General features: G+C 43.9%; 1 protein-coding gene across 7 annotated transcripts; it reads left to right on the top strand.

The window, feature by feature from the left end:
• Window positions 1-23,718: 23,718 nt before the first annotated feature.
• On the top strand, window positions 23,719-141,226 carry LOC134339452 (GEM-interacting protein-like). 7 transcript variants are annotated; one of them, XM_063035975.1, is made up of 22 exons: window positions 23,719-24,557; window positions 33,430-33,573; window positions 72,068-72,161; window positions 73,081-73,156; window positions 80,117-80,186; window positions 83,631-83,756; window positions 102,199-102,263; window positions 104,056-104,166; window positions 104,755-104,835; window positions 108,199-108,393; window positions 109,664-109,801; window positions 111,837-112,027; window positions 112,247-112,353; window positions 113,555-113,656; window positions 119,074-119,166; window positions 119,859-120,022; window positions 121,274-121,462; window positions 122,070-122,207; window positions 123,163-123,383; window positions 125,192-125,480; window positions 128,374-128,494; window positions 132,522-141,226. In XM_063035975.1, exons 1-22 carry the CDS (start codon window positions 24,329-24,331, stop codon window positions 133,352-133,354), a joined length of 3,777 nt encoding a protein of 1,258 aa, XP_062892045.1. In that variant the 5' UTR covers window positions 23,719-24,328; the 3' UTR covers window positions 133,355-141,226. The 7 variants fall into 7 exon arrangements, with proteins under 7 accessions (XP_062892045.1, XP_062892044.1, XP_062892048.1 ...); XM_063035974.1 differs by having other exon boundaries at window positions 33,427-33,573; XM_063035978.1 differs by having other exon boundaries at window positions 23,925-23,952; window positions 33,427-33,573.
• Window positions 141,227-144,179: the final 2,953 nt, after the last annotated feature.

Below are 144,179 nucleotides of genomic sequence, written 5' to 3'. Positions count from 1 at the left end.
GAATGCAATTACATGTTGGTTTGAAAATGAAATACCCTGAATATGATGCGGAACTATTCCAAGTAGAACAGTCAATGTATTAGGTTGTAAATTAATTTTCAAACCTTTAGAAATTGTAGAAAACAAAAAGATTTCAATGAGGGACATGACCAGAACATATGTGACAAAGCAGATACTTCATTTTTACACCTATCACAATAATTGTCTATATTAGGAAATATTTTGGATAGCCTCTCCTTTGTTAAATAATAATGGTGAACAATTTTAAATTGAATTAAACAATGATTGGCACATATGGAAGAAGAATTAACCATTTTCAGAACTTGCAACCAATCTTCGTTAACAAAAGTCATATTAAGTTCTCTCTCCCAATCTTGTTTAATCTTTAGTGAGAGGTTATCTTATTGTTGTAAAAATAAATTATAAATTCTACCAATGGAGCCTCTCACTAAAGATTCATATTCAAAATAGTATCCAACAAATCAGATTCTTGCATATATGGAAACGTAGAAACGTATTTTTGTAAAAAATGTCTAACCTGAAAATATTGTAAGAAATGTGTATGAGAGAGAATATTTGCTAATTAACTCTTCAAAAGTCACCAATCGACCAACACTAAATAATCCTGCAAAAAAACAGATCCCTTTATTTCTCCATAAAAGAAAAATGGGATCAGTAATTGAAGGTTTAAATAGCAAATTTCAAAATACAGGGCTAGGCAATTTAAATCGTTTAAAATTAAAAGAGTTGCGAAACTGAAACCAAATTCGTAAGGACTATTTAATAACAGGGTAGAGATTTAAAATGGGAATGTTAGCAAGTTGTAAAGGTAACAGAGCTCCTAATAATGAAGTTAAATGAAATTGTTTAATAGCTTTTAATTCCAAATCAATCCAAGCTGGATTTTGGCTCTTATCAAGCCAATATATCCAAAAACATAGTTGTTGAATATTAACAGCCCAATAATACAATCTTAAATTAGGTAGTGCAAGTCCACCATTTTTTTGGATTTTTGTAAATGAAACTTATTAACTCTTGTTTATTTATTATTCCAAATAAAGAATGAAATAGTAGAATAAATTTGATCAAAAATTTTTAGTTAGAAAAATTGGTATATTCAGAAAAATATATAAAAATCTAGGTAAAATCATCATTTTCACAGCATGAATACGACCTTTTAAAGAAAGTGTAAGAGGACTCTATCTAGAAAATAACTGTTTCATAGAGTCCAAAAAAGAAACTACATTAGCTTTATAAAGATCTTTTTTTTGTAATGGTAATACCCAAATATTTAAAAGAATTCACAATTCTAAATGAAATATCATTATATATAAAAAAGGAACATTTATAGGGTCACTTTTGTTTAAATTAAGTTTATATCCTGAAAATTTTCCAAAATCATTTAGAGTTTTCAAGATGGGGAAAGGTGCAACATTATTCTTGAAGACCATTGAGCTCTTCAAGTTTGCAGAAGCCGGTGAGCTTCAGGTCTGAAGTACTTTGTGACTTTCTGGCGTGTCTCCTAACCCCTTTAGGGTTTCTATCCTGGATGGACAAATTGAATTCTTTCATCAGTGGTAGGCTTTTCTCTATCTCCCTCCACAACTTTCCTAAAATCTAGATTATGAGGACACTCAGTCCTCGTTTATTGTCATTTAGAAATGCATGCATGCATTAAGAAATGATACAATATTCCTCCAGAGTGATATCACAGAAAAAAACACAGGACAGACCAAAGACTAACACTGACAAGACCACAAGACCATCCTGTAGTGCACAAGATTACAGAGGGTCATATTCCACCTGAGGTTTTGCTCATGTTTTCTAAAAATTTAAGAAGCCTATTGGCTCTTGTAGTAAAGGCAGCACTCAACGTGCTCTTTTTATAAATTAGATTTTTTTAAAACTTAGATTTAGGTTCCTTTAATATCAGAGATATGCAACCTGAAATTTGTACTCTTCACAGACATCCATGAAACAAGAGACCCTATAGAATGAAAAATAGAAGATCAAAACCCCTCTCCCCTCCCCCACACTTTGCAGAAGCAGCAGCAAATGCATTAACCACTCCACCAGGCATGCAACAGCAAAAAAATCCCCAAAGAAGCCTTGACCCAGAGACTATCAAAACTACAGTCCATATGCCAGCACTTTGGTATCTCAGATAGGCTCTCTCTCCAGGAAGGAGAGGTCACTCCCACAACAATGAGAGCGGAGACCAGCAGGTCGCTGTTCAGATGTTGCAGTCTTCTGCATCGCTTCTCCAAGCCCCAAGACTCGAGGACTGACAAGTTCTCACTCTCCGTTGAGAGAGAGTGCGGGTTTGCTCGAGTACAGGAACCTTCCAGCAGCAGCCGGTGATAAGCAAACACACATCCCGCTGACTCAATGTTTCAGTCTCCCACGATGCTTCAATTAGTGAAACTGGCGAGGAAGCGGGTCATCCAGGGAGCCACTCCCCTAGGGCGCACATCTTTCAGGACGTTCCTGGAGATAACAAACCGCCAGGCCATAGAGCTGGTCTGAAAACCCACTGCTTGCAAAGAACCACAGTGTGAACTGTTTCAACAGAACCTCTATCATATTGAAAACAAAGAACAGACATAAGAGACGAATAAGCTGTCATAGATAAACTTAAAGAAGTTGCCTGGATCTGCAAGAGCCATCTCTTCGCAAAGTACGGAGTTGGGTCTTAGGATCAGCTCATCCATGTGAACTGATTTCCTTACCTGAGGAAATTTGCCCATGTTTAACCCATGTCCATCTAAACTAGTGGTTCCCAGACTTTTTTGGGTGCCAGACCACATTTTCTCCCTTTCCAGCCAATTTATTAAAACTATAAAGTATTTTGATTTACGATACACAATGAAAGAACATAGGAACTGCACAGTGACGAATAATTGCAAAAAAAATCAACTCTCTTTAGAGCTACAAATAATTTTTAAAAATTTAATTACAGTAAAAACTATTTCCATCAACAATTATAAGAGTACATTAGTAGTCCAATTATTGATTACTTCATTGCTTTTTCACCTTTCAATGGGATGGAAGGTCTTGGTGCAGTGATATCAGCTTCTCTACATCTAGCTGAATGTCACTCAGATGGAGTCTCAGATTCCCATCTTCAGTAATTTGCAGTCTGTTTCATTGTTTTTTTTTTAGTTGGACGACTACACTGAAACTGCATTCCACTGGATGTGATGTTGGAAAGGCAATAAAGGACATTTTGACTATTTTCCACAGTGCAGGACAGTGTTCAGAGATTTATTTCTGCAACCGAATGTCTGGATCTGATTTTTTGAACCTCAGCTTCAGCACAGTCATTTTGCAGTGAGATCAGTTCTTCCTCCATCCTTCCTGTTAATTCCACATTACAAGTGCTTAAAAATGGATTTATTACCCCATCTGGAATTTGGATCAAGAGAAGTCCCTGAAATCTCCCTGACCTGTCTTCATGAAGCTCACTCACCCGGGTGAGCACAGTATACACCTGAAGATCATCATCTGGTATCCCTTCTTTCTCTTCCAACAGAGACAGGCTCGGAAATTGGAAAATGGTGCATTGGCCAAAGTTGCACTTAAACAGGTTTAACTTGGACAGAAATGTGGAGACGAGTGACTTGACTTTGATGAGATTCACATCATTTCCTTGCAATACAAGATTACTTGTCGTTCAACCATATACGAATACTCATGAACAGTCAAATGAAATAGCATTACTCCAGGGCAAGGTCCAACACACAGTAGGAACTGTCATACACAGCACAAGGCACATATAGCACATATAAGATAGCAGTGAAATACAGTCACATGAAAAAATATAATCCAAGTTCCTGAGTCCATGAATGTTGCAGCAATCTGCAGTCACAACACAATACAGCTCTCCTTCTGCCTAGTGAACAGTGGGGGAGCAACACCAACTCCAGATTGGACACCACGTGACACCACCTCTGGCACCCGACTCTGACGACTCCCACTAGGTAGCTGCAAACAGGCAACACTGTGACTTCAAGACAAGTCATGTTTATTCACCCAATAAATGTTCCTGATGGATGATAGGGAGACCCCTATGATCCTCTCAGCTGTTCTCACAGTCCTTTGCAGGGGCTTCCGGTCTGGAGCTCAGCTGCTCCCAAACCAGATGGAGATGCGACTTGTCAGAACGTTTTCGATGGTGCTCCTATAAAATTCGGTTAAGGTGGGTTGAGGGGGTGTGGGTAGCTTCATTTGACACAATCACCTTAGGAAGTAAAGATGCTGCTGAGCATTCTTGTTCAGGGAGGCGATATTAAGGGAACAGGTGAGGTGATCCATGGTGTGAACTCCCAGAAACTTGGTGTACTTAACTCTCTCAGAGGGAGATGTTTCATCTGCACCTTCCTGAAATTCAGAATGATTTCCTTGGTCTTCTCCGCATTCAGACTGAGGTTGTTCTTCTCACACCAGCCGCCCCACTTCCTCTCTGTAGTCTGACTCATCATTGTTGATGAGGCCAACCACTGTTGTGTCATCCACAGACATGATGACACAATTTGAGCTGAATCCTGCAACACAGCCATGCTCAGCCGTGGGCTGGGTGAACAGCCCTGGGGAGCACCAGAGCTTGGCGTAATGGAACTTGCCCTTCTTCTCCTCACCTGCCCATCACTCTCCTCTGGTTCCCCTGCTCCTTCCTTTACCTCTTCCACCTATCTCCTCCCAGCTTCTCGCTTCATTCCCCCTCCCCTGGTTTCACCTGTCACCTGGCAACTTGTACTCCATGGAGAGAAACTTGGTTTTCATGATGGACTGAGCTGTGTCCACAACGCTCTGTGATTTCTTGCGGTCTTAGGCAGATCAGTAGCCATGCCAGGCTGTGATGCATCTGGATAGGAACTTGGTGCATCTATAAAAATTGATGGGCGTCATCAGGTACATGCCAAATTTCCTTAGCCTTCTGGGGAAGTTGATGCACCATCAATAATTCCAAAAGACTGGAAGTAGAGTAAATACTGAAAGGCTTTTATTCGCAGTAAAACGTGACTACCATGCTGAGTATCTGCCCCTGGACTGAGAGGAGGAGCAGTGACACAATCGCCTTGATTCAGGGTACTGTGGGAGGAGCCACAGGAGCAGTCAGCAGAGGGGCATGTCCAGACAGGTAACCCAGTTACAACATATACATATGGTTTACCACAGAAGTAGAAGTAATAGAGTTCTTTCTCGGTTATTTCCAAATATTTGCCACCATCTTTGTGAAGAAAACTTCTTTCTCTCTTGTCTGAATGGCCGACACATTATTCTGAAGCTGCAGCATCTGGTTCTAGTTCCTCCGGGAGAAACAACAACTCGGTCCAAAGTCGAAGTAAATTTGTTACTAAAGTACATGTATGTCATCGTATGCAGTACAACCCTGAGATTTGTTTTCTTGCAGGCATAGTAAATTCAAGAAACACAGTAGAGACATAGAAACATAGAAAATAGGTGCAGGAGTAGGCCATTCGGCCCTTCGAGCCTGCACCGCCATTTATTATGATCATGGCTGATCATCCAACTCAGAACCCCGCCCCAGCCTTCCCTCCATACCCCCTGACCCCTGTAGCCACAAGGGCCATATCTAACTCCCTCTTAAACATAGCCAATGAACTGGCCTCAACAGTTTCCTGTGGCAGATAATTCTACAGATTCACCACTCTCTGTGTGAAGAAGTTTTTCCTAATCTCAGTCCTAAAAGGCTTCCCCTCTATCCTCAAACTGTGACCCCTCGTTCTGGACTTCCCCAACATCGGGAACAATCTTCCTGCATCTAGCCTGTCCAATCCCTTTAGGATCTTATACGTTTCAATCAGATCCCCCCTCAATCTTCTAAATTCCAACAAGTACAAGCCCAGCTCATCCAGTCTTTCTTCATATGAAAGTCCTGCCATCCCAGGAATCAATCTGGTGAACCTTCTTTGTACTCCCTCTATGGCAAAGATGTCTTTCCTCAGATTAGGGGACCAAAACTGCACACAATACTCCAGGTGTGGTCTCACCAAGGCCTTGTACAACTGCAGTAGTACCTCCCTGCTCCTGTACTCGAATCCTCTCGCTATAAATGCCAGCATACCATTCGCCTTTTTCACCGCCTGCTGTACCTGCATGCCCACTTTCAATGACTGGTGTATAATGACACCCAGGTCTCGTTGCACCTCCCCTTTTCCTAATCGGCCACCATTCAGATAATAATCTGTTTTCCTATTTTCGCCACCAAAGTGGATAACTTCACATTTATCCACATTAAATTGCATCTGCCATGAGTTTGCCCACTCACCCAACCTATCCAAGTCACTGTGCATCCTCTTAGCATCCTCCTCACTGCTAACACTGCCACCCAGCTTCGTGTCATCCGCAAACTTGGAGATGCTGCATTTAATTCCCTCATCCAAGTCATTAATATATATTGTAAACAACTGGGGTCCCAGCACTGAGCCTTGCGGTACCCCACTAGTCACCGCCTGCCATTCTGAAAAGGTCCCGTTTATTCCCACTCTTTGCTTCCTGTCTGCTAACCAATTCTCCACCCACACCAATACCTTACCCCCAATACCGTGTGCTTTAAGTTTGCACACTAATCTCCTGTGTGGGACCTTGTCAAAAGCCTTTTGAAAATCCAAATATACCACATCCACTGGTTCTCCCCTATCCACTCTACTAGTTACATCCTCAAAAAATTCTATGAGATTCGTCAGACATGATTTTCCTTTCACAAATCCATGCTGACTTTGTCCGATCATTTCACCGCTTTCCAAATGTGCTGTTATCACATCCTTGATAACTGACTCCAGCAGTTTCCCCACCACCGACGTCAGGCTAACCGGTCTATAATTCCCCGGTTTCTCTCTCCCTCCTTTTTTAAAAAGTGGGGTTACATTAGCCACCCTCCAATCCTCAGGAACTAGTCCAGAATCTAACGAGTTTTGAAAAATTATCACTAATGCATCCACTATTTCTTGGGCTACTTCCTTAAGCACTCTAGGATGCAGACCATCTGACCCTGGGGATTTATCTGCCTTCAATCCCTTCAATTTACCTAACACCACTTCCCTACTAACATGTATTTCACTCAGTTCCTCCATCTCACTGGACCCTCTGTCCCTTACTATTTCTGGAAGATTATTTATGTCCTCCTTAGTGAAGACAGAACCAAAGTAATTATTCAATTGGTCTGCCATGTCCTTGCTCCCCATAATCAATTCACCTGTTTCTGTCTGCAGGGGACCTACATTTGTCTTTACCAGTCTTTTCCTTTTTACATATCTATAAAAGCTTTTACAGTCCGTTTTTATGTTCCCCGCCAATTTTCTCTCATAATCTTTTTTCCCCTTCCTAATTAAGCCCTTTGTCCTCCTCTGCTGAACTCTGAATTTCTCCCAGTCCTCAGGTGAGCCACTTTCTCTGGCTAATTTGTATGCTACTTCTTTGGAATTGATACTATCCCTAATTTCTCTTGTCAGCCACGGGTGCACTATCTTCCTTGATTTATTCTTTTGCCAAACTGGGATGAACAATTGTTGTAGTTCATCCATGCAACCTTTAAATGCTTGCCATTGCATATCCACCGTCAATCCTTTAAGTGTCATTTGCCAGTCTATCTTAGCTAATTCACGTCTCATACCTTCAAAGTTACCCCTCTTTAAGTTCAGAACCTTTGTTTCTGAATTAACTATGTCACTCTCCATATTAATGAAGAATTCCACCATATTATGGTCACTGTTACCCAAGGGGCATCTCACGACAAGATCGTTAATTAACCCTTCCTCATTGCTCAAAACCCAGTCCAGAATAGCCTGCTCTCTAGTCGGTTCCTCGACATGTTGGTTCAAAAAACCATCCCGCATACATTCCAAGAAATCCTCTTCCTCAGCACCTTTACCAATTTGGTTCACCCAGTCTACATGTAGATTGAAGTCACCCATTATAACTGCTGTTCCTTTATTGCACACATTTCTAATTTCCTGTTTAATACCATCTCCGACCTCACTACTACTGTTAGGTGGCCTGTACACAACTCCCACCAGCGTCTTCTGCCCCTTAGTGTTACGCAGCTCTACCCATATCGATTCCACATCTTCCCGGCTTATGTCCTTCCTTTCTATTGCGTTAATCTCTTCTTTAACCAGCAACGCCACCCCACCTCCCCTTCCTTCATGTCTATCCCTCCTGAATATTGAATATCCCTGAACGTTGAGCTCCCATCCCCGGTCACCCTGGAGCCATGTCTCTGTGATCCCAACTATATCATAATCATTAATAACAATCTGCACTTTCAATTCATCCACCTTATTACGAATGCTCCTTGCATTGACACATAAAGCCTTCAGGCGCTCTTTTACAACTCTCTTAGCCCTTATACAATTATGTTGAAAAGTGGCCCTTTTTAATGCTTGCCCTGGATTTGTCGGCCTGCCACTTTTACTTTTCTCCTTTGTAGTTTTTGCTTCTACGCTCACTTTACACCCCTCTGTCTCTCTGCACTGGTTCCCATCCCTCTGTTGTGAACTAACCTCCTCACGCCTAGCCTCTTTAATTTGATTCCCACCCCCTAACCATTCTAGTTTAAAGTCACCTCAGTAGCCCCCGCTAATCTCCCTGCCAGGATATTGGTCCCCCTAGGATTCAAGTGTAACCCGTCCTTTTTGTACAGGTCACGCCTGCGCCAAAAGAGGTCCCAATGATCCAAAAACTTGAATCCCTGCCCCCTGCTCCAATCCCTCAGCCACGCATTTATCCTCCACCTCATCGCATTCCTACTCTCACTGTCGCGTGGCACAGGCAGTAATCCCGAGATTACTACCTTTGCGGTCCTTTTTCTCAACTCCCTTCCTAGCTCCCTATATTCTCCTTTCAGGACCTCATCCCTTTTCCTACCTATGTCATTGGTACCTATATGTACCACGACCTCTGGCTCCTCACCCTCCCACTTCAGGATATCTTGGACACGATCAGAAATATCCCGGACCCTGGCACCAGGGAGGCAAACTACCATCCGGGTCTCTGGACTGCGTCCACAGAATCGCCTATCTGACCCCCTTACTATCGAGTCCCCTATCACAACTGCCCTCCTCTTCCTTGCCCTACCCTTCTGAGCTACAGGGCCAGACTCTGTGCCGGAGGCACGGCCACTGTCGCTTCCCCCGGGTAAGCTGTCCCCCCCAACAGTACTCAAACAGGAGTACCTGTTGTTAGGGGGCACAGCCACCAGGGTACTCCCCATCACCTGACTTTTCCCCTTCCCCCTCCTAACCGTGACCCACTTGTCTGCCTCATTCATGACAGACCACATCTAACAGAATGGACAAACAACCAATGTGTACAAGACAGCAAACTGTACAAATAGAAAAGATAGATAGATAGATAAATAAATAAATAGGTAATAAATTGTAACAAGCTCTTCAGGCATGTGCAGGGAGCTGGGAAGCATTAGGCTCTAAGGCTTTTAAAGTACCTGGATTGGCTAATTATTGTTTAATAAGAGTCATTCATCATTTAGAGTTCCTAGTGGTTTTCTCAAGCGACTCGCTCTTTGTAATGCAGTCTCCTGATTCTTTCTGTGTAAGCTTGTTAAGTTTATTTTGATAGACCCGAGTTTCCATGTTACCTGAATTATTTAAATAGATGGTTGATTAGCACTAATCGCAGGGTCCTGGTTTTGAGAATGTTGCATCTCACGGTGTCGCTAGACTGGTGTTCTGTTGGAATTCCTATGAATAATCTCTGGTTGCTGTCTCTGTCTTTCCTCCACATCCCACATTGCTAGCGCACATTGTGATAATCAATATCGAGAACATGAGATGAAGGATCATTGAAAGTGAGCCCATGGGTTGTGGGAACAATTCAGTGATGGGGTGTATGAAGTTGAGTTAAGTTCAAAGGTTCAAAAGGGTTCAAAGTACATTTATTATCAAAGTATGTATAAATTATACAACCTTAAGGTCATCTGCTTACAGACAGCCACAAAACAAGAAACCCAAAAGAACCTAATTCAAAAGACTAACATCCAATGTGCTGAGAGAGAGAAAAGAAAATAAGTCATGCAAACAATAGAAACAAACAACAGCATTCAGAATGAAATTGAATCCACCGACACGAAGCCCAGAGCAGCTGGAACAGGCCCATAGCCTCAGCCTCAGTTCACCACACAACAGGGCAGATCGCTGCAAAGCTAGCAGACACGAAGCCCAGAGCAGCCAAGCACATTCACAGCTTCAGCGCCACGGAAAGCGAGCAGAATCATCCAGACCCTTGCTTGCAGTCCCGACACCTGCCTTTTCAGTCCATCTGGCATTGAACATTTAAATTGTTCAAGCATCAGGTCATCCCCTGCATTAAGATGAGGGCCCTGCTGCATCGATACACCTTGGGCCTGGACGCTGTCACCATGTTCTGGCCCGTACCCGACCTCTTCAAATTGGCTCGACACTTAGATTGATCCAACTTCACTCCCGGTTTAGCTTGACGGCTCCGAAACTCCTCTGCTCCAGCTTTTCTTTCTCTCGCACTCTCTCTGACTCCAACTCCGTCTCGAACACGCCTCGACCTTGCTTCAACTACTTCCCCTCAACCACACCTTGCACCGACTTTGCATCACACCCCCATGCCTCAGCCTTCGAGTGAATTTCACCTTCACTGGCCTCTTCATTGTTTGCTGTGGTGGTTTACCGCAACTTACCAAAGAAGAAGTGTTATTAATAAAGTATTTAGTCACACTTCGGAACAGGTGGTGTGGGACCTGAGGCTCCTGTCCCTTGCTGTTAATGGTAGCAGTGAGAGGAGAGTATGACCTGAGTGGTGGGAGTGGGGGTCCCTGATGATGGATGCTGTTTCCCTGCAACAATGCTTCGTGTAGATGTGCTCAATGGTGGGGAGGGCTTTTCCATGATGGACTGGGCCATATCAACTACTTTTTGTCGAATTTTCTGTTCAAGGGCATTGGTGTTTCCCCACCAAGCTGTGATGCAACCTGTCAATATACTCTCCGCCACACATCTATAGAGGTTTTTCAAAGACTTAGATGTCATGCCGAATCATTATAGATCTCTAAGGAAGTAGAGGCACTGTCATGCTTCCTTTGTGATCGCATTTGCATGCTGGACACAGGCCAGGTCCTCTGAAGTGATAACACTGAGGAACTTAAAGTCCCTGACCCTCTCCACGTCTGATGCTGCAATGAGGGCCAACTCATGGACCTCTGGTTTCCTTCTCCTGAAGCCAACAATCAGCTCCTTGTTCTTGCTGACACTGAGTGAGAGGTTGCTGTTGTAGCACCACTCAGACAGATTTTCAATCTCCCTCCTATATGCTGATTTGGCATCACATTTGATTTGGCCAACGACGGTAGTGTCATCAGCAAACTTAACTATGGCATTGGAGCTGTGCTTAGCCTCACAGTCATAAGTATAAAACGAACAGAATGGGGGTACACAAGCAGCCTTGTGGTGCACCTGTGCTGATGGAGATTATGGAGGAAATGTTGTTGCTAATCTGAACTAACTGGGTTCTGCAAGTGAGGAAGTCAAGGATCCAGTTGCTCCAGGGGGTACTGAGGTCAATGTCTTGAAGTTTATTGATTAGTTCTGAGGGGATGATAGTATTGAATGCTGAGCTACAGTTGGTAAAGAGTATCCTGATATATGCATCTTTTCTATTACGAGAGCTACCAGTTGGTAGGTTAATTGATCATTGTAAATTGTCCGTGATTAGGCTAGGGTTAAATGGAGGGTTGCTGGGAGGTGTAACTCAAAGGGTTGGGAGGGCCTGCTCCGTGATGTATCGTAATCAATCAATCAATCAATCAATAAGCAAACCACCCATGGCAAGCAGGTAAGTCGCTTCATGGGGTTCGCAGACTTTTATCTTCACTTCATCAGAAATTTCAGTTCCATCACGGGCCCCATAAATGCACTCATCAAGAAGACCTTTGCAGGATCCCAATGGACATGTGAAGCAGACCAAGCATTCTCAGAACTAAAGTGATGCTTCACCACTGCCCCAGTGCTGCAAGAATCAGACCCATCCCGTCCACTCATCACCGAGGTAGACTCATAGGATGCTGGCATTGGAGCTGTAGTTCCCCAGCGCTCTTCTGTAGATAACTGGCTGCATCCCTGTGCTTTTCTTTCCTGCTGCTTGACTCCGAATGAGTATAACTACAATGTCAGGAACCAAGAACTTCTGGCTGTCAAAGAGGCTTTGGAGGCATGGTGACACTGGACGGAGGCAGGGCACCTCTTTCTGGTATGGACAGATCACAAGAATCTCTTCTACATTTGGGTTACCAAGAGACTCAACTCCCATCAAGCCTGTTAGGCTCCCTGCTTCACTCAGCTTTATTCCACCCTCACCTATCGCCCTGGCAGGAAGGATACCGAGGCCGATGCTCTCTCCCGACAGATCCATGTGACTGAGGACAACAGCGATTCAGAGCCCATCCCTCTGCACTCATGCATTGCTCCTCCAGTGATAATGGGGAATAGAGGCAGAGATGAGGCTACCCAACAGTTAAACCCAGGTGGGGAAACTCCCAGCTGGCTGCTTGTCCCTGCCTCTGTGCACCCCAGACCGTTGGAGTGGAACAACCCTTCACATCTGTTTAGCCATCCGGGAACTCAACATAGGCTGGAGTTTATAAGGAGACAACTTTGGTGGCTGTCTATGCTCCAGGATGTCCATGGCTTTGTCTTCGTCTGTTCCATGTCTCCAGAACATTTGCAGCACGCAGGTTTGCTCTGCTCACTGCCTGTGCCTTATCGCCCCTGGTCTCACCTCTTGGTGGATTTATCACTAGTCTGCTCCTGTCAGATGGAAACACAGTGGAGTTTCTGGTGGTTTTGGGCTGGTTCTCCAAAGCTGCCAGCTTCATTGCTCTCCCCAAGCCCCTGTCAGCTCGTGAGACTGCTAGCCTCATGCTTCAGCAGTTGTTCAGGCTGCACAACTTCCCTCAGGACATACTGTCTGATTGAGGACCACAGTTCATGTCCTGTTTTTGGAGGCTTTCTGTTCTCATTTGGGAGCCCCAGCCAGCTTCTCGTCAGGTTTCCAGCCGCAACCTAACAGCCAGACTGAGAGAGTAAAGAAGGAGTTGGACACCCCTGTGCTCCCCTGTCTCCTCCAACTGCACGACCTGGGGCTCTCAACCGGTTTGAGGAGAGATTGCCCACAACAACCTCCAGTCACCCTCCGCTGGTATGTCCTCATTTGAATGCCAGTAGGGATTCCAACCTGCACTCCTCCCTGACTGGAGAATGACGTGGGAGGTCTTCCTACTGAACAATTAGTCAAACGTTACAAGCACACCTGGAGATGGGCCAGGGCTTCTCTGCTGCCAACTCTGAAACAATATGTCTGACAGGCTGATCGGCTTCACTGGCAGGTGAGGCCTCTCAAGCCGAGGAGGAAGTCTGGCTGGTGCCTAGAGATCTTTCTTTGAAAATTGAGAGTCGTAAATTGGCCCCAAACTACATGGGCGAAGGCTTTCAACGGACTCTGCATCTACTGTCATCAATGAAGATTCACCCACTGTTCTACGTTTCCCAGCCCAAGCCAGTGACTTCCACCCCTCTTGCTCAGTTACCACCTCTGCCCCGCCCCCCCAATTCTCCCCACTTGGTGGATGGGTCCCTGGTCTATTCTGTGCAGTACCTGCCGGCATCTTGCCTGGTGCAGGGCAGGGTCCAGTATCTGTATCTTGTGAATTGGGAGGGATATGGCCCTGAGGAATTCAGGCTTATGACATCCAGGACAAGATTCTCCTCTGGGATTTCCAGCGGGCACAGGTCTCTGGTGCCTTGGGAGCTGCACCTAGGGAGGGGTCTCTTTCATAACCATGGACTCTGCTGTGGAGCCTGGATGCCCTCGCAGGCAGACAGCAGAACAGGGTTAGTAATCATGCTCGTGAGTATGCATGTTCCAGCCAATTAGTGTTTCATTGTGGTTGTATTTAACTCCCTTCCTTTCATTTCAGTTGTATGACGTCTTGACAGAAGCAGAATGACGGCGATGCTCCCTGCTTCCTTCGTCCAAGTTCCAGGAGAGAACATTACAATTTACATTGATACTGCAAAGGAGCGGTATTAGTTTAGTATTGAAGTTACTGCTTCTGAGCTGCAGTGATGTTGTTAAATTTTAGCCTGAGTGTTTTAGGTACTGGCCCTGTTGGACTAACGTTTATTATTTTTCCTTTGGTTCTGCGCAGTTCTTAGTAAACCTCATGTAAATGCTCATTGTGCCACTCTGTCCTTCCCTCTGCACTTGGACCATCACCAAACACCGTGCCAGCTTTTATTTCAAATCTCCATCATCTGCGGCATTTTACTGATAGATCATTTTCACTGGTTAACTTCAGCATGAAACAAGTGAAGCAAATTTTCTGTGTTCTAATTCAGAACTTTCCAAACTTTAATCATTAAATTTCAGAGACATTTCTTTCCCTGGCCCTTCTTTGTTCTAATCATAAACAATGAATCAAACCATAACTGTCTAATTATGCCTGGAACTTGGCGGGACGAGAGAGAGCAGCGCGCCTGCGCGTGCGCAGCCCTCTGGTGAAAAATGATATCGTATCTGTTAAATAGGGGCCGTGGACAATTCTGATCTGATGGAGAATGGACGTGAAAGCACAGAGAAACATCTGGAGAAATTTCTGAAACGCTCGTTCACTGCTGTCGTTACTGCGTGGTCGGGAATCTTTCAGCGAGTAGGCCTCAAAATCCCCAGCTTTGCCTGCTGTTGGCGATCGAGGTTGAGGTCGAATCGTTCAGACAGAGATGGCGCTCAGTACTCGGTGTCAGAGAGCTGATCAGAGCTCGAAGTTTTCGGATGACTCAGGGTCGGACTGTGGTCGGCATGACAGGGAGAGTTTTTCTTCCTTCTCCCGTCTGCGTGAGATGTGGGACATTTTGAGAAACTTTGAACTTTACTGTGCTCACAGACTTCTTCATCAAGTTATGGTATTGTTGCACTGTTGTAACTATACGTTATCATTATGTGGTTTTGTCAGTTTTTTCAGTCTTGGTCTGTCCTGTGTTTTGTGATATCACATCGGAGGAAATATTGTATCATTTCTTAATGCATGCATTACAAAATGACAATAAAAGAGGACTGTGTGTCTTCGTAATCTAAAGAATACCACCCTCCATTATTCAAACTTTACCACCTCCATCTCCAGACTGAAGTACCTCTCTGCTTGAAAATCTTTGATCAACCCAATTTGTTTGACCAATTACCTTTACCTCTGATAATAACTGAATATCAGTAAATGATTGTAAAAATCTGTTGTAAATAACTCTTTAATAAATATTTCCTTAATATATGTGTATGGGGAGACTTTCCTGGAGGTGGTTGGAGGTTTTGATCCTCTCAATGTCATTGGATCCCAACTGGGAGATCGTAGACCTGAGGATCACCAGCAAAGCTGGTACAGATAGGTCCTCGTCTTCCCCCTATCTGTTTAGTAGACCACACTTTCCATTGATCATTCCACCCAGCTGCCTTCTCCTTCTGTTTCTCCTCCACCTGTCCTTTTTCTTCAAATACCATTCATCTTGCTTACCCATTAAAGCACTTCAAGAGTGGCGACTAGCTTGCTGGTCTCCCTCTCCTGCGTCCAGCTCACGAATCCTCTCCTGTGTCAAGTACTGGCATTTCAGCTGAATATGCTGATCTTTTTGAGGGTTTCAGTAAAAAGGAAGCCACCTCCCTGCCTCCACATCGACTATATGACTGCATCATTGACCTCTTACCCAATAATAATCCTATCCTGGGCAGCGCTCTTCTCTCTCTCATCCAGAAACCATGGGCATGGAAGAGTGCATCAAGGAGACATAGGCCTTGAGTTTATCCATTTATCATCTTCATCAGCAGGGACAGGTTTCTTTTTTGTGAAAAAGAAGGATGGCAAACTCTGCCCCTGCATTGATTATCGGCCCCTAAACAACAACATGGTGAAGAACCACTACCCTCTTCCCCTGCTTGCCTCTGCATTTGAACATCTCAGGGGAAAATTTTATTTTCCAAGATAGATCTGTGCAATGCTTATAATCCTGTTCGTATCAGAGAAGGGGAAGAGTAGAAAACTGTTTTCAACATCTTCACTGGCCACTATGAGTACGTTGAGATGCCCTTTGGTCTGGCCAGTTCTTCCACTGTTTTACAGGCCCTAGTCAATGATGTGCTCAGGGACATGTTGAATCAGTTCGGCTCTGTGTACTTGGACAATATTCCGATCTATTCCTACTCTCACCAGGAACATATCAAGCATGTCCGGAGGATTTTCAGATGGCTCTTCGAGAATAACCTGAACATCAAGCCAGAGAAATGTGAGTTCCATAAATACCAGGTGTCATTTTTGGGCTATATACTTTCCCCATCCAGTGATCAACTGGACCTGAATAAAATTCAGGCAGTCACAGAGTGGCCCAAACCATTTACAGTCAAACAGGTGTGGTGCTTCATGGAGTTTGCGAACTGTTACCGCTGCTTCATCTGAAATTTCAGATCTATCACAGCCACCATAAACACATTCACGAGGAAGACCTCTGCAGGATTCCATTGGACAAATGAAGCAAATCAAATTCAAGTTTAATTATCTGTGTGGCTAAGTACAGCTCCAATATTAGATACAAGTTTGCTAATGACACCACTGTTGTGGACTGTATCAAGGTGGTGATGAATCAGCATATGGCAGGGAGACTGAAAATTCGGAATAACAACAACCTCTCACTCAGTGTCAATAAGACCAAGGAACCAAGGAACTGATTGTGGACATCAGGAGAGGGAAGCCAGAGGTCCATGAGCCTGTAATCATCAGAAGATCAGAGGTGGAGAGGGTCAGTAACTTTAAATTTATATATTTTTAATTTTATTTATTGAGATACAGCATGGAGTAGGCCCTTCTGACCTTTCGAGCCACACTGCCCAGCAATCCCCAGATTTAACCCTAGCCTAATCATGGGACAATTTGCAATGATCAATTAATCTACCAACTAGTACGTCTTTGGACTGTGGGAGGAAACCAGAGCACGGGGAGGAAACCCACACAGTCACTGTGAGAATGTACAAAGTCCTTACAGGCAGCAGCAGGAATTGAACCTGGGTTTCTGGTACTGTAAAGTGTTGTGCTAACCATTACACTACCATGCTGCCCTACTGATGGGACTAAGCATTAGTCCCATGAGTGGGCTTCTACATTGTCAGATTACAGCCAATGACCAAAGAGGTCCACGAGCCTGTCCTTATTGAAGGATCAGGGTTGGAGTGGGTCAGTAACTTTAAACTCCTGGGTGTCACTATCTCAGAGCACCTGTGCTGGACCCATCAGATAAATATAATTGCAAAGAAAGCGCGACAGCACCTCTACTTCTTCAGGGGTCTGCAGAGATTTGGCACGTCATCGAAAAAACCTTGGCGAACTTCTATAGGTGTGTGTGGAAAGTGTGCTGACTGGCTGCATTATAGCCTGGTATGGGACATCAATGCCCTTTAGTGCAAAATCCTAAAAAAGGTAGTGGATTTGGCATCACAGGTAAAACCCTTCCAACCATTGACCACATCTACATGAAACATTGCCGTAGAAAAGCAGCATCTATCCTCACCACCTAGGCGATACTCTTTTCTTGCTGCTGCCATCAGGTAGAAGGTACACATGCCTCTGGACTCGCACCACCAGGTTCCAGAACAGTTACTACCCCTCAACCATCAGGCTATTGAACAAAAAGGAGTAACTACACTCATTCTATTTCTGGTGTTCACTTTTTAAGGACTCTTTATCTTATTACTTCATGCTCATTATTTATTACTACTTATTTATATCAGCATTTGCACTGTCTATTGATTCTGTTTATAATTACTGTTCTATAAATTTGCTAAGCATGCCCGCAGAAAAAGCATCTCAGGGTTGTACGTGGTGACGTGTATGTACTCTGATAATTTTACTCTGAACTCTGAATTCAACCGTACACGAATACAGCCAAACAAAATAGTGTTCCTCTGGGGCCAAGGTGCAAAACATACAAAGCACGTTCAAAATAGAGGGAAAAAATATATCTATAGCCCAAGTCTCCGAGCGACATGTCCCACAATTAGATGGTACAGTTCCCGGCATTGCACAGTCAAACACAGGCACATAATACAAGCCTGTCGTTCCACTGATCATACACTAGAGGGCAGCACTGATTGGAGCGGCCAGCCCCCAACCGAGCACGGATGTTACACTACACCATCTCCGGCACCTCCGCTCCTGAACTGCAGTAGCAGGCAAGCTTGTGGTTTGAGGTCTAGCCCTCGCTACAAGCAAGATCATGCAGCTTCCTGACTGTTTGTCGCGCCATCAAATACTTTATACCTTATTGTCGCCAAACAATTGATACTAGAACGTACAATCATCACAGTGATATTCGATTCTGCGCTTTGTGCTCCCTGGAGTACAAATCGATAGTAAATATTAAAAATTTAAATTATAAATCAGAAATAGAAAATAGAAAATGGAAAGTAAGGTAGTGCAAAAAACCCGAGAGGCAGGTCTGGATATTTGGAGGGTACAGCCCAGATCCGGGTCAGGATCCGTACAGCAGTCTTGTCACAGTTGGAAAGAAGCTGTTCCCAAATCTGAGAGTCTTCAAGCTCCTGAGCCTTCTCCCGGAGGGAAGAGGGACGAAAAGTGTGTTGGCTGGGTGGGTCGGGTGATTATCCTGGCAGCACTGCTTCGACAGCGTGTGGTGTAAAGTGAGTCCAAGGACGGAAGATTGGTTTGTGTGATGTGCTGGGCTATGATCACGATCTTCTGCAGCTTCTTCCGGTCTTGGACAGGACAACTTCCATACCAGGTTGTGATGCACCCCAGAAGAACGCTTTCTACGGTGCATCTATAAAAATTAGTGAGGGTTTTAAGGGACGGGCCAAATTTCTTTAGTTTTCTCAGGAAGTAAAGACGCTGGTGGGCCTTCTTGGCAGTGGACTCTGCTTGGTTGGACCAAGTCAGGTCATTTGTGATATTGACCCTGAGGAACTTAAAGCTTTTGACCTGCTCCACTTGCGCACCACCGATGTAAATGGGGTTGTGCGGTCCGCTACTCCTTCTGAAGTCAACAACCAATTCCTTCATCTTGCTCACGTTGAGGGATAGGTTATTGTCTTAGCACCATGCCACCAGGTTCTTAATTTCCTCTCTGTACTCAAACTCATCATTACCCGAGATACAGCCTACAATTGTGGTGCATTCAGCAAACTTACATATTGAGTTCGATGGAAACTTAGCTACACAATCATGGGTGTACAGTGAGTACAGCAGGGGGCTGAGTACACAGCCTTGTGGGGCACCGGTGCTCAGAGTGATTGTAGAGGAGAGCTTGTCCCATATTTTTACAGCCTGGGTCCTGTCTGTGAGGAAGTTGAAGATCCAGCTGCAGATCTGAGTGCTAAGGCCCAGGTTCCGGAGCTTAGGAATCAGTTTATTTGGAATGATGGTATTAAAGGCAGAGCTGTAGTCAATGAAAAGGAGCCTTGCATATGCGTCTTTATTCTCCAGGTGTTCCAAGGAGGAATGTAGGGCCAGAGAGATGGCATCTGCCATTGACCTGTTGCTCCAGTAGGTGAATTGCAAAGCGTCGAGGTTGACCGGTAGGCTGTGGTTGATGTGTGCCATAACCAATCGCTCGAAGCACTTCATAGCAGTTGATGTCAGAGCCACAGGTCGATAGTCATTCAGTCATGCCACCTTGCTCTTCTTCGGCACTGGCATTATCATTGCCTTCTTAATAAGGGAAACAGGCCTGCAGCATCTTACATTATCAATGTCCAACATGGTCTTGTGATCGCAAGAGAAAAGTCCAAGACAAACACCTATGGTTACACTGCATGCCACCTTTGCGAACCAACTCCAATGCCTTTGACACCTTCCCGTAGCAGGCAGCAACACGGTCTGCACCCAGTCCTGCATGTCTGCCAGCAAGAAGCTTACTGATGGGGTAGACCAGCAGTACCCAAAGTTCTTGGAGTCCAGTATTGTCTTGCACTCGTAAAGAAAAAGGCACTTTTGGTTGGTCCCCAAGAGGTCGCTGCACCCGAACATGCCGCCATTTTACCGGAAGACCAAACAGAGCAAGGATTCTCACAACTAAAGCAACGCTTCACCACTGCTCCAGTGCTGCAATACCCAGACCATCCCAGCTATTCATTGTTGAGGTGGATGCATCAGATGTGGGCACAGGAGTTGTATTTTATCTGTGCTCCTCTGCGGATAGCCGGTTGTACCTTTGTGCCTCTCTTCCCTGTCACTTGACTTTAGTCCAGAATAACTACGATGTTGGGAACTGAGAACTTCCAGCTGTCAGAGAGACCCTGGAAGAATAGCAACACTTTCTGGAGGGGCAGACCATCCCTTTTTGGTTTTGACAGATCACAAGAACGTCTCTGATATTCAGGACACTACAAGACTCAGCTCCCGTCAAATCTCGTCTTCACCTGGTTTAATTTCACCTAACCTATCATACCTGCTGCAAGAATATCAAGGCCAATGTTCTCTCCCAGCAGTTCAACATTGAGGACAATCCCAATCCAGAGCTCACCCTTCCTCGCTCGTACATGGCTGCTTCATTGATTTAGGAAATAGAGGTGGAGGTGAAGGCCACCCAACAGTCAGATCCAGGTCCAGGTGGGGAACCCCTAACAAACTGTTTGTTCCTGGTACAGTGTGCTCCAAAGTTTTGGAATGGGGTATTTCCTCCCATCTGGTTGGCTATTCCAGAGTTCAATGAACCTAGAAGTTTACCATGAGATGATTTGGCAATCCATGCCCCAGGATGTCCTTGACTTTGCCTCTGCCTGTCTAACTTGTGCTCAGAACAAGGCATTACACCAGCACCCTGCAGATCTGCTATGTCCGCTGCCTGTGTCCCATTCTTCTGGTCCCACCACTTGGTGGATTTCATCACTGGTCTGCCCATGTCTAATGAAAACACTGTCATTCTGATCATTGTGGATCGCTTCTCCAAGGTTGCCTATTTTGTTGCTCGCCTAAGCTCCCATCAGCTCAAGAGACTACCAGCCTCATGGTTCAACACGTGTTCAGGCTGCATGGCTTCCCCCGCGACATAGTATCTGATCAAGGACCACAGTTCACATCCCACTTTCGGAAGGTTTTCTCTTCTCTGGTGGGAGTCATGGCTACCTGGTGGTTCAGTTTCTGCCCCCAATCTAACGGCCAGACTGAGAGAGTGAATCAGGAGTTGGAGACAACCCTGCGCTGCGTTGCTTCTTCCAACCCCACATCCTGGAGCTCCCTATCGGTGTGGACAGAGATTGCCCGCAATCACCTCTGGACACCCTCCACTGGCACGTCCCCCGTTGAATGGCAGAAGGGATTCCAGCCACTGCTCTTCCCTGACTAACAGATTGATGTGGGAGTTCCTGCTGCTAAACAGTTGATCCAAGTGCTACAAGCACACCTGGAGACGAGCCAGGGCTTGTCCACTGCATGCTCAGAAACAGCATGCTTGGTAGGCTGATAGTCATTGCCGACAGTTGAGGCCTCTCAAGCCAGGAGAGAAAGTCTGGTTTACGTCAAGGAATTCTCCCCTGAAAGTCGAGCGCCTGAAATTGGCCCCATGCTACGTGGGACCATTTGTAATGAAAAAGGCTGTCAACAAGGTCTCGTGTAGATTGCGCCTACCAGCATCAATGAAGATCCACCCAGTGTTCCAAGTTTCTCAGCTCAAGCCAGTCTGGCTCCAATTACCCCACCTCCCACTCTACCCACTTGGTGGATAGTCCCCTGGTTTATACTGTGTGCACTTTCTGGCATCTTGCCGGGTGATGGGGTAAGGCCGAGTACCTTATGGATTGGGATGGTTATGGTCCTGAGGAACGTTTGGATCCTGGCTGATGACTTCCTGGATGAATCTCTCATCCAGGACTTCCAGCGGACACAGGTCTGTGGTGCCTTAGGAGCTGCATCCAGGTTGGAGGGGGAGGGTGGGGGAAAGGGTCCTGTCATAACCAGAGACTCTGCTGCAGAGTCTACGCTCCTGTGCAGGCGGGCAGCCCAACAGGTTCGGCAATTGCACTTGTGAGTATGAACGTTCCAGCTAATTACAGTTATATTTTTGTGGTGTTTAATTCCCTTCTTTTCATTCTAGTCTTGTCGAGACTTGACCAAAAGCACAGCAACATTTATGCCCCCTGCTTACCTTTGTCCTTATTCAGGAAAGAGGACTATCGCTTCGACTGACTCTGTCAAGCAGCGGTATTCATTTAGTATTTAGGTATTGTTTTCAGCCTGGTGTGGTATTTAACTTTCAGTTTGAGAGTTTTAGTCGGACTAATGTTTATTGTTTTCCTTTTCCTTTAAATTCTGCAGCAGTTCTCATTAAAGCTTGTGAACTGTCAACCCATTTCAGTGTCTCTCTCTCCGCACTTGGGCCATATCCGAACGTTTCTGACAGTCCATTGCAATACATGTTGCGTTCTGTCAATATGTCTAATTGCACCTTTGTGCTTTCTCAAAATTCCTGTCTTCTACTGTCATGGCACATATTTTATAGCAGGAGAATAATGTTACAGTCATACAACATGGAAGCAGACCATTCTGCCCTGACTAATGGGGACACATCTATATTAATCCCATCTTCCAACATTTGCTCTATAACCTCCAATGCCAAGGCATTTCAAGTAATTTCTATAGATGTCAGCCATTCCTGCTGACGTACCATGGCGAGCAACCTAACTGGTTGCATCACCATCAGGTATGGAGGGGCCACCGCACAGGATTGGAAGAAGCTGCAGAAAGTTGTAAACTCAGCCAGCTCCATCACGGGTGGTAGACTCCCCGGCTTCGAGGACATCTGCCAAAGGCGATACGTCAAAGAGGTTGGCTGCATCCATCATTGAGGGCCCCAGGACATGCTCTGTCCTCATTGATAACATCAAGAGGGGGTACAGGCGCCTGAAGACACACAATGTTTCAGAAAAAGCTGCTTCCCCTCCACCATCAGATTTCTGAATGGAGAATGAACCGTGAACACTACCTCATTGTTTTCTCTCTTTTTTTGCACTACTTACTCAATTTAACGATTTTACATATGCTTCCTATTGTAATTTACAGTGCTTTGTTACGTATTGCAATGCACTGCTGCCACAAAACAACAAATTTCACGACATATGCCTGTGGTATTAAACCAGATTCTGATTCCGTTTCTGATACTTGTCTGGACACTCAGACCCCACTCTCAGGCATTTCAGATACTCACCACTCTCAGGGTGGCAAAGGGTAAGAGGTTTGCTGGATCCTCTATAATCCTCTGATTCTATTTACCCCTGATAAGAGAGAGATTCTTGTTGTCTGCCCTACCTATACCTCTCATTAAGCCCCCTTTCTTCAAATGATTTATGTTCTTAGACCTGCAAAATAAAATATTTACGGGAGTAGAGTTTGATTCAGTGTTTCTTAGGTTAGACAGCAAGTGCCTGGAATTGAAGCCTGTGTATTGGGAAATCTTGGGCAATGCTGGAAGATAAGAAGTCTTGCATTTAGACATGGACTTTTAAACAAAGGAACAAAGGTGTGGGGGTGTTGGCTTTTTATCTGTCTCCCAACAAAATGACAGTAAACTTTATTGAGTAGTTTCTTTGACTCTGCACGATGAAATACAGCATACTATTGTCTTGTGAGGAATTGGGTCAGGAGAGGCTGCAATCGAACTGTAGGGGGCAGAGTGGCTCCAGGAGCATTTTGCATCGGCTCCAAGTGCAAATACCGAGGACCCACCTTTCCCTTTAAACATTCTTAAAGGCAAAGTAGGATTAAACCGTCCCGGATTGGTAAAGAATGCAAGATTATAACCGTTTCAAAATTGTTTACAGCGAGTCAGATAGCAGACTGGGGAAGGGACACTGGGGATAAGCAGCGAGAGAGGAAAGCAGTTCCCGGCAGGTGAATCAAAGGTGAGGTTTGAGGAAACTTGGGGCGAGAACTTTGCAAAGCTTTCCAGGTGAATTCAACTTCGCTGGTTCGAGGTTGCATTTATGTGTTAACAGCCTTGTTTACAAATACAAATAAAGAGATATTGACCGAGTCTGCAAAGTTATATTCCCCTACCACTTATGAAAACCTCTTAAAGAATAAATTAAGATTTAAAAAGATTAAGTCTGGAGCTCCTGTGAAATGCATAGGTACTTTTTTTAAGGCATTGATTTGGTTGACGAAGTAATCGACGGAGACCTGTAAAAGTGCAACAGGTGGATTTTTGGGGACTGGACAATGCTGGATGGACCTGGGAGCTGGGCTGTGCACACTTCACACTAAGGACTGCATTTCTGGATGTGTTCCTGCCCCGGACCCTTGCTGCTGACCCGCGCCTCTCTTCTGCCTGGGGAACTGGAAGCCATGCTCCGGGGCTTGGGGAGCACGGACACCACGGCTCAGACTTCCCTGGCGGGTTGGCAGCCACGTGGACAGAACCCCGGCTCTGGGACCCCGCGGCTGACCGATCCGATCCAGGAGTTCGCGGACACTTTGGCCCAGTTTAAGGACACGCTTCAGGTTGAAGGTAGGCGCTGTCAATTAATGTTTACAATTAGCTACAACAGAAGTGATGGCGTTATGTACCCGGTCGCTGTATAACTCTAGGATACAGTGTAGGCGGTGATAGGTTTGTCGCAGTATAACACTGGAGTACGTACTGGTGGGAACGGGTCTGCCGCTATGTAACACCAGGGCACAGTCCTGTCAGGGCCGGTCTATCGCTGTATAACACTGGGGTATGACACTAGTGGGACGGGTCATTCGCTGTATACCGTTAGGGTATGGTATCGGTGGCACGGGTCTATCGCTGTATAACTCTGGGGTATGGTACTGGTGGGGACGGGTCTATCGCTGTATAACACAGGGGGTATGGTACTGGTGGGGACGGGTCTATCGCTGTATAACACAGGTATAGTACTGGTGGGGACAGGTCTATCGCTGTATAACACGGGTATGGTACTGGTGGGGACGGGTTTATCGCTGTATAACACGGGTATGGTGCTGGTGGGGACGGGTTTATCGCTGTATAACACGGGTATGGTGCTGGTGGGGACGGGTTTATCGCTGTATAACACGGGTATGGTGCTGGTGGGGACGGGTCTATCGCTGTATAACACGGGTATGGTGCTGGTGGGGACGGGTCTATCGCTGTATAACACAGGGGTATGGTACTGGTGGGGACGGGTCTATCGCTGTATAACACTGGGGTATGGTACTGGTGGGGACGGGTCTATCGCTGTATAACACTGGGGTATGGTACTGGTGGGGACGGGTCTATCGCTGTATAACACTGGGGTATGGTACTGGTGGGGACGGGTCTATCGCTGTATAACACGGGTATGGTACTGGTGGGGTCAGGTCTGTTACTGTATAACACTGGAGTATTGTACCAGCGGGGATAGGTCTGTAGCTCAACAACACTGGGGTTGGTTACTGGTGGGTCTGTCCTGTCGCTGTACAATACTGCGGTATGGTGCTGGGAGGGAGAATGGGTCGAGTGCTGTCTAACACCAAGATACAGGTCTATCGTTGTGTAATGCAGGAGTACTGTACTGGTGGGGTGGTTTCTCTGTGTAAAACACCCCGGTACTGTGCTGGTGGAGATGGGTCAGTTGTTGTACAACACCGGGGTCTGTACTGGTGGCGATGGGTCTCTCTGTATATCACCTGAATTCTGTGTTGGTGGGGATGGGTCAGTTGCTGAATAATCCGTGTGTACAGGTGGTTGTATAGCACCGGGATACGCTACCAAAGTGGACTGGTCTGTCACTGTATAAGGCTGGTGGGGATGGGTCTGTATAATGAGGATTTGCTACTGATAGAGAAGGATGAGTCGCTATCTGACGGGTACAACATTGGTGGGGATAGCTCTGTTGCTTTATAACATTGGTACAAGGCATTAATGCAATCATTGTATAACTGGTGTACAGTACTGGTAAGGACGTATTGTCACTGTAACAGTGGAGTGCAGTGCGGTCTGACTCTGAATACCAGTGGAGTACAGTACTGGTGGGAACTGGTCCTTCTCTGTATAACACTGAAGTTTGGAAATGGCAGGGACAGGTTCAACTGGTTCAATTTAATATGAAATATCTTCTTTGTCTATCCATCGATTTTTCGATGTTGACTGAGGCCTGGGCAAGGTTGTATGGAAGACCGGCAGTCGCCCATGCTGCAAGTCTCCCCTCTCCACGCCACTGATACTGTCCAAGAGAAGGGCATTAGGACCCATACAGCTTGGCACCGGTGTTGTCGCAGAGCAATGTGTTGGTTAGGTGCCTTGCTCAAGGACAGAACACGCTGCCTCAGCTGAGGCTCGAACTAGCGACCTTCAGATCACTAGACCGACGCCTTAAAGTATATGCAGCATACAACATGAAATTCTTACTCTTCTCAGAGACATCCACAAAACACGAAACCCCAAAGAATGAATGATAGGAACTTCAGAACCCCAAAGGCCCCCGCTCTCCCATGCACAAGGAGCAGAAGCATTAACCCTCCCCCCACTTGCACCAGTAAAAGCACACTACCCCACCACCCTCCACACCAATCATGCAAGCAGTAACAAAATTCCAATTTATAGCCTTGCTTTGTATGGCTCTCCCTCAGTACAAAACTGACCTGCAGCACTGTGGGTGCTACAAAGTCGTGGAGAACAGATGTGATAGATACAAATGAATTGACTCTATTTCTTACATCCTTCACATACATGAGGAGTAAAAATCTTAATATTACATCTCCATCTAAATGTGCAATCATCGTAGTTTATAATAATTTATAATAAATAGACCAGACAATTTAATATAAAGTATACGCAAATCAGCGTGAATTAATCAGTCTGATGGCCTGGTGGAAGAAGCTGTCCCGGAGCCTGTTGGTCCTGGCTTTTATGCTGCGGTACCGTTTCCCAGATGGTGGCAGCTGGAACAGATTTGTGGTTGGGATGACTCGGGTCCCCAATGATCCTACGAGCCCTTTTTACACACCTGTCCTTGTAGATGTCCTGAATGGTGGGAAGTTCACATCTACAGATGCGCTGGGCTGCCCGCACCACTCCCTGCAGAGTCCTGCGATTGAGGGAGGTACAGTTCCCATACCAGGCAATGATGCAGCCAGACAGGATCAGTCAAATCTGATCCTATGTATACTTGAGTAAAATTTAATCTTGGAGTGTAGAGTTTATTGCTGTGTAAAACTGGGATACATTCTTCACGGGTACAGATCTGTCACTGTATAACTGTGTGGAGCTGTCATTAAATTCCTGTGGGTACAAGAATGTCACTGCATTGTTACATGCCAATAACCACCTGGGCTGCATTCTGTATTAAGCAGTAACTGACCATGAATCATCAGGACACCATGTACTGTTGGATTATGCAATCCATTAATACTGCATCAATGTGGTATGCAGTGATAGAAACTAAAGAAGTAGAAGTTGGATTAATCTATTCAACCCCTTGTGTGTTCCACCATTGAATATATCATAACTGATATTTCCCCTTGGTGCTGTACTCTTGCACTAAGACATTGATTTAATATCAACAAATTTACTTTTTGGGTAGAGAATTTGACTCGCTATCCTCTGGGTGAAGAAATGTCTCCTCATCTTTTACCAGTGTCTGTAAATCCTCCTTGGTTTCATCTGAAGTTTCGCGGTCAGTGTGGTACGCGGCCACACACTTGGACACCGGAGCTCTTCCCCCTGCTTCCCTCCTCGCTTCACCCAGCATCGTACCCTCTCCCCTGCCGACACTCTGGTGTCCAGCTCCCGACCTTCAGCTCTATTCCCAGCCTCTGGATCTGGGTGCACGCCCGTCCCATGTTCCCGCCACTGGATCCAGCCACAGAAGTGCATTGTCCGTGCTAGAAACCGCAAACTTACCACCATCACTGATGACCAGTGGACTGACCACCCATTCTATACTATTACCTCCATCAGCCTAGCCCCAGAACACCAGCGTCAGCAAACAAAGTTCCCAGAGGAAGGTCAATACCAAAGCACCTGGGGACCCCTCAAAGTTACCTATTTTCCTACAGGAGCCAGCAGGCAAGCTTATACTCCCTGGCCAAGGAATGTCTGTATGTAAGGGCTGCCCTGAAGTCTACCTGTGAAGAAACTTGAAGTTGATCTATCAAGACTGTTGTGGTGAAGAAGGTGGAAGAGCTGGTCAGTGGTAAAGACACGGTGTTCCTGGTTGGAGCTTCTAACCTTACTAAAGGGAAAAGCAAAGCTGCCTGAAGGGGGGCATCCAGCAGTAAAAACTATGAATGGAAAGAAGACAGGAGGCTCGGCATTACACTGACAGCCAAGTAGTGCAGGTGCACTGTCGAGGCCCTCCGCTGTCCACCCCACACAGGGTGGTCAAGATTTGTGTGAAGCATTGTCCTTAACCCCAGCTCCGTCCTTGATGTCAGTGCACTTCACTGCATTCCATCGTATCCCGTCTGCCTCTCCTGACTGAGAACTCAGCGAGGCCGCATCCCAACTAAAAATGAACAGGGTCTGCGGGCCAGGTGGTGCACACGGTGATGTTCTAAAACCTGGTGGTGAAAAGCTTCGGTCACAGATTCACAATCCTATTATTCACACCTGGGATGAGAAGGATATGCCAGTGATCTGAGATGCTGACCTCGTGATCGCCATCGAGAAAGGCGTACCACGGCCACTGCTTCCGGCTCCGGCAACTGGACTTCGATCCTGACTTCAGTTTATGTCTGTGTGGAGTTTGCATGTTCTCCCTGTGGCCGTGGGAGGCTCCTCCTACATCCCAAAGACCTATAGGTTGGTAGGATAATTAGTTGCTGTAAATTGCTCCTAATTTTCTAGGTGAGTGGTAGAATTCATGGGGAGGCACAAGTTGATGGGAAAACAGGGGTACAGTATGAAGTTGGTGTTGCTGGGCATATAATGAGCTGAAGAGCTTGTCTCGTTGCTGTATGACTATCATGACTACCGATAGGTGTTCCTAGTCAAAGTCCTTCTCAACTACTTCCCAGTGACCGAGATGCTGCTCCCTAGATCGCAGGATGGATTCCATTCATGTCAGGACATAATGGACTTGACTAGATGTGCCAACACCAAGAGTCATACAAGGAGCAGTACCAGAGACCATGCACCTCAGTGAAGACTTTGACCTCATCACCCGGGTGGAGGCTATGAAACCCCCTCCTCAAATTCATCTGCTGCAGAAATTCACCACATTCTTTTTTTTCTTTTCAAATCTTTTTATTGTTAATATATTATTCAAAAATAACACGAGTACATCGAAGTAAGCAACACTTACAATGTCTCAAGGAAAGAAAACATTATTTTAAAGATTGAAAAATTTTGATGATAATAAAAAAAAACCCTACTAAGCAGAAAAAGTTGGGGGGAAAAACCCCATTAGGTGTACAACCCCGGAGTGTGATACAAAAAACTTCTAAAAGATAAACATCAAACCGCCAGCAAGAAAAAGATATATACCAAAAATTTACAATTAGATCGTGGAGGAAATCTATCAATTAACTTAACTGATAATAACAAGCAAATGAACCCCATCACCACATTCTTATACGTCAGCATGACCAGTGGGTCTGCAACAGAGTGAAGAATCTTGTCAACAAAGCTGAATCCGAATCAGGTTTATAATCACAGATGCATGGATAGCATGAAATTTGTTGTTTTACAGCAGCAATACATATAACAAAGCTTTAAGTTAGAATCAGGAATATAAACAAGTAATGCAAAGAGGGAGCAAATTCAATGAGGTAGTGTTTGTAGGTTCAGCAATCTGATGGTTCTGGGGATGAAACTGATCCTTAAATGATGAGTGTGTGTCTTCAGGCCTCTGAACTTCCTCCCTGACGGTAGTAATGATAAGAGGGCATGTCCGGGATGGTGGGAGTTCTTAGTGATGGATGTTGCCTCTTTCAGGCATCGCCTTTTGAAGATGTTCTCGATGGTGGAAAGGCTAGTGTCCATGATGGAGCTGGCTGAATTTTCAAACTCCGCAACATTTTATAATCCTGCTCTCCGCCCACCCCACCCCCCCAAACTCCTCAAGAAATATAGCCTTCTTCATAATTGCATCAATGTGTTGGGCCCAGGATGACACCCAGGAACTTGAAAGTGCTCACGCTTTCCAATGCTGATCCTTTGATGAGCACTAGTGTGTGTTTCCTTGACTTCTCCTTCCTGAAGTCCACAATCGATTCCTTAGTCTTATTGACATTGCGTGATGCAACACCAGTCAACCAGGCAATCTATCTCACTCCCCTGCATCACCTCATCACAATCTGAGACTCTGCCAGCAACAGTTGTGTCATCGGCTAATTTACAGATGGCCTTTGTGCTGTGCCTATGCGCGCAGTCATGGGTGTACAGAGAGTACCGCAGGGAGCGAAGGATGCATGCATTCTTGAGATGCGCCTGCGTTAATTGTCAGCAAGGAGGAGATGTTATTTATGATCCACACTGATTGTGGTCTCCTGATGAGGAGGTGTGGAAGCCTGGTTTTTGAAGCTTATTTATGAATACGGAGGGGATGATGGAATTCAAAGGCTTGTCATATGCAGAGTGTTTGATGGCTCTGGCTCTGTATTCACTAGAATTCAGAAGAATGAGAGGTGACCTCATTGAAACCAATTGAATGGTGAAAGGCTTAGAGTGGATGTGGAGACGATATTTCCTATGTTGGGAGAGATTAAGACCAGAGGACACAGCTTCAGAATAGAGGGGTGTCCTTTTAGAACAACACTGAGGAGGTTTTTTTTCTCAGAGAGTGGTGAATCTGTGGAATTCTTTGCCATAGACAACTGTGGAGGCCAAGTCTTCATGTATATTTAAGGTAGAGGTTGATAGATTCTTGATTGGTCAGGGCAAGGAGGGAATAGCGGAGAAGGCAGGAGATTGGGGCCGAGAGGAAAATTGGATCAGCTTTGAAGAAATGGCAGAGCAGACTCGGTGGGCCAAATGGTCTAATTCTGATCTGAAATATGATGGTGTTGAATGCTGAACTGTAATCAATAAGCAGCAGGTACTGCTGTTGTCCAGGTGATCCAAGCTGAGTGAGTATAGACCTGTGGCGATGTAGGAAAATTGCAGTGCAGTCATAGTCCCAATGATTTTTACATCTTTCTCTCCATATCCTCCACCGTGCCTCCAAGGAATTTCCCAAGGAGTGGAGCAAGTACACATGAACTGTTGGGAAACTGTTTAGCGTATGGCAACTGCAGACAGAACCCCAGTTGCCCAAACGTGGGTGGTTAAGTTGCAGTATCCAGGTGACATTTATATTTAAATACACTGGAGGCTGAACTTATCCTCTGCAGAAAATGAAAGAACAGGCCTGTCAACATCTACAAGACAATCCTCTCTCAACTTGACCCCATTTTACAACACTGCTCTCTCACAATATCAGCAAAAACATGGATAACATTGACCAACTCTCTTACCTTGGGTGCACCATTCAGCAAAAGACAGACATACAAGATTATATTTATCATCCTCTTTAAGATCCCAGCACAGCACTTGGCTAACTGTAGAGAGAGGGATTTCAAGATGAAGAGCTTGGATTGCAGAACTCATGGTCAACCAGGCAGCGGTGATTCCTGCTTCCTTGCTTCTGAGACCGAGACTTGCTATGGCCCATGACTCAAGACACTGGAAAGGTACCACCTGTGGGCTGAGAAGTGGCAGATGGAGTTCAACCCGGAGAAGTGTGAGATGGTACACTTTGGAAGGACAAACTCCAAGGCAGAGTACAAAGTAAATGGCAGGATACTTGGTAGTGTGGAGGAGCAGAGGGATCTGGGGGTATATGTCCACAGATCCCTGAAAGTTGCCTCACAGGTGGATAGGGTAGTTAAGAAAGCTTATGGGGTGTTAGCTTTCATAAGTCGAGGGATAGAGTTTAAGAGTCGCGATGTAATGATGCAGCTCTATAAAACTCTGGTTAGGCCACACTTGGAGTACTATGTCCATTTCTGGTCACCTCACTATAGGAAGGACGTGGAAGCATTGGAAAGGGTACAGCGGAGATTTACCAGCATGCTGCCTGGTTTAGAAAGTATGCATTATGATCGGAGATTAAGGGAGCTAGGGCTTTACTCTTTTGGAGAGAAGGAGGATGAGAGGAGACGTGATAGAGGTGTACAAGATAATAAGAGGAATAGATAGAGTAGATAGCCAGCGCCTCTTCCCCAGGGCACCACTGCTCAATACAAGAGGACATGGCTTTAAGGTAAGGTGTGGGAAGTTCAAGGGGGATATTAGAGGAAGGTTTTTTACTCAGAGAGTGGTTGGTGCGTGGAATGCACTGCCTGAGTCAGTGGTGGAGGCAGATACACTAGTGAAGTTTAAGAGACTACCAGACAGGTATATGGAGGAATCTAAGGTGGGGGCTTATATGGGAGGCAGGGTTTGAGGGTCGGCACAACATTGTGGGCTGAAGGGCCTGTACTGTGCTGTACTATTCTATGTTCTATGTCTAAAGCTGCTTCTGCAACATCCTCCAAGTTCACTGAAAGGATGAGCAAAGCAATGTCAGTGGCTTCTCATGGCCCAACATCTCCGGTATCAAGGCCCTTGTTACAGTTAGTCGACTTGATTGCCTGATGTCATTCAAATGCCTAACACCAGAATCTGTTCAAAGCTCTTTCATTATCAGATGGACAGAGGAAAACGTTTAAAGGTGTGCTCTCAGCTTCTTTGAAAAAATGTACAATTTTCACTGGCTGTTAGGAATCCCCGGCTCAGCACCAGTCAGAGTTGGGAAGGAGCATTTGGATTGGTGTCAAGAACCTCAACCCTATGTGCTGAGAACATAAAGAGGCCTGGCACAGACTACCCAATACCTACCCTGTCTGTGCAAGAAACTGCAGTTCCCACGCTGGCATCTTCATTCATTTGAGAACCCGCAGAATAGAAAGTAGCTTACCCTCATTTCTATTGGACTACAAATTCTAGCCGTTTCACTGTCAGTGACAGCAGGATAATTTGTCCATTTTCTCCTTTGTTCTTAGATGGTGAATTATAATCACTTACTTTTTTAAAACTGTTATAAAAACGTATGCAGTATTGAAGATAACAAACACCTCCCCCCCCCCAACACCTGATTCTCTCCTCTCCCCCATGAAAGCTGTAAGATCTGCAAGCTGCAGTTTGCCACTGATCTTCCTCTAGACATCCTCCCCAGATGGGTCAGGATGTGGGCAGCGGTCTCTCTGTTACCCACGTTGTTGTTATTCATCTGTTTCACTCATTCGCTCACCTAAACCCTCCCACTGCCATCAGCCCCGTCATGGTGCAGGATGCAACCTCAGTGACCCAAATGCCTCCTCTATTCTTCTCCCCCCCCCACCCCCGCAGCAGCTCCCCCCCAGTAACCTCTTGTTATTACTTTCTCCTTCAGCAGATGTTCCTGTACAGCCTGAGCTGCTTCAGGAGCGCCTGATGGCTATGACATTGGCTCTGGAGCTCGTCATCGATCACTATCCATCTCTGAATCCGAACAACATCCTCCTGGAGACTGCAGCCATGATGGTGAATATGGTGCAGGGTAAGAACTCTTAACTGCTGGTGAGCTCCACGTGGAGTCAGTACCTGGAGAACGAGCCCATGCAGGTTGCCGTCTCCCAGTCAAAGGCAGATGAACTGATGACTCTGGATAACTAGCTGTGTAATTTTAATTTGTCACTGGTTAATTCTAACTCTCTTGCTCTTATGGAAATGGGGGTTTAATCTCCACCCTGAGGACCTGGTTGCACTATCTAGGCTGCTCCAACTCATCATAATTGAAAATAACTGCAGGTATTGGAGAAATGAAGTCAAAATTGGAAATGCTAAACAATGAGTGGGTCAGGCAGCATCTGTGCAGACAGAAACACAAGTCTCGTTTCAAGTCAATGATGAAAGAACTCGTGTGATAATCTTGGACCTGACACCTTACCTGTCTTTCTCTCACCACAGATGTTGCCTCAGTCTTTTCAGCATATTTTAATAATTTTTATTGCTATAGAGGAAGTCTACATTCATCATTAGTAGTGAATGATAGTCCAGTGTTTGGTCCTTCTGTTGAGAACAATCTAAAACAGCTCAAGGCATTAGTGGAGAAATTGAAGGAGTGTTTTCAATGCTACCTTGGCCTCAACTAACATTAGCACTAACAGATAATCTGATCACTTTTTGCACATCTGTCTGTTTTGTATCCAAAATCGTGCTAACTGAGCATCATTTTGCTGTTCATTACAATGGGAGTTATGGTTGAAATTTTGGAGATTTTGTTACAGTATTGTACTGGCTCAGAAACACAAAATACTCTGCAGATGCTGGGGTCAAAGCAACACTCACAACACGCTGGAGGAGCTCAGCAGGTCGGGCAGCATCCGTGGAAACGATGAGTCGACATTTCGGGCCGGAACCCTTCGTTGGGACTGTAGAGGGAAGGGGCAGAGGCCCTGTAAAGAAGGTGGGGGGAGGGTTGGAAGGAGAAGGCTGGTAGGTTCAGTTGAAAAACCAGTAAGGGGAAAGACAAAGGTGTGGGGGAGGGGACGCAGGGAGGTGATAGGCAGGAAAACAATGGGTAATAGAAGGAGGCGGAATCATGAGGGAGGTGATAGGCAGCTGGGGGAGGGGGCAGAGTGAAATAAGGATAGAGGAAGGGAGGGGGAGGGAATTACTGGAAGCTGGAGGATTCAATGTTCATACCAAGGGGCTGGAGACCACCTAGACGGCATATGAGGTGTTGCTCCTCCAACCTGAGTTTAGCCTCATCATGGCAGTAGAGGAGGCCATGTATGGACATATCTGAATGGGAGTGGGAAGCAGAGTTGAAGTGGGTGGCTACTGGGAGATCCTGTCTGTTGTGGCGGACAGAGCAGAGGTGCTTGTTTGTACTGGCTCAGTTTGGTCTCTAGGTTTTAGCAGTGTTAAAGGACATCCAGAGTTGATTCGCCAAGCTAGATCCTGGGATCAATAGGTTTCAGTAGGTATATTTAATGTCAGAGAAACGTATACAATATACATCATGAAATTCTCTTTTTTCACGAACATCCATGAAAACAGGAGTGCCCCAAAGAATGAATGACAGTTAAATGTTAGAACCCCAGAGTCCCCCCGCTCCCCCTCCCACATATAAGCAGCAGCAAGGCAGCGACCCCCCCCCCCCCAGCACCACCATCGGCCCTCCACCGAGCACTCAAGCGTGCAGCAAAGCATCAATAAAGACACAGACTTGCAGTACCCCAAAGACTACTCATTCACCTGGTAATTCGACATACCACAGGCTCGCTCTCCCCCAAATAAGGGAAAAAGAGGTCTCCCCATTTCACAGCGAGAGGGGAGATATAACAAGCAGCTCGCCAATTTATAGTGTTAAAAGGATCAGCAGTTGTTCTATCAAAATAGACTAAACACGTTGGGTTTATAGAAGAATGAGGGGTGACCCTGTATGATCCTAGGGAGGCTTGACAGGGTAGATGCTGAGGTACTTCACTTCCTCTTGTGAGAGTTGAGAACCAGGGCTAAATCATCCATCCCCACTGCAAGGTGATTTGGAAGAAAGTTTTGAGTGCAAAGGTTTCGAAGCTTGCGGAAGACCAGAGTGCACACTGTTCTGGCCTGAACACCCTACCTACTCATTTGCTAGCAGCCTGCAGTTTTTTAAACCGGAAGAACCCAGGTTGGTTTAAACCAAATACTCTGCAGTGAGTAAATTCTTGCAGGCGTTGACAAGGAGGAAGTGCACTCGCTTTGCAGATTTGCTGATGTCACAGATCCTGATGAGACGGTGCAGCTGCCCCAAAGCACCCGGAATACGTTGGGCCAGTGTGCCCGCAGACTGTCAGCCGCTGACAACCCGGCATCGATGCCCAGCAAGGGAGTTAAATCGTTAAAGGAGCGCAATCTGTGAGCCCCTCTTGTTACTTCTACCCTTGTAATACGGCTCCTGTACTGAACTCAGAGAGCTGCTGACAATTGAGACGTTGGAATCGACATCGGCACTCAGAGATATGGAAGCTACAGAGGAGAACGGTAAAAAACACCTTCTAACTGCACTGTAACATTGTAATGTGGGACATTGCGGATGAAGTTTTCAAAAGATTTTGGTGCGGTTAAAATACAAAATTCCTGTAGACAGTAAACTGGGGCTTTTTTTCTCTCTCAGCCTTTAAGTTCTTGTCCTCATTTAGGTCGATGCTGACCACATCCTGTGATATTCTTTGTGTTCTTAGAACAACTGCCTGAACTGGATCGCTACTTAATGCAAGCTTTATTGCTAATTCAAGTAAAAATTTACCCAGTGTCTTAACTCTTCCCCCCCACCCCCCTTCAAATGGATGACAGGTTGGCTTTTAACAAAACAACTTATTGTGGCAACCTTAAAAGTACATGGTGGGGGAAGGAGGGGGTGACTGTAAATAAAGGAATGTGGGGAGTGGATTTGGGACTTCATCAAGCTGCCGACTAGTCTGTTTCTTTTGCTGCTTTTTAAGTAGTCGTTTGACATTTTAGGGAAGTTGAACTCTTTTTTTCCCTCATCGATTTCCCCCACCCCCACCCCCTCCCCCACTAGCGTAAGAGTCTCCCCTTGACTTTACGGCCAGGTTGATCCTTAACCTCGGGTCTGTGGCGGTCCGGGTCAAGGAACCGATGAGAGAAATCACATACTTCGGCCATGGCTTCTTTCATGGGACTATGGAGTACAGCTTATCACAGGCACCCATCTGCACCCATTGCAATGACTTCAGTGCAGAGAACCATTGAGGAAAGTCGACAGCAGAATCTTTCAGACAGGCAGAAAATAGATTGTATAATGGAATGTATCTTTGCCTTTCAGCACCTTTCCAAGTGCCTAACTGAAAGTTGTTTTAAATTGTTGCACTGTAAGGGATGTTCCATTATAATCCAAGAGATGAATGGCCAGTTAATTTACTTTGGTGAAATTAATTCAATTTAGAAATTGGCCAAGACATCCAAAGGTTCATATCGCTTTCTCTTCTAAACAGTATTGAAATCTTTCATATCAGTTGGCGGGAATAGGAGAAATCTTAGTTTAATGCCTCCCAAAAGACAATATTATTTCCACAGTACTGGCTGGGAGCCCCTTCCCCAGTTACATGGCGTTTCCCCTAAAGTGAGGGTTCATCCCACTCGCCAACGATGCAAATGCTCCTCAGTGTCTCCTGGAGTAGATCTATCATGAGTAATAGTGCTATAACCTACCCACTCTATATCCCTCCTTGAAAGTCACCGACACAACCTTGAATGCAGTCTCCTGAGTTCCTTCCCAGTACCTCACACAGTATATGTCAGAGTCTTCGCATGTAAATTCAGGTGAAGGGTCTCAACTCAAAACGTCGACTGTCTATTTCCCTCCAAGGGTGCTGCTTGACTGTTCGTGTTCCTGAAACACTAGCAGTCTTGTTGTCTCTGCCTCACAGACGATATAGTCTACAAGATTTAATGTCCTTCCTTGCTTTCCTCACAGACCATTCATCGTCCAAATATATAACCCTGTTATTCTTTCTCAAAACCCAATTGCCCCTCTTTCCTTCCTTTTCAAGGCTCAGTTTAAAACCAACTCCCAAATGTGTCTTCATCATCTTGTGTTGTTTGGTGCTGAGTTTTGTCCAATCCTGTTCAAATGTTTCATTATGTATAAGATTATAAAAATTTGACTTGCTGTAAAGATGGTCTTCAGCATATTCAGAAATACTGCCAACATAAAAATCTCACTATTTGAATTACAAACAGAAAATGCTCGAAGTATTCACCTGGTCAGGCAGCATCTGTGGAGAAAAGAGGTTTCATTTCAGGTCAAAAGCTCTTACTCGGAGGGGGAAACTGAGAAAATAAAGTTTTACGTTGTGGAAGGGGTGGGAGAAGGACCTCCTCCCTCAGTTTCTCCCATGGTACTGCTGATAAACATATTGTTATGTTCATTTGCACTGTGACTGCTGTCACAGGTTACTTTGGGAATTATACTGCGGGATAATCAGTTGATTGTGAAGTGGAGTTACGATGCCCTTCAGTTCCCTAGGTCTGAGAAACAACTATACCATGGCGACAAGCAACCCTCCCGCTTAGGCAGAAAAATTCTCTAGAATTTCCCCGAGCAATTTTGAGGAAGTTCAAGAGATGAGAGCTGAAGAGCATGAGTATGCGTGAATTTACGTATTTTGTGGAGTTTATTTACATATAGATGCATTCTACCAACATAAGTCAGTTGATGGTTAGGTATTAGGGTGCGGAAGGGGGATTTCAATCTGCTGCACATGGGAATAAGCAAGTGAAAATCAAAAAAGAAACTTCAGATACAGCAAATCTAAAATAATTTACAGATTATGGTGAAACATACAGCAGACTAGGCAGCATTTGTCGGGAGAGAAACAACTAACGTTTCTGGTCTGATAATTCTGATGAGAAACCTTGGATCTGAACCATTAACTCTGTTTATTTCATGGCGGAGTGTTTTCAGCATTTTAAGTTTTTATATCAATTTACTATTGTTATTCTTGCGATGAATGGAAAATACCAAGTTAACAGTTTGCAATGGTAATGGTTCAGAGATGTGATGGAAAAAACTGACAACGGGAAGCTGGATTGGTGAAAAAAAATACTTTTTTTATTGTAGATATATCATAGATTTTTAAAATTTATATTGTTAGAACATACTTATTTCCCTTTTTAACAAAAGAGGCTGAAATATTAGATCAAAGGAAAGAGGTTTTAAAGTTGTCTGTCTCAGGATTGAGGGTTTATTTTGAATCCAGCAAAGGAGGACGCAAGGTGTAATGAGGAAATGGAATGTAGGATCTGGGAGTATAAAAACAATTTGTAAAACTTGCTTTGGATGTGTAGAGACGGAAATACTAGCAAAGAAAGTGACTCCTTTACAGGCTGAGACAGGAGATATTATGTTAGGGAATAAGGAAATGGCAGAGAAGTTAAGAAATATTTTATGAATTCCTTCAGGAAAGACATGGTTAGTATCTCCTGAAATCAGTGGAGTGCAGCAGATCTAGAGAGAATGAGGAGGTGTAAGAAACTACTACTGGTAAAATAGACTGAGGAAATTAATGGGACTGAAAGCTGATGAATCCCCAGTTCCCAATGACTTGCATCTCAAGGCTTGAAGGAGGTAGGAGTGAAGGTTGTAAATTCATTGGCTGTTGTCCTCCGAAATTAGATTCTAGAATGGTGCCAGAAATTTGAAGTAGGGTAAACATAACCCATTATTTAGGAATGGAGAACGAGAAAGCTGAGGAAAGGAAAGAAAGAGAAAACTGTGAACTAGAGACCAGTTAGCCTGTCAGCAGCAGAGATAAATGTTATTAAATAACTACAGACAGATCGTTTAGAATATAAAAATGGGACTTTGCAGTGTCAATGTGGAAGTGTATGAACTGTAAACATGGTTCACGTGGACTTCAGTAAGCCTGTTAAAAGGTCCTGTGTAGGCTAGCCCAGAAGACACTAATGGGTCTAAGGGATATTGGCAAACGGCGTACAAAAATGGCTTGGTGATAGGAGGCCGAGGGTATTGCAGGATGAGTGCATTGACAACTGGAAGTTTGTAACAAGTGGTGTACTGTGGGGACCAATGTATACTATTAGAAAGCCAGCAGAGTACTCAAAAATTGTTGGAGACAGCAAAGTTCAAAGTAGATTTATTACCAGTACATATATATCACCATACACAACCCTGAGATTCGCTTACCTACAGGCATTCACAGTAAATCCAAGAAACACAATAGACTTGATGAAAGACCGCAGATAAAAAAAAGAATAAAGAAATAAACCATAAATATCGAGAACATGAGATACAGAGTCCTTGAAAATGAGCTCATAGGTTGTGGGAACGGTTTGGTGATACGACAAGTGAAGTTGTGTGAAGTTATCCCTATTAGTTCGAGACTCTAGTGGTGGAGGGATAATAACTGTTCATGAACCTGATAATGTGTGTCCTGAGGCTCCTGTACCACCTCTCTGGTGGCAGCAGTGAGAAGAGTCTGTGGGACCTTGAGCAGAATGGAAACATGTGGGATTAAGTACAAACAAGTGTGAGGTAATGCATTTTGGGGAATCAAGTTCGGGTAGGACATGTAGGGTAAATGGTAGGGGTCTCGAGACTGCTGATGTACAGGGGAGTTTTAGGGTGCAAGTCCATAGTTCCCTGAAAGTGGCGACAGAGACGCTATAGGGAAGTGAAGAATGTATTCAATATACATGCCTTCGCAGGCTGGTGCATTAAGAATAAGAGTGGGGACATCATTTTGCAGCTGTGCAAAACATTGGTTAGACTGTACTTGGAGTATTGTGTAGTTTTGGTCACCACATTACAGGAAGAATGTAGAAGCAATTAAAAGAGTGGAGAGGAGATTCACCAGGATGTTACCCAGAATGGAGGGCTCTATTATAACAAGAGATTGGATAGGTTGGGTTTATTCTCACTGGAATATGGGAGGCTGAGGGATGACTCTATCGAGTTTTATAAAATTATGGGGCCACAGATAGGATAGATAGTCTTTCCTCCAGGTCAGGGAAATCTAGAATTAGTGGGCACAAGTTTTTGATAAGAGGGGAGAATCTGAGAGATAAGATTTTCACACAGAGACTGGTGGTTATCTGGAATGAGCTGCCAGAGGAGGTGATGTAGGCAGATACAATTGCAATGTTTAAGGGCTATTTGAGCAGGTGTATGGATAGGAAAGCTATAGAGGGATGCAAACAAATAGGATTAAAACAGATGGGTATCCTGGTTGGCAAGGATGAGGTGGACCAAAGGGCCTTCATCTCTGTTGTATGATTCTGTGAATCTAACTTCAATGTGTTATAGACAAGCTAAGTGAATGTGGAAAATGTAAAGTCATACGGCGTTGGAAGAAATAGAAAAACAGTAGTTTTGTATGATGAGAGGCTGCAAAGTATTGGTGTTCAGAGGGATCTGGCTGAATTCAAACTTGATTCACTGAAAATTAACATGAAGCTACAATCAGAAATCTGAAATGCAAACAGTGCTTTGATCCTTTTTTTGAATTTGCGTAAAATAGTTAACATGTCATAGTAATTACATATGGGGCAAGTGATTACCACACCTGGAATATTCCATACACATCTAGTCTCCTCATGTGAAGAAGGATATCCTCAAGATCAAAGAAAATTTCACCAGAATAATTTGTATGGGACTTGTACTCTCCAGACCAAGCCTGCACTCTCTCTTGTTCTAACTGAAACATACTAAATTCTTATGGGGCTGAACAGGGTAGATGGCTGGAGTGTCTGGAGCTAAGGATTATAATCGCAAAGCAAGCAGTTGGTCAGTTGGGACTAAAAGAAGAAATCTCTTCGCCTAAGTGATAATGAATTATCAGAATTCTTTGCAGACTCACTTACAGGGTCCGTTCAGAGTGCAGATCAACCAATAGAATAAAAGAAGAAAGTTTTGGGAAGGCGGCATAAGATGAAAGATCAACCATGGTTTTATTAAAAGGCAGAGAAGGCAGGAGGCTTACTCCTCTGTTTCATGTGCTGTTATGTTAATGTGTTCAGTATATCTACGGCCACTGGCTGACATTACGCTACAAGCCTGCACCAATGCTAGTCTGTCTGGCTCTTGCTTTGAAACCTTTAACAAAAAGAGCAGAAGAATGGAGCTGCATTTGTGGGTTAGTCCCAAACCACGGTGGAGGCAAATCTACTGGGAAGTTTGATTGGGATGTTCCAAGAGGAGAACAGAAATGAGTACTGCACCAAGTTTATTTGTGCTCCAAGTTGAGATGCCTCTGCCAACGCGGGCATTTCTTGTCCATTTTTATCGCCATTTTTTCTGAGGAGGCAGCTAACAGCTGAGCATTCTGGTGCCTTTAAGCCACATAAAAAAAACAGGCAAGGGTGACGGATTTCCTTCTGTGAAGGTTATTGATAACCAGGCAGGGTTTTGTATAGTTTCATAGTCAGAATAAGTTATTCTAATGTATTTTAATTTGGGTTAATTTATTAATGGTTTAAGTTCCCTGGCTGCCAGGGTGGGATCAATGGGTCAGGCCTCTGAATGCTTAGCCAGTACTTTAGCAGCTCACTGCTGTACCAGCATTGAGCTCTGCAGTTACTCTGTGTACCTCCATGAGTGAAGGAAATGAGAACGCCCGAGCGGAGACCTGACAGTTCTATAAAACGATGAGAGGCATAGATAAATATGGTAGGCAGAATCTTTCCTCAGGGTAGAAATGTCAAGCACTAGAGGCCATCCATTTAAGGTGATGGGGGCAGGTTTAAAGGGAAGATGTTGGCCATGTTTTTTTTCTCAGAGAGTGATAGGTGCCTGCAATGGGCTGTCAGAGGGACAGTGGTGGAAGCAGATATGCCTGTGCATTTAAGAGGCTGTTAGGTAGCCACGTGGATGTGCAGATAATGGAGGGATCTATTGTAGATCACTTGCAAGTCGAAGAGATTTAGTTTAATTTGGCATCCTGTTCGGCACAGTCATGGTGGGCCGTAGGTCCTGTTCCTCTGCTGGACTGTTCTGTGTAGCTAATCTGCCACAACCTGGAGGAAATGAACGGGGTTTGGATTGCACTTTAATGCTAGGAATGCATTGATACCGATTGAGAGGGGGGAATACAGGTTTATTTTTTTCTGTGGCGGAGGAGAGACAAAAGTTCAAAGTAAATTTATTATCAAAGTACATATATGTCACCATATACAACCGTGAGATTCGTTTTCTTGGGTATACACAGTAAATCCAAGAGGCATGGTGGAATCAATAAAAGAGTGCACCCAACAGGATGGACAGATGACCAATGTGCAAAAGACTCTGCAAATACAGTACAAAAGAGAAATATGTAACTATTGAGAACATGAGAGGAAGAGCCCTTGAAACTGAGTCCATATTTGTGAGGATATTTCACTGATGTTAAAGTTATCCCCTCTAGTTAGCTGAGGGATAATAACTGTTCCTGAACCTGGTGGTGTGGGTCCTGAGGTTCTTGTACCATCTCCCTGATGGCAGCAGCAGGAAGAGAGCATGATCTAGATGGTGGGGTCCCTGATAATGGATGCTGTGCTCAATAGTGGGGAGGGCTTTACCCATGATGGACTGGGCTGTATCCGCTACTTTTCGTAAGCTTTTCTGTTCAAGAACACTGGCGTTTCCATACCATGCCATTAGATGCCTAATGTGCACAAACTTCTAAGAAAGTAGAGGCACTGATGTGCTTTCTTCATAATGGCACTGGGCTGAATTCATGATTTCTTGTCGGATTTTCCATTCAAGGGCACTGGTAGACAAATGGAGGGTACATTATGGCCGTGTTCAGATGGGATAGGAGGAATCAGGCCTGCCTACAGGGCTGATGATGAAGAAAGGTCACGGCTGTATGCAACTCTGAGGAGAGACCAAAGGCAAAGACTTAACTCCCACTTGGTATCTGTTGTTCTGTCAAAATCCTCAACAACCTTGCAGCGACCTGGGTTTTGAGAGTTAAGCATGTCAAAGTCAAGTTCATTGTCATGTGCGCAAGTATGTGTATGCGCAGGTGCACTGAAAACCTTGCAGCAGCGTCATAGGAACAAAGCGTCATATAAATAGCGTTCACAAGAAAGTATAAATTACGTACAAAATTTTTACAAGAAGAAACAATTAGAACAAAAGTCCATTTTAGTGCAAAGTGATCATAATGCTTACTAAAAACTGACTTTTTTTGTTTTAAATGTTTGCTTTCCTTGTATAGATCGTATAAAGTAGCATTGCTAAACTGTGATGTTTCTGGTTTTGCTGATTGGTCCGAGACCCAAATGACTGAAAGTTAAGAAAGCCCTGATCAAACTGACTGTTTGTTAGCTGACTCTAAGCACATTGCACGTGCATTACTTTCTGTGATGTTTTGCCTCCTCCCACCTCTCAGAAACCTCAGAGCTTGGGACTTTCATAGTCTGGCTGCTAAATGTCACATCGACAGGGATTTTTACAGAGGTTTGCGTTAACTCAGCTCTTAGGGTGGCGTCTGTTGTTTTTCTTTACTGTGCAATTAAGCTGAATTTTTACACACAGCGTACAGCGGTGGTAAACATACCACTGTAGGCAAAGCACTGCAATTTGGGGAGGATCCTTTTGGGTCACAGTCTGAAGCTGGACAGTTGCCAGGTACCAGCCAGTAATTTTGATTGGGAGTGCAGTATATCAGTCCATGGTTTTGTAGATAGCAATTAATAAAGAGCAAGGATTAGCAATATGATTTCTGTGTTGCATCCAGAAGTCTTATTTATGTCTTTTGGTGCCTCTGGATATTACCATACCATACTGCTCCTCCATTGGCCCAAAATACCTGATCATCCAAAATTCAGCGGGCTGTTTCCTGACCTGCAAAGTTCCACTCCTAGCAGCTTGTTGATTTATGTGGGGCAGCACAGTAGCATAGTGGTCAGCCGAACGCCTACAGCACTGATGACCCGGGTTCAGTTCCCGCCATGAACGCGTGGGGTTCCTCCAGGTGTTCCGATTTCCGACCACAGTCCAAAGGCATACTGGTTTGGAGGTTAATTGGTCATTGTAAATTGTCCCACGATTAGGCTTGGATTAAATCAGGGATTGTAGGGTGGTGCAACTCGAAGGGCCAGAGCCAACTCCACTCTCTATCTCAATAAAAATAAAGTAAAATAAAATAAACTCCCAGTTATGGGCTGTTTCAATTTTGAAATTCTTGTATATATGTATAGCCTTGCCCCACCCTTTCTCTCATAACCCTCCCAGATGCCTGTGCTGCTTTAATTCTGGCCTTCTCATTACCCATTTACCCTTTGGAGTCCCATGCTTCAGGTATCAAAGACCTGAGTGTCATATATTTTTCTCTTAACCTGGCTGACTTTCTCGATCGTCATTTCTCGAAGATGTTACTCTAGTTTGACCAATCTTTTGCTTATCTGCCCAAACATCTCCTTATGTGGCTTGGGGTCAAATTGCATTTGATAACAGTCCTACGAATTGTATGGGGACATTTTGCAATGTTAAAGGTGGCATTTAAATGCAAGTTGTTATTGATATGAGTCATACTTATTCAACGTTTTTTCTAAAAATATGCATCACACCATCACACCATCACACGAGTAGCTGGGAAAGGTGCTCGCAAGTTTGTATGTAGAAACCAAATGATTTGGATGGTGGAGCTGATGTATACTAATGACTTATGAGGATCTGGTACAGAAGGAAAGGAGACTCCTGGGACAGATATTGAAGAACAGGGCAGGCTTGAGGGGTCATATGGCTGACCGCTTCTCCTGTTTTCCTTTGTGACGCTGAATAAGGTCTTCTCGTTTTTTTCCTTTAAGGTCTCTCTTCCTCTAGGATCATTGCTTATCAAGGGATTCCATTCATAAAATTTCAATCTTAGTGGTTGGTGGAACATCTGGTCCAATTTATGCTTAGAAATCCCAAGGGAAACAGGCCCTTCTACCCTCTAAAAATGCTGCCTGACCTTTTGTGTGCGTTGCTTTGGACTTCCAGCACCTGCAGGTTATCTCTTGTTTAGGATTCTGTGCAATATACTGGTCACGCACATAGAGTGAACAAGCGAGGCGAGCATTCGTCATCGATCTTACACCTGTGAAGACTCACTGACTTCAGGGTCAGAGGGTAACTGGACTCGCAAAACAACTACCAGCATTAAAATTAACTGAGTAAGTCAGTTCTGAAACACAGTTTCTAGTAAAGAGCTATACTTGATTAAAAAAAAATGAGCCAAACCTTCAGAAACTCTTATCTTGTTGTATACAACTCATTTAACAGATGGGGAGAGGGTGACTAAGAGTTCAGCAATTAAACATAGAACATTACAGTACAGGAGCAGGACCTTTAGCCCATAATATCAGTGCCAAACACAGCAGTGAATTAAACTAAGTCCCTTCTGTCTGCATCTGATCCATATCCTTCTATTTTGACATGTCTATCTAAATGTCACTATTGTTTTTAATTCCACTATTCTTCCTGGCAACCTGTACCAGACAGCTACAGCTCTCTGTACAAAAATAAACTTGTCCTGCACATCTCTCTTAAACTCTTCCCCCTCCATTCGCAATCAGAATTAAGTTTAATATCACCGGCATACGTCGTGAAATGTGTTAACTTAGCGGCAGTACAATGCAATACATGATAGTGTAGAATAAATAAGTAAGAAAATCAATTACAGTGCACATATTAAGTTGTTAAATTAAGAATAGTACAAAAACAGAAATAATATTTTAAAAAAAATAGTGAAGTGGTATTCATGGGATTTAACGTTGATTTAGGAATCAGATGGCAGAGGGGAAGAAGCTGTTCCTGAATCGCTGAGTGTGTGCCTTCAGGCTCCTTCCCGATGGTAACAATGAAAAAAAGGCATAGAAACATAGAAAATAGATGCAGGAGTAGGCCATTCGGTCCTTCGAGCCTGCACCACCATTCAGTACGATCATGGCTGATCATCCAACTCAGAACCCTGTACCTGCCTTCTCTCTATACCCCCGATCCCTTTAGCCACAAGGGCCATATCTAACTCCTTCTTAAATATAGCCAATGAACTGGCCTCAACTGTCTCCTGTGGCAGAGAATTCCACAGATTCACCACTCTCTGTGTGAAGAAGTTTTTCCTCATCTCGGTCCTAAAAGGCTTCCCCTTTATCCTCAAACTGTGACCCCTCGTTCTGGACTTCCCCAACATCGGGAACAATCTTCCTGCATCTAGCCTGTCCAATCCCTTTAGGATTTTATATGTTTCAATAAGATCCCCCCTCAATCTTCTAAATGCCAATGAGTATAAGCCTAGCCGATCATGTCTTTCATCATATGAAAGTCCTGCCAACCCAGGAATCAATCTGGTGAACCTTCTTTGTACTCCCTCTATGGCATGTCTTGGGTGATGGGAGTCCTTAGTACTGTACTGGACACTGCCTTTCTGAGGCACCGCTGCTTGAAGATGCAGCTGACAAATATTACAACCTTCTGTAGCTTCTTTTGATCCTTTGTATTAGCTCCCCGCTCCCTCCAGACAGCGATGCAGCCTGTCAGAATGCTCCCCATGGTACATCTGTATAAGGTTTCGAGTGTTTTAGGTGACAAACCAAATCTCCTCAAACTCCTAATGTAATATAGCCACTGAGCTGCCTTCTTTGTAGCTGTATCGATATGTTCGAATCAAGTTAGATCCTCAGAGATCTTGACAACCAGGAACTTGAATTTGCTCACTGTCTCCACTTCTGATCCCTCTATGAGGACTGGTTCGTGTTCCCTTGTCTTACCCTTCCTGAAGTTCACAATCAGCTCTTTCATCTTACTGACATTGGGTGCAAGGTTGCTGCTGCGATGACACTCTACCAGCTGCCATATCTCGCTCCTGTATGCCCTCTTGTCGCCATCTGAGATTCTACTAACAATTGTCATATCGTCAGCAAATTTATGGATGGCATTTGAGCTATACCTAGCCTCACAGTCATGGATATACAGAGCAGAGCAGTGGGTTTAGCACACATTTGCCTTAAATGCAAGTCCTCGAGCATTCAACATTGCTCCCTTGTGAGAAAGATTCAGATTGTCTAATCTACCAATGCCTCTCAAAAAAATGTTATACATTTCTATCAAGTCTCCCCTCAGCCTCCAACAATTCAGAGAAAACAACTAAAATTTACCCAACCTCTCCTTATAGCTCGTACTCTTTAACTCCAGGCAGCATCCTGGTAAATCTCTTCTGGGTTCTTTACAAAGTTTCCACATTCTTCCTGCACATTCTTTCCCTGTCATCAGATTTCTGAATGGTCCATGAACACTACTTTATAGTTCCTCTTTTGCACTATTTTTGTAACTTACAGAATTTTTTTTATCTTGCACTGTACTGCTGCCACAAAACAACTAATTTTACAACATAGATAGGCATCTGTTAGTCTCGTGAGACCATGAATTTGCACCTTGGAAGGTTTCCAGGGCGCAGGCCTGGGCAAGGTTGTATGGAAGACTGGCAGTTGCCCATGCTGCAAGTCTCCCCTCTCCACACCACCGATGTTGTCCAAGGGAAGGGCACTAGGGCCGATACAGCTTGGCACCGGTGTCATCGCAGAGCAATGTGTGGTTAAGTGCCTTGCTGAAGGACACCACACGTTGCCTCAGCTGAAGCTCGAACTAGCGACCTTCAGATCACTAGACCGAAGCCTTAACCACTTGGCCACGCGCCAACATGCTTTACAACATGTGCTTGTGATAATAAACCTGATTCTGATCAGAACAGAGCAGAATATTCCTAATGTAGGCCAAGACCCTTCTTCAGGACTGAAACGGAAGGGGGAGAATGCCAGAATAAAAAGGTGGGGGGAAGTGAATGGTGATAGGTAAAGCCAGGTGGGAGAGAAAGGTAAAGAAAGGCTGGAAACTGACAGGAGAGGGGAAAGGGAAGAGGTGGGGGTCCTAGGGGGAAGGGATCGGTAGGTGAGAAGAGATAAAAGGCTAGAGTAGGCAATAGAAGAAGAGGGGAGGGCTACGAATTTTTTTTGTAATTGGAAAGAGAATTTGACATTCACGTCATCAGGTTGGAGAGTACTCAAGTGAAATATAAGGTATTGCACCTCCACCCTGAGGGTGATCTCATCTGGGCACAAGAGGAGGCCATGGACCAACATATTCGAATGGGAATGGGAATTAAAATGTTTGGCCACTGGAAAGTTCCACTTTTGGCAGATGGAGCAGAGGCACTTGACAAAGCGGCCCCTTAACTTACCATGGATCTCACCAACGTAGAGAAGGCCACGTCGGGAGCACCAGACACAATAAACAACCCAGCAGATTCGCAAGTGGCATGCTGCCTCACCTAGAAGGATTGTTCAAGACCAAGAATGGAAGTGAGGGAGGAGGTGAATGGGCAGATGTAGCACTTGCAGGGATAAGTACACGGAGGGAGATTAGTGGGGAGGGACGAATGGACAGGGGGATTGTGGAGGGAGCGGTCCCTGTGGAAAGCAGAGTGCGGGGTACAGGTAAAGATATGTGTAGTGGTAGGACCCCTATGAAGATGGCGGAAGTTGCGGAGGATGATTTGTTGGATGCAGAGGCTCATGAGGTGGCAGGTAAGGACAACATGGAGTGAGTGTAGATGTTTGGGAAATGAAGGAGATGTGGGTGAGGGTAACGTAAATAGTGGAGGAAAGAAACCCCCATTATTGAAGAAGGAAGGTATCTTTGATGTTCTGGAACAAAAGGTCACATCCTGGGAACAAATGCAAAGGAACTGAGAAAAGGGAACCATTTTTCTTTTACAGGAGATGGGGTGGGATGAGGTATAGTCAAGATACCCATGAGAATCAGTGGGTTTATAGAAGATGTCAGTTGACAGTTTGTCTCCAGTAACAGAGACAGAGAGATTGAGAAAGAGACGGAAGGTGTCAGAAATGGACCAAGTGAATTTAAGGGCAGGGTGGACGTTAGAGGCAAAGTTGATGACCTCAGCATGGGTGTATGAAGCAGCACTAATGCAGAAATCAATATAGCAGAGGGAAGAGTGGGGAATATTACTGAGGAAGGCTTCAAACATGAACCGTTTTATGTAGCCAACAAAGAGTCAGGAATAACAGGGGCCCCTGCGGGTGCTCGTGCTACCCCTTGAGTCTAGCGTAAATGGGAGGAGCCAGAGGAAAAATTGTTGTGGGTAAGGACCAAATCTGCCAAATAGAGGAGGGTGATGGTGGTGGAGGGGAAGTGGTTGGTTCTTCTGTTAGGAAAGAAGCAGAGAGCTTTGAGGCTTTCTTGATGCGCCATGGAAGTGTATAGGAACTAAAAATCAAGTGGTTAGTGCCAGGGAATTGAAAGTTACTGAGGACTAAGAGCATGAGAAGTGTTGTGGATCCTAGTTGTGTTTCTATCATTTATCGAGGGCAAGACCCCAATCCTGCTGCCTCCACCAATGGTACTGACTCCTCCCTAGCTACACTGTCAGTATCCTACATGACTTATTCATCTCCATTTGTGAAGACTCTGAAGGCAGCAGAAGATAGTGCAGCTCCCTCACAACTCCCAACCCACCTGCGCAGTTTGCAGTGTCGAGTTTGCACACTCCCCTGTGACTGTGTGAGATTCCCCCGAATCCTTCAATTTCTTCCCACACGCAGAAGCTATCCTGGTAGTGTCCATAACGTTTCTGTAGAGGAGGTGGATGGCAGGAGAATCAGGGAAGGTGATGGGAATGTGAGGGACAATGGATTACATGGAAATAATTGGGGCGGTGCGATTGTTTGGGGTGCTTTCAGGGGTGGCATAGTCTGATGTGGAGTGCTCTCAGGTGGCGTAGCCCTGCGAGCACTCCGATCAAAGCTAAAAAAAACCTCCATCTTGTAAGGTGAGAAATATAAAAGACAAACAGTTGTGGCTTTTTTGGTTTTGCATTAGATGCCCAGTACAGCTGTCCACAGCTAGAAACTAGTATAAGGTGTCTCAGATTAATAATTGTACTGTTTTAAAAATCTGTCCATACCCTTGCTTCTTCTGACCTAAAGCACGCTCGGCTCTGCAACACTTTTCTGATCGTTTGTTTTCTCTGATCTGGCCACTTGTACGTTTCCCACTGCCGATGCTCCGTCATTTTTTTGGGGGAGAAGGTGGTTCAAAATTAATGTCAGGAAGAAATGTCAGTGAATACGATGGAAAATCAAGCAAGAAATAAAGAGGGAAAGAAAGTGAGATTGATTCTGATGAGATAAAGGAATGGGTTCCAGAAAGTCAATCAATCAACACAATAAGTTAAGCAATGGCTACAATCCCATTGTTGTAGCCACCTGAATTCTCACCTCTGGGATTCCCTTGCTAAATGTCTCTGTCTCTCTGCTCCTTCCTCTTCAATTCAAGTCATGGGAACAACATACACTGGTTACAATTGCTACAAAAATTAGATTTTTGACAGTACATGACAAACATAGGTTCCATAAATTAACCTAGATTGTACATAACCCTATTTATGCACAAAAATAAACAACAAAATAAACATGACATCAGTCCAAGTTGAAATGAGGCCAAAGTAGCTTTGGGATTTTTCGGGTCATTTCACAAACCTGATGGTAGATAAACTGATCTCTTGGTAATCAAAGTGGAGGATTTCAGAGGCAAGCTTTTTGTCAGCTGTTTTAATGTCTCCATCGGTATCGTATTATTCCATCTGATTGTGCTCTTGTTAGGCATTGTGGAATGTTAGCCAGAAGTTGTTCATTCAAAGTACATTTATTATCAAAGTATGTATACTTTATACAGCCTTGAATTTCGTGCCCTTACAAGCAGCCACAAAACAAAGAAACCCAAAAGAACCCATTAAAACAAAAGAAGACCGTCGAACACCCATTGTGCAGAGAAAAATAAAAGAAATCGTGCAGACAATAAAAGTAGGCAAATAGCTTCCAGAGCCGAAGTTCACGCAAGTTAGTCCACATAAGCCCGTTAGTTGCAGGCCACCGCCTCAGACAAGTAAACCTCCTGGACCAGTAAGCTACCTGATCCATCCCACACCTCCGGCCCTGACATCCTGACCTTTTCAATTTGGCCCGGGGCTTAAATCGTCCAATTCTCAGATCATTCTTCAGTCTTGGACCCAGACCTTGCCACTTCGATATGCTCGTGGGCCTGAGCCCTGCCACCTCAATTCGGCCCGTACCCGACCTTCCAATTGGCTCATGCTTAAATCAATCAAACCTCGGGTCCCTTCCTTGTTCTCGGCCCGACTCTGCCTCGCCTCAATTCTGCCGCATTGAATACCTCCAAGTACAGTCCAGCAATGGCCATACATTGGCTCATTTCCCACTCGGAAACATCGCCAGGTGGTAGAGGCAGTTCAAAAGCTGAACTCTGACAGGGAAGTTACAGCCTATTGTTTGCAGTACTCATTTACCAGAAAAAGATGTGATTAATAAAGTACAGCTGTTTTTATTTTTGCCGCCAGCAACAAGTTGCTGAACTTCACCAATAGCATCTAAAACCGAATGTTGTTGGGTAGTTGTTTGTTGTTAGCAGAAAGAGGTGTTGCAGGTAAGAAACAGCATTGATAATCTCAGGCATTGAAGCTAGTTAAGAACAGTAGAAGGAAAATCAGTATCAAGTTTATTATCACCGGCATGTGACGTGAAATTTGTTAACTTAGCAGAAGCATTTCAATGCAATACATAATATAGAAGAGAAAAATAAAATAATAATAAATCAACAAAGAAATTGCATATATTGAATAGATTAAAATATACAGCATTTCTGTTTTTTCCACTTTTTTTAAAAAAGTGAGATAGTGTCCAAGGATTCAATGTCCATTTGGAAATTGGGTGGCAAAGGGGAAGAAGCTGTTCCTGAATTGCTGAGTGGCAGTCAGACAAAAGTGGCTGACTGCAAAGAACTAAACCTGTTAGAGCAATAGAGGGGATCATAAGAGTCCAAAGAAGGACATTCAAGAACAATGATTGAATTGTAGTCAGGCATCAATAATACAAGGGTTAGAAATGGACCAAATATGTCCAAGGCAAGTCTGTAGTTAAAGATCCATTGATTAACAGGATCAACTTTGATAAGTAACTGACAGGTAATTTGTTGATTTATTCAAGTGACACTAGTGTTGTTGGTGAGTCTGGCATATTTTTGCCTCTTGTTGCCCTTGAATGGTGGGCTCTCTGTCTGAACAACGTAATGCTGATTCTGCAATGGATAGGACAAAGAGAATTTCTCTGATTGGCTGAGGCTGCAACGCAGATAAACTGCTGAACGTAGAACATAAAGGTACAGATGGTGGAACGCTTGGTCGCAGCACCTTCCACAGGCCCAAACAAAGGTGCTGTTGTCTTTTTGAAACATTTTTTACAATCTCAAGACCCTGCTGGATATTAAAAACTTGAGTCACTGCAGGTTTACCTCATCAGTGAGTTGCTCGTTGGCGGTGAAGCTGGAGGCGTTGGTGTGGATCATGCTGAGTCAGAGAGGCTTCGGAAGGCGATGTGCAGTCTTCACAATGAGCGATTGTGTTATTGGCTTATCTTGTGATCGCAAGACCCTGTTGGACCCTGTTAATGTGGAAAGCTACAAGTCTGATTCACCGATGTATTAGCAGGCAGCAGGAGAGCTGCGGTGCCTCAGTCATAGCAAGGTCAATGCCTCAGGCTGTGGTGTTACCGACGTACAGCTGCCTAGGAGAGAGGTGGGAGCAGGGTGGTATGGCACCCAAGCTGGAATCAAGTGTTTGACTTGCAGACTGCTGCAACATTCATGGACTTGGCGTCTTGGTCCTTGTGTGACTGTGTTTTACTGATTCTGTGCTTGTTATCTTACACGTGCGCTGTGCCGGTAATGTGTGTTTTGCACCTTGGTCACAGAGTAATGCTGTTTCGTTGGGTTGTATTCGTGGGTCTTCATGTATGGCTGAATGACATTTGAACCTAAACTTTATGGCACAGGAACAGGCTTTTTGGACCACCTTGTCTTTGCAGATCACGATGCCAATTATTTTTACAGTCTATATTCCTCAGTTCTCCGCTAGCTCATGTATTGGTCTGAGTGCCTGAAGGTTGCTATTGTGTCTCCTTCAACCACCTCCCCTGGCAGTAGGTTCCAGGCACCACAACTATCTAATAGTTGTTGTAACAAAAGCTAACTATCTACTTAGTGTCATAACAACAACCTCTCGCTCAGTGTCAGCAAGATGAAGGAACTGACTGCAGACCAGGAGAGGGAAACTGGAGGTCCATGAGCCAGGCCTCATCGAAGGATCGGAGGTGGAGAGGGTTAGCAAATTTACATTCCTGGGTGTTACTATTTCACTGGACCTATCCTGGACCCAGCACATAAACGCAACTGCGAAGAAAGCAGGGCAGCAACTCCAGTTCCTTAGGAGTCTCGGAGATTCAGAAACGTTGACAAACATCTATAAATGTGTAGTGGAGAATGTATTGACTGGCTGCATCACAGCCTGGTATGGAAACCCCAAAGCCTTTGTATGGAAAATCCAACAAAAGTTAGTGGATTTGACACAGTACATCAAGGGCAAAGCCCTCCCAACCATTGGGCACATCTACATGAAATGTTGCTGTAGAAAAGCAGCATCCATCGTCAAAGATTCTCACCACCCAGACCATACTCTTTTCTTACTACTGCCATCAGGTAGAAGGTACAAGAGTCTCAGGACTGGCACCACCAGGTTCAAGAACAGTTACTACCCTTCAACCATCAGGCATTTTAACAAAAGGGGAAAACTACACTCGCCCATCCATTGAGATGTTCCCACAACCAATGATCTCACTTTAAGGACTCTTCATCTCATTATTTATTGCTGTTTATTTATATTTGCATTTGCACAGTTTGTTGTCTTCTGCACTCAAAGATTCAAGGCACATTTATTATCAAAGAATGTATAAATTATACACTTTGAAATTTGTCTGCTTACAGACAGCCACAAAACAAGAAACTCAAATAACCCTATTTTAGAAAAAGTCCAAAGGCACAGAGAAAGAGAGAAGGAAAAAAATACACACATCATGCAAAGAAAAGCAAGCCAACAGCATCCCAAACCAGACTGAGTCCCAGATCCGCTCCCGGCGCAGCTAGGGTAGGTCCAAACCGATCCTCGGTCCCCAGTTTTCACACCAGCGGTGCAGAAACACACAGCAGCTGGATCAGTTCACAGCCTCGGCGCCGTGAAGAAAGGAATGAACATTCACGGGAGAGCGAACAAAATCAGCCCAACCCTTGCCTCCGTACCTGACACTCGGGCTTCCAGTCTATTTGTTCCGGCGTTTAAATTGTCAGAGCTCCGAGCAGTACCACATTCCAGGACTCAGATCCCAGTGCCCCAATATGTCTGGGCCGCCCCGCTCAAAGTCCTTATCAATCTCACCAAATTTACCAGTAAGCTGAGGAATATCTTCAAAAGCAAGTTAACCGGAAGTTACTATTCTTTAGATATGCTGAGAATGCCCACAGGCAAAAGAATTTCAGGGTTGCATGTGGTAACATATGTATACTCTAATAATAAATTTTACTTGACTATCTGTTTTTTTAAATTATTCTTGCCTATCTCCTTTAAACTTTCCTCACTCTTACTTGAAATCTGTGTCCTCTGGTGATTGTATAGAAGTTAATCAGGTTGATATAGTTAACTCTTATTCCACAGATGCTGCCTGACCTGCTGAGTTTTGGCAGCACTTTTTGGTACAGGTTTGCAGTGTCTATAGTCGTCTGATTTTCATTGTTCGGTCAAGGTTTGTCAAAGGTGCAGGGTGGGATGTTGGAGTATAGCCCAAATGAGAAGTCCTTCATGGGGGTGAGATCTTCAGGTTACAACCAGCAAGAGAAAGTAATATTTCATTACACTTCTTGTGCCAAATAGCTCATTGCTATGTCACACAGTGCAACTTAAATGCTATTTTCTGCTTGTAGCGAGAACTGGAAATAATTTCAATCTCACTCCTGAAACTGCCCAAGTCAGGCTATTTACACTCATACCATTCATGTTTACTTTGCATTCAAGTCAAGTGAAATTTAAAGAGGCTGTAAAATTTAATACACTTGGCTAATGATCTATAGATAATAAGACCAAAGTCTATCAGGAAGTGAAAGAGCTTGTAGACCTGAGAGTATATCTTACAGAATGGTTAGTGAGTTTACAGATGATACTAAAATAGGTGTTATAGATATTGTAGAAGGTTATGAAAAATACAGAAAGATCTTGATCAGCTAGATATGCGGGCTAAAGATTGGCAAATGGTTTACAGTGCAGACAAATGTGGGGTATTACAGTCAATCCAGGATAAGACTGGTGCAGTGAATAGTAAAGCCTTGGGGAGTGTGGTGGAATAGAGGGACGTGTATATTTCACTGAAAGGGGTGGCACAGGCAGGCAGGATGATGAAGAAAGCTTGTTGCACGTCGACCTTCATCAGTCAGGGTGTAGAGTATAGGAGTTGGGAAGTTATTCTGCCAACTATATAAGACGCACTCGAAGTATTGGGTATGGTTTTGTTATAGGCGGCTGGTGGCATAGTAGCATCAGTGCCGGACTTCGGGACGAAAGGTCCCGAGTTCGAATCCAGCCGGCTCCCCTGCACGCTTTCCATCCGTGCTGGGTTACGAGCTGGTGATCTCTTTGGAAACTCACCCGGCAGAAGGCAATGGCAAACCACTGCTGTAACTTGCCTCATACGCAGTTCCTCATGGAGGGAATTCGTCCGCTAACAGAAGAAACTTTGGATGTGACGTACCTGTCCTTTCCTTTGTTATAGGAAAGATGTTATTAAACTAGAAAGAACATAGTAAAGATTCTACCAGGATGTGCCTGGTCTTGGGGACCTGAGCTACAGGGAGAGGTTGCTTAGACTAGGATTTTATTTCCTGGAATATGGGAGATTGAGGTTTGGTCTAATAGATGTATATGATATCATGGGGAGTATAAACAGGGTGAAAGCACAAAGTCTTTTTCCCAGGTAAAGGGTGCTATAAAGCAAATGGAGATGGGTTTAAGAGCTGAGAAGTTTAAAAGGGGCAGCTTCTTCACCTAAAAGGTGGTGCTCATTTAGAATAGGCAGGCAGATATAGTGGTTGAGGAAGACATGTTAGCAACATTAAAAAGCCATCTAGATAGTTACATGGACAGGAAAGGTTTAGAGGGCTTTGGATTGGGCTGACTCGCTGAGCAACACAGTCAGCACAGATGAGTTGGGCCAATGAGCGAGTTTCTGTGCTGTTTGACTTTGCCTTGATCTCCAATGAATGTCCAACGGCAGGAAAATGGTAAAAAGATGATATTGAATACTCTTTATCTGAATGTGTTCGGTGTTCTTAACAGTCAACGTTTCAGGCCAAGACCCTTCTTCGGTACTGGAAAGGAAGGGGGAAGATGGCAGAATTAAAAGGTGGCGTGAATTAAGAAGGTTAGCTAGAAGGTAATAGGTGAAGTTGTTGCAAGGATGTGGCTGGGGATGAACCCAAGTGCAGGACACAGATGCTGAGGCAGAGTCGTTAGGCGTAGCACCTCCGCGAACGGGGAGCCGATATCCAGGAGACGCTGCGAAGCTTAAAACTAACAGGTCTCAGGAATAGGAAACAAGGTTTACTCTCACAAGAGTCGACCAACGAACTGGCGGCTTCTTGCTGTGGTCACAGGGTTCTTATCCTGCCGTTTGATGGGAAGCAGGTGCGTGTAGCTAGTGGTACTTGGGAATGATTGGAATCTAAATGAGGTGAGCGAGGCCCAAATCTTGAGGCAAATGGCAAGGTGGGGGATTGCCAGACAGGACCATGACAGAAGTAGGTGGGTGGGAAAGATAAAGGGCTGGAGAGGAAGAAACCTGAGTGGAGAGGAGGGTAGACCATAGGAGAAAGGGAAGAAGAAGGGACACCGGGGGGTGATAGACAGGAGAGAGAAGGTATCCAGTGGGAAATAGAAGAAAAGGAGATGGGAAGGGTGTTTGTTTACTGGAAGGAAAGATCTATATTTGTGCCATTTAGTTTGGAGGCTATCCAGATGGAATAAAAGGTGTTGCTCCTCCACCATGAGGTGGTCCTATCTTGGCACAAGAGGAAGCCGTAGGCTGGCGTATCAGAGTGGGAATGGGAATTAAAATGTTGAGCCACTGAAAAGTTCCACTTTTGGCAAAGCAGAACAGAGAAATCGAAGGGTCATCAGTTGTACCTGGTGACCTGTTTCCTGAGGTTTTCAAGGAACAGAAAGTTGATGTGATGTTTGTAACTTCCAGAATTCCACGGATTCTAGAATAGTTTCTGTGGATCTGAAGGTAGAACATAGGAGCTGTACATCGGAAGGGGGGGGGGGCAGAGAGAAAACTGAGAACTATGTATGAGTTCTGCTAACACCAGCAGCAGAGGAAATGCTGGAATTTCTACCTTTTCCCACTTCACCTCCCTTCGTCTTCTGCATTCTTTGGTTTGGGGGAAGGAACCAGAGCACCTGGAGGAAACCCACACGTTCATAAGGAGAACATGCAAACTGCACAGGGATTGAACCAAGCACCACAGCTGTGAGGCAAATGCGCTATTTGCTGGAACACTGTGCTGTCCATTGAGTGAAAGGTCAACCCCCACTGTACATTTCACTGACTTTGAACTTGGTCTCTCATTATGTTCAAAACATACATTGACTATTCAGAAACCTGGCTACTGAGTGGGGTTGGTCGGCCTTGTACCTGGCGGGGAGGGAGCTTTAGATTTCCATTTGTCTTGCAGGTTACCTACGTTCCAGTGTGTGATATTGGAAGAAAAGTAATGAAGTGTAATGTGTAATGAAGTAGCTGTGATCTGTGTTGGGATCATAACCTGCCTGTAATCATGAAGCTGTTTCTGTAGGAGTTCCCAACCTTTATGCTGTGGACCTCTACCATTAAACGGGGGGTCCATGGACTCCATGTTGCAAACCCCTGATCTAAGAGGAGGTTGCTCTAGAATACCTCTCACCTGGAAGATGAGAAAGTACACCTGTAGTGGACAGAACCAATTGCTGCACTTCTCTGTGGAAGCTGTTGAGTGGCAAAGGTTATGTCCACTGTGACTCTGGACAGACTGAACCCACATTGTGAGGGGCTCTTTAGCACCAGGAGGAGGTGGTGCGAGTGGACCCTGCAGGTATGGAGCAAGGAGGGTCTTCTGCCTTCTCTCAGGAAGATGGTCTTTTATGCATTATGAACTACAGTACTGTGACAAAGACTTCATGAGGGAGCATGAGAAATCTCATTAACTGAGGTGGTGTCATGGGTACTACAGGTGAAAGTCGGGAGCTTCCCCACCCCGAACACCCAGACCCTAGCTCAGGCTCAATACTCGCCTGCTGTATCTTTGCATCTTGTACGTTGAGTTAAAAGGGAGGACAGGGAGGTGGTGGTGAATAATCAGCCTTCAGTGGGATTGTCTTGTTAAAACGAGCATTCTGACAGCTCGCTGTCAGCACAGTGCACCTGCAGCAAGAAGGCCCAGAACGAAGGTTGGGTTGGGCCAGCTGATCTAAGCCAGAACTTTTTATTTTAGCGTTATCATAATTAGCCTTTGTGCCAAGTTTTATAGAAAGTTACCCGGGTCTTAACCATTTTGAAGCGACTGCTAGTGGAAGCATGCAGAGGGATGAATGGTGTGGCAGTGCCCTTCCCCATCAGATGGTCAGCCAAACCCTGCTGCCTTCGGTCTCGCCTGAGAGAGGAAGGATGGTCTCGTTGGAGCTGCAGTAAAGATACTGGAAAAGGAACCTCCCCAGCAGAGTGGAAGCTTGATCAGCCCACTGAAGGGCTAACAGGAAATAGACTTAGAAGGGGTAAGTCTATTCAAATGCAAAAGGGAACAGAGTTGGTGCCACTGAACAAAATCTAATCAAATTGAAACAAGCAAGAAATAGCAGAAAGCCTCAGACGACTCCATTCCTCTTCAGCTATCTGGACCCTATTTCCTTTCTTAAATCTCTCTTTCCCCCCCCGCGCCCACCCCAGCTGAAATTCACCCCTCTGGCCAGACCTCTGGGTCGTCTCTTCTACCCCAGTGTGAGAGTCAAATTTTAACACGCGATCAAAGCAGTCTGGACTGACTGCATTAACAGTGTTGCATGGCTGAAAGGTGAAGTTGTAACATAAATAACTGGATCCAACAGCGGAAACAGATCTAAATCTAAGCCCTGGTTCCTTTTCCTGACGCTGAGTCATGGATACCAGGGACTTCCCTGCTCTGAGTTTGGCTAAGTCAAGGCAGAGAAATGCAAGACAACATAGGATTGTGAGTAGCAGGTACAATGCATTGGATAACAACTAAGTACATCAACTAATCCTGCTGGGGACTCCTGAAGGACAAAGGAATTCCTAGTGTTTGACAGGTAACTCTCTGACCAGATGCCTCACCTATACTAGGAAGGCCAGGCATGTCATTTTCACAACCCATGATGTTCTGAAGTATCTTATGGCCAATGGTATACTTGGGGAATTTTGGCCACTGTTGTTGGAGCTATGCATGATAATCTGATTATTTTAGTGATGCTGGTTGATAAGTATTAGCCAGAATATAGGAAAGAGTAGCACAAAAAATGCTGGAGGAATTCAGCATGTCGAGAAGCATCTAAGGAAGTGAATAAATAGTCGAGGTTTTGGGCCAGTACCCTTCATGCAGTCTGAAACATTGACTGTTTTTCCTTTTCTATAGATGCTATCTGAGTTCCTCCAACATTCTGTGTGTGTTGTTCTGGATTTTTGGTATCTGCAGGATCTCTTGTATCTGAGGGGGCAAATGGAGCCTGGCTTCAGTGTCTCATCCTGGCAGCACCTGGAGAATCTGAACAAACGTGTCCCTCGCTGATTGAGGTGTCAACTCAACAATAAACTGGTATGGAAGTTTGCTTATAACTTGACCATTCAGTAGCGTGCCAAAGCGTAAATATCACATAATACATTAGTGGGAAGTGATGTGACTGTGGTCAGCAGTTTGTAGAAGATCATGTGAGGCTCTTTCACAGCTGTTTGGTGTTACAGTGCCACACTAAAAGGCGACCTTTGCTCTTTGGGTGCAAAGTGTCCCATCCTAACCAGCTAGTGAGTACAGTTCTTGAAGCTGGATAGTCTGCAGGATGGTTCAGGTTTGTAACAGGTACAGGAGTTTCAACCCTGATTTAAAAAGAACAACTACTCAATGATTGGGAGCGGAATTTATCCTCCCTACACATACCAATACAGCTGTTGTACACTCAGAAGATAATTTTGTACAGCTTGAGATTGCAGTGTGTGTGTGTTTTTGTCGAAAAGGGCTCTTGACTGGCAGTCTAAATTCAGCCTTCTCAGAAGTGAAAAAGGGAAGGAAGGCTGAAATCATAATACGTAAAATTAGTCCCTATGTTCTATTCTCCCTTTCTGTTCCAGCTCCCACTGGCATTGACTCCAGCTACCATGTTCCACTGCTTACCATTAACAATAGCTCACCATCACTCGGTCATCTTCATAATGCGGAGATAGATGTCCCACGTTAGGGCAACTGAGTTGTTCTTTTTCTCCCCACGAGGCATTTCCTCATGATCGAGGATGACTTCCTTCCACAGGCTATGCCGTTTTTGAGGCGATTAGAGAGGCCAGTTAGGTCTCTTCCTCTGGTGGGGCAGGCGGCGCTGTTGGGATGCCGTCCGGCAGACCGAGGTGCTCTGCTCCTCCTGCTGCTTGGGCAGGGCTTCTGAGGGCTTTTAATATATGGTCTCTGGATTCTCAGTGACTAGTTATGAAGGTGAGTAGAATCCTGTGGGGGTGGGGGGGGGACTTTGGGAATGTAAGGAGAGAAAAAAATAGGATTAATATAGGGTTAGTGAAAGTGGGAGGAGGTTGCTGGAAGAATTCAGCAAATCAGGGTCCACCTGTGGAGGGAGTTAGCTAATATTTTGGACTCAGGCCTTTTACTTGGACTGAAAGATAGAGGGGAGTTAGAGGTGGATCCAGGTGAGAAAGGGTGATTGGCAGATGCAGGAGGGGAGAGTGGAGATGGTTTCGGACTGAGATGTGATAGGTGGAGGTGACAGGGCTGCAGAAGATGGAATCTGACAGGAGAAGGATGGTGGAGACATGGTGTCAAGTGAGGGGGTGCAAGGGGAGGCCTGATAGAACAGTGGGAGGAGGGTTTGGGTGATGGGCAGATGGAGTGGGTGGAGGAGGGGAAAGAAAGAGGCTGATCCGAGACTGAGGTGAGTGTGGGAATACGATAACTGTAGAGATCAAGAGAAGAGGGCCAGACGGGAAGCTGTTTTACCAGAGGCTGGAGAATTCAGTGTTTGTGCTGTTCAAGTGTAGACTACCCAGGTAAAATATTAGGTGCCCTTTCGTGTAGTTTGATGGGTTATTGATGTTGGCATAGACTCAATGGGCCAAATGGCTCTGTTTCTTAAAATGTAGGTGGCATTTTCAAAGAGGCTGCTGAGGTTATACAATCAGAAGGAGAATGTGTAAACTGCAGTAACCTCTTCTACCTCCAGAGTGATTACTTTAGAGGCTGTGAGAGGGAAAGGTTAAATGTGGGGCAACTTGAATCTGGGAGCTTTCAAGTATCGCACCAAACACTAACGTTTTGCGAGACTGCAAATCCTAAGCATTGGTGGGATACTTGGTGAACGAAAGCAGGCAGATTCCCTCGTCCTGCGCTCTGCACTTTGACCCTTGCGGTGAGTGCAACTAAAATTTCCTGGCTATAATTTCCTCTCCAGTGCACCACCTCCCTTCACCCAAACTGCCGGTGGTCTCGGCCCCTTCACGTGAAAGGAGGAGTGGAAGAATGGGGACTGACTTAAGGAGCGTGTGTGGTCTGTGAGGGCTAGGAATGAATGGAATGTGATCTGGTATGTTGGAGGGAGCAGCTCGAGCAGGTGTGTATTTACCTCCGGCTGTTATAAATACCAGGGTCAGGAAGTCTCTTGGCACAGCCAGAAATTAATTGGTAATGACTAATGAGAACACTGATTAAAGAGATTCGGAGCTGTGATCCCAGATTCTCAGGTTGTGCAGACACATGACAGACGTGGGGCGCACTGTGTCGTAGCGGTTAGCGCGACGCTATTACAGCTCAGAGTGTTCTGGAGTCCGGAGTTAAGTCTCACATCCTCTGTGAGGAGTTTGTATGCCTCCCCGTGGAATGCCTGGGTTTCCTCCGGATACTCCGGTTTCCTCCCGCAGTTCAAAGACGTACCGGTTAGTAGGCTAATTGGTCATTGTAAACCGTCCTGTGATTAGGCCGGGGTTAAAAAGGTGGGTTGCTGGGTGGTGCAGCTCCTTGGGCTAGAAGGGTATGCTCAAAGCTGTATCTCTCAATAAGATAAATAAACAGTCGTGGGTGCTTCTCCTTTCATTTGTTCTGGGAAGAGGTGATCAAGGAGCCTCGGGTCAGAGCCATGCAGGGCTAATTACTGGCCCTGAAGGAGAGGGAGGTAATTGGAGGCCCTCTACCTGTTTGATTCCTTTGTGCCTCTTGGTTCAACTGAACACAAAAAATTATTTTCACTGCCCTTCATCAGTTGACCCTCACTGGATCAGTTTCTGTGGTTTAAGGGAGGAAGCACTGGCCAAATTGTGCTTAGTTTTTGTCCCATGGTAAATCATCAAACCACAATGAGCCCAAACTTATCTCTTCCCTTTGACCAGATTTTATTGGGTATAGAATGATAGATGAATGGGTTAATCGCTACTGAGTTATTCATACAAACTGTAATGAATCAAAAGATTGTAGAAACTGTAAATAATATTGCTGAAACCTGGCACTTGGGTTTCTTGTATCTGACCTCGGGTTACCCAAGTGAACTGTAGTTCCTCACTGAGCTAACCCCAGGCATGTTGAAGAAGGAAAGCTGATGAGGTATGTGGAAGGAACTGATCAGTACTGACATCTTCAGGGTGAAGTGAGCCATTTTCAAGAGCATGGAACATACATCAAAGTTGCTAGTGAACGCAGCAGGCCAGGCAGCATCTATAGGAAGAGCTGCAGTCGACGTTTCAGGCCGAGACCCTTCGTCAGTCCTGACGAAGGGTCTCGGCCTGAAACGTCGACTGCACCTCTTCCTATAGATGCTGCCTGGCCTGCTGCATTCACCAGCAACTTTGATGTATGTTGCTTGAATTTCCAGCATCTGCAGAATTCCTGTTGTTCAAGAGCATGGGCTGCCTTTTCAGATGTGGCGTTATGAAGGCAATTAGAAGTTGTGAAGATAGTATGGACTTCTGTTTAAAAATAGTTGCTTGTCTTATATATTCGTTACTCCACTTTCCACAGTAGTAGTTCCCCAGATCTCTGTCACTTTTTAGCACAGAGTGATTATAAAAAGAGGGGAAGATTTAATTTAAAAAGCTTAAGCTACAGTAAGTGAGGCTGACACACCAATCAGCCATGATCACATTGAATGGTGCAATGGCTGCCAGAGTCTAAAGGGCAAATGCAAAATTATTGCTGAAAGTCAAGGACTGTAATTGAACATAACTAGGATCAAATGATTGATGAGCACTGATGAGTTGTCCAGTTGGAGCATTTGTTATCCTTCAAATGAAATTGATTTCTGTACAGTTCTTTGCCTGACTCTTTCTATAGACCTATAGCTGATTCATGTTTCACTTCTGTTACTTGGTTTGTGGAGGTTCCAAAGGCTCTGACTGTCCTCCACTACCTCATCCTTGGAAAATCAGCTGGGTTAATCCAAATGCTGTTCTTAGCAAATACCTCAATGTAATTTCCAGTGAGGGTTAATGTCTGATGTGAGATCCCTGGTGACTTGGAAGTGGGTTGCAGTGGTCAATCTATCTATTTGGTCCAGAGATGTAGGTAATTTTTTTTTATTTCTCTGGGAAATATTAGACTCCCAGACGTACAGCAGGAAAACAGGCCCTTCATCCCAATGGGTCCATACTATCCTGTGTTTATCCTGTTTAATTCTCCACACTCTTACTAACCCTGCTGAATCAACACTCACCTACACACTAGGGACGGTTTATAGTGGACAATCAACCTACCAACCGGCATGTCTTTGAGATATTGCAGGAAACCAGGGCATCCAGGGAAGGCATACAAGAGTGAGATGTACCAGCTAGTTGAGTGTGTCGCAGCAACAACATCACAGCACAACATCAGTAAGACCAAAGAATTGATTGTGGGCTTCAGAAAGTGTAAGATGAGGGAACACACACCAGTCCTCATAGAGGGATCAGAAGTGGAGAGATTAGATTATGAGGACACGCAGTCCTCTTTTATTGTCATTTAGTAATGCATGCATTAAGAAATGATACAATGTTCCTCCAGAATGATATCATAGAAACACAAGACAAACCAAGACTAAAAATCTGACAAAAACCACATAATTATAACATATAGTTACAACAGTGCAAAGCAATACCGTAATTTGATAAAGAACAGACAATGGGCACGGTAAAAAAAAAGTCCCATCATCTCACGCAGACGGTAGAAGGGAGAAACTCTCCCTGCCATGAGCTTCCAGCGCCGCAAATTTGCCGATGCAGCACCCTGGAAGCACCCGACCACAGCCGACTCTTGAGTCCATCCGAAAACTTCGAGCCTCCGACCAACCCTCCAACACCAGGCACCGAGAACCATCTCTGCCGAGCGCTTCGACCCCGGCCCCGGCAACAGGCAATAGGCAAAGCCGAGGATTTGGAGTCTTCCCCTCCGGAGATTCTCAATCGCACAGTAGCAGCAGCAGCGAAGCGGGCATTCAGATGTTCCTCCGTGCTTCTCACGTCCGTCTCCATCAAATCAGGATTGTGCACGGCCCCTACTTAACAAATACCAATATCATTTCGGAGCGGCCGCACGCTGCTCCCCCCTCCTCAGAGTGAGCAGTTTCATGTTCCTGGGTGCCAAGATATCTGAGGACCTAACCTGGACCCAAAATATCGATGCAACGGCAAAGAATGCAAGACAGTGCTATATTTCATTAGGCGTTTGACGAGATTTAGTATGTCACCAAAAGCACTCTCACATTTCTACTGGTATACCATGGAGAACATTCTAACTGGCTGCATCACCATCTGGTGTGGGGGTGGGCAACTGCACTGGATCGAAGTAAGCTGCAGAGAGGAAAATTAGTCAGCTCCATCAAGGACACTGGTTTCCATAGTATGCAGGACATCTTCAAGGAGCGATGCCTCAAAAGGGCAGCATCCATCATGAAGGACCCCCATCACCCAGGTCATGCCCTCTTCTCATTGCTACCATCAGGAAGGAGGTACAGAAGCCTGAAGGCACACACTCAACGATTCAGGAACGGACTCTTCCCCTCTACCATCTGATTTCTAAATGGACAGTGAACCCATGAACACTACCCCACTACTTTTTTTGCATTACTTATTTAATTTAACTATTTAACATGTATGTTCATACTATGATTCAGTTTTTCTCTGTTATTATGTATTGGACTGTATTGCTGTCGCAAAGTTGACAAATTTCGCTACATATGCCGGTGATATCAAACCTGATTCTCATTCTGACTCCGCAGAGACAACACCTGAGGTCAGATTCGAAATTGTCTCTGGCTTTGTGAGGCAAGTGCTCTACCAAGCTACACCACCATGCTGCTAGTCTTTTGATAACGACTTTCTGGCTTCACCGGAACTACTTTAACGAATTCATTTAACGGCCCTGCTGAGGGCCAGATCGGAGGCATTCAAGTCTGCCGACCAAAAGAGGTACAAGAGGATCAGGTACGATCTCCGGAAAGCCATCTCACTGGCAAAGTGGCAATTCTGGACTCAATCTGAATCAAAGAAGGATGCTCGACAGTTGTGGCAGGGATTGAATCCTATCATGTGTTATAAAGTTAAATCAAGTGACAGAACCAATAACAAGGCTTCACTTCCAGATGAGATCAATCCCTTCTATGCTTGCTTTGATTGTCAAAACATGGAGCAACCATTACGAACTCTGAGAGCCCCCGATGATACTGTGATTTCGATATCTGAGGGTGACATGCAAGGACCCTTCAGGAGGCTGAATCCATGAAAAGCATCTAGCCCAGATGGGTACTTGGCCAAGTACTGAAAACCTGTGCTGGTTAATTGGCTGGAGTGTTCACTGAGGTGTTTAACCTCTCGCTTCGGCAGTCTGAGGTACCCACCTGTTTCAATTATACCGGTGCCTGAGAAGAACATGCTGCCTTGCCTCGATCACTATCATCCAGTAGCAGTTACATCCACAGTGATGAACTGTTTTGAGAGATTGGTAATGAAGCATATCAACTCCTGGTTGAGAAGTGATTTGGATCCGCTCCAATTTGCCCAGCGGAGCAACGAGTCCATAGCAGGTGCCATCTCATTAGCTCTTCCCTCAACTATTGAACGTCTGGACAGCAAAGATGCATATATCAAGATCCTCTTTATTGACTACAGCTCAGTTCTCAATACCATCATCCCTTCAAAAGTAATCAATAAGCTCCTTGACATTGGCCTCAATACCTCCTCGTGCAATTGGATCCTCAACTTCCTCACTTGCAGACACCAGTCAGTTCGGATTGGCGACAGCATCTCCTCCACAATCTCCATCAGTACAGGTGCACCATGAGGGGTTATGCTTAGTCCCCAGCTCTACTCACTTTACGCGTATGACTGTGTGGCCAAGCAACACCCTTGTCAAAGACCAAATCGAAAGTGGAGATGAATCAGCATATAGGAGGGCACTTGAAAATCTGGCTGCATGGTGCCACAACAACGATTCTTACTCTTCGGCAGCAAGACCCAAGGCGCTGATTGTTGACTTCAGGAAAAAGAAGCCAGGGGTCCTCAAACGAGGATCCGAGGTGGAGAGGGTTAGCAACTTCAAATGCTTCGTTATTGTTATTTCTGGGCCCAGCACAATTACGCAGAAAGCAGTGCAGGGCCTCTACTTAGCATTTTGCAAAGGTTTAGAATGACATCTACAACTGTGACAACCTTCCATAGATATGTAATGGAGACTATATTGGCTGGCTGCATCACAGCCAGGTGTGGAAGCAGCAATGTCCTTGAATGGAAAATCCAAGAAAAAGTAGTGGATCCGGCCTAGTGCATCACATGTACAGCCCTTCTGACCATTGATCGCATCTACACGAAACACTATCGCAGGGAAGCAGCCTCCATCGTCGGGTACCCCGCTTCCCAGAACGTGCTCTGTTCTCACTGCTACCATCAGAAAGAAGTTACAGGAGCCTCAGGCCCCTCACCACCAAGTCAGGAATGGTTATTACCCCTCAACCATCTGGCTCTTGAACCAGAGGAGATAACTTCATTCAACTTGCCCCATCATTGAAATGTTCCCCCACCAGCCTATGGACTCACTTCCTAGGACTCATCTCATGTTCTTAATATTTATTTATCATTATTATTATGATTATTAATGTTTGTATTTACACAGTTTGTCTTTTGTACACTGGTTAACCACTCAAGTTTCGGCAGTCTTTCATTGATTCTATTATGGTTACTATTCTATAGATTTATTAAGTATGCCTGCATGAAGATGAATCTCAGGGTTGTATTTAGTGACGTATATGTACTTTGATAATATATTTACTTTGAACTTTATTTTTTACATAATAATTTCAGAGTGTGTTTCAAAAATATTTATTGGCATTAAGCCAGAAGACTATTGCATGTTTCTCTGTACTATCTGGCAGTGAGCCGAATAAAAATCTAAATTTCACAGATATTTTGGACATTTTGAACATTGCTTCCCTTCTCATTCTTTCCCCACCCTTTACCTTTGACATTGAAAGAAGAATTGACACCACACAAACTTTTTAATGCATTTCTCTTCCAAGTTGCATGTCCCATCATAAAATTTGCCCCTTTGTTACCAAGTTGCCAGAGAGAGAAATGCATGGGTAAAAGATGAAAACAAGAAGTGCATGCAAAGCATTTTTATCGAGTTTTGCCTTGTTCTCTGCTTCTCTGGTGCTGACCCGTCTGTGTGTTTCGGATCTAAAGCATAGCGGAAGTGAAGGTTTTATGTAGGTCGCTGTTTATGAGTGTGTTTGACTGGGTCTGTCTGTTTCCCAATCAGCAGAGCTCTGAGACGACTGTGGTTTTGACAGGGGTGTGGGTGTGTGACAGGTGGGTAGGATATTCCTGACACTTGAATCCAACAACTATCAAGTCATCTTAATAACTTGGATTGATCGATTTGGCTTTCCTACAGCTGATCTGTCACTACACTACAAATGGAAAGCAGGCAGTGTTTTGCAGGCCATTTTCTCCCCTCCTTCCTCCCAACACTAAAGTCTCATCCGCTTTGTGGTCAGTGACAGTCTACGTCTTGCAGGAAGCTGTGCTGAGCCTGAAACTTTGTTCCGTAGTTCAGCATTAGCTTCTTGCTGGAGACGGGAACCATTGGTAATGATTCAGAGCTTGTGGGACTTGCTGGGGTCTGACAAAGGGCAGGGGAAGGCTGCCTTGTCCATCAAAGTTTATCTGCCAACATTTGGTACACTTCTACTGCAGATAGCAAACTCTGGATGGTGCGACATTTGTAAGTTAATGACCTGCAAATTGTTGCAGTTACTGATTTGTGGACTGTTCTGCTTATTGGATTTTTCCTGCAGTCTTGCAGTTTGGAAAATATTTGTGCTACAACCTGTCAGAAATCCGAGCTAGCATAAAGGCACTAGATAATAAATGATAGAATCATGAGTGCATTTCCTTAACGAAATTTAATGTTGGGAAATATCAGCTGTGAAGTGACTGAGTGCTCTAATCCCCAACTGAACCGACTGCAGGGTACGGTTTAAAGTTTTCTCCAAAAACTTGGTGTCTCTGGCTAGGCAGGACTCCCTTAGTGGCACACTAGGCAGCGGAGATCAGGTCAAAGCCTTGCCTCCCTGGGATGAGGATGGAAGAATGTGAGTAATAAAGAGTTGCACAACATTCTCTTGTTCTTAACATTGTACCCTTCCCTTCAAGCACCAGACTACAGACCCCACCACTTCCCTCCTCTGTCTCAGCAGCAGGCGGTAATCAGGTTGTGGATGGAAAGAGACAGGAGCTATGGAGAGGGTGAGGGGAAGAGGTGGAAGTAGGGGGAGAGTGGCCAAAGGGAGGGAGACATGGTCGGAGAGCGGGCAGAGGGAGGGTGAGGGTCGGGGAGCGGGCAGAGGGTGAGACAGTCGGGGAGCGGGCAGAGGGAGGGAGACATGGTCGGGGAGCGGGCGGAGGGTGAGACAGTCAGGGAGCAGGCGGAGGGAGGGTGAGACGGTCGTGGAGCGGGCAGAGGGAGGGTGAGACAGTTGGGGAGCAGACACAGGGCGAGACGATCGGGGAGCAGACACAGGGCGAGACGGTCAGGGAGCAGACAGAGGGTGAGACTGTCAGGGAGCGGGCAGAGGGAGGTTGAGACCCAACAATCTAAACCAACCCAATTTACCCTGGCCACTATCTGGCTCCTTGCACCTCATCCATTCAGTGGACCAAAGCAACGAAAAGCCAAGACATTTCAGTGAAATATTCCTTCATACATAACTGTAACCAAAGTACTGTATACGATAGTGGGCCACGTCGTTGTCACTGGTGGGTCAGTTCATATATAAGAGGGCAGAATTGGAAGATTTGTGAAAATGATATTGCAACAAAAAGGGTAAGACCAAAAGTAGAATTAGGACATGATGAAAAATTTAAATGTATATATTTAATTCCAACTTAAAGGTGTGTGTAAGCTGTCCTTAAGTATGTGTGTTAGAATTATGGAAGGCACAACTAAATATTTTAATTGAAAGACCATCTGTTGTCAATTTAGGAGCTCAGTTTGAAAACCATTGGCCTATGGATTGGGGTTTATTCTATGTTTTGAATTAAATGGTTCTACTGTGCCAAATATTTGTAAATGATATGAATGTGCACTTAAAGTGACAAAACCTTTGTCCATATTGATTAATTCATCCACACATTTGGACAGCAGGTATTATTTTGTTTTAATGAGTTTTAGCGATGAATTTGAAGTGCTGCATTTATCGGAATTACTTCGTTTCTCAAAACCAATTACTTCTTGATGATTTCTCTAAGATAGCATTGCTTTATTTGTCACAAAAATCACTGAGTACTATAACCTTTCAGGAAACGTGAAGCAGGTTGGAGGGACTAATTAGAAAATTTCCAGCTTGAGTTAAGCGATTTGCCCTTACACAGTCCAAACAGGCCACATTTAGGGAGAACTTGAAACTGGTCTTGGGGAACATTGTGGTCAAAAGTTTATTCTCTGTAACTTAATTTTATATTTTGAATGTTAAACCCTGCTGTTGAATTAATGGATTGTAAACTGACATGATAAGGTATCAAATGTTGGTGTAGCATTTGGTAATTCAATATGTAATCAGTGGTAAGGTAACTTTCTTTTAACAGAGTAACATTTGGAAAGTAGAGTATAAAAGGTTTCAAAAAACAATTGAAGTATGATCGGATGGAGGAAGAGAAGATGATTAGGTTCAGAACGATGGTTTTGTGAGTTAGTAGGTTTGTTATTAAGCTGATTCCAAAATGGTTGGAATAGGAATAAGGAGAAGTGTTTGACTACGAGCAATATCCTACTAAAGGGAACATAAGAATTGTCCGACAGAAAAAAAAATCCAAAGTCCATTTTGTTAATCTGCTGTCATTTTGGCAATTGGACAGCAAAATAATAATTGTGGCTTTTAACGATTGTTATTGGTTCATTATTATCATATGTACCGAGATACAGTGAAAAGCTTTTGGTTGCATGCCCTGCAGACAGATAATTCCATGCGTAAGTAGAGGGAGGTGGTACAAAAAGGCAAGCAAAGCAGAATACAGAGAAGGTGCACTGCCCGTGGACAGATAAGGTGCAAGGGCCATAATGAGATGAGCTGGGAGATCAGGAGTTCACCCCGATAGTAGGAGTGGTCCATTCAAGGCTCCTTTCACAGTGCAGTAGAAGCTGCTGTTGAGCCTGGTCTTCCGTTTGTTCTTCTTGATGGAAAGAGGGGAGGATATGAAAGGGGTTGCTGCTTTCAAGAGGCACCAGAGACGATGGAGGGAAGGCTGGTTCGTGAAACGGACTGGACTTCGTCCACACCTCTGCAATTTCTTGCAGTCTTGCGTAGAGCAGTTGCCATCTGAAAGCCTATTCATCTGTTCTTGAAGGGTGTGCATTGACTTGAATTCTGGAGATTTCAGTTGTCTGAGCAGCTTCGACTGACGAAAGGGAAGGAATGAGGATTAAAGGGACCGGAGAGCTCAGAGTGACACCAGGGTCAACTACCATCTGTCCAAGGGCAGTTAAGAACACGGCCTGCTTGCTGATGATACAGATTTAGACGGGGGAAACAAGTTGTGAGCCCTCCATCGCACGGAGACCAGGCTGACCACCAAGCACTAATTTACATTAATCCTACACGTTTTGTTTTTCCCCACGGTCCTATCATTTCACTCACCCACACACTGGCAATCCTTGCACAACACTTGGAGATGGTTCCATTCTAAAGGGGATGGGCAGGACAGTTGGAATCCAGTAGCCAGTGCTCCTGACTGAGGATAAGGGAAGCAGCAGAGCCTTGAGAAAGAGGAATCTTCGTACCTCTGTTTTATAAACTCCGTTCTTCACACAGGTTTAAGTGCTCAGGACCAAAGCAAAGAAAAGCCAAGACGTTTCAGTGAAATATTCCGGGAGCTGGATGCATTTGAGATTTCCTTTAGCAACTCGTGAGTAGAATTGAAGCTTTGTTAAATCCCATGCTTTCTATGCTGTCCTCCCACATGGTGCAGACAGGTCCAGTCCGGTCTGTGTGACAGAGCACTATTGTCACAAGGCACATCAGTGTGTGCCTCTGATATCTAAAGGAGCAAATCACACACATATCAGGTGTTTCCTGCTGTTTAACTAAGTGAGAAGCCTTATAACTGCACAACACTAATAGAGATCATCTTCCCCCCACCCCCTCAGTCCCATGTTGAGAAGGTAACAGGCCCATTTGGTGACACTCACAGAGTCTCACTATCACTTAAGTGCTGCCAAACCCCTTTTATTCTGCACAACAATGAAATGCTGTTGATGCTCTCTGAGTCAACTGATCTCACTCGCCAGAGGCAGCGATCAGGGCGTGAAGTTCACTGCAAGAAATCAAGAGCTTAGAAGATCAAATCTTCAGTCATGCATGGGTCTGTACCTCTGTCTATCACCATCTTTGTACCTCACCATGTGCAATATCAGCCAACTGTTTCACGAAGCTTGAGGTGTAATGGGCACAGCATCTCCGCTCAGTGCAGGCCCAGAATAATGTTTCTTTCCCTGATGAAAATTTTGGCAAGACTTGCTTTCGATTCTTGAAAATCTTACGCCTCCAATTCTCAGTGGAACTAGAATAAATGTAGTCTTTATTAAATAATCAATCCCATCTTCAAAAGGGTATTGTAGAAACATGCCCTGCACACAGAGTAGTGAAAGCCCATACCCCAAAGCAGTCAACAGATGGAAAGGAGGCTTTAGTTTTGATGATGAGCCTTGAATTCCATCGCCACCCCCTGCTGACTTCCTCCCAAATCAAGAAAACATTATCAGAAAAAGTGGATGGTTTTTTTAATCTACTGTCAATTTAACCGTCTCCTCCTCTTCCTCTTCCAGCACGGTGGACCTTTTCATGACAGAACCAGACAGCAGCTTAACTTCTCCAGAACATTCTCCAGAGGAGGAGAGTCCGGTGAGTCCTCTGTATTGGCATGTCAACCTATCATCGTCAGAGATGCTTAATTGCTCTAACCATTGTCAGTTTCTTGGATATTGAAGTTGTCAGACTAGATACTAACTTACAAAGAAGTAGTAATGCTCCACGACTTCTGATGAAACCTGTGAAGTAAACAATTGTGGACATGGTTGTCAGTTATGCAATCTTTACAACGGCAGAGTCATTTGTTACGTCAGCTTTGGGGAGGAACTATCTTGCAGATTGGCCACGCTTTATTGAAGTATCAAATGGGAAACAATTTGAAAATTGTGGAACCAGTGGCTTACACAGTACAAGCTCATGCAGACCACAAAATTCCCTGTTCAGTGTCCGGAGGAGCTGAGTGGGCTGATGATCTTCACTTAAATCCAGTCACATACTGATGGGCTTTTGGTGGTTAAAACATAAGGAACGAAGGCAGGTAGATGGCCTGGGATACAGAGTGTGGTATAATTTGAGGGGCTGAATGGGAACTCTTACTCCTAAGTGGAACTGGAATTGGTTTATAATTGTCACACGTACAAAGTGACAGTGAAAAGTTTGTCTTGCATACTGTTCATGCAGATCAAATCATTACACAGTGTATCGAGAATGAAGAATTAAATGGAAAAAGCTGTAGGGAGAGTGCAGTTCAGAGAGATAAGATTTCAAAGGTGCATTTAATGTCAGAGAAATGTATACAATATACATTCTGAAATTCTTTATCTTCACAATCATCCACAAAAACAGAGGAGTGCCCCAAAGAATGAATGACAGTTAAATGTTAGAACCCCAAAGCCCCCCATCTCCCCCTTCCCACACATAAGCAGCAGCAAAGCAACGATCCCCCCTCCCCCACCAGCAAAAAAAAGCATCAGCGGCCCCCACCGAGCACTCAAGCGTGCAGCAAAGCACCGATAAAGACACAGACTTGCAGTACCTCAAAGACTACTCGGTCACCTAGTAATTCGACATACCACAGGCTCTCTCTCTCTCTCCCTAGTAAGGGAAAAAGATGTGTCCCCATTTCACAGTGAGAGGGGAGACATAACAAACAACTCGCTGATTTACAATGTTAAAAGTTTGTTGTGTTACTTTTTCCGAGCTCTGTGCCCAAAGAACTCGGGTCTCTGGGCACACAGCCAGCAGCCAGCTTGCTGCTTTCGATCTTCCGTCTCCCGCGACACACCAGATTCCTGCGGAGGCACCGACCTCGAGTCCGCCCGCCTCCAGAGCCACAAAATCCTGGAGCCCTGAAGTACACTAGTCTTCTAGGCCACGTCCTTGGTAAATCGAATAGCAGCCAGTTGTGAGACCCCAAGAGTGGGTCCCGTTCCCGCAAAGAACTGTAGTCAGTGTGCAACTCCAGGTCGGGGTCTTCAAAGGAACCCTGAAAGGGAAAAGTAGAGATATTAAAGATAGAAATAGAGCTTTTTCCAAAGATGCGAGCAAAGATCATAACAGAGTAGACTGTGAAGCCCAGTAGCATAGTGGTTATTACAAGGCTTTACAGTACAGGCGACCCAGGTTCAAATCCCACCACTGCCTGTAAGGAGTTTGTGCGTTCTCACTGTGAAGGCGTAGGTTTCTTCTGGGTATTCTGGTTTCCTCCCATAATCTGAAGAAGTACCAGTTGGTAGGCTAATTGGTCGTTATAAATCTTCCTGTGATTAGACTAGGATAAAGTTGGGGGATTGCTGGGTGACATGGCTCGAAGGACCAGAGGACCTAATTCTGTGCTGTATCTAGATAGATGGATGGATGGAGTCAATAGTCCTATAGCAGCGGGGGTAGAAGATGTCCTTGAGACTAGTGGTATGTGCTTTCAGGCTTTTGTATCTTCTGCCTGATGGAAGCAGGGGGAGGAGAGAATGCCCGGTGTGGTTGGGTTCTTTGATTATGCACGGCTGCTTTACTGAAGTAGTGAGAAGTGTAGACGGAGTCCAGTGAGGGGAGGTTGGTTTCTGTGATGTGTCCAGAACCCTCTGCAGTTTCCTGTCACGTGCAGAGCAGTTGCCTTGCCAGGCCATGATGCATCAGATAGGATGCTTTCTGTGGTGCATCAGTAAAAATTGATAAGGATCGACGGGGACATGCCAAGTTTCTTGTGCCTCAGGAGGATGTCGAGGAGTCGGTGAATTTTCTTGGACATGGCATCTGTGTGGTTGGGCCAGGGCAGTCCGTTGGTGATGTTCTGTCCTGGGGACTAGGGGTTTTCAACCCTCTCAACCTCAGCATTGTTGATAAAGACAGGAGTGCATGTGTCCCCCCACCCCACCCCAAGTCAATGAGCAGCTGTTCTGATTTTCAGACATTGAGGGAAAGGTTGTTGTCATGACGCCATGTCACTAAGCTCTCGATCTCCTCCCTGTACCCCGACCTGTCGTTATTTGAGATGCAGCCGCTGTAGTGATTTCATCTGCAAACTTATAGACGGAGTTAGCAGAATCTGGCCATGCCGTCATGAGTGTGCAGGGAGTAGAGCAGGGGATTGAGGATGTAACCTTGTGGAGTGTGGGGAATCTGCCAGCGATCCCGATACTTCCTCCCCCTTCCCCCCCAGTCACTGAACAATTGGGAATGTGTGTGAATGTTGTGAGGGCTACTGTAATGTTACCCACAGATGACATGTCTTCCAGCAAGTGGCATGTACTCAGCTTGGGTGAGTGTGTGGCAGGGAGGAAAAGTCCTACCGAGCGGAGTTTATTGGAAAGAAAAGTGAAATTGAAGAGTGAAGTACAAATACTCTCGAAGGCAGATAAAATGGTTGCTGCTCTTGCTTTCAGTAAAGAGTCCAAGTCATACAGCACAAAAATGGGTCCTTCAACCCACTCCTGCCCATTTACACTCATCTCCTTCTCTTCCGCTCTGTCCATATCCTTCTATGCCTGTCCCATTCAAAGTCTCTTAAATTTAGTAACTCTATTTGATTCCACCATCTCCTCTGGCGAGTTCCAGGTATCAGTCCCTCTCTGTGTAAAACATAAACTGTCAGATCCCCTTTGAAATTCCTTTCTCCCGCTTGAAACCTAAGCTCCTTTGCTTTTGATACCCTTCCCATGGGAAAGTAATTCAGAATACCCAGTATATCATAGCCCAGTACATCGCAGCTAAAGCCCTCCCAACTACTGAGTACATCTCCATGAAACACTGTCGTAGGAAAGCAGCATCCATCATCAGAGATTCCCACCACCCAGGCCGTGCTCTTTTCTTGCTGCTGCCATCTGGTAGAAGGTACAAGAGCCTCGGGACTTGTACCACCAGGTTCAAAAACAGTTATTACTCCTCGACCATCAGGTTCTTGAACAAAAGAGGATAACTGCATTCATTTGCCCATCCATTGAGATGTTCCCATAACCTGTGATCTCTCTTGAAGGAGTTATCTTGTAATTTCATGTTCTCGTTATTTATTGCTATTTATTTGCATTTGCACAAGTTTGTTGTTTTCTGCACTCTGGTTGATCTTTCATTGATCCTGTTTTAGTTACTATTCCATAGATTTGCTGAGTGTGCCCACAGGAAAATAAATGTCAGGGTTGTATATGGTGGCATACTTGTACTCCAATAATAAAGTTCACTCTGAACTTCTAATTTATATCCCGTTGTTAGATCACCTGTCAACTTCTCTCAGTTCAGGGAAAACAAGCCCAGCTTATCCAGTCTCTCCGCATTAAACCTTGAGAATCCAGGCAACATCCTGGTGAATCTCCTCCGTCCTGTCTACAACACAACTACATCTTGTAGTGCAGCAAGCAGAACTGCACATAAGACTCCAATCACATCCTAACTAGTGTTTTGTAAAGTTGCAACATGGCTCTCAACTTTTATATTCTATGCCTCCACTTATGAAAGCAAGTAATCCATATACCTGTACCTTCGTCAGCCTTACTAGCTGTGCTACCACTTTTACGGAACTATGAACCTGATCATCGACTTTGTTTGGTGCCCTGCCAGTTACTATATGTATCCTAACCCATCTGACTTTACAATGTGCATCACCTTGCACTCTATATAACCATATAAAAATTACAGCACAGAAGCAGGCCATCTCGGCCCTTCTAGTCCATGCCGAACTCTTACCCTGTCCTATTCCCACCGACCTTCACTCAGCCCATATATCTATCCAATTTAACTTTAAATGACAACATCGAACCTGCCTCAACCACTTCTGCTGGAAGCTCATTCCACACAGCTACCACTCTCTCAGTAAAGAAGTTCCCCCTCATGTTACCCCTAAACTTTTGTCCTCTAATTCTCAACCCATGCCCTCTTGTTTGAATCTTCCCCACTCTCAATGGAAAAAGTCTAACCACATCAACTCTATCAATCCCCCTCATAATTTTAAACACCTCTATCAAGTCTCCCCTCAACCTTCTACGCTCCAAAGAATAAAGACCTAACTTGTTCAACCTTTCTCTGTAACTTAGGAGATGAAACCCAGGCAATATTTTAGTAAACCTCCTCTGTACTCTCTCAATTTTATTGACATCCTTCCTATAATTCGGTGACCAGAACTGTACACAATACTCCAGATATGGCCTTACCAATGCCTTGTACAAATTCAACATTACATCCCAACTCCTATACTCAGTGCTCGTACTTCAACTCTCCACAATTAAATGCCTTCTGTCAATGCTCCCCCCAGCCCCAACTTTCCATCTGATCTGTAACTTGTCTCATAATCCACCACAACAATTATACTGTCACCTGCATGCCTACTAATCATATCTCCAACATTCATGCTTAAATCATTAAAATGCAATCAGTGGTACTTCATTAGGTATACCTTTACACCTGCTCATTAATACAAGTCTCTAATCAGCCAATCAGGAGGCAGCTATTCGAGAGTCTATGCTGTTGTTCAGACCAAAATTGGGAAGAAAGATGATCTAAGTGACATTGACCGTAGAATGATTCTTGGTGCCAGATGGGGTGGTTTGAGTATCTCAAAAGCTACTGATCTCCTGGGATTTTTATGCACAATGGTTTCTAGACTTTATAGAGAATGGTGTGAAAAAAACCAACAAAAAAAAAGGAATTCCGAAGAGCAGAAGTTCTGTGGGCAAAAATGCCTTATTGATGAGAAAGGTCAGAGGAGAACGGCCAGATTGCTTCAAGCCAACAGAAAGGCGACAGTAACTTGAATGACCACATGTTACAATAGTGTATGCAAACGGGCATCTCTAAATGCACAGCGCATTGAACCTTGAAGTGAATAGGCTACAGCAACAATAGACAACAGCAGGTTCCACTCCTGCACCCAATTAAGTAATTAATTAATTAACAAACAAACATGAGGACATCTCTAAAACAGGGGCAGCATGGTAGCGGAGTGGTTGGCACAACACTTTCCAGTACTGGAGACCCAGTTTCAATTCCCCTCCACTGTCTGTAAGGAGTTTGTACGTTCTCTCGTGACAGTGTAAGTTTCCTCCGGGTACCCCGCCTCCATGGTCCAAAAACGTTCCAGTCAGTAACTTAATTGATTATTGTAAATTGTCCCATGATTAGAGGAGGGTTAAATCATTGGACTGCTGGACAGTGCAGCTCGAAGGGCCAGAAGGGCCTATTCTGTGTTGTATCTCAATAAATAATAAATATATATTCAGTGGCTACTTTATATATATCGTAACCAACAAGAGCCCCAGCACTGATCTCTATGGTAACCACAGATCACTAACTTCCAACACCACTCCCTGCCTCTCATCACCCACCCACCAACTTTGTATTCCATTAGCAAATTTGCCCTGGGTCCTATGTGGTTTAAGCTTCTGGACCAGCGTTTCCTGCAGGACCTTGTCAATGGTGTCAAAGGGACTTGTGAGACCTTGTGCAGAATGCCCTACAGGTTAACTTGCAGGTTGAGTCAGTGGTGAGGAAGGCAAATGCAGTATTAGTGTTCATTTCAGGAGGACTAGAAACAGAAACAGGGATGCAATGCTGAGGACTCACTTGGAGAATTGTCAGTAATTTTGGGCCCTTCGTCTAAGAAAGGATGTGCTGACATTGAAGAGAGTTCAAAGGAGGATTACGAAAACGATTCCACAAATGAAAGGGTTATCATATGAGGAGGATTTGATGGCTCTGGGCCTGTATTCGTTGGAATTTAGAAGATTGAGGGGGCATCTTATTGAAACCTATTGAATGTTTGAAAGGCTGAAGTAGAGTTAACGTGGAGAGGATTTTTCCTGTGGTGGGGGAGTCTAGGACCAGACAGCACAACCTCAGAGTAGAGGGACGTCCATTTAGAACAGAGAAGAGGAGGAGTTTATCTGGCCAGGGGGTGGCGAATCTGTGGAATTCATTGCCACAGGTGGCTGCGGAGGCCAAGTCATTGGGTATATTTAAGGCGGAGGTTGATAGGTTCTTGATGAATCAGGGTGTGAAAGGTTATGGGGAGAAGGCAGGAGAATGCAGCTGAGAGGGAAATGGATTGGTGGAGTAGATTTGGTGGGCCGAAATGCCTAATTCTGCCTTTGTGTCTTATGGTTTGACACACCTCTCTTAAAACTATATTGTGCTGATCTCTTACATTATGCCTTTGTCCTGCTCTGCATCTTCTACAGTCTATCTCATCTTGTACCTCAAACAGAGCTTGCTGCCAATGTTCAGTGGTTAGAAACGGGTGGCCTCAGAGCCCAGCAACTTCAAAGCTGCCTTCACCCTTTCCAGCGTCCCTGCGCATTCTGCCATTCATCTTCCCATCCGAAAGAAACACGCTCTGCAGTGTCAACAACCCTCAGGAGGGTGATCTCAGCAGGATATTATGATGAGTAAATGGCATAGCTTTCCCCCCACTTTTGAATTTGTAGGTGCGGATCACAACTTCAGACCCAGCTCCCTCAACTAATAGTGTATCAAGAAAGGATGGTGAAGTACCTTTTAACTGCTACGTTTAAGAACCTGAGAGCAAAGTTTTAATCAGCAAGTCATTACTTCCATTGTTCCTCCCTTCAGGTGAATGAGGATTTGCTCCCAGTATGCCATGATCACGTAATGGAGGAGCGGGATGAGTTCCAAGCATCAGGTATGTCTATTTGCAAACCTCAATTGCTAATTATATCAATTATATCTGGTGACCAATTATATCTGGTGCAAAGGTGTTTTTGGATTCGTCTTGGATAAATAAACCATTATCACCAGGATACCCGGAGTTTAATTGGCCCAGAAACTAAGTAATTCTGCCCGAGGTACAGCTGAATGTGATTATCTCCTGAACCAGAGGTTGACGCTTTCTCAAATGGATGCACAGTAGGGACTGCCTGCTCATTATGTGAAGGTTTACTCACAAGGCAGAAAATACCTACCGTCGGGAAATCCACCCGGACGGTCTCCCAAATGCTCAATTGTATACATAGGCTTGCTGCAGTCAGGCAGCCGTAATCTGGGGAGAAATCTTACCTCCAGTCTTAGCCCCAGAAACATAGGTGACACACTGAGCCAACCAGTAAATGTCGCCGAAATTTCAAGCACCCACAATAGCCAGGATGTGGGAAATGTCATCAGAGTCTAAGCATTTGGGGAATTAAACACAGAAGGTGTGGCTGGAGCCAGAATGGCTGTGATTTCCTTCGTTGGCTCAATGCAATGAGGTAGTTGCTAATAAGCTGCATGAATAGTATCATGTGTGACAGTGTCTTTGAAAGATTTGGATGATCTGCTTATTGAAGAGGTATGAATAAACTATCAGATAGCTGTGTTGCCAATATACAGAGGCTGCTTTTGTGTTCCGGGATTTTGGCACGTTCCTTGTATGGGCTCCTGACTGAACTGGACTATCTGGCTCTTCTGCATTTTTAGTAAGTGTGTCAAGTAGTCAAGAACAGTTAGTGCAGCACTATCTCAGAGGTAATCAGCGTACGCCAGCCTCAGCCTGGAGCCAGTGCAGTGGCCCCATTACAAACGCACGCTCTTCTCTTTACTAACGTAATGAAGACTCACGCAGGCACACTATTGCTTTGTTTCCTGTGTCAGGTAGGTAAGTTGCGACACGTTTATACACAGATTCTCTGATAGAGTACACGTCTTCGATGTCTTTCAATGACCTGAGTACACAGCGAAATTTCAGAATCTGCACGTAGACCATCAATATTCTCCTTAAAATTGTGTTCAGAGAAAATTTACCTTTAGACTTTGTTACAGAAATAGGCACACTCTACAGATTAGGCTAACCTAGAGGGACTGGAGGGTGTGATGACTGTGGGACAGGTACATAGACCCAGAAGGTGTCATTGGAGGACACCAGAGTTCAAAGTAAGTTTATTTTATTTATATATATATATATATATTTTTTTTTTTTCTTGTGGGCATGCACAGTAAATTGAAGAAACACAATAGAATCAATGAAAGAGCACACCCAACAGGAAGGACAACAAATACCGCAAATACTAAAGAAAAAAATAACAATAATAAGTAAACGAGCAATAAATATTGAGAACATGAGATGAAGAGTCCTTAGGCTGTGGAAACAGTTCAGCGATGGGGCCGAGTGAAGTTATCCTCTCTGGTTCAAAAGCCTGATGGTTGAGGAGTAATACCTCTTCCTGAATTTGATGGTGTGGTACCTGTAGCTCCTATGACTTCTTCTTGATGGCAGCAATGAGAAGACAGCATGGCCTTGGTGGTGGGAGGGGGGGTGTCCTTACCCAGAGAATTCTCATCCGTGATCCTCACTGGTGCTTACATACAGCCAGCTTCAGCGGCTGAATCAAAGTTCGTGACAAATCAGCATATAGGAAGGAGATTGAAAATCTGACTGAAAGGTGCCACAACAACCTCTTACTCAATATCAGCAAGACAAAGGAGCTGATTATGAGCATAGCAGCACTTCTGCTGAGGAGATTATGAAGATTCAGCATGACATTTAAAACTTTGACGGACTTCTCCACCACATATCTATAAGAATATATTGACTGGCTGCATCACAGCCTGGTATGGAAACACCAATGCCCTTGAATGGAAAATCCTACCAGGCCATCACACATAAAGCCTTCCCCATCATTGAGCTCATTTACACAGAACATCGTCACAGGAAAGACGCATTCATCATCAGGGACCCCCACCACCCAGGTCGTGCTCTCTTCTCACTGCTGCCATCAGGGTGAAGGTACAGGAGCCCCAGGACTGACACAGGTTCAGGAACAGTTACGAACTTCACTGAACTTCACTCTCCTCTTCACTGAAATGTTATTTTCAAGGACACTTCATCTCCTGTTCCCAAATATTTATTGTTATTATAGTTATTTAGCTGGCTGGTGGTGTAGTGGTATCATCACCGTACTTCAAGGCATATGGTCCTGAGTTCAAATCTCGCCAGCTCCTTGCAATGCTTTCCATCTGTGTTGGGTTGAGCATTGAAAAACAGTCAAAATGCTTCAGAATTGGCAAAAACACTGCCCAAAAAGCAACAACAATATATTTATTGTTTATTTATTTATTATTACTTTTTTTTAATTTGCACACTGGTTGAATGCACAATTTGTTGTTGTCTTTCATTGATTCTGTTATGGTTATTATTCTATGATGGACTTATTGAGTATGCCTGCAAAAAATGAATCTCAGGGTTGTATATGGTGACATATACAGTATGTACTTTGATAATAAATTTACCTTTAACCTTGACAGATGCTACTTATGTGACAATACATGCATCCAGCAATTATAAAGTTCTTGCAGTTTGTGTCGACGAGTGCAGGATCTATAGGAGGGATGAGTAAATAAACTACAGTAATGTTGTGGGGCAGTGGGAGGGGGGTGGTGTCATTCAAGCAGGGGGAGTGAAAGGTAATGTTGTAACGCAAGGGCGGAGTGTAATTAAGAGGACAAACAATATTGTTGTAGCTTTAAAGTTCCTGCCTGGTGCTGAGTTTAAGGACATCTACTTGAGAGGAACTTAAGGCAAGAGGGGAAAGATCCACTTGCGAACCAACGATAACAGCTAGAACTAAGGAAGAGATTGGGCTGAAGGTTATGAGCAGCTAAGGTTCCTATTGAAAAGCATAATCACAAATTTTATATTCTTTGGATTATTACCCGAACCTTGTGCAATTGTACAGGATGATTACAATCAGAGGAGGGAAGATCTGTGTGGGTGAAACGAATTTCAATTCATGGGACACCAGCCATAGTAAAGGGAAAGTGGGAGCTGTTCTTCTGTGATAGACTTCACTTGAATTGGGCTGTGGCCCATATCCTAGAGAATGGAACAGCTAGGACTGTAACCTTTTATATTTATCTTTGTTCTTCCCTATCTGGCAATTTCTTTCTCCTGCACAGATTTTATGTGTGTTAATTAATCCTATTCTTGCTATCCTCCCTCTGACAGTCACCAAGAGATATTGCTACTTAGTGCTGTTAATCTCTTGATAGTCTCCAAGGTCAGATCATGTGGGGGCCTTCTGCTGTCTGTCAGGCCCTGCACGTGACAAGCCATCCAGACTGATGATCCGGTGTCTCTTCACTCTCTCTGCAGTGCAAGAGGCTGATGAAATGCTGCTGAAGTGTGTAGGGGGTGTCGATTCCGCACTGCTCTATGCCAAACTCTGGGCCAAGTACACAAAGGACCTGTTGTCGTGGATGGAGAAGCGGACTTCTGCTGGTGAGTCATATGACGAGCAAGTCGGCGCCGCGGGGTGGAGAGTGAAGTGCAGTCGGTGTTTCTTAATCCTGGGCCTGTTGCGTTGCCAGTAATTCGAGGTGGGTGTGTGTGCGCGTGTGGGCGCACTGTCAGCACTGGATAGAAGAAAAGCAGACACTGATGTTGTCACACTAAAAGGTTACTATGCCTTCAGAAACGGTGTTACTGGCATTGGTAGCGGGAATCACTGTGAGCACATGTGACTGTGGTCTTGTACTACTGTGCTGGGTTGGTGGTACTGGTGGGACCTGCGAAATGTGTCTCAATATTGACATTGCAGTTTCAATGTCAGTACTGTGCTGATGTGGGGTACTCTGTCAATATCGCTTGGGTGGTGCTGAGCTGGGGATGGGGGTGGGGGAGTGGTTGGTTGTTTATACTCAAATAATACAGAATTAATGTCAGATGAGAGTGCTCACTGCTGGTGTTACTGTGGGGAAAGTTGTGATGTCTCACTTTTAGTGTCAGTAAGGTTAGGGAAGACATTTTGGAGGCCAAGTCATTGGGTATATTTAAAATGGAGGTTGATAGGTTCTCGATCAGTAAAGGAGTCAAAGATTACAGAGAGAAGATAGGAAAAATTGTGTTGAGAGGGATAATAAATCAGCCATGATGGAATGGCCTAATTCTGCTCTTTTGTCTTATGCTCTTGCATTCTTGCTGTTATTATCACTGTGACGAAAGCAGGGCTGACTTGACACCACCCACACACAGCTTCTTCCTCCACTGCACAGAGTGCAGAGACACCACATCACAAGCAAGGGAGTTGTCGCCTTGGGAGGGTACATATTCTCAGTGGTGGTTCTACCTTATAGGAGCAGTAGCTCTTCCTTGGTGTCTAATCACCGGGAGCACGATGGGATAAGGTGCGTATTGTTCTGAGAATGGCTGTGCTGGTTAGTTTGGATATAATGAGTGGTTCTGTTACTATATAACGCTGCAGTACAGATTTTGCTTCTGTACCAGATATGAGCACGACACTTGTGAACATAAGACCACCCCTCTCTTTTTGTAGGGATGTACATCAATCAAATACACCAAGTCTTTTAGGTACAAAAACAGACTGAAAATACAGTTTGGCTTTGAGTTGGTTCACATCTTATATAATATAAATGAGATATTCCTCCCATCCACTGAAATATCATCAGAGGACTTACAGCAAAAAAAGAGCTCATTTCACTCTGCCAGTTCCTCCTCTGTTGTGTAACTGCTTTGATGGTAAGGCTCTCCATACAGTGATTTCTGTGATGTCTTCCTCTTCCTTTAATTGTGGCTTCCTTTCTACCATTGTTATGAGCTATTGAGAACATCTTATCTATGTCCACACCTCTGTTGTCATCCCCCATCCTAGATACAGCAGGTATAGTGTTTTCTTGGTTTTCACTTGCCCTCTGACCAGCCTCCATAGCAAACAAGACATCCCTTTTCCATTTCCACCACATCCAATGAAGTTCCACCACCCATACGTCTTCCCGTCCACTTTCAGCATTACAGCTTGGCCGACTCCCTGGTTTAGTTCCACCACTACTCCCCTTCCCGCACACTTTCCTACACAGCTGAAGAAGATACAACACCTTCCGCCCAACGTCCAGGGACATAAGTAGTCCTTTAAGGTAGAGCAGTAGATTGAATGGTCACTTTACAGAGGAACCTGCACTCAGTCTGTAAAATGACCTTCAGATTCCAGTTGCCTTTGTGTTAATTCTCCGTCTCTCTCTGGCTGTGCCCAATTCATCTGCTACACTTCACCTTCTGTCTGGACATACTATAGGCTTGCAGTTTCAATATTAAGTACAACAATTTCAGATATTTACATAATCATCTCTTCAGCACCCGCCCCACATCCATGCCATTCTACACAATTCCCAACTGCCTGCATTAGGACTGTATGCTTCTATGCCTTGCCTAATGAAGTGCCTGTCTAAGTGTCATTCTACTACCTCCTTTAACAAGATCTGGATATCAGCCACTCCGTATGAACAAAACCTTTCCCTCAAATCTCCTTTAAATCTCTTTCCTCTCGCACCTTAAATCTTTGGCCTTCTAACTGTGAAACCCCTCCTACTGGAAAAACCCACCCATTCTATGATTCCTGTAATTCTGTGTACCTTGCTCAGGTCACCCCTCACTCCAGGGGAAACAAGCCCAGCCTATTCAATCACTCCCCAAAGTTGATGTACTTCAATCTAGGTGAATACCCTCTGTACTTTCTTCCAACACAACCACATCTTTCCAAAAGTGCAGCAACTGGAAAATGCACAGTACTGCAAAAGTGGACTCATCAATGGACTGTAACCTTGCCAGATAACATCCCAACTTTTATATTCCATAGCTATGAAGCCAAGCACGTAGTGTGCGTTCTTCACCGTCTGTGGTTGTCCATTGCACCCAGCGTTCCCAATGTGGTCTACTGTACAATGGTGAGACCCAACATAAACTAGAGGACCGCTTTCTTGAGTACCTCCGTTACATCGGCCAAAACCAGAATTTCCCAGTGGCTAACCAGTTTAATTCCTATCACCATTCCGATCTGGCCACAGTGAGGCCACTTTCAGGGTGGATAAGCAGCACATAATATTCTGTATAGGTAGCATCCAGCCAGATGGCATGAATATCGATCTCCCCCATTAATTTTTTTTCCATCACCCCCCCCCCCCCAACCCTTCCCTTTTCTTCTATTCCCCACTCTGGCCTCTTATCTCTTCTCCTCACCTGCCAGTCACTTCCCCCGGTGCCCCTCCTCCTTCCCTTTTTCCCATGGTCCACTCTCCTTTCCTATTGGATTCTTCCTTCTCCAGTCCTTTACCTTTCCCACCCACCTGGCTTCACCTATTACTTTCTGGCTAGTCCGCCTTCCCCTCCATCACCTTTTTATTCTGGCATCTTCCCTGTTCCTTTCCAGTCCTGAAGAAGGATCTTGGCCCAAAATGTCAACTATTTATTCATTTCCTTAGGTGCTTCCTGACTTGCCAAGTTCCTCCATCATTTTCTGTGTGTTGCTCATCATCGGTGCTGCCACTTTCAAGGAACATTGAACTTGAACTCAAGGGTTCCCCTGTCCAACATTACTCTGCTATTTGACTTCACAAAATGCATCCCCTGGAATTAAACTCCATCTGCCAATGCTCTGTTGAACCTTACATCTAGTCAGTATCTGCCTGCAGTCTAAGAGAATTTCTTATGACATCTAATGCCTATCATCAAGGATCCTCCCATCCAGGTCATGTCCGCTTCTCGCTGCATGGTCAAGTAGGAGGTACGGAAGCCTGAAGTCCCACACCACAAGGTTCAGAAAGAGCTATATTGGGTTCCTGATCCAAACCTACACAAAACAGATCCTACCTCAGCAATAGAACATTAGATTATTAAGACACGTAGTCCTCTTTTATTGTCATTTAGTAATGCATGCATTAAGAAATGATACAGTATTTCCTCCGGTGTGATATCACAAAACACAGGACAGACCAAGACTGAAAAAACTAACAAACCCACATAATTATAACATATAGTTACAACAGTGCAACAATATCATAACTTGATGAAGAGGTGCATGAGCACAGTAAAAAGTTCAAAGTCTCTCAAATGTCCCACATCTCACGCAGACGGGAGAAGGAAGAAAGACTCTCCCTGCCATACCCGACCACGGTCCGACTCTGAGTCATCGGGAAACTTCGAGCTCTGATCAGCTCTCCGACACTGAGTACTGAGCGCCATCTCTATCCGAACGATTCGACCTCCATCTCGGTCACCAACAGCGGGCAAAGCCGGGGATTTTGAGGCCTACCCTCCGAAAAATTCTGGACCGTGCAGTAACGACAGCCACGAATGAGCGTTTCAGAAATTTCTCCAGATGTTCCTCTGTGCTCTGTGCATTACAGACCCGCTCTTGCATTATCATGGACCTGTCTTTGATTGTGCCTGTTTTTGTCCTGCACTCATGTCCAGCTTTTGTAGCGTTTTACACTGTATGATATGATTTTTATTCTGTGTTTGTGCCTTTGACAATAATCTCAGACTAACCTCCACCCCCTTGATACTGACATGTTCCAGACTATCAGCATACTCCTCCTTAAACTCACTATCCTTCCTGTTCTTCTCCTTGGTGAATACCATGGAGAAGTATTCGCTTAAGGACTTGCTCACATCCTCGAGTTTCTAAGTGAGTCATTCTTTCCCTGGCCCCCCTCTTACTCCTGATACCCAGTTCTGCTATTAAGTTACCCTTCTAAAATAAGATCATCTTTTCTCTTTCCACTCCCACCATTTAATCCATCAAGCACTTCCTACAGCTTTGACTTCCAATTAATTTTTTTCACCTCTCTTTGTTTGTTTTCTCTCACTTGCTCACTCACTGTCAAGATCAGTCCTCATTAATCTATCAACCGGCTGGCTTCAGCACGTTATAACCTTATTAACCCCTGGCATTGCCCTGCTAGAAATATTCTCTTGTTTTAAAACATCCTTTCACTACACCCTGCAAATGAAAACTTTTTTTTTTAAATCTTCCACTTCAGATGTAAGTGCTTTGATTCTACCCCAGCAATGGAATACTGTAGACCCCCTCTTGCACTGCTGTGAACTTGCTTTTCTTAATAGAACATAGAACATACATAGAAGAGTACAGCACAGAAACAAGCCATTCGGCCCACAATGTTGCACCAAACCAGCTAAAAATCAAATCAAAAACATCCAAATGCTAATCCCTCCCATCTATAGGACATGGAAGGATATTTACAGTAATGTCTTGTTATGCAGTTGTTTTCTTTGCTTTTCGCTGACATAAATGAACATGTTCTGTGTCCTGTCTGGATCTATGTGCCCTGATGCTGTTCATCATTGTAACACTCCCTCACTATATTTGTGGACGACAATAAACGACTGGGCCTGAAACATTAATTCTGTTTCAATTTCCATAGATGTTACCTGATCTATTGAGTGTTTCTAGCATTTTATTTTGTTTTCCTCTTCCTCTCTTGGAATTTATTTCTGTGTCTTTTGGATTGCACAGTTTCCCTTTCACCTCACTAATTGCTTTCATGGTACCTCTGATCACATTGGACTAATGCCAGTTCCAAAATAATTACACAGTTGCTAGGGTGTCATTTCGGGGAAAGCCAGTACTGCATTTCCTCAAAGTATAAGAAAGGAAAGAGGAATTAGTGGCTGTTTATTTTAACCAGAGGAATAAAAGCAGACCAATTTTGGGACAGTGCTTCTGAAAGAACTATGCCAGCATTTATTGGTTATGATTGCAATAAATTATAATTCAACAAGTTAGTGGCAGGTAATCAGAATTATAGACAGTGAATATTGGGAGGCTGCTGTAATGAGAGAATAGGTAGAACAAAAATGTAACTGAGCAGAATAACAGAACTTGATGTTTAACGGACACAGAAGATTTAACACATCGAAAGGAAAGGTGACTGTGCAAAGAAAGTCCTTCTACCACGTATGTTTCTTTTGAAGGGTTGGGCAGCAATAGGAGAAGAAGTTCGTGGGTATGCAAGAGATTTAAATGGAATTAGTGTTCATAGATTTCTGATGGTCAAGGTGGGCTGAGTGGCCTGTATGACTCTATTAAACATTTTAAGGTTAAATAGGTTCAGTAGTATACTTAGACCCACAGCCATGTCATTTGGGCATTTAAAATGCCCTTGAAAACAGCATTGATCTAATTTAAAACAAGGTTCCTTGCTTGTTGTGGAAGATTCACATTCCTTGTCAGACCAAAGCTTTTTCAAGCAGGGACTTCTGGAAGCTGTGAGAAATGACCATGGATTTTAGTGTATCTCACAAAGCACACAACATAGAAATGGGGTCACGGATCCACACTGGATTTATATTTCATTGGAAACTCTTCCCATCTTCCCTCATCCAAATCATCTGCATAATCTTCTATCAACTTCTCCCTCATACTTGTCCAGTCAAGATTTAAATGTACGTTATTTATTTCCATCACTCCACGTGGTGGTGATTTTCTTGTGGAGTTGCCTATGAGTTTATTGGTGACCATCTTACATTGGTGGCCTTGTGCTGTGCTATTCCCACATACAAACATTCTTTTACAGTCCACTCCATTTTAAAGACTTTGAATGGGTAACCACTCAGCCTTTTTCTCAAAAGAAAAAAGAGCCCGTCTCCCCTTTCCTTTTGTGCTAACACACACGTTTTTGTTAACATACTCGTAAAGTATTTTGGGCCTTTTCTGTTGCGTCACATTATTGCAGTGTTGGCCAACCAAGACACGAAACAGGATTAGCATAGATGCCCCTCTGCCATGCAATTTCTAAAATGGACATTGAAACCATAAACACTTCGTCACTACTTTGTTTTAAATTTCTGATTTTGCACTACTTAATTTAACTGTTTAATAAATACTGTAATTCAGTAATTTTTCTACATTTATCATGTATTGCATTGTACTGCCGCCACAAAGTTAACAAATTTCTCAACAGACACACTGATGACATTAAACCTGATTTTGATTCAGATTCTCCACATCTCAGTTCTATTCCTCCGTGATCGGATAGAGAATCTGAGACTCCAGATACCTGCACTGATGTTGGTGCTGTCCGAGAGGGTGGGGAAGGCTTGCTAATCATAGCTGGTCTATCTAGCAGGGAGAAAATGGAGCCGGATAGGGGGTGCTGGGGGGGGGGGTGGGGAGGGGTTAGGGAAGCACTATTGCCGGAAGCCAGAAAGAAACAGAGAACTCTGGAAGTACTCAGCAACTCTAAAAGAGAGAAAAGCAACGTTAACATTAGAGATAAGTCCTTCCCTTTCCCATTCCCATTCCGATATGTCCATCTATGGCCTCCTCTGCTGTCATGATAAGGCCACACTTGGGTTGGAGGTACAACACCTTGTATTCTGTTTGGGTAACCTCCAACCTGATGGCATGGCGTAAAGGTAAGCGTAAAGGAGCTGGGGGCTTGCTGTTCTGGTTAACAATGGATGGTGCAATCCAGGTCATATTACGATCGAGGAACGTGTTTGTAGACCGAATATTGAGCATTTTGCTGTTGGACTCCAGCCATATTCCACCGAGATACAACACTGGGCGTTACGGGAGATTGATTCTGCCTGTGGCCATCGAACTTTGCAGCTCCTCCCGTGGAGGGTCAGACACCCTGAGCCAATAGGCTGGTCCTGGACTTATTTCCATCTGGCATAGTTTGCATTTTGTTGTTTGATTGTTTGTGGTTTTTGTATTGCTATATTTATGCTCTATCCTTGGTTGATGCGGCTGTAACGAAACCCAGTTTCCCTCGAGATCAATAAAGTGTATCTATCTATCTATCTATGAACGTCGATTTCTCAAATTTCCAGTAATGCCTTCACCCCCCCCCCCCGCCTTCACCATTTCCCATCCCTTTTTCTCCCTCTCATGTTATCTCCTTGCCTGCCCATCAGCTCCCTCTGGTGCTCCTCCCCCCCCCCATTTTTTTCTTTCTTCCATGGCCTTCTGTCTCTTTCACCAATCAAAGTCCTAGCTCTTTGCTTCATCCCTTCCCCCTCCAAGTTTTACCTATTGCCTGGCGTTTCTCTCTCCCCTCCCTCTACCTTTCAAATCTACTCCTCAGCTTTTTTTTCCTCCAGTCCTGCCGAATGGTTTCGGCCCAAAACGTTGACTGTGCTTTTTTCCATAAATGCTGCCTGGCCTGCTGAGTTCCTCCAGCATTTTGCGTGCGCTGCTAGGATTTCCAGCATCTGCAGTTTTTCTCTTGTTTGTTATTGGAGATAGATAACCTTGCATCAGAAACAGCCATTTCTGACAACTAATTGGAAAGGCTGGTTATCTGAAATTGTTCAGTTTGAACCCTGAGCGCTAAAATGTGGCCACACAAGAGGAGAGGCTATTCCTGCATTGAGACAGTGTAAGAGTCTTAATGTGGGGAGGCCTAGGTTCAAAGAAAATTTATTATCAAAGTATATATATGTCACTATACACAACCCTGAGATTTGTTTTCCAGCAGGCATACTCAGTCTAACGGAGAAATATAATCAAACTAATGAAAGACCATATCCAACAGGACGGACAAGCAACCGATGTGCAAATGACAACAAATTGTGCAAATACAAAATAAACAAGCAATAAATATCGAGAACATGACATGCAGAGTCCTTGAAAGTGAGTTTGTAGGTTGTGGGAACAATTCAGTGATGTAGTTATCCCCACTGGTTTAAGAGCCTGATGGTTGAGGTGTCACGACCCTTACTGAACCCGGTGTCATGAGTCCTGCGGTTCTTGTACCTCCTTCCTGATGGCAGCAACAAGAAGAGAGCATGGTCTGGGTGGTGGGAGTCCTTGACGATGGATGCTGCTTTCCTGTGACAACACTTGGTATGGGTGTGTTCAGTGTTGAGGAGGGCTTTATCTGTGATGGACTGGCCCTCCTACACTACTTTTTGTAGCTGGCACAAAAACTTCTGGTTGTGGCAGTGGGATGGAGACTTGAAGTGGAAGCCTGGGATCATTCGATCTGTGTTAGTTTCCCCAATGCAGGGGAGAACATATTGTGAACATTAAGTGCTGTTAATTGGAAAAAAAGGAAGAATTTTTTTCACGTAGGAGCGTTTGGAGAACTGAGTAACGAGGAGATCTGAAAGAACAAATTGTGACATTCCTACCTTCAGCTTCTGTGAGGAACAGTTGTTGATAGAGCGATAAGATTGGAGTTGGGGAGAGGCAGTCTCTTTGGGGTGCTGGGAAATAAAGGGGGTTGGAGAGGAGAGGCAGTCTTTGGGATGCTGGGAGATAATGGGGATTGGAGTTGGGGAGAGGCAATCTTTGGGATGCTGGGAGATGACGGGGGTAGGAGGGGAGAAGCTGTCTGGGATGCTGGGAAATGAGAGGGATTGGAGTTGGGGAGAGGCAGACTCTTTGGGATGATAGGAGAGGAGAAGCAGTCACTTTGGGATGATAGGAGGGGAGAGGCAGTCACTTTGGGATGCTGGGAGATCAGTGGGATAGGAGGGAAGATGCAGTCACTTTGGGATGCTGGGAGGTGAGGTGGTTATCTAGCAGTAACACATTAGAGGTGATGAAAGTTACAGAGGACTTGTTTTAGGAGTGCCTAAGGCATCCTGTGTTGAGTTCAGCATTGACAGGCAACTCCTGCAATGCTGCTGGTGCCAAACTGTATTGGTCTTTGCTGTTCCTTTGGATTGGTCAGCTGCACGGACAACAGCTTGCTCTTCGTATAGTGCTGCCTTGGTTTGTGTAACAACTTTGTAGACAGCTAGGACACAACATCTGCGGTTGACCCTGACCAATGGGGGCCTCATGTTTTATTTGGAGATTGATGGGGGGGAGTCCTAATCTTTTTTTTTGGGTGGGAAGAGACAGTAAAATCTAAACGGAAGGAAATAGAGCAGATGTGACTAATAACCCAGGCAATTAGGGCAGAGGGCAAGCTATAGAAACAAAGGCAATGCCTCAAGCGGATGTGAACAAGCAGAAGAAACTGGAAAAATAAAATGGAGTCTGAGGCCTAGTGCAGAGCCACAAGGCCGTGCGCTTAGCCCCCTGCTCTACCCTTCTGACTGTGAGGCTAAGCACAGGTCAACACCTTACTTAAGTTTGCTGACAACACCACCGTCATTGGCTGATTCAAAGGTGGTGATGAATCAGCATATAGGAGGGAGATTGAAAATCTGGCTGAGTGATGCCACAACAACAACCTCTCACTCAACATCTGCAAGAGCGAGGAGCTGATTATTGTCCTCAGGAGGCGGAAACTGGAGGTCCACCGACTCATCCTCATCAGAGATGATGAACTTTGGCAATTTTAAATTCCTTGGTGTTTTATTTCAAAGGATCTGTCTTGGATCCACATGTAAGTGCCATAATGAAAAAGCACGGCAGCAACTCTGCTTTCTGAGAAGTTGGTGAAGATCTGGCATGTCACTTAAAACCTTCACAATCTTCTATAGGTGTGTGGTGGAGAGTGGAATGACTGGTTGTATCATGGCTTGGTATGGAAAATCCTTCAAAATGTAGTGAATACAGCCCAGTCCGTCATGGGTGAAGCCCTCTTATCGTTGAACACATCTCCATGGAGTGCTATCACAAGAAAGCAACATCTATTATCAGGGACCCCATCATCCAGGACATGCTCTCTTCTTGCCACTGCCATCAGAAAGAAGGCACAGGACCCTTAGGACTGGGTTCAGGGACATTTATTACCCTTCATCCATCAGACACTTGAACCAAAGGGGATAACTTCACTTGTCCCCTCATTTAAAATGTTCCCACAACCTATGGACTCACTTTCAGGGACTCTTGATCTCCTGTCTGGAAATTATTTCTTATTTATTATTACTATTTCTTTGTCTTTGTATTTTGTGTTTTCCGAGTTTGTTGGCTTTTGCACACCCAAGTTGGGGTTTTTCAGTGATTCTATTATGGTTATTATTTTATTCTGGGTTTATTGAGTATTTCCTCAAGAAAATTAATTTCAGGGTTGTATGTGGTGACATATAAATACTTTGATAATAAATTTACTTTGAACAACATTCTTTTCTTGTATGAGTAGCCGAACTCCAGAAGCAAGGCTGTACCAGAGTCTCAAAATGAGTGATCTTGATGCCTCATTTGCTCCTGTACTTATGATGATCCCCTTGGTAATGATGATTCAGTTGTTGGAATAATGTGAATTCATACAGATCTTTACAGATATCATTCTTAGATTCATTGATTTGGACTGATGGAGCAGTGTCCTAGAATTCGGGAAATTGGACACCTTCTTCATCACATTTATTTTAAAATGTCTGCATAATAGCTAATTCTCAGCTGTACATGATCTAGTTACCTTTGCATTTGGAACTGGTCTGGAACAGCAGAACATAATTCATGGACTATGAGCTGTGTGCCATTCAATAATCACCAAATTTCCATGTTGATAGACCTTAATTTTTTTTTTAATTTTATTTTTATTTGGATAAGGAGTTCACAATTATCATGTACTTTTTTCACACATATAACCTTTTCCATTTTTTTATATGTATAAAACTACAATTATTTATACATTCTTAAGTACACATTGAGATGATATAAAAGCAAAATAAACATTTAAATAGATAATTATGTACTGTGGTAAATCTAACCTATTAGGCTAAGTAATGAAATTAGTTGTTAAGAAAAATGGTAATAATAGTTTCCATACAACCCTTCTGGACCATTTCCACTGGTCCAAAATGTTGCATACAAGCCTATATACCAACCATTGTAGGTGTTTATATCCCAATTTGTTCGTGCTTGTTCCTGCCCGCAGACATAATTACCTTAATTTTAGATTAGATTCAACTTTATTGTCATTGTGCCGAGTACAGATACAAAGCCAATGAAATGCAGTTAGCATCTGACCAGAAATGCAAAGAATAGTGTTATTTACAAAATAACTGCGAATGAAAAGTAAGTGCTACAGCACACAAATATAAAAGTACTGAGACAGTACAATATGGGTGCAATAGTGCTTAGCGCTGTGATGTGAGGTTCAGCAGGGTCACAGCCTCAGGGAAGAAGCTGTTCCTGTGCCTGCTGGTGCGGGAGCAGAGGCTCCTGTAGCGCCTACCGGATGGGAGGAGAGTAAAAGGTCCATGGTTAGGGTGAGATGCATCCCTGATAATGCTTTTCACCCTGCCCAGGCAGCGTTTCAGAGTCTGGAACAGAACTGGTTCTGGAAATATTAGACTGCTGTGACATCAACACTTTTAAAAATGTGAGCAACAGGCTGTTTCAGAATAGTCATCTTTGTGCTAATAACCGGACAAATGCCGATCAGACAAAATTCTGAAGCCAATCATGGGCGAGGAGGAAATGAACTAAGAATCCCAGAACTCACCTCTGCAAGTAGCCGAAGTGTAACACCTGCCTTTTCACTACCTCCCTCGGCTTCATTCAGGGCCACAAACAACCCTTCCAGGTGAAGCAACACTTCACCTGAAAAACTTGCTGGTGTCATCTTTTGTGTCTGGTGCTCTTGATAAGTCCTTCTCTACATCGGTGAGACCCGTCGTAAATTGGGGAACCGCTCCATCCTCCAAATGCAGAACTTCCTGGTGGCCAAACTGTTTAATTCCAATTCCTATTCTGGTTCAGACATGTTGGTTTATAGCTTCCTCTTGTGCCATGATGAGGACACTCTCAGGGTGGGTAGCCCGATAGCATGAGTATTGATTTCTCCTTACAGTTTAAAAAAAAAATCCCTCTCCCTCCACTTGTCTTCTATTTCCCACTCTGGCCTCTTACCTCTTCTCACCTGCCCTTATCTCCCCCTGGGTTCGCTCCTCCTACCCTTTCTCCTATGGTCCACTCTCCTATCAGATTCCTTCCTCTCCAACCCTTTACCTTTCCTACCCACCTGGCTTCACCTATCACCTTCTAGCTATCCTCCTCCTTTCCATCCTATCTTTTTATTCCAAGTTCTTCCCGTTTCCTTTTCCATCCTGAGAAAGGGTCTTGGCCCAAAACGCTGACTGCTTATTCGTTTCCGTTGATGCTGTCTGACGTGCTGAGTTCTTCCACCATTTCGTCTGTGATGCTCTGGATTTCCAGCATCTGCAGAATATCTCCTGTTTATAAACTAAGAGTAGTTCCAGTTCTACCATCTCATGCACAATAGGAGATGACATGCACAACTTCTGCTGATGTTAGAAATGAAGAGGCTGCAGATAAAGGTTGGATTGCCTGCGGGCAACACTTGATGTATTGATACCACACCGGGAATAGTAACATCCAACTTAAAATCAAATTCACAACAACAGGATGGACCCACATAAAGGCCATTCAACACAAGCTTCTTCTAAACGCTAGAAAGGGATATGGTACTAAAACTATGAAGGATAATTGCTCTTAAATTTAGAAATACATCACGGTAATAGGCCTTCCCAGCCCAACAAGACCAAGCCTCCGAAATACCTCCCAGTGACCAATTAACCTACTAACCTATACATCTTTGGGAAGCAGGACAAAACCAGAGTGCCCAGAGAAACCCACGCAGTCACAGGGAGAATGTACAAACTCATTACAGACAGCGACGGGAATTTAACCTTGATCACTGACACTGTAAAGCGTTAAATTAACTGCTACTCTACCGTGGTGCCCCTCCTGACAGCAGAGTTTTGTCATCTGATAAGCCTGCCACAAGACTCCCAAATCCCTGCAACATTTTCACCTGCACAATGATAGGAGTTGGGGGGAGGGAGGGAGAAACTGATAATATCATTCATCATTTCAAGAGCGTTCAGCAGAATGGTTTCTTAGTGAGAGAAAATAATATGGGGTATAATGAGACAAGAAGATACAAGCACAGACATCCCACCTCTCCCAGAAGTTCCGGGAGTCTCCCGCATATTAATAGTGGCTCCCTGATGCCCGCAAATTATATACAATACCATGGAAATCAATTTTTTTGAGAGCGAGCGAGAGAAGGCAAGAGAGAGAGAGACAGACAGCCAGCCAGCCATGGCAGTGTTCCAAAAAAAGAAAATATAAAACGTATGTCACCCCAAACTACCCTAAAGTGTACCCCTGCCTAATAGAGTCAAAATAATGACAGTGTTGCTCGCTGCACTGTTTGCAACAGTGACTTTGCTATTGCCCATGGTGGGTTAAGACTGTAAAAGACGTGTTGAGGTGAGTTTAACAGGTGTCATTCGTTCATTAGCATAGCTAACGTTATTTAAACTAGCTGGCTAGCTGCTAAGGAGCTACTCTATTGCAAACATCCCACCTCTCCCAGAAGTTCCTGGAGTCTCCCGCAAATTGATGGTGCTACCTCCCTGAAATGAGTTTTTGCAGGGCGGGATGTTTGCAAGCAACGCACACAAAATGCTAGGGGAATTCAGCAGGCCAGGCAGCATCGAATGTTTACTTTATTTTCCCCATAGATGCTGCCTGGCCTGCTGAGTACCTCCAGCATTTTGTTTGTGTGTTGCTTGGATTTCCTTGTCTCATTATACCCCATATACTGAATCAGGTTAAAATCACTGACATACATTGTGAAATGTGTTGTTTTCCATCAGCAGTACCTTGCAATATATAATTATAAAAACTATAAAGTACAATATGTATATATAAAGTATTAGCGTGAAAAGAGAGGGGAAATATGGTGAGGTGGTGTTCATGGATTCAGTGTCCATTCAGAAATCTGATGGTGGAGGGGAAGAAGCTGTTCCTGAAACATTGGGAGTGTCTCTTCAGACTCCTGTACCACCACCTGGTGGGTAGCAATGGGAACAGGGCATTTCCTGGGGGTCCTTGTATGGGGTTGAATGGGATCTGGGTTCAGCCATGGTATAGCGAACTCGATGGGCTGAATGGCCTAATTCTGCTCCTGTGTCTTACATCTGAATGATGGATGCCGCCTTTCTGAGGCCTCGCCTTTTGAAGGTAAACACGAGGAAATCTGCAGATGCTAGAAGTTCAAGCAGCCACACAAAATGCTGGTGGAACGCAGCAGGCCAGACAGCATCCATAGGAAGAAGCACAGTCGACGTTTGGGGCCGAGACCCTTCGTCAGGACTAGATGAAGGGTCCCGGCCCGAAACGTCAACTGTGCTTCTTCCTATGGATGCTGTCTGGCCTGCTGCGTTCCACCAACCTTTTGAAGGTATCCTGAATGCTAGGGATACTGATTCCTCTTTTAAGCTACAAATCACTCAATCTGTAACTCTAGTTAGTTTCTTGATACTTGAATGATTGAGAAAAAATAATTAAAAAGGATGAACAATTTATCAAACATACAACTTCGCCTGAACCTTCTGTGTGTCTGCCTACTGCCTGTATCACTGCTATCGGTAAGGAGAGCTACTCCCTGTCATTTGATGGGAGGATAGTTGACAACAAAATGCAAGTTCCTGAAGGATCTCAGTGGGTCAGGCAGTGTCTGTAAAGGAAAATGGACAATCGATATTTCAGGTCAAGACCTTCATGTAGACCAGGGGCTCCCAGCCTTTTTTATGCCGTGGACCAATGCCATTAAGCAAGGGGTCCTTGGAGCCCAGGTTTGGAACCCCTGATCTAGACTGAAAGGTAGAGGGGAGATGGCCAGGACTGCCTGAGAGTAAGCTCTTAGAAAAGAATTGCTGATATCCTGAAGAACAGCAACTTCACTCCACAATGCCAATAATACTTTCCCAGGAACGACTGCAGATCTGCTATGGTGTTTTGCATAACTGCCTCAAAGCATACAGACCCACATCCATTGACCAAATCCTACAAAACAACAAACTGCAGAGTAATTATAATGTTCTCCCCTATTGTCAGTACTCTGTGCAGAACAGCAGTATACTGCTGGTTGAGAGTAACCTACTCTGTGTGACGTTCTTTGTCCTCATGTGAAGTGGATTGCTCCCAACTAATAGTACCCTGAGAGTCTGCTGGGGCATGTGAGACTTTGACCATGGAAAGAGAATCCTATTCCTTCAGCTGCTGCACTGTGAAGTGTTCATGCTGGTTGGCACAGAGTATTCCAAGTATTCTACTTTGAGTGTGGAAATGATGTGTAATTGGCTTCACAGAAACTACTGCTGAGGTTGATTATTAATTACGCAATACTACTCGTCATCTCTTGAAGCCTGGTTATCAGGTAGTCCACGGAGTGTGCCAAACATTTGGTTATGCATTCCACCAATCTGTTTATCTATGCTTTCCTATCATCTGCCAACACAAAAATATTGTGTATCCTCATTCTAGCCTCCTCTTGGATCCAGGTGTTTCTTTGTCTCTAAACTAGTCATTTTAGTCCAATGGTGTCAGTGTCTAAGCCTTCCAGTGTCCCACACAAGAATGCTGTCTATTCTTCATCCTCCTTGGTCAATGTTTGTTCCTGTGCAGTGTGACGGTCGAGAGCTTTGTCCTGAGAAACTACACTGATAAAAACACTCCAAAAGAAAATACGATTGTTGTGAGTACTTAGGGCTGTTTGTGGCCAGTGCATACACAGAAACACAGACGGCATATTCATTGCATTAAGCATGGAACTGATTACGATGGTCTAGGACAGGAGTTCTCAACCTGGGTCCACGGACCCCCTGTTTAATGATATTGGTCCAAGACATAAAAAAGGTTGGGAATCCCTGGACCAGAAGATGCCTACCTATGTGGGAGATTGGGGGATGTTTTAATGCCACCAGCTACAAGGGCCTGAAATGCGCTCTTCCATTTGGAGAACTATTTAGTTAAGCTTGGTACAAACTAGCATCCCTCTGTCTACTAGGATGTTAGCTAAGTGTTGTTTTTTTTTATTGCTATGCATGCATTATACAAAGGTATGAGTTGGTGTGAGTTGCTCTGACACATGAGTGTTGCATTTGTAGGTTGCAAAAATGTTGTGTAATTCAAAGTGTTTTGTGTCTCTTCAATAACATCCTGTAATTTTAATCTCTTGGTCAATTTTAACTACTGCTGCTGCACTAATGATGTTTGTACCTCCAGATGCTAAAGGCTTAAGTTTGTAACTCCACCAGCCTTTCTGTGAGATTCTCCTTGAAACCCATCTTGTTGATGGAGGTATTAGTCAGCAGCTCTAATTTCTCCCTTTGTAGATCAATGTCAAATTCAGTTTGATAAAACGGCTGAAAAGTGTGTGACTTATTCTGCCATATAAATAGATTGTTGTTGCTTTGAAGAGCCGGGGATGAGTCCTGAATGCACAGTCCCAGTGCTTTCACTGTCGATGAGGTTAGCTGATTGTTAATAATGGTCCAGGGGTTGACAAAGTCACATTTGTCATCATAAGGATGAAAATGAGGAAGTGACTATGGGTTAGGGAGAATGCAAGTTTCTCTGATGTGAAATTGGGCTTATTTACCTTGGGTTGGAGAATTTACAATGGAGATGACTCGAGGGTGGGGAGAGGGCCAGTGGAAACTCCTATTAGAAATAACTGGAGAGATCTGTTTACCTCAGAATGACCAGATAGTGAGAGTGCAAAGTAGGGATTGTAATAGTAAATTCCTTTTCTCCATGGATACAAAGTTGAAAGTGCAAGAAGCAGAAAGCTGCACACATGGAACTCCAAACTAACACTGGAAAATATGGGAAATACCCAATGGATCAGATAGCATTAGTTGTGAGAGAAATAATTATGTTTAATGACATTTGTCAGAACTAGAAACTAGAAAAGGGAAAACAGGAATTCCTTTAAATTGATGGTTGGGGAGCAGTTGAAATATAATAAAAGGAAATGAGCACTTAGACTTGTCACTCTAATAACATGTTGACTAAGTTCTCTGAAGTACTGGAACAGTGAGCGAAGGGGGTGTTGGTGGTTTCGCACTCACCAGAAAGAGCTCCCTTTAAGTTGGGAGATCTCAGACTTTGTTGAAGATGGTGTTCAATAAATAGCTGTTTTGTAAAGGCAATCTAAATATAAGCAACACACACAAAATGCTGGAGGAACTCTGCAGGCCAGGCAGCATCTATGGAAAAGAATAAAGAAAAGGCGGAGAACCCTTCTTCAGGACTGAAAAGGAAGGGGTAGATGCTAGAATAAAAGGTGGGAGTAGAGGAACAAGGATTAGCTAGAAGTTAATAGATGAAGCCTGGTGGGTGGGAAAGGTGAAGGACTTGAGAGGAGAGTGGACCATAGGAGAAAAGGGATGGAGGAGGGAACCTATGGGGAGGTGAGAAAAAAAATAAGGGTCCAGAATGGGGAATAGGAGAGGGAGGGGGGGAATTTTTTCACTAAATGGAGAAATGGATATTCATGCCATCAGGTTGGAGGCTACCCAGATGGTATATAAGGTGCTGCTCTTCCTCACTGAGGGTGGCCTCACTGTGGCACAATATAACATGGGACCATATATTGTTACTGCTAGAAAATACCTTTAATGAGATCTGTATACATCCTTACAAAATCTTTGAAATGTTCTTTTGAATTTGGAGTTCAGGTGAACCAAGCTTCTCAATCTCGTAATTATTGCCACAATGGAAACCACAAATCCAGATATGGAATAGTTTTTATTTCAGTGATGCTACCAACACCTTTCATTCAAAAAAGACCAACATAATGTTAAGCTGCTAATTTAATTTCTGGCATAAAGAGATCATTGGTCTAGAAGTATGTTCCCTGCATTGAAAATCTAGGAATATATTAAAAGTAAAAAATAAATCTGGTTTAAAAAATGTAGTTTTGCGAATGTCACTTACCTGTACAGGTTGGGACCTGCCATAAAGTCTGCAGTATAATGGGTCTAACCACTGCATATTTTAAAATGCCATTCTACCTTGGTTCTTTAAATGGTAATGGCTCAGTCACAGAAGTACCTATACTTTTGTAGATTTATGACCTGGCTCCACACCCATTTATTCCATGTAGCAGTAGAACAGAAATAAGGAGATATTATTTTCCCTAGAGAAATGTCGCATTCCCTTGATAATGTCCTTGTTTTACAGAGATTGAATTCTCAAAGAACATAATTAAAATGGCAGACACAAGCAAGATCTTGATCAACCAAGAGGTAAAGTGTTCTGTGCACCAATATACAATGTATGTGTTCAATAGGTTGTTTATTTCTCTTTTGTGGTTCAAATTCACCGTACCTTGACCGGTTCGTTTGATCACTCAAGTCTTTGAACATGATGGTTACAACGAACCCCTCACAGACAAGTGACTCCAAAAAAAAACCATCCCATGGTGTCATTGGAAAGGGAAGAGAGTTATTGCCAACTCCAAAAATAGATAAATTTCCAATATTATCACAATGCTCTTTGCAGAATTTTATTATGTAACTATAAACTGCAAGAAATTAAAAACATAAGGTCTAGAACTACTCAGCAGTTTGGACAGCATCAATGGAGAGAGAATGGGATGACTTATGCTGGCGTGAAATCACAGTTCATCTGATTTAGCTCAGCATGGTCCAAGATGCAGTCTTCTGCTGGGAGGCTGATTTCTCGCTCACTGGCGTGGCCCAGAATAGTGCAAGGCTTCTCCCAGCACATGGACATTTGACAATCAAAGGCATTCATAATCACTTAATAGAAATTAAATTATGTTCAAGCGTGCTTGCAAGCATCCCACTACTGGTGCCCTATTAAATATCCCAGTTCAGAACTTAACAGATCCATATGCATTTCAGTGAAAGATGAACCCCACAGTGTTTCAGAAGTCAATACAGTGTCATTGAACTAAAATATTTACTGTCTGGTCCCAAGTAATTTTATTATTTTGCTTTAATTTTCAATGTTTAACATGCACTGTATTCTGATTTTGAATGTACAGGAATAGCTACTGTGCAGTTGCAGGTTGCACCTGTGTCTCCAGGTCAGAGGATCGTGGGCTGAAAAAAATAGTCTCATATTAAAAAATATTTAATCACCAGAGCTAAGATGAGATTCAAAGAGTTCATTTCTTGGCTTAGAGGTTAAATAAAACACTGCATCCTCTCTCAAGAATATACAGAGGATTGCGGGGGGCAGGAAATATCCAATATGTGAGAAAAGCCAGGGTGTTTTCCCAGTGTAACACACACAAAATGCTGGAGGAACTCAGCAGGCCAAGCAGCATTTATGGAAAAGGGGAAACGGTCAACATTTCAGGCCGAGACCATTCATCGAGACATAGATGCTTTGCAATTTCCAGCACCTGCAGATTCTCTCGTGTTGGTTGTCCCAGTCACTTTTCACACTTCAACCAACTAACAGCTAGTAGAGCCCCTGCCCACGACCCTGCTCTCCCTGTGAGTTTCCATTATCCACCTGAATCACAAAGACATGTAGTTTGCTGGGTTAATTACATTGTAAATTGCCTTTACTGTGTCTGTGGGTGGTAGGATCTGTAAGAGTTGATGGGAATTTAAGGAGAATAAAATGGGTATTTGGCTATTGGCATGAATTCAGTGGATGAAGGGCCAGATGACTCTATGACTCTATAGTACTCGAAGAATTTTCAGGCTACCAGGACCTTCTGTATCTGTCAGTCCTGGATAGATTCCAATTCAGGTTTCAAACTGAGCAAAGTTTGACACACAGATGGAAAGAGTAAGATCTAGAGCGTATTGCCTGGTCACTTTGAGTCACTCAGTTAAACTCTTTGAGTCACTCAGTTAAACTATTGGCTTACAATCAGATTGTTCTATAATTAAACCACAAACTTATATCCTCTGTGGCGATGTCAATCTGCAAAATGTGTGTGTGTGTGTGTGCGTTTTTTTTAAATTAATGTTGAAGGGTGTGTGGTGTATCAAAGATCCTGGAACTTGAAGAAAGAGATAAAATGATGTTTACAACTGATTCGTATCTTCCTAACAGAAGTTCATGCCTTTCCAATACATCTACACAATGGCCTTGCAGCATGACATCCAACAAGGCGAGAAGACAATTAAAACCATGAGTTTGCTGCAGGAGGGTAAATACATAAAGGTGAGGAATTTATTTATTTATATTATAGATTGATCTGATAAGGAAAAGAATAAGATTGGATGATTTCGGGTGCACAGGCAGAGACAGCTCTGGAGACCAACCATCATGGATGCGGACGACCCTGTGTGGGACATGTACGGATAGGACTGGGACCACAGGGAACGCCTAGCTAGTATAGACTGTTTTTTTCCCGGGTATTACCTTTTCTCCTCTTTGGCTGTTCATAGAGGGTCAAAGAAACCTAGTAGCTGTCACTATTATGTGAATTCACACGCTTGTGAACTGAGCCAACAAAAGTACGTGTCAGATTCTTTCCATGCCTAACTGGGTATTAGGATTGAAGGGCATTCTTTGTAACAAGGCTAAGATCCTCCGAAGGACTGAGAGGGAAAAGGAAAGATGGGCGACATCACAGAGGCGTGAGGAGGAGTGAGACACTGGCTGACAGGTGACAGGTGGAACTAGGTGAGGGCAGGTGGAGCCAGAGGGGGGGAAAGGGTTGGTAAAGGACACACTTATTTGTCCACAAACCTCTTGAGAAGCTGTTTCCTTTTAAATTGGTTCTTCATTTCACTTTTGAATAAACAGCCGCTCATGATGAAGAAAAACGAGGTGGAGAAGCAGCGACGGGAGTTCAAGGAGCAGTGGCAAAAGGAGCAGCGCAGAATGGTGAGTGAAGCTCTCTCGCAAAAGCACGTCACCGGGCTGTGACCGCAGAGTGCGTCCATGGGCTCTGAGCTGGACAAGAGTCAGTGACCTTGTTCAGACATCCCACCTCTCCCGGAAGTTCCGGGAGTCTCCCGCATGTTAATAGTGGCTCCCTGATGCCCGCAAATTATATACAATATCACGGAAATCAATTTTTTTGAGAGCAAGCGAGAGAAAAGCAAGAGAGAGTGTGAGAGCGACCACGAGATAGAGTGAGAGAGAAAAAGCAAGCGAGAGAGGGAGAGAGAGCGAGCGAGAGCGCGCGAGCGACCACGAGAGAGAGAGCGCGCGTCATTGCAGAGTGGTCCAAAAAAAAAATATAAAACATACGTCACCCCAGACTACCCTAAAGTGTACCCCTGCCTAATAGGGGTCAAAATAATGACAGTGTTGCTCGCTGCACTGTTTGCAACAGTGACTTTTCTATTGCCCATGGTGGGTTAAGACTGTAAAAGACATGTTGAGGTGAGTTTAACAGGTGTCATTCGTTCATTGGCATAGCTAACGTTATTTAAACTAGCTGGTTAGCTGCTAAGGAGCTAGTCTATTGCAAACATCCCACCTCTCCCGGAAGTCTCCCGCAATTTGATGGTGCTACCTCCCTGAAATGAGTTTTTGCAGGGTGGGATGTCTGCCTTGTTCAATATCTACAGGTGCTCATACTTAAGAATTATTATTACCAAATTGAGTGTCAACTCTGATTTTTTACCCCCTGCCCCTCCCCCGCTAGTGAAATGAGCAGAGGCTCACTATTTATAACTTATTCAGAGACACGGGCCCTTCCGGCCCAACAAGCCTATTTACACCCTGGTGACCAATTAGTCTACTAACCCGTACATCTGTGGACTGTGTGAGGAAACGTGCACCCACAGGAAACCCATGGGGTCCCAGTGAGAAAATGAGTATAATTTTACCTACAACTCTTTCTTTCAAAACGAAACCAAATCCTTCAGGGGGTGAATAAATGGGTGTTGCTATTTTTGTCATTTTAAAATTTGTATTTCAAAATAGACTTTATTTATAATAAAAAAAAACAAAGGAAGAAAGTGCAAAAAATACTTTACATTCATGGTTGTTATACTCAGTGTTGTAATGAATTGCATGGTTTATTCTTGTAATTAACTTTTTGTTATTAATAAATTTTCTTTTGATATAAAACTGACAACGAGACCACAGACTGCACAGTCTCCTAGAACTTGTCCTCTGTCACAGAGGAACTAGACTACAGTAAACAGGTGAACCTGGATTAACCACCATCCCTGGAGAAGCTGACTATCCACTCCTTTGGCAGAATAGATCTTCTGGAAGTGGTGGTTTACTAGCAGAGTTGTACTCAATCTGACTATTACTACTAACCCACTACTACTTACTGCCCGTTCTGCCACTGGCGTTTAGGGCTGCAATGATGGTCCTCCTCTGGCAGTGTTCAGGACTTGCTTCATCATGTCAGGAGCTTCCTCCTGGTTTTTGCTACTGCTGGTCACGCAAATCGTGGGTAGAGACTCAGGAATACCGTCGCACTCAGATGTAGAAGGATAAATCATTGCTGTCTTGGTAACCATTTTTGTTTTACCAATCAGAGTTGTTAGCCCTGAGCTGAACCTCTGAACCTGGAGGACTGGTGGACCACTCTTAGTCTGACCTCTGCCCTTTGACCTGTTTGGCATGGGTGACCCAACCAAGAGCCAAAGCATAGAGCCCTGACTCCAGCCAGCATAGTCCTCTGAGTCATTGACGCACACAAGCCTCCAAACCCTATGACAAGGGTGTGGTCCTCTTGGGAGAATTGTATGACTATTACTTATCATCTGTCAGCTTTGTCAAGGTCTTGCTGCATGCAGGCATATTCTGCCTTGTTTACTGGGCAGTTATGAATGGAACTGAGCATTGCACAATCAGTAAAGCTCTTCACTTCCTATTCGTGCAGTTTCCTTATTCTTCTCAAGTTTTACCATGTCACACATTTATACATTTACCCCTTTGTTAACCCCTTGATTCCCAAGACCAGTTTATGTTAATATTAGTTAAATAATGATTAACAACTATCTTTTTGTCATCGTTCCTTTTGGATTAGTACTTTCCACCTTTTGCAAGCCTAACATGAAATCTAGTCTCACAGCTATTCATGTTAATAAACCTATTTCTAGTAGTTCCATTTAATATCAGAGAATGTATGCTATATACAACCCAAAATTCTTGTTCTTCACAGATATCCATGAAAACAGAAGAGTGCCCCAAAGAGTGAGTGACAATAAAAACGTTAGAACCCCAAGCCCCCTCCCACGCACAAGCAGCAACAGAGCAATGACTCTTCACCCCCCCCCCCAACCGCCACTTATTTCAGCAAAAAAAAAACACCCGCGCACTCTGGGATCAAGTCTGTGGTGTGGAAGTTGGTATCAATAACATTCTGACTTGAAAGTGAGAGTGTTTTCCTGTGAGCCAAGGAATTCTGCAGGTCCAAAGCAACACTTAGTCAAAGTCTGTTGCGTGAGTTGATGGGCCTATCGAGACCAAAAGCAATCTAATTGGTGCCACTCCCCTGCCCTTTCCCTCATACATTTCTCCCTCCCTCCCTCCCCCCGGATACTTATCCAGCCATCTTAATGCTCCAATTGAATCTACTACTTCCCTAACAGTACATTCCAAACCCTAACCACTTGCTATGTAAATAAAAAGTCACTTTTGGTTATTTAACGAAACACACACAAAATGTTGGAGGAACTCAGCAGGCCAGGCAGCATCTCTGGAAAACAGTAAACAGTGTCCATTTCAGACAGAGACCCTTCATCCGGACTGGAAAAAAGGTGAGGTCAGGACAAGAAGATGGGGAAAAGGCAGGAAGAAGTACAAGGTGGTAGGTGACAGCTGAAAGGTGGTGGCTGATGGGGAGAAGTACCAGCTTGTACTTCCTCCTCCCCTCGCCAACTACCTTCTTACTCTGACTCTGACTTCTCCTCTTTCTCTCCATTCCTGCAGAAGGGTCTCAGCCCAAAACGTTGACGGTTTACTCTTTGCGTAGATGCTGCCTGACTTGTTGAGTTCCTCCAGCATTTTGCGTGTGTTGCTCTGGATTTCCGGCGTCTGCAGATTTTTTTCATGTTTTTGACTCTTTTACCTCTGTGAGTAATTTGGCTCCTGAGCTTGTGACAAAACGATCAATAAATAAATGTGGTTGTTTACCTTATCTACTGATAAGTACAGGAATGATCAGAATAAATATTTATAATAAAATGTTTATACGCTGCAAAAGTATGAAGCTGACTGAATAAAATATCTCTAATGAGGCAGCCTGTGATGAGATAAACTTCTTCACATCTGCAGAATGATGCCTTAACAGCACTGCGGAAATCTAAACACCTGTACTTCCAGCGCTGTGAGGAATTCGAAAAGGCAAAGCAGCAAAGCGCCAAGGCTGAGGAAGAACAGATTTCGCTGAGTATGAGTGGCACTTATCCAGGTAGTGCCAGCAAGCAACTCGAGAAACGCAGACGGTCAAAGGACGAAGCACAGTTGAAGGTGAGCAAATGGAGCTGGTCTGGGGAGGCGTCAGCTGGGGTGGAATATGTTCCTGGAAGCCTCAGCACTTGATTACTTGCAGTTTTTTACAGGAGTCTTCTGAAGCAAAATTGTTTTCAAACCACAATGGTGCAATGCCCAAATGCTTAGTCAAACAGTCGACATTTAAAAGCAGAGAATTTAGTCAGTTGTACAGCAAGGAAACAGACTCTATAGCCCAACATATCACCTGGTCCATTTGATACCAACCCTACACTAATGCTGTTTATCCATTTGCATTCCCATCATCTGATGAACTAGGGGCACGAGAGTGCTTTGAAAGTAGTGACACAGGTAGACAAGGTGGGGAGGAGGCTTTCGGCACGCTTGCCGGGGCGCTGAGTATGGGAGACTACATGTTACATTCGTGAGACCGCACGTAGCGTATTGGGTGAAATTCTCGTCACTCAGCTCTGGGAGGGATGCCATTGAGCTGCAAATGGTGTAGAAGAGATTCGCGAGAATCTTACAGCACTGGAAGGCTTGAATTATAAGGGGAGGCTCAATATGTTGGGATTTTTTTCTCTAGCGTGTAGGAGGTTGATGGGTGAAAAATCATGAGGGCAGTAGGTAAGGTAGATTGTTCCTGTCTTTCTCCCAGGGTTAGAAAGTCTATTCTCTTCAATATCAATACCACCACCAATTCCTGTGTCATACGCAGACTATGAGTCCTACTGTCTGCATTCATATCCAAATCAATGATGTATAGGAGAGCCCGGTACCAATCCCTATGATACACCACTGGTCAGAATTCCAATCACAAAAATGATCCTCCACCTCCACTTCTACCTCCTATGCCTCCTATTGCCAAATCAATTTTGGATCCAGCTTGTACTAGATCCCATAGACATTTGAACTGAGACAGGCATTTTAACCTTTTTCAGACATCACAACTGAACATCCATTCTGCCAGAGTTTTTAAATGTCTCATTACTTTCTGTAGAGACGCAAATTCCAATTTAGATGTCAAATAGCTGGCCTTGTAGTAATTTTCATCTTTTATTATCTGATTAGGATTGAGACACCTTTAAGATGTTGGTGAGATGCTCTAACCAGACTGTTCTACATGCGTTTCTCTTGTTAGAGGAATGATACGCATTGGATCTGGCTAAGCTCAAATGAAATTAGTCTCATGGAGAAAATCCAATGCTTTAATCAATAATGCTTTTACAGGCCTATTCACCTGAGCAACCTTCACTCTGATCGGCATAAACTGCATCTTCCCCAACAGGTTCAGGAGACTGAGATGCATTATAAGAACTGTGTCCGTGAGGCCAACCTCAGACATAAAGAAATGGAGAAAATGAAAGTCGATATCATAACCCAGCTTCACAAACTCATCTGCCATGGTGACCACATACTAAAATTGGTGAGCTCATCGGCTAATTCTGTTTTTTATCGCGTTTTGTCTCGTGTAAGAATCCTCTTCGGTTCATTCAGTCCTTCTTCTCACTTTTAGAATTCAGACAGCCTCGGCATGTCATCTACTTCTTCATCTTCGCTTGCCATTCTAATCTTTTTATTTTCTGGATCACTCTCATTCTGTCTTCTTCCTGGGAAGGATATACCTGCAATAGAGGGCCTCTTATTGCCCCCAGTGATGATGGGCTCATCGTAAGAGGAGAGATTAGGCAAATTTAACATTAATATATTCAATTTAAAAGAGTCAGAAAAATTTTTTACCGAAATGCTTAAAATTCTTCAGGAGTGGCAGGGTCCCCAGCTGGTATGTCTGGAACATAACGTCAAATCTCAAATAACAGCTCAGAGATGCTTCGCACAGAAATAGAGATTTATTTTTCTCCCTGAGGGTGGTGAGTCTTTGGAATTCTTCATCCAAGTGAGCTTTTGAGGCTCAGTCACCAGTACAATCAAGGCAGTGGTTTTAAGAGAAGTGAAAATTTATGGGTTTTGTGGCATGGAACTTAAAGATCTGCCTTCATATTAAGAAACAGTGAAGCAACAAGAGGGGCCAAATGGCCTATTCGGTATTTATTATACCTTATACTTCACTCTTTGCCTTTTGCCTTTTTTCCATTCGCTCACTGTTTAATGGTGTCCTGGCCCACCTGTGAAGGCTTAGACTGCCTTTATGGTACATACTCTGCCGTCTCCTCTCTCTCGCCCACCCCACCATATAAGCAACACACATAAAAGTTGCTGGTGAACGCAGCAGGCCAGGCAGCATCTCTTAGGAAGAGGTGCAGTCGACGTTTCGGGCCGAGACCCTTCGTCAGGACTAACTGAAGGAAGAGTGAGTAAGGGATTTGAAAGTTGGAGGGGGAGGGGGAGATCCAAAATTTCTGTCGTTTCCGCCATATAAGCAATAATGTTTTCCAAGAGACATAAAGGATACCACATATATAAAAGGGCTTAGCCACAGAATTAGTCTACTAGTTGGAATATTGTGCTGCTTGTGGCAACTTGATGCTGAGTGCAAAACGAGCAGTGAGTTTAGATCTGAGACCATCCAAGTATGTAAATCACTTTTAATACTAACCCACCTGCTAATAACTTAGCATTATCACGCAATTCTAAGGTTTGAGATAATCCATGTAGCCGTGGTAGTATTTAGGAGACATCTTGAACCAGAGGGGATAGCTTCGCTCAACTTTACTCACCCCATCATTGAAAAAATGTTCCCACAGCCTACGGACTCACTTTGAAGGACTTGTCATCTCCTGTTGTCAATTCCTATTGTTTGTTTGTTTGTTTGTTTATTCATTCATTCTTTCATTTATTATTTTTTCTTTTTCTACTTGCACAGCTAGTTGTCTTTTGCACATTGTTTAGGGGCGTCTTTCATTGATACTATTATGTTTCTTGTATTTACTGTGAATGCCCACAAAACACAAGGGTTGTATATGGTGACATATATGTACTTTGATAATAAATTTACTTTGAACGTTGTAGCAGGAGCCCTTCTTTGTATCTGATACTTGCTGTACCTGTGCTGGGAGTTTAAAGGCATCCGTTAGTCTCGTTAGTCTTGCGAGACCATGTCTTCACTCTCCAGAGTGCAGGGCTGGGCAAGATTGTATGGAAGACCAGCAGTTGCCCACGCTGCAAGTCTCCCCTCTCCATGACACCAATGTTGTCCAAGGGAAGGGCATTAGGACCCACACAGTTTGGCACCAGTGTCGTCGCAGATTAAGTGTGATTAACTGCCTTGCTCAAGGACACAACACGTTGCCTCGGCTGGGGCTCGAACTCATGACTTTCAGGTCACTAGTCCAATGCCTTAACCACTTGGCCACATGCTGGGAGTATTTGATAGGAAAATGTAGAACTATCTTTCCTCAGACTTAAATCCCTGTTAAATCAGACTGGGAACAAGGAACTTGAGTTTGAATGGCTACAGCTAAATTAGTAGAATCTAACCTTCCCTATGTTTGCACCAATAGGTCTCTATGAACATGTTCCAGATGAAGCAGGAACAGATCCAGCAGGTGCCATTCTCCTTACAAAAACTGCAAGAGAACCTCAAAATCCATGAACCTGCCCAGAAATATGTTGAATTCATCCAAAACTTGGACAAGAAAATGCTGTCCGCAGAGAGCTATGAATTTGAGGAGTTTTCTACTCCCAGTAGAAGGTCAGTGATCCAGGGTTTGGTGTTATGAACAATGACACAAAATTGAATGATTCGGTCTGTGTGAGAATCTGTACAGTGAGATTGATTGGGAAGCTTTGGCCTATTGGAGTTCTGTGCAAAGGATTTGGGCCTATATACAGTGTGAACGAATTTATCCTACTGGGATTCTGTGACGGTATAAATTGTTTTTGATAAATTGTATGTTTAAAATTTTTTCAGGTCCTCCCCCACTGCAAGGAGAAAAAGTATTGCCACAGTGGTCGATCGAACGTCAGCATCATCTGGTGACTTCCCAATTTTGCCAGAAGAGTTTGGAGGCAAACCCAGTAAGTTAATGATTTTCAAACTCCCCCCCCCCAAAAAAAAATCCATGACTACGTACTATGGGAGAGCAAAGAGAACTCATGGCTTAGTAAAAGCAACAATCATGAAAAAAGGGAGTGCCTCTGGAAAATAAGAGGTTGTTTTGCAAATTTACTATTTAATACGTCAATGTGCAGTTAACCATGACAGACAGGGTGCAGTGGATTATATCCCCCAGAATCGACGTCCAATTCATCACACAGGTCTAGTTTGTGGGTAGACAAAATTGGCTCAGTAGCGAAGGCTAACTTCAAAGATTTCCAAAGTTCAAAGTACATTTATTATCAAAATATGTATACGTTGTGCAACCTTGAGATTCATCTCCTTATAGGCAACCACAAAAGAAGAAACCTAAAATAACCCATTAAAAAAGACAACCACCCACCCAATGCACAGAGAGAAAAAAAACATGAAAACAAACTCGATGATGGTGTTGATTTTATTCCATCACTAATTTCCTGAGAATACTTGCTTCTCCCCTCATAGATTCCACAAAGAGCAAAGTGGCAATAATCAACTAACCTTCTTATGGATGGTTCCTTTCGTGATACTTTCTCAGACACAGGAGACTGTGAATTCGTGAACAACACACACAAAACACTGGAGGTACTCAGCAGGTCAGACAGCATCTACGGAGGGAAATGAATAATCCACTCCTGAAGAAGGTTTAGGCCTGAAACCTAGACTGTTCATTTCTCTCTGCGGGTGCTGCTGAGTTACTGAAGATGCTTTGGTTCACGTTCAATTGTCATTCAACCATACACATGAATAGAGCTAAAGGAAATGTCATTCCTCTGGGACCATAGTGCAAAACACAGTACATACAATCACCCACAGAGCAGTTAATCACAAAAATAACATTAGCTCAAGTCCCTGAGTGGATTGATAGTACTTGAAGCCATGTTTCTACAATAACAAGCTTGCAGCAGCATCTTATCTCACACAAGGTCAGCCACAGATGAAGGCAATCCAGTTTGTCTTCCAGGGTGCCAACACTGGAGAGCAGCACCATCAAGAAAGCCGGCCTGCAGGGGCCAGCCCCCAACCCAGCAATTTTGCCCAACTTTATAATTCTTTGAGATGCTCCTCTGCACTTTACATCCATGTTGGGAAATGTCAAGAGCTCAGGAACAGACTAAAGTATTTGTTTTTTTTTTGTTGCAGCGATTCAGAATACAGCTGGACTTAAAGCTGGCTTAAGTGATTCAGAAAGCACTGGCGTCAGCAGCGAGTCTCGTTCCCTTGACTCACCGATGTCCAGTCCAGGTAAATGCCAAAAGAAAGCATCATTACAAGATGTCATTGAAAGATTGGGCAGCTAGCACCAATTAATGGAAGGGTACTCATGTTTGGCACACTTGTTTTGAGAGTTTGGGAAATAGATGAAGAGAAACCAGTGATGTGATGTAGTTGGTGTAACCAGAGAAGGGATTATTGAGCAATATTGGAGCATGAGATTGAAGGAGATTCACTGGTGAAATGTGAGGAGTGGTTAATGGACAGACAACAGCGGCAATATTGGTCATTTTCACTTTAGGAAGTTGTGATTAGTGGATGCTGCAAGAATCCGTGCTGAGCCCTGGTCTCTCAGAATCTTTATCAATGCTTTGCGTAAGGTGGCAGTGATATGGACAGATCAAGTGAATGCGTGAATGGAAATCAAAATGAAAAAACACATGAAAATATATACAATCAGAGTATTTTATTGGTTTACTTATTGAGATACAGCACAGAATGGGCCCTTCCCGCCCTTCAAGCCACGCCACCCAGCAATTCCCCAATTTAACCCTAGCCTAATCACAGAACAGTTTACAATGACCAATTAACCTGCCAACCGGTAGTCTTTGGACTGTGGGAGGTAACTGGGGCACCCGGAGGAAACCCACACGGGTCACAGGGAGGATGTACAAAGTCATTACAGGCAGCAGTGGGAATTGAACACGGGTCATCTATACTGTAAAGCGTTGTGCTAACCACTATGCTACTGAGCTGTATGGTGTATGACTGAAAACTGTGTTCAGAGGAACCATGGAGTCACCCACAGATTACTGAAGTTAATATGCAGCTGAAGGAAACAGGAAGACAAAAGCATACATTAACCCTGTACAAGTTCTCCAATTTGAAAGTAAAGAACATTCTACTGCAATTATGTAGACTAGTGAGAGACTGCAGCTGGAATATTGTACGTGAATCTACTGACCACAGACAAGGAAGAGGATTCAAGATTAGTTAATGTCGTTTCCTGTACACAAGCGTAAAGGAGAACAAAATAATTGTTACTCCAGATCAGATGCAGCAAAAAAAAAATACAGCAAAGATAGAGAACACAGTAATAATAATAATAATAAATGCTATGTTATAAATGTATAAGGCAGCTTATATCCATAGCAACACACACATAAAACGCTGGAGGAACTCAGCAAGCCCGGCAGCATCTATGGAAAAGAGTAAACAGTTGATATTTCATGCCAAAACCCTTCGTCAGTTCTGGAAAAAAGAGTTGAGAAGTTAGATCAAGAAGTTGGGAGGAGGGGGAGGAAGAAGTAAATGGTGGTAGGTGATAGGTGAAGTTGGGAGAGGTGGAGGGATGAAGCGAAGAGCTGGGAAGCTGATTGGTGAAAGAGATAAGGGGCTGGAGAATGGGAAAATCTGATAGGAGAGGGCAGAGGACCAGGGAAGAAAGGGAAGGGGGAGGAACACAAGAGGGAGGTGATGGGCAAGTAAGGAGATGAGGTGAGAGAGGGAAACAGGAATAGGAATGCTGGGCAGGGGGTGCAATTACCAGAAGTTGAAGAAATCAATGTTCATGCCGGCAGGTTGGAGGCTACCCAGATAGAATATAAGGTGTTGCCCCTCCAACCTGAGTGTAGCCTCATGATGACAGTAGAGGAGGCCGTGGACTGACATGTTGGAATGAAAATGGTAGTCCAATTGAAATGGGTGGCCACTGGGACATCCTGCTTTTTGTAGTGGATGGAGCGAAGGTACTCAGTAAAGTGGTCTCCCAATCTACATCAGGTCTCACCAATATACAGGGGGCCACACCTGGAGCACCAGATATAGTAGATGACCTCAACAGACTCACAGATGAAGTGTCGCTTCACCTGGTAGAACTGTTTGGGGCCCTGAATGGTAGTGAGGGAGGAGGTGTAGGAGCAGGTGTAGCACTTGTTCCACTTCCAAGGATAAAGTGCCAGGAGGGAGATCAATAGGGAGAAACAAGTGGACAAGAGAGTTGTGTAGGGAGTGATCCCTGCGGAAAGCAGAAAGTTAGGGGGAGGGAAAGATGTGCTTAGTGGTGGGATCACACTGGAGATGAGAGAGGTTATGGAGAACTATGTGCTGGGCACGGAGGCTATTGTGCTGGTAGGTGAGGACAAGAGGAACCCTATCCCTGGTAGGGTGGCAAGAGGATGGGGTGAGGGCAGATGCGTGCAAAATGGGAGAGATGCAGGTGGAGGTGGCATTGATGGTGGAGAAAGGAAAGCCCCTTTCTTTGAAGAACGAGACATTTCATTAGTTCTGGAATTAAAAACCTCATTCTGAGAGCAGATGCAGCGAAGATGGAGAAACTGAGAGAAGGGGATGGCATTTTTACAGATGGTGGGATGGTAAGAAGTATAGTCCATGAAGCTGTGAGAATCGGTAGATTTATAAAAGATATCAGTAGATAAACTGTCTCCAAAGGTTGAGTAAGGGGAGAGATATGTCAAAAATGGACCAGATAAATTTGAAGTCAGGGTGGAAGTTGGAGGCAAAATTGATGAAATTGTTGAGTTCAACATGGGTGCAGGAAGAAGCCCAATGCAGCGTAGGAAAAGTTATGGAGTGATAGCCTTGTTGTAGGCTTGGAACATAGACTGTTCCACGTAGCCAACAAAAAGGCTGGCATAACTGGGACTCGAGCGAGTCGCCATGGCTGTGCCTTTGGGTTGAAGGAAGTGGGAGGAACCAAAGAAGAAATTATTGAGGGTGAGAACTAGTTCTGCCAGACGGAGGATAGTGGTGGTGGAGGGAAACAGGTTGGGTCCGTTATCTAGAAAGAAACGGAGAGCTTTAAGGCTCTCTTGATGGGGGACAGAGGTGTATAGGGACTGGACATCCATGGGGAAAATGAGATGATCGGGGCCAGGGAACTTGAAGTCATTGAAAAGATCCAGAGTGTGTGAAGTGTCACGGATGTAGATAGGAAGGAACTGAACTGGGGGGGCGGGGGGTAAATAAAACAGGAGTTGAAGTATGCAGGTATAAGTTAGATGGGACAGGAACAAGCAGGAACAGTGGGTCTACCTGGATAAGCAGGTTTGTAGATCTTTTGTGGTCAGGTTTCTGGTCCAGTTCCAACACCTCCCTTTCTCCAGTTCTGATGAAGGTTCTTGACCCAAAGCACCGACTGTTTGCTCTTTACCATAGATGCTGCCTGGACCGCTGAGTTCCTCCAGCATCTTGTGTGTGTTGCTCGGATTTCCAGCATCTGCCGATTTTTCTCTTGTTTGAGCTTGTATGTCCATAAAGTGATGTTAGGCATAGGGGTGTCTGTACATAGGAAATACTAAAGTAGTAGTGGTTGGAGGTGTGAAGGATTATGTTAGTGGGTGGAGGTGTTGATCAGCCTTGCTGCTTGGGGAAAGTCATCGTTTTTGAGCTTGGTGGTCCTGGCGTGATACTACGCAGCCTCCTCGCCGATGGGAATGGGACAAACAGTCCATGAGCAGGGTGGATCATTTACAATACGACTTCTATTATTTTTGGGGGCAGAGATACTGTTCTATGAAAAGAAATAAAGCAGATTGAGAAAATATGTCTAGAGTTTAGAAGAATGGGAGCCGATCTCATTGAAACATGCAAAAATCTAATGGTTTGGCAGGGTAGATGCAAGAATACCACAACCCCTGACTGGAACTAAATCTCACAGAATTAAATCTGAAATATGAATTTCTAATCCCAATCCAGAAAATAGTGAATTTTGGAATTATCTAATCAGCTCAGGCATATAATATATTCAGGATGGGTGAATAGATTATTGAATTTTAAACAAATCAAGGGATGGTTCAGACATAATAGATCAGCCAAAATGATATGAAATGTTGAAGCTCATGCAAGAGACTGACCTTCCCAACCCTACTTCTATTTATCTGCTTCGCTCATTAAGGATCAACAAGAAGTGGAAAAATTAAGAGTTGAGTGGGATTGGAATCAGGAAATGGTTGAAAACCCATTCAGTCTTCATTTAAAAGGAATGTGAATGTCTGGTCTTGTCTGAGAGAATACTATTCTATTGCAAGGTTCAAATGAGCAGAAGAGAACGTTGGGGTCTGTGTTTCCAGTTGCCTTGCAATTACAATGGCCATGGTGATAACGTTGCAACGTTTGTGTAGCTTAAACCAATTAAAAACTAAAGACATTTAAGTCATTTGGAAAATAAAGTTCCAGTAAATAATGTTCCTGGCATCTTCCCCCTTCCTCCTCAGCCTCAGCCAGAAATGTCGACTGTATTCATTTCCATAGATGCTGCCTGACCTGCAGAACCTTGCTGTCAGGACAGTGTCACTCATGAAGCAGGAGGATGGAACTGCTGAAGACATCAACAATGCCTCATGGTATCATACCAAACATGAGAAAGAAAACCAGTCTCCCATTCCCCGATGGTTCTTGTTCGGCTGGTGAATCAGTGGGTGTCCGCGTTAAACACTTAGAAGAGCAGTGGAAGTTGTAGGAATACCAAATGCTTTCTGAGTGAGGAGCTTTAACCGGTTTCTCAGTGGTTGGTGAGCGTGACCTCTGAACTGTGGAGAATGTTCTGTCTGTACACCAAAGGCACCAGCGTCATACTGTGTCACACTGAAATCATGCTAAAATAGGGCAGCTCAAACCAGCAAGAGAACGTGGGCTGGTAAGTGGCAAGCAACATCCACAGCGTTCAAGTGCCAGGAAAGACCAGCTCCAATAAAAGTGAGTGCAGTCATCTACCCTTGGAATTTTCATTGCCAAGATCTCCCATCACAATCCAGTGATCAGGAATCAGTCTTTCAGTCACGTAGATTCTTTAGCTTCTAAATCTGTTTTTTTTTTTCTGTATTGATGACCTATCTAATGAAACCCCAAGTCTTTCAACCATCTACAAAAGCACAAGTCAGTGCATGACAGAATATTGTCCACCTGCCAGGATGAGTGCCACTCCAATAATACTCATGAACCTTGGTACAAACCAGAATAAATCCTCATCATTGGTATCCACCCTAAATATTTGTTCCTGACACGACTGCTGCATAGTGGCCAGTGTGAAACATCAATAAAACTCACTATGTTTACTAACCTAGGTTATTGCAACAATATCTTCAAACCCGCGGTTTCTACTACCAAGAGGGCCAAGCACGGCAGACCCATGAGAACATTGGCATTTGCAAATTGACCTTGAACCTAATTTGGAAAATACTGCCCATGCTTTCTCACTGTGTCTAAGTGTTTGAGCTGCCCATCCATTTTGAGAATTGTACCAATCACCAAAAGGACTACAGTAAATCAAAAACAAAAGCAAAATGGCAACTTGCCACCACCTTCTCAAGAGCAATTAGAAATTGGCAACAAATGTTGGCTTTGTTAGCAACACCCAGATCCCAAAAATTGAACGAATCAGTAAAAAGACTGGTATCAACTGAAATTTTGCTTTTTTTTTAAACCAGCTCATTTTCGAAGCAAATTTCCAAAGACCACAGTACCAGGGATGTCTCCAGATGATTTCGAAGAGAGGGATGGGAGCCATTTACAAGATAATGGTATGTTACAGGGGTTTAACTCTTAATTTGAGAATTGGTGGGATCCAATTTGTCCCACGTTGCATATATATGTAAATAGGGTCTGAATGAAGATGGTGAACCCTTATATCTACTTTTGCATGAACTAGTTACCTGGGAAAAAAAACTGTTGAAAATGGTGGGATGTCCTAGGTAGAAATCCCCACAGCAAACTAGGGACAGATCATTCATTGGCAATAATGAACCCTCCAAGTAACTTAACAACCACCAACTCCAATTAGGCTGCTCCTGCAGAAGCAGAGGGAAGCACAGGGAACTTGAGGGATGGGAGAGAAGGGAGAAGAGAATAGAGTGTGACAAAGTGTTGAAAAAAAAATGATAAATACAACAGTGATGGAAGGTGATGAAGGTGGGGGTGATGAGAAAAATAAAAAAATGTGTATTTGGTAAATGAAGAGAGATATTGATGAGGAAATAATGGAATTATGGAATTCATGAAATGTCTTAGAGGAACCCATTGAGATGGAGGGAAAGGGAAGAGAAATAACAGTGAAATAGAAAAGAGAGAGTAGAAATGGAGGGTCGTGGAGGAGAAAAACAACAATGAGGAATAGGATAAAACAGGGAATAGGGAATAAAGAAATATGAAGGGAGAGGAGTGGATGAAAAAATGTAGCATCTTGATTCACCTTAAAATCTTTTTTATTTTTCAGATTTGGCAGATTTACTTAATGAGACATTGAAAACGCCACCAACTTTCAAAAACAGTGTGCTATCTAAAGCTGCACAAACACACCGATTTCGAAAACTCAGAGCCCCAACCAAATGCCGAGAGTGTGACAGCCTTATTGTGGTGAATGGCGCTGAGTGTGAGGAGGTGAGGACAGGCGACTTGAACGTAACCTTGAGTTTAAGCGGATATATCCGCTGTCGTTGTAAACCAGCAGTTTTGATATTTGAACTGGGCCAGAGGAACTTCAGAAAAAAATTGAAAAGCTGGCTAAAAGATGTTTGCAGACAAGGGAAAATCTGCAGGTGCTGGAAATCAAAGCAACACACACAAAATGCTGGAGGATCTCAGCAGGCTAGGCAGAGGGTAAACTGATGAAGGGTCTCGGCCCAAAACAGCGACTGTTTACTCTTTCCCACAGATACTGCCTGGCCTACTGAGCTCCTCCAGCATTTTGTGTGTGTGTGTTGCTGAAAGGTGTTTGCATTTGGTTTGGAGGAATAAATTAACATTTGTGAGTGAACCAAGCCCACCAATCTGTGATGTGATGGCTGATTTGGGCTGGTACACTGGCCTAAGTTGGGGCTTGTATTCCTGATGCTTTATCCTCCTTAGGTGCACCAGGAAATAGGTTTGGTGCAGTAGGTTAATTAGTGATAACTAGTAACCAGTATGTGCAGCGGGGAGAGAATGTCAAATCCTCAGATTTACTTCCTTAATTTGCTCCTTAAATCCTCATTTGTTCAGGATCCTGTTCTTAAGGAATCCTCTGGATTCCAAAATACTCTTTGTAAATACAGGCTAGCAGCACCCTTGTGTAACATATAGCTGTGTGGTAAGATACCATGGGACACACGAAGAACTGTAACTCAGCAAGAAGTGGAGATTTTATGGGGAAATTAAGGGACAAGGAGGTCAATTTGTGATCCTGTTCCAATAATTGATGTCAAATTATCACTAATAAATCTCAACAGGAAAGCCATACCTGGTGCAGCCTGCACCCAGGGTTTGTCAACTGCTATTCATGCACAGTGACCAAATAACCTATCATCTTCATAATCCACTTAAAAGGACCCTGACTTTTTTAGTCTCCTTTGGAAAAGACTAGAGAGGGCTGGGAACATCTCTTCAGTGTAAAATACTGGCAGATCTCTGAAGTGAGTTGTCCATTCACTTGAAGTTTAGAATTTGGCATTGGTATGGAAAAAGGAATGGAGGTTCACCATGTCTCCATCTGCACTAAGGGCATTGTGGCCTCAGACAAAGTACAGCAGGAACTTTTGAGTTTTTATTGAAAGCACATTTGTGCAACAAGTTGTATGGCATTCTTTTTGGATCATTATATGCATACTAACACTGGTAGTGTCTGTGTTTAATTTTGGTGTTTACTCTTTACAGTGTTACCTGGCATGTCATAGAAAGTGTCTTGAGTCCATTGCAATTTTGTGCGGGCACCGTAAATTGCAGACCAAGATCTCTCTATTTGGAGTCGACTTTGCCCAGGCGCCGAGAGAGTCAGCTGATGAGGTGCCTTTCATTATCAGAAACTGCACGGCAGAGATAGAACGACGGGCAATAGGCGTACAGGTAGGGCCGCGAAGGCAGAGATTCAGAACGTAACTGTGTGCAGAGGAACGCGACATAGAATCAGGGGTATAAGCAGGCAGGCACTATTTACAATTAGACTCCAACACTCTCAGTATCTGTGTGAATGTGTCAAGTGCTGTCCACTAAGGCTATTCTTTTGAACATAAACCAATGTGCTGCTGTATCCTTTCTCCACGACAGCAACCACTCACCCCACCCAACCCAAAACCATTTTTTTTATTATTGATTGTACTTTGGAGTCTGGGCATCACTGGCATTTATGCTTGTTCACAATTCCCACTGAGTCATCTCCTTGGACACCAGTGCTCTTTCTGGTGAGGGTACACCTACAGTGCTGTTGGGGAATGACCTGCCGCATTGAAACCTTGCGGCAGTGAAAGGCCAGCAGTATGTTTCCAAGTCTGTCTCGTGTGAGGTTTGGAAAGCTAAATGCAGGTGCGAGTGTTCCCTTGCACCCAAATTACCGTCATATCCCACAACTCCCTTGCGTCACACTCTTGCATCACTTCAGGTTTAATTTGTCCTTCGATAATTTTTAATTGGATATCAAGCTGTGGTCTGATGCTTAATAACCTCCATATTACAGGGCATCTATCGAATAAATGGTTCAAAGATGCGCATCGCCAAACTGCGTCAGTCCTTTGAAAACGGGAGGGGCCTCACTGACATGTCTGAAAACTCGCCTCATGATATTACAAACTTGTTGACCCTGTACCTTCGAGAGGTGAGTTGAAGGTCTGCACACCTGTTCAGTCTGCAGCTGTCTCTGCTTATATTTAATTGCAGTCACAACCTGCTGCCACAATAGGTCAGTGACCCACGTACACTAGTCGATTGTTGGTTGCGATGATCATTTTGCTGATATGAACAAGCTCACTCACATACATGGCCCAAACCTTGACAATGTGGTGCTTTCTGATGTTATAAATGGTATAACATCAGGAATCTCCAGTGCAGTTTTCAGTGAAATTGTGAATTATCCCATGTCATTTATTGTGTGATACAGTGTCCTGCCTCGTTCCTGTCCATTTGTTCAATAAATACTTCTGGAAACTTGAGGTGGAAGATTGATGACAAGTAGTTTGAATTTATTTAAACCTGAGGCTGAATAGTGAACAAACTGCTCGAGGAATATACAAGAATTTAGATACTCTTAAGCAAAAGCAAATAACAAAGAAAAACTAAGGTTGGCCCAACACAACAGCAAAAGGGGAAAAATTGTTGAAATTCCACAATTAGGAATAAATGGGTTGAAATTGGGAATCCACGTACACACAATTATTCGTACCGAGACAAGTGGAGCCAGAAGACCCCAAATGCATCTAAGGAAAGCACGGAGATGTTACACACAAAGTCAACTGATTTCCAGTGTATCTTGATTCTCCGTCTCCTAGATGGGTTTGTCAGCTGTCCAGAAACTGCTAGCAGAAGTTGGGATTAGGATAAATTATGATCGTTTGCTGAATACTGCACTTGATAATCTGCTGATAGTCCTGCTTTCTGTTTCCCACCCATGAGCACAGAAATCAGTAGTGTAGTAATTTGACTACGTTTCACATTAAATGTTGTCATGTGACTATACTGCTGGTGTCTGTCCTGGTGGGTGGGTAACACAAAGCAAATTTTTCAGTAATGCCCTTCTGGATTTTAAATATGCCTTTCTATTTTATTACTTAAAGCTCCCAGAGCCAATTGTTCTCTTCAACCTCTATGATGTTTTTATGAAGTTCGCCAAAGAGTTACACCAGGTCTATGAAGAGCTGAAGGAATGTCAGACAAAGGAGATACCCACAGCGACTGATAAAGTACAGCATCTCATCCTGCAGGCCAAGGTCTTGCTGCAGAATCTTCCAGTTTCCAACTACAACACTCTGGAGCACCTTATCGGGCATCTCTGCAGGTAGGCCTAACACTGACATATATTTCAATATATATGTGGAATGAAAAGGAGAACTGTGGCTCTGATGTGAGAAGATCAAAGACCGACAATTCCAGTCCCACCATGGAAAATGGGTTGGGTCACTAATATCTTTGAGAGACTAGAAGCTGCCACTATAACCTGTGTAAACTCTGCAAGGATTCAAACTCAGAATGTAGAACAGGTCAGATGTCTTGAGGTGATAAATATGGACTTGCAAATGTGTTTGGTTCTGTTAACTAAAGCTGTTGGCAAACAGCTTCCATGGTTTCTAATGATCACTTGTCCACCATGGCACAACATGCGGGCTGAAGTTGAGGGAGGAGCAATGGCGCAATCACCTTTATTCAGGGATCTGTGGGAGGAGCCACAGGGGCAATCAGCAGAGGGGCGTGTCCAGACAGGTAACCCAGTTACAACATATATATTGTTTACCACACTATCTTGCCTGTACGAGGACTCGGCCTTAAGCCACAGTGTTGCCTGACTACAGCTGCCGGAAAAGAGGTGTCGAAACCGGTGCGGCACAGTGTTCAGGATGGTGCTGCCCCCCTCCCCAGTGTTCGCTCGGGCAGAAGACAAGCTCTGTTGTGGTTATCTGTAAATTTCAGTGGTGTTGGATGGCTTGAGTTTGGACTCTTTTGTTTAGTGGCTGTATCTTTCTATTTTATACATGCTGTGTGTGCTTTGTGCTGTGTGTGACTGTTGTTACTGTGTTTTGTACCTTGACCCTGGAGTAACACTGTTTCGTTTGGCTGTATTCATAAGTTTTTATACATGGTTGAATGACAAATAAATTTGAATTGAATTGAACGATTTAATTAGCAATCAAAATTAATGTTAACTTGTGTCTGTGGATCGGGACAAGGAGATATTAACATATGGTTGCCAAGCTCTGTTCCTTAAGTACTACCTTGACTATACGTCCACTTCATTGGGCTAGTGAAAGACAATGAGAAGTGAGAGTGTGAAGTTTGTATCAAGACAAAGCATGCCCATCTCTTCAGAGAGAAAGATATAATGCAAGCCTATGCTTGGCAGGGTGTTTCCCCATTCACCAGTTCCACGTCAGAACTGTGTGAATGCTAATGTCAGTGAGGTAAAGGATTCCCTTCTGGCTCACAACTTTGAACTAGAGGTAACCCATGGAAGCTTATTAGCTGAAATCCTATTCACCGGTAGAGAAGTTTCTTTGTGATACTGTAACCTGTGTGGAAATGAGCAACAGGTGTTTGATGTTACTTGAGAATCTGTTTCGAGAAGTCAATCTCGTGTTGCTCTACGACCCTCTTAGAAATTGGACACCGACCCTAATTGCATCACCGACCTGTTATTGGGGTGGTACGACGCCATTACAGCACCAGGTTAGTAGGTCACAGGATGTGACTATGTAGCACAGGCTTACTGGGCCAGAAGGGCCTGTTACTGTGTTGTATCTCTAAATAAGTAAACAGGTTTGTCCTGTTTTTGTGTGAATATCACTCTGGAGGAACATTGTATCATTCCTTAATACATGCATTTCTAAATGACAATAAACAAGGACTGAGTGTCCTCATAATCTAATCTAAGTCATTGGTCTGTTTGGATTCCCAGCTAAAGCCCATCCAGCGAAAGCCCTCTGCAGTTTCTGAAATAGTTCAAGGAGATTAGTGGAATTTGTAGAAGCAGTCGATGAGCATGGAGCTAGGGAGTTAAATGTTGCTATTGTTTGGGTCAGTGAGATACACTTATGTGGAGGTAAGGGCTTGTAAGTCTTTGTAGCTGCAAGGTTAATCTCTTTTCTTTTACAGAGTGGCAGAACGATGTGAAGAAAACAAAATGTCTTCGAATAATTTAGGAATAATCTTTGGCCCCACACTAATTCGATCTCAGGCTCCAGAAGATGCGGTTTCCCTGGTGAACTCTGGTTACCAGGCTCAAGTTGTAGATTTTCTAATCATGTACTACTATCAAATATTTGAGCCCAAGCAAGATCTCAGTTCTTGGACTCCAGCAACGAGTAACTCTCCAATGGAACCTACCGCAAACAGAGTGGGTGAGGACCTGAATTCAGCAAAAGTCAGGAGCCAATCCATAGAGGTACAGATGTGCATAATTATTCCAATAAGTGCAATAAATATAAATAAGATTGGCTTATATGTACAGACTGCTTGAACATGCATATAAGCTAATCTGTTTACTTATGTTAATTGTATTGTTTATGCTTATTGTGTTTATTTATGCTGCACTAGATCCGGAGTGGCAATCATTTCGTTCTCCTTTATACTTGAGTACTGAAGAATGACAGTGAACAATCTTGAATCTTTAAAACTGTAAAATGGATGAAGTGGCAAAGATCTCAGTTAGTAGCACTTTAGATACACACAATACCCCATGTTTCATGGCGAGACAAAGGTTCTGGTCTGGTTATTGATATTCACAAATAAAAATCAAAGCATGCAAGGCCTGCTGATCTTAGTACAGTATTCGAGGATGTGCTATCTGGGTAAATAAGAGTGATCATATATGGGAGAGTAACTGCTGAGGTAAAGTTTTCAGAAAATGATATATAAGGGTATATAACAAGAGTCAGAGAATAATCAATGGAAAACTTTAATGCACTTATAGACTGAGTAAATTAAATTGACAGCAATAGTATTTAATCTAGTATTGTACACTGAGAAAAAATATTAATTTTGTAGTTTAATCTTGTATAAAAATATTAACCTTAATCTTATAAAGAGTTAAGGCACAACAACACCTCTATCACCTCAGACGGTTGAGGAAGTTTAGTATGGGCCCCCAAATCCTAAGAACTTTCTACAGAGGCACAATTGAGAGCATCCTGTCTGGCTGCATCACTGCCTGGTATGGGAACTGTACCTCCCTTAATCGCAGGATTCTGCGGAGAGTGGTGCGGACAGCCCAGCGCATCTGTAGATGTGAACTTCCCACAACTCAGGACATTTTCAAAGACAGGTCTGTAAAAAGGGCCCGAAGGATCATTGGAGACCTGAGTCACCCCAACCACAAACTGTTTCAACTGCTACCATCCAGGAAGTGGTACCGCAGCATAAAAGCCAGGACCAACAGGCTCCGGGCGGCTTCTTCCACCAGGCCATCAGACTGATTAACTCACGCTGATTTGAGTGTACTCTATGTTACATTGACTGTTCTATGTATTATAAATTGTTATAAATTACTATGATTGCACATTTTGACGGAGATGTAAAGATTTTTACTCCTCGTGTATGTGAAGGATGTAAGAAGTAAAGTCAATTCAATAGTTAAGGAAGTATAAATCTTGTAGTTAAGGAGTATTTTAGGGAAGACAGATCACAATATGATGTGTAAGCTCCATGGTCATAATTCTAAAAGTAATGAAAGGTACAAGTTGGTATGGTAGATTTGGAAATTACTTTAAAGTGTATGACATTAAACCATGGCCAACGTTTAATGAGTAAATACTTAGTTTTACAACTAAAATTAATGTCCTGGAGGCACAAAAACTCAGAAGTGGTCCAACCATGAGCAGTTTTAGATAGCATTAAATCAAAAGAAAAAGCCAGAGGCTTGCTGAGAAGAACTTTAAAACTGAGAAAATATCAGAATTCAGCAGAGCATCAATACAGGAGCAGAAGAAAATAAGTAGATGAGCAAGAAAACAAAATATTGTAGGTTTTTAAAACTCTAAACAAGCAAATTTAAGTGCAATCTTCCACAGATTTGGGTCAGAAGAAATCACACTGAGGAAGATAGTTAGCATATTTTACCTGCCTTCACAGAAAATAAGGAAAAACAAATCAGGGTAACATCAAGTCTTGAAAAATAAGGTCATTGAAGTTAGTTAGCGTTGCTTTTTTAGAGAAAAAAAAAGTACTACTGGACAAGTTAATGGCACTGTAAGCAAATAGACCCTCAGGATCCAAAGTGCTGCTGGTGGTGAATATACTCCCTACCTTCAAAATCTCCAAACTGAAAGAAAACAGGTGCAGTCCTTCCATATAAGAGAAGAGGGAGAAATGGGAAATTAGTAAGCAGGTAGCAAGAAGCTTGAGGTCAAACACCAAGTATATTCAAAACAAATTCAAAGTTCAAAGTACGTTTATCATCAAAGTATGTATAACTTATACAACCTTGAGATTCGTGTCCTTTCAAGCAGCCACAAAACAAAACAAAATTTTAAAAAACTGGCAAGCACCCAATGTGCAGAGAGGGGGAGAAAGAAAACAAATTGTGCAAACAATAAAAGTAGGCAAATAACATTTAGAACAAAAGTGAGTACTGAGGCACGGAGTCCGAAGCAGCCGGAACAGACCCAAAGCCCACAAATTGATGGATCATTCAATAACGACAGGATTTAGGGTCATAGGTTTAGTGTTAAGACCAAGGTTGTTTTTTTTTTAAAAACTTAATGGCAGAGTAGACGCAAAGGCCAAATGACTTACTCCTGCTTCTATTTCATATTTTCCATTATGTTCTTTTTTTAAATCCAGATGGCGCTTTCTCTTTAAAATAAATACTTAAGCTAAATAAAATTAAAACTTTCTTAACAAGTCAGCCAGTCAAATAGGTATAATCTATCCCCAAGCAATTGTTTTTTTGTTTGTAAAGTCTGGCCAGTGTGCAAGAGCTTAAGGAAGCAATAGAGGTAGAACCTCTGCACAGCATGGAGGAAGATCTTATGATCAGAGATACCTCAAGATACTAAAAAACTACCTCGTGTCTACAAAAAAAAAGGTTGCAATATTCTTCCAGCATTCCTTCTCATGGCCAGGATCTGTATTTCCAGCGGGAGTTACTATCCTAGTCTTGGTTGGATTTTCCTACCACTTACTGAAATCATAATTATTGGCACATGTTGGGGGTTGAAATTAGAACCTGGACTATAACACTCCCTAACTAGGGGCGGGGAGAGTGCAGAATGAGTGTTAAGGGAGTCTTACCAAACAATTGTACCATTTCCCATGTTTACTTGTTTCTTTTACCGCAGAGCCTGGTTCTGAAGCGACATTCAAGTGAAGGATATGTGTCAGACAGATCTTCATCAAACGAAGCACTCGATGACACACAAGACCAGCGAAGAGTCAGCTCGGATAGCTGTGAGATGGCAGGTGAGTAACATGGCCCGCTTAAAATTAGCAACATCACGCGCTGTTTTTCCACCTCTTCTCAGGGTGTCGCAGTGGATTTGAAGCTGGAATGGAGATGGCTCTGCTTAGAAATAGTCAAGGGCGGGAGGTGTCACATTTAAGCAACAAAGGATGAAACAGTTCTGGTGATGGCAAGTTGCTCTCCAATAGAGTGAGGGCATGTTGGAAAAATGTCTCGAACGGGAAGCTCGAAGGGTACCTAAAAATAATGATTGGCTGCTCTTTCTCCCCACCGCGTACAAATAAATGTTGTTGTACTGTTCTGAGATACCAGAACGGCAAATGAAATTTGCTTCATAGCACCACAGTCAAGTTTATGTAACTTTGTTATGAGCATAGGATCATGCTAAATATCTAAAAAGACACATTCAGAATTGAATACTGACATTAAAACTATAACCATAATATCTATTATGACATTGAAAACGTTAACAGAATAATAATGATGATCAATATTTAAAAATGGACTAGGGAAGAGCAATGGCGGGGGGAGGAAGATGATTGAGACTTTATCACTTTTGGAATAAAGCGGTTGATCTACAGGTGAAGAAGGACTTCAGCAGGAACCAGAACAGTGCAGGACAAAGTGAATGAATGCAGTCCAGCTTCCTGTGTGTAGTTATCCCCAGGATCCTCCTTTCCACTAGCCCACTCTTCCCCCGACTGCATCTTTCCCACTTGACCTCAAATCCATTCTACTCTGTCCCTCACACCTTCTCACTTTGGCCGCTCACCACCATCCCATCCCTAAATAATCTCCCTTTTGAAAATTGCCTCTCTGGAATTCAATACTCAAAGAAAAAACAAGAAATACACAGTAACTTTTAAGATACTGAGCTGAGCAGTGTACAGGAACAGGAGGAATGCAAATCCATGACTTGAGGTACATAGGAAGACATGGCCGCCACAACGGCTTGGCGCGTCAGAGTTCAGAGATCAGTTTATAGTCATCTGAAAGTAGTCTGTACGTCCTCCCCGTGGAATGCGTGAGCTTTTCCTGGGCACTCTGGCTACCTCCCACAGTCCGAAGATGTACTAGGTAGGTTAATTGATCATTGTAAACTTTACTGTGATTAGGTTAGGGTTAAATCAAGGCTGGCGGGGTTTGCTGGGAAGACGCAGCTTGAAGGGTTTATTCCATGCTGTATTGCTAAATAAATAAATGGCTACATAATAAAATAAATGGATAAAAATTAAAATAAATAAAATATAGCATAATTAATGACTTACCAATAAAGTAGGAAGATCATGTTGGAACTATATGCTTCACCAGTTTGGTCAGAGTACTTGACTTTATACTTTATTGTCGCCAAACAATTGATACTAGAACGTACAATCATCACAGCGATATTTGATTCTGCGCTTCCCGCTCCCTGGATTACAAATCGATAGTAAATATTAAAAATTTAAATTATAAATCATAAATAGAAAATAAAGAAATGGAAAGTAAGGTAGTGCGAAAAAAACCGAGATGCAGGTCGGGATGTTTGGAGGGTACGGCCCAGATCCGGGTCAGGATCCGTTCAGCAGTCTCATCACAGTTGGAAAGAAGCTGTTCCCAAATCTGGCCGTACAAGTCTTCAAGCTCCTGAGCCTTCTCCCGGAGGGAAGAGGGATGAAAATTGTGTTGGCTGGGTGGGTCGTGTCCTTGATTATCCTGGCAGCACTGCTCCGACAGCGTGCGGTGTAAAGTGAATCCACGGACGGAAGCAACACACATAAAAATTGCTAGTGAACGCAGCAGGCCTGGCAGCATCTCTAGGAAGAGGTACAGTCGACGTTTCGGGTGGAAGATTGATTTGTGTGGTGTGCTGTGCCATGTTCATGATCTTCTGCAGCTTCTTCCAGTCTTGGACAGGACAACTTCCATACCAGGTTATGATGCTCCCAAGAAGAATGCTTTCTACGTGCATCTATAAAAATTAGTGAGGGTTTTAGGGAACAGGCCAAATTTCTTTAGTTTTCTCAGGAAGTAAAGGCGCTGGTGGGCCTTCTTGGCAGTGGACCCTGCTTGGTTGGACCAAGTCAGGTAATTTGTGATATTGACCCCAAGGAACTTAAAGCTCACGACTTGTGTCTATGAGTAAACCATAGACACAAGAAGTACTGCAGATGCTGGAAATCCAGAGCAATACACACAATGTGCTGGAGGAGCTCAGGAGGTTAGGCAGCACCGCTGGATGGGGAAAAAGCAGTTAAAGTTTTGGGCCAAGACCCTTCGGCAGGTTAAATCATATACGACAGGCTTGACATAACAGAAGAGTGCAGAGAAGTCTGAAAGACAAAGTATGGACTGGACAATTGCAGTAGTGGGGACAAACTGACCAGGCTGAAGTGGTTTTCTTTAGAACTGAAAAGATTGAGGTAACAAAGTGGAGAGAGCTCAGCGGTGTGAATAGAAAGGATTGACTTCCCTTGGCAGACAGGGAAAAAAAATCAGAAAACTGGGAGGTACTCAGCAGATCAAGCAACATCTGCAGGAAAAGAAACTGAATTAACATTTCAAGTTGATACTTTTCACAACTGGCAAGTGCAAAAGCATCTGTTTCAGTTTGCAGGAGGAATGGATAGAACAATGTAATGTGTATGTGAGTCTCAGACACTGCTGACACCATCTCGGCAAAGACGGTCATCACAGCAGCAGGGCAAATAGAAAGAGTAGATGAAGGCGGTCGGGAGAAAATTCAAACTAAAATGTAGTTCAGGGTGATCACTAGAAATCTAAAACAAATGCTGAAACTATTCAAGCTCCTGTGGAGAGAGAAACCTCTGGTGCAGTCCTGACCTTGGGTGTGGTCTATGAGCAGTTTGCAAATTCTTGCTGTGAGATAACAGCACGAGCTTCCGTGAGGTGCTCCAGTCTGCTCACTCTTCTCATAAATGTGCCGGTAGTTTAAGTGTCAATTATACTAAATAACTTTTTCTTTAGTGTGGACACGTTGTAAAGGATATGAAAACTTGCAAGGGTAAAGGGAACTAAAGGAAATACTCAGAACTGGCATGGACCCAATATTCTGAATGCCTTCATCCCAGATCAGAATAAGTAACAGACTCTTGAAGGCTGAAACATGCCGAGATGGAACATGGGGTTATTGCTCCATGAGCTTAAATTGGAGAAGACAGTCACAGATCAGAATTGCATGAAGAATTAAAGGTGGAAACTGAAAACTTCTTATTGCTGTCATTCAACATGCTCTATATACACTGCAGGCAAATTAGTAGTGATCATCAGTTTTTGATATAGCAATGTGTAATCATAGTTGACATCTCATCAATCACAACCTTAACATCCTTGTTTTCTGATTTTTTGCAATTCTGACAAAAGGCCATTGACCTGAAATATTAACCATGCCTCTCCCCAAGTATTCCTGACTGCAATACCTCCAAGTTAGCTTTCTCAAGTTTCCAATAACTTAAGTTTTTTGCTTCTCAATAATTGAGGACACTTAACAGGAATGGAGGGGGGAGGCCAGGAAAAAAAATGTTTCCTCAGCAAAGATCTAACTGCCTGCTCATCTAGTAAAAGTAAAAAATCTTTCATTGCCTAGAGGACCACTTGATTACCTGTCACCCTAAGTAGGATTAACTTACAGCCCATTTTAGTCCAATGCATCAAACATGGTCTGCCCGTCATCTGGTTCTCCCTCCGTAGATGCTGCCTGGCCTGTTGCAGTTTAATGATTTTATTATAGATTTTCAGGATGTGCATTCTTTATTGTTTGCCGCTTTCCTGCCATTAATTTATGATTCCACCAGCATAGAAAAGGGCAATTGATAAAGAAAACTACAGAAACTGCTCACATTAATGATGTTCAGGTCTGTCTGAATGATAGCAAGATAGGAGGAGGCCAATCGGCCCCTTGGGTCTATGGCAGTCCCAGAGTAATTCCCAGTACCATTCAATGACTTTGCTCTCATTCCCCAAGTCTGGGGCTCTCTCCCACACACGGTGCATTGATTCTTTTTCCATATCTTCCTTCTGCTGCAGGCCCGCTGGACAGACTGCGAGCTGGCTCAGACGATACACACTCTCTGGACGGCCAGGATGCGGAATGCGACGGCGGCGCTGACTGCTCCCCGCGAAGCACCTTCAACCGGCAGCCCGGCAAATACCAGCGGTACGGTCAGGCCAAGACCAGGCCCGTCATCCCAAGGCCGTCGGCCCTTCCCATCATCACGGCCAACATGCCGGCAACGGCAGAGTCACTCGACTCGGTGGCAGCCGATGGCGGGGCGGCGGCCGCAGACCCCGAGAGGCGGGCACGGGCCAAGACCAGCAGCTCCAGCCGCAGCTCGTCACCAGACAACGGCACGCTGCGACGTACCGGTGGCAAGCACAAGCGATTTGAGATGACAGTGGGGACGGCTCGCTTGGTCTCCAAACTGCAGGAAAGGCGGCGGGTGGAGAACACCGAGGTGGCTGGATTCCCGTCAACGCCTGATGGAGGCCAGGGCTCGGTGTCAACGGCACAACTGGGGGACCTTGAAACAGAGCACGCGCAGCATGCGGCCACCGCAAATGACAATAGTGGCAGCGCCCAACAGGGGAGCCTCGGAACAGAGTGGCCGCAGCACGCGGCCGAAAAGGCCGAAGAAACCGACCAGCTGCGGCACCTCAACACGGAGCAGGGTCAGCACCCGGACCCGCCGGGGCGCCCCGAGATGGAGCACGCGGGCGCCGAACTGAACACGAACCAGTCAAACAACACCTCGAGCGAGCAGGCGCTAACACAGGGCAGGGACCGGCAGGACGTGGCGAGGATGCTACACGTGCTGCGTCACAGGCAGCACCTCGAGGACAGGAAGGCTTATTTCGTGTGATTGGCGGGGCAGTGACGGCGCACTGATGTCAGCTGACCCGCAGTGTGGTCTAACCTCTGACCCCATCAAAATGAACAGTTAAGCAAGAGAGTAGGAGCAGACGGAAATAGGCCACAAGATGGACGACCCAAGCATTGTGAAGTGGGACAAGTATATATTTTGCAAATGTTCTCCTATACAGAGAGACACATATATTTTATTATAATTGTGGTTCCTTACGACATTTTTATATATAATAGACATTCCTCGCTGTGATAAAGACTGCTAAATAACTATGGGTTGATATCCAGTTAATTCAGTGTAACACTGGTGGGATCTCCACTCACTGTGTATTTTGGAGAATCATGGTTAAAGTAGCTGGCTGAGAACAGATCTCCAGAATCCTAACATAGTATGATAGTCAGAGCAGGTGAGCCAAAGGGCATGAAGGTGCCAATTTATTTCTCTGCATACTCAGGTTGGAGGAGCAACACCTTATATTCTGTCTGGGTAGCCTCCAACCTGATGGCATGAACATCGATTTCTTGAACTTCCAATAATGCCCCTCCCCCTCTCCATCACCTTATCTGCCTATCACCTCCCTCTGGTGCTCCTCTCCCTTTTCCTTCATCCACGGCCTTCTGTCCTCTCATGTCAGATTCCCCCTTCTCTAGTCCTGTATCTCTTTCATCAATCAACTTCCCAGCTCTTCACTTCTCCCCATTTCCCCCCACCACTCCCAGTTTCACCTATCACCTTGTGGTTCTTCCTCCCCTCTTCCCACTTCCTTACTCTGACTCGTCTCTTTTTCCAGTCCCGATGAAGGGTTTCGGCCCGTAACATCCACTGGTTTCTTTTCCATAGGTGCTGCTGGCCTGCTGAGTTCCTCCAGCATTCTGTGTGTGTTGCAAATGTGGTCGAAGGGTAAATACAGGTCAGGACAGTGAGCAGAATCCTCCTTGCAATGAGGTGATTAGAGGATAAAAAAACTGATTTACCAGATAGCACCTCCAGCATTGCAGCACTTGGTCAAGTAGCAATGTAGAATTTTGTGCTCAAATCCCTTGAGTGGGAATTAAACTCACAAATTCCTCTTTCAGTGAGAGAGTTACTAACTGAGCGTTCAAATGACTATGTCATAAAATCCACTTCTTGTGATCTAAAGAAATTATGGGTGATCCTTGGTTTGGGAGTTTTGAGGGTCTCTGTGAAAGAGAAGATCTAGGTTGCTATTTTAAAAAAAAATTGCTTCTCTATGGTGCTCTGCCCTGTCCAATAGAAACATAACGTTTGAAAGAGCTGGTAACTTCTGAATTGGAACTGGATTTAAAGATCCAGAGATTGCTCAAGCTTTCCTCCAGAAACACGGAAACCACTTTTAGAAATATCTTGAATCTGGCTCAATAACTAGGCTTCAAACTGCCACTGAACTTCTGAATAAGTCTAAAAGGAATGGGAACATAACAGGATATAGAAGCAGGAGTAGGACAATTAACCCCCCCATCCCCCCCGCCACTATTTAATGAGATCATACCTGGTCTTTAACTCACCACCAGCCTTCTGTAATAACCTCCTTGTCTCACGATTCCCTTAATATCTAAAACTCTGAGTTACTGGGTGTCACCAAGACAATATCTCTGTTGTCTTCGGTACAGTCTTCGAAAGATTCATGAACTTCTGCGAGACGAGACTGAGTTATCCCTTCTTCTGACACTGGACATTTGGAGAAACATCTCAGCATTCACCCTGTCACCCCTTGTATGTTTCATAGATTTGTACCGGAGAGAAAAAGACTCTTCGACTTGTGTTATCATGTGTGTACGTAGAGAACTTCATTTCCCAGTGGGCAATGTGGGCAGTTCATCGCGGAACCAGAAGGGACAATCGTGAGCTGGCACGTGTGCTGGTTGAACAGTGTTGAGAATAAAATATGCTAGTGTTTACTCACACCAGGTTTGTCTTTATTAAGAACAAATATAACATGGTGTCAGAAGTTAGTATGAGATTTAAATTTTCTACATGTAATTGGCAAAGATACTTTGGACATCAATAACAGCTTTCAAATTGATGTGATAGCCTTTACATTGGACACTCTGATGACAAGATATGAGTATTTTGTCCCAAGTAAAAACATCACATTTGAGAGATTTTTTTTTTCCCTGTAATCAAAAACAAGGTGTTAGCTTTGACCAATACTTAGCTGAGCTTCAAACGCTGATTAAGTCCTGTGAGTTTGGAGATTTGAGAAACTTACTAGTTAGAGACAATATAGTTTGTGGAATCCCAGATAATGTTCTCAGAGAAAGATTGTTTCACAAAAAAGATTTGACACTGGAAGAGGCTGTGGATGTGCGTAGGCCAGCAGAGACCACACAAGCACAAGCTAAGGAGCTGCACAGGGCCAACGCAACAGTGCATTCTGTGAAGACGGAGGGGCAGAGCACACGGTGTTTCCCAAAGCAAAGAGGAAGGCTCAAACAGCAAATGTGGAGGTAGGCACATCCCAAAGACGTGTCCTACTTAAGAGATTCCTGCAATAATGTGGAAAGAAAAATCATTTTGCAAAGTGCTGCAAAAGTGGGGCTATCGAGGGAAAGGTGCACATGGATTGCTGAGGAAGTCTTTGTGGATTCTCTACAGACTGCTGGTGCTGGTAATAACAGAATGGGTCATTCCAGTGACTGTGAATGAGACAGTGATTCTATTCAAGCGTGACACCGGAGACCAGGTGAATCTGTTATCTGTGGATGACTACAATACTCTCAGAATAAAGAGCAACATTTATCTGGTGAAGTTAAAATTGACAGGCTATACAGGAGAGATCATTCCAGTTAAAGGGAGTTGTATAGTGACCTTCAAGCACAAGCAGCACCTAAAGGCACAGCTGTCGATGGTAGAAAACCCAAGTACAGCCAGTATTAGGTCTGAGTGCATGTGTGGTGAAAAGAGTTATTGCAGTGGCTTCGCAGTCCAAATATGACCACACTTTACTCATGAAAGAGTACCTAGATGTCTTTGAGGGGCTCGGATGCTTACCTGGTATACACAAGATCCATGTAGATGAGACAGGTGCTACTGCTGTCCATGCACGCAGGAAAGTTCCACTTGCACTTAGAGGCAAACTTAAACAAGAACTAGCACGGACGGAACGGGTAGATGTCATGCAGGAAGTTGAGGAACCAGCAGACTGGGTGAGCTCACGGGTCATTGTGCAAAAGAAAAGTGGAGCATTGCGGATATGTCTAGACCCAAGAGGTTTCAATAAAGTCATCACGAGAGAGCATTTTAAGTTGCCAACACAGGAAGAGATTATGTGCTGGTTTGCAGGAGCCAAATGGTTTAGCAAATTTGACTAGATTTTGGCAGATGAAGCTTGATGAGGCAAGTTCGAGACCATGCACTTTTGACATACCATAGAGAAGATAGCACGTTCTTCAACCACTGTGTGGGATCCTGTACACACCAGAAGTCTACTCTAAAACCATCCACATAATCTTTGTAGGCATACCTGGTGTTGAGATCATGATAGATGACTTTATCGTCTAAGAACATGATGCACAACTGAGAAAGGTGATTGACATGACACAGAATGTCAATTTGAAATTAAATAAAGAGAAATGTGAGTTTGGTGTTAGGGGGAGACCGATTTTCATTGGAGATGTCATTCTGAAGAGGGAGTGAAGCCAGACCCAAGAAAGACGTCAGCCATTGAAAACATGGAGAGGCTCCAAAACAAAGAGGAGGTGAGACATGTCTTGGGGATGGTGACTTACCTGGCTAAGTTCATGACTCGACTGTGTCAGCACCACCTAGGTCACTCCTTGAGCAGTGAACTGAGTGGATTTGGTCTCATTCAAGATTCTGTCCAGAATGCTCATAAGTGTTGTTACTGTCCCTGTCTGGCAGCTCATTCCAAATACAAACTAATCAAAAAATTTCCATTATTTAAAATTTCTTCCTCTCATCTTAAGTCTATGTCCTGGAGTTTTATACATCCCTACAATGAGGACAGTGTGTGGCTTTTTACCCTATCTATGCCTCTCATAATTTTATATATACCTCTTTTGTCACCTCTCTGCCCTTCAGTCTAAGGTTCAGCCTATCTAATCTCTCCTAAGAATTTAAGCCCTCTAATCCAGCCAACATCCTTGTGAATCTTTTCTGCATTTTTTCTAGCTTAACTACATCCTTCCCGGAATGAGGAGACTAGAAATTCACACAATACCCAAAGTGCATCCAAAACCAATTTACAAAGTATATTTGTTATCAAAGAATGTATAAACTATGCAACCATGAGATTTTGTTTGCTTACAAAGCAGGAAACCTGAAAGAACTCAATTAAACAAAATAATAAAGACCAACATCCTATGCGCAGAGAAAGAGAAAAAAAACACAGATCCTGCAAACAATAGAAGGGAGCACAGCTTTCCAAACCAAATGGAGTCCTTAGATCTGAATCCCTGCAGTGGGTTCAAGCCTTGGTGTCAGCTCATTCATACTGGTGCGGGGGAATTGCCACAAAGCACAGCAGCTGGGGCAGCCTCACCTCAGCGTCGTGGAAGGAGGAGTGAACATTGTAGGAGAGCGAGCAAAACCAGCCTGACTCTTGCCTCCAGTCCTGACACCCTGCATTTTCAGTCTACCCGGACCGGCGTTTAAATTGTCCAAACAGCGGGTCGTGCCTCACATTAGGACCCAGGCCTAGACCACAGCACCCAACCCAAAGCCATTCTCAACCTCTCCAAATTTGCTCAGCACTTAGAGCAATTCAACCTCGTGCTGGGTTAGTTGGATGGGATTGCAACTCCTCTGCATCGACGACTTCTCTTTGAATCGCTCACTCCAACTCCACCTGCGTTGATTTTGTTCATCCTTTGAACTGACTGCCTTCGCTCACCTCTTCATTGTTTGTGCTGATAGTTTACTACAATTTACTTAAGAAAAGGCGTTGTTAATATTTTTTTAGTTGAGTTTCTTGCCTCGCAAGCTACCAGTAAACTGTCGGTCACCTTCAGTTGCACCATCTTAAACTGGAAACCAATGCCTTCTTCAACTTGAACATGACATCCCAACACTTCCACTCCATGCCTCAGCCAATGACAGCAAGCCTGTGAAACTACCTGTGTTGTTACTTGCAGGAACTTTCTACCCAAAGGTGTCTTTGTTCAACATCACTCTCCATTCATATAGACTTCATATCTTATTCATATCTGAATTAAATTCCATCTGCCTCCTGTTCACTGTACCATCAACTTTGGTGTCCTCTGCAAATGCTCAAATCATGTCATATATACTGTATTCATATCCACATCATGAATACATATGATAAATACTATGATAAATAATGGAGGACCAAGCACTGATCCCTCCGCTGCAGCACTGGTCCCAGTCCTCCAGTCTGAAAAACAAGCCTTGTCTTACCACCTCCAATTTGTATCCAATTGACTAGCTCATCCTGGATCCCATGGTCTAACCTTTTGGACCAGAAAAGTCTACCATGCTGGACTATGTCAAAAGCCCTTCTAAAATCCATCTGAGACAATGTCTATTGCCCCGAGCTCATCAGTCCTCTGGTCAGCTCTGGGGGCAAAGGAAAAAGCTAAAACAAATTCTGGAGATAAGATTTCCCATACCTACAGCCATTCTGTTTATCCCTAATACATTCTGGCATTTTGAAATGCAAGTAACTCCTGAACCTTAGAGACACCTTCCAAAAACTATCCCACCACTGATATAAGGCTCACTGGCTTGCATCATTAGTCATGACTTTAGCTATCACCAAGTCTTCTCATACCTTACTTACGGTTGACTCAATACGATCTCAACAAGCTTACCTCTCATTCTTCTCTGCTCCAACAAATCGAGACCCACCCTGTCCAACTTTCCTTCATACACAAGTCCCTTCATCTCAAAAACCAACCCAGTGATTCTCCTTGGCACTCCTTCCAATTCAACCACACCCTTCCTTAAACAAGGAGACCAAAACTGTATAAGGTACTCCAGGTGCAATCTTACCAGTGTTCTGGAAAGTTGTATCAAAACTCTCCAAGGTTTCTATTTTAATATCTCTCGAAATAAATGCCCACATTTTGCTCAATAATCTCTTGTGAGGCATCTTATTGAAGCCCCTCTGAAAGCCCAAGCACACCATATCAAATGGCATATCCTATCCATTCTGACAGTTACAACCTCAAATGCTAATGGATTTTTAAATATAGTTTCCCTTTTATAAACCCATGTTTGCTTAGCCAGATCCTGTACTTTCCTCATGCCCTGTTGACACTGTCATGCAGTATATTCCAGCAAGTTCCCTGTTGTGGTATCAAGATAATTGATCTTTATCCCCTGTTTTCCCAGTCCAAAATAAGACAAGGGGCAATATGACCAAATGGAGAAATGTCACCACAAAACTGTATCCATGGAAACCATGATCACACCATTATAACATTATGACACGCGACATTTGCTCTCCGACAGAGCATTGAACAGATTGGGAGATGAAATTACAATTGATTACAGATATATTGCCTCCAACTCATACCAAAGATTGTCAGGTCAGCTTATATGTCACTGTAGACCCACATGGAGGTATTTGACTTACAATAGCCCAGTGAAATGTCTTAGCCATGTCTTCGGTTGTGCAATGAACAGCCAAGATTAACTTTCCATTGATATTCACGAGCAAAGAATGTATCGTATAAAATATTCAGATAAAGTATCTCACCAATTCCCATAAACCTCCATGTATGTAAAAGCCTAGAGCAGGGACAGCATGCTGGTCATTAGGTACACTTCCCATTGACCAGTCCTTAGGCTGTAGCCCGCTATATGCATTATAATTCAAGTGTTTGCCCAGATGCCGTTTAAAATTCAACTCAATAAAAATATTGGTTAATAAAATATTGGAGGTAGAATACGGTCTGAGTTGGGGTAAAGGTTCTGCAAATACATGTAGGGAACAGTGGAAGAGGAGAGAATCTCACTGAAGTGTTTTAAGCTCTTGTTGAAAAAGTGTGTTCTTGTTGAAGACCCCAGGCCCTTTGGTCCACAGGCAGAGAAGCTCATTTCAAAACGAGACATGTAAACTATTATTTAAATAAAACAATATTGCTAATTCCCAATGAATCAAAGTCCTCTTGAAATCTATCTGTGCTGTGATCTGGAGATCGACATTAACCAAACAAGGATTTTCAGAGACCCATCACTTCACTTATGACTAACACTTAGGAATGCATCAGTTTTCTTCTTTAAATCCTTGCCCATCTGAGGTCTGCGCGTACAATAATGTGTACCCTTTTGTTCAAATCTCTTTGTTCTCCAAAGAGGCGGGAGGAGAAGATGGCAACACGACGCACGCGCGCAGCTCTCCGGTGAAATGATATCGTTCCTGTTAAATAGGGTCCGTGGACAATTCTGATTTGATGGCGACAGACGTGAAAGCACAGAGGAACATCTGGAGAAATTTCTGAAATGCCGGTTCGCTGCCACTGCCACTGGGCGATCGAGAATCTTCCGGAGGGAAGGCCCCAAAATCCCCGGCTTTGCTTGCTGCTGGCGGCCGCGGCTGAGGTCAAATCGTTCGGATAGAGATGGTGCTTGGTACTTGGCGTCGGAGGGCTGATCGGAGGCTCGAAGTTTTCGGACGACTCAGAGTCGGACTGTGGTCGGGCATGGCAGGGAGAGTTTTTCTTCCTTCTCCCAACTGTATGAGATGTGGGACATTTGAGAGACTTTGAACTTTTTTACTGTGCTCATGGACTTCTTCATCAAGTTATGGTATTGTTGCACTGTTGTAACTATATGTTATAATTATGTGGTTTTTGTTAGTTTTTCAGTCTTGGTCTGTCCTGTGTTTTTGTGATATCACACCAGAGGAATATTGTATCATTTCTTAATGCATGCATTACTAAATGACAATAAAAGAGGACTGCGTGTCCTCATAATCTAATCTAATCTAATCTTATCTTTTTTTTAACTTTCAAGTTTATTCACTTTTTTAACCATATTAATCACGTCAAACTTTTCACCAATGAATTCAATTTCTTAAACCCATTCCTCATCCTATTATCTCTTTGCAGTTTTTGTTGACTTGCTAAAGAATTGAAAGCACCAAGACTTTGATGCCAAATGAAGATTTCAGTTTATCCGGAATTCAACTAAATCATCTGTTTGTGCAGTCAGCAGGTGTCTGCAGAACTGAAATGTGCAGAACAGTGCAATCCAGTTCCAACCATTCTCTTGATACCCTTCACACTGAATCTGTGTTGTCATTTCTAACCAATTTTAATCCAATTTATTTTTCTTCTATTTTCACACTTATTCATTGCTTCTGTAACCTCCCATACTGCCCCTTGTTAATGTTTTCATGAATCCTATGCAACTTCATCCTCCGTATTTCCACTCCCACGAATTCTGAGGTACTTTAGCATGATTGTCCTTTTGGGGAAAAGAAGTGTAAACTTCTGTTTAGTGTTTTCTAAATATCCAGCCGACGTTGCCCTGATATTATGGCCCTTATGTTTACCCTTTCGCAGGTACAGGTCTTCCGCAAGTTATAACAGACACAGTTCGCAAGCCAGAAATTTGTCTGCTGCCCAGCAATACGTTTAAATAAAAACACAGGCTGACTAAGGGCAATGTGTAGTCAAACAAGGAATTGATATATCGTTGAACTGAGTTCTCACCCAGCAGAAGCTACCTACAGTCTTGTAGCAGCTGGCAAATCTATCCTGCCAATATGTATGGGCTGTATAATGGCAGGCATTTGTGATCTGCAGAGGAGGGAAATGTAAAATTAAAATAATTTACCCAAATTACATCTGACAACCTTCTTACAAAGAATATTACATTCTCCAGTTTTCCAGCATACATCCACGCTCCCAACTGAATGTGAGCTTTAACTTTGTAACTGAACCTGCTCCTTCTCAGCATCCACCTCATTAGACATCTCCCTTTATCTCAGCTTAATATCCAAATGATTCCCCTATTTCTCTCCAGCAAAGATTGATTCAAATTACTCATTAATTGCCTCTTTCATTTTTGAACCTGTAAAAAAAATTGTTATTTCTCTTTTCTCAGAAGTCTCGCATACGTTTAACATTTCTCCGTGTGACGTGCACTGTTGCTGAATCAGTCTTCCTTCCCTTTCTTTGGCTTTCCTTATCTTCCCCAGATCTCCAACTTAAATTCTTCTTACTGCAGACATTATTAATCGTACCATTTTAAAGAATTTAATCTCTTTGTTCATCCAGTACAGCCAACAGCTCACATATGCAGATTTACCTCGATAATCTGATCTATTTCTTCCCAATCTTACCCAGTCCTGCCACCAGCTGTAGACACCTGATAATGTTTGCCTGAGGAGGGAGTACTAATTCACTTTACGAATTCCATTGCCCTCATCAATCATTCTGTTGTATTCTACAACTGGATAAATAAAACAATTACAGCTCATGTCCCACCTTGAAGTCACAGGGTTGTGCAGGACAGAAGCAGGCCATTTGGTCCATCATTTCCATGCCAGCCTTGTTGCCCGTCTGCAGTAACCCCATTTGCCTGCATAAGCGTCATATCTTCTATACCTTGCCTATGTAAGTGTCTCTTTAATGTAATTATAGCTGATTCCATCATCTATTCTAGCGATGCGTTCCAGATATTGATCACCCTCTGAGCAAAGAAAAACTTATTCTTCAGGTCCTTCCTCACACCTTAAACCCAGGCCCCCGTGGAGGTACTATCCCAATCACAGTAAAGAGTTTGACTCTCTACCCTATCTATGCCTATTATAAACTTCTATAGATCTTTAAACCTATTACAGTACAGTTCTGTCAGGTTACCTCTCAGCCTCCTTTACTCCAAGAAAAACAAGCCCAGCTGATCCAGTCTCTTCCCATAACAAAAGCCCCTCGTTCCAGGCAACATCCTGTTGAATCATCTCTGTACAATCTCCTTCCTATCACATGGTGACCAAACGTCCCTACAGTGCTCCCAGTGTTGTCTGACGGGGTTTTGTAAGATTGCAGTTCCTCCTGAACAGTTCTGTTCCTTCTCCGCAGGTGGGCAGCTGTGATCACTCAAACATAAATAGGTTTTTTAACCTTTGATCCCCAACCGCGCTGATTCTGCCCGAACCAATTCCTCATTTACAACTCAGCCATCAACAACATGCCAAGCCTCCTTGCTTTTACTGCAGCACCATCTCCTGTCTCCTGTCCTTGTCCATCGCATCTCACTCTTCCATTTCTCATTCTGATCCTGTCGTGTATTTCTTTATTCCCTTCAGGGATGTGGGCTTTGCTGGCTGAGCCAGCATTTACTTGCCTGCCCTGAGATGCCTTCTTGAGCCCCCGCGGTTCCTGAGGTGTGGGTTAAACCCACAATGGTGTTAGGGAGAGAATTCCAGATCTTCCAGCAATGGTGAAGGGACAGCCGTACATTTCCAAGCCAGGGTGCTACGTGACTTGGAGGACAAGTGCCAAGTGGTGATGTTCTCTTGTTTTTGCTGCCCTTGTTGAAATAGGCTCCTCATTCTGTCTGAGATGCCCATCCAAGTCGTTCCCACTGGCCCACATTTGGCCCTTACGTACTTCCTATCCAAGAGTCTTTGAAAAGTTCTTATCATACCTTCCCTAAACCATGTCCTTGGAAGGGGCTGTCCATGGAGTCTCAATAAGTTGCTGCAGTCAGCGGCTAGGTTTTAGTTCCTGTTTACGTCTGCCTGTATTTCACTTTGTGATAATTGTACAATGTTACACAATCTATTTTTGTATGTTAGACTACCTCGTCTGACCTGACCTTGGTACTTATTATGAAACCTTAATTGCTTCTTGGTTTGGAAAATGAACTG

The sequence above is a fragment of the Mobula hypostoma genome, chromosome 29, assembly GCF_963921235.1.
Source record: "Mobula hypostoma chromosome 29, sMobHyp1.1, whole genome shotgun sequence".
In the NCBI taxonomy this organism is placed as follows: Eukaryota; Metazoa; Chordata; class Chondrichthyes; order Myliobatiformes; family Myliobatidae; genus Mobula; species Mobula hypostoma.
This window is presented reverse-complemented; position numbering and strand designations above follow the sequence as displayed.

What these genes read in the sequence shown, in the direction of transcription:
- LOC134339452 (XM_063035974.1), top strand. Translation starts at nt 24,329, where the DNA reads ATGTGTTCCTGCCCCGGACCCTTGCTGCTGACCCGCGCCTCTCTTCTG. An exon ending in GATGGTGAATATGGTGCAGG is followed by an intron (nt 33,574 to 72,067) that starts GTAAGAACTCTT and finishes TTCTTCACACAG; the next exon opens with GTTTAAGTGCTCAGGACCAA. An exon ending in AGGACGAAGCACAGTTGAAG is followed by an intron (nt 108,394 to 109,663) that starts GTGAGCAAATGG and finishes CTTCCCCAACAG; the next exon opens with GTTCAGGAGACTGAGATGCA.